This window comes from Magnolia sinica, chromosome 4 (genome assembly GCF_029962835.1).
Source record: "Magnolia sinica isolate HGM2019 chromosome 4, MsV1, whole genome shotgun sequence".
NCBI classification, from domain to species: domain Eukaryota; kingdom Viridiplantae; phylum Streptophyta; class Magnoliopsida; order Magnoliales; family Magnoliaceae; genus Magnolia; species Magnolia sinica.
In genome coordinates this window covers 101,677,949-101,822,127 of record NC_080576.1, presented here as the reverse complement: position 1 = coordinate 101,822,127, position 144,179 = coordinate 101,677,949, and the positions used below count along the sequence as shown (strand labels likewise).

Below are 144,179 nucleotides of genomic sequence, written 5' to 3'. Positions count from 1 at the left end.
TTAGAAGCGCCAAAGGACAATCCAAAGTAGCGACGACCGATGCCGAATTTGTACAACGACCCAATATGATTTGAAATTTAAACTCTGCAAAAAGTTTATTAGAATAAAGTTTGCTGATCTTCACGAAGGAACGAGGTAGAAAAATGCGTCTGCTAGGACTTATTACTATGATCTTAATTACAGTGTGACAATGGACAAAGTAGTGGCCAAACAAGCATTCGTTTATGTAACAACCCGTCTAACCAGTACAGTGTCCTGGGGCGTCCACGTAGGATTTTCCACGGGACCGATTGATTAAAACATACGCGGTGGGGGTACCATAAGCTAATTAACCAAGGATTAGCCCATTTGAATAAACTAGACAGGCCATGACAAGACCAAGTGCGGGCCGCCAAGCCGGATGACCATTTACACTGAGCTACAGCCCGTGCGGGCTGTACAGCGACGCGGGAAGGTCAGAAAAATTTAAAAATTTAGGGAACCATAGAACTCACTGGGCTTGTAGACCATCACAGACCGCAGACCCAGTGGACACCCAGAAGTGGGATCTGGCACTGACTAAATGCACCCCACTAATTCTAAGACCAAAATCTGGCGCTTGCAAATGAAGCCGAGATACCAGGCTATCCAACCATCGGATCTCCTCCATATTTACGGTGGAGGTCTAATGGATTTTTCTACACCCGTTCACCAACTCTGGGACCCGATCGTGGAACGGTGACCGTCGATCACAAATCGGACCCGTATGACCAAACCCCAGGTCCGATCGTCTCCAAATTTTGCATGGCCCTTCATCGAGCCATGAAGCATCTATCATGGGAATTTCATAGCCAGAGGGCCACCAGAATCACTCCAATCACCAGAATGAACCCCACAGGGCCGTTTAAAGATCAGAACTGTTGACTCAAACCCCATAATCGTCCATCCGTTTGTTCCCAAATTTTACACGGGCCCTAATCGGGCCATAGGGCACCTACCCACCGAATTTGGTGGCCAAAGGAGTGTTAGGGTCACTCCAACTCTAAAAAATGAGGCCTAGTAGGCTATTTTGGGAATTTGGAGAAACTTAAGGCTAAAGGGCCCAAGTCTAGAGATTAAACCCTAACTCTCATAACTCTCTCTCATTTGCTACAACCACCAAGAGAGAAGGAGAGTGAAGGAGAGTAAAGAGGAGAAAGAGAGAAGGAGGTAGATCCAAGGTGGACCCTAGATCGAAGTGGGGCCCAAGAGAGTCAACCCTTCCGACTCCCTACCTCTCTTACAAGGAGAAACTCTCCTCCTTGACTTCAACAACCATCCGTGGGTTGCCTAGGTAAGGTATTCACCCATTCTTCTTGAAATCCATGTAGTAAGATGGGATTGGCTTGGAATTCTAACATGCAAGAGCTTGTTTTAGGGATTCCGGCCGATCGACCCGAAAGCCCTCTTTCCTAGGGCGTTTTTCTGAATCTCCAACGAACCATAGGTGCGGACTATTACTCCTAGGTGGCCTAGCACCAATTTCAATATGAGTTTAATGATTTTGACTGCTTGGTTGATGCATTTAGAGTATATAGAGAAAACCTATGAATTTATATTTATTTAGAGTGGTATGGAATTGTATGTTTTATTTGATTTCCTCACATGATGTTGTTCTTGCCTCTTACATGACTTGGTGCAAATTTGATGATCACTTGCTGATGACTTGTTGGATTGCTCATATGATGATGCCCTATAGTATGCATGCCTTATTAATTCCTGTGTAATTTGTTTCCATGAGTTGTAGGAAGTGAGCAACTTCCTCACCAACACACACAACCCACATGCACCATTGCTCATAAATTGTGTTAGCTTGTTTGTTAGAAGAATCTGAATTATATGTTGAGGTGTGAGAACATGATGATGATTTTACTAGTTGATAACCCTGTCCGTTGACATGTTGTGGACTACCATTCAAACCCTCGGGTTAGTCAAGAAAACAAGGAGAGTTAAGGCAGTCCCGTTGGTAGGACCGCCTTGAGGCTAAACCCACAGACTTGGGCGAGTGCGTGTGGGCGACAGTAGTTAGACTACATGGGTTGTTTGCACCTGATGTCGTTCCGCCATGCACTTGCCTGGAATGGTGCAATCTAGCCTACTATCTGACCAACCTTGATTGTTAACCCTGTTTGCTCACACTTGTATGAAACTTAGGAAACCCTTCAACCGTTGTAGCTCATCATTAATCCACTTGGAATTGGTCCACAGCCTCGTGAGCCGGGCATGGTGGAATGAGACACTGTGTCCGAGCTGTCAGCCTACGATGGGGTACTGTGCCTCCCCGTAGTGACCGCGAGCGATCCCTTCATCTTAGCACTCCCCATGTGCTTGAAGTCGGGGATGAGGGACCCGACGGGATCACTGAACGTGGGGCCTCAGCCTCACGCATTGGGGGGTCTTGGCCTCGCAACCAGTTTAGGGCATTGATACATGGGGTGTACCAGATCCCCAATCTGCTGGATGAATGGACCAACTAATAACTCAGCTAACACGATCGCATTACACCGCACTAGTTAGGTTGGTGACTCGGCAGTCGAGGTCACACTGAGGGAGTATTGGCATTGGCGATCGTTAGATGGTGTCGCACGAGGGAGCGTTGTGGTGAGAGCATGCATCATATCATGTTGCATACATGCGCATTAAAAAGATTACTTCGATATATGTGATTGTCTGCTTTTCATTAAGATCATATTATAATTGATGCCTGTGATAACTTGAGATTAATAGTACCCACTGAGTTGATCACTCACTTCCACTCTAGGACGGTGTTTTAAAACACCAACCAGACCCATTCATAGATGCAGGTGACTCGGGATTGGAGGAGCCTGGCGAGGCAAGCCTGGGCGAGGAGGACGAGCTATTATACTTCCAGCTGAGGGTTCTCCGCCGGCTTGATTGGCGGGATTGGGTCACTGAGCGGGGGAGCTCAGTTCTATTCTTTTGGGCTTGCTATTCCTTTGAGATATTGATTGGGTAGCCTCATGCTCCCCTTTTATACTTTTGGACTGGTATATGAATGTATGTCTGTTTTTCGCTCATTTCAGTAGACTGGTGTGGTTATGTTTCACGCTCCAGGAACTTTCAAGCTGCACAACTAAACCTGAATAAATGCATTAATGAGATTGGTAAAAGGTGGCTCTCGGGAACTCGGGAGTCGATCGTATGCACGACCCCCGATTTTTAGGGTGTTACAAGTTGGTATCAGAGCATGGTTTGGAATTGATTAGGCCATGGGTCATGAACCCGCTAACGCGTCCGCTGACTTAAGAGGTTATGTTATAGAGACTACGAAACCCTAGGGATCACCCCACTTCCGAACAAGGAATAGAGAACCTGATGGGGCGGCTCGATTCGATTAACTAGGAAGTTCTGAGTCTTCATTCCTTGTTAAACTTAGAGATTCACCATCATAGGATTGGGAATCCCATACTGCATCTTCCAAAGCGATGCTCGTTAGCAAACCGATGAAACGAATTTGAAAATCCCACTCCGCTTATTTCAGACGCAGCAGTCTCAACCTTGAATTGGGATTAGCCTTGCAATCCTAATCGGTACAACTTATGCCGTTAGCCGAGTGGGCAAAATTCTTTTTCCAATGTGTCTTTTTAGGTATTCACCTGTCCTTGCCCTATTTTCGAACCTTCCCCGCATATTGATACAGGCGGGCCATAGGCTGAACAATTGGGCAGCAAGAGCCCTCGTTCAAGTCCCAAGGAGCAATAGTAAGTCGGACACATTAGTTTCGACCCCATCCAGGGGTTGTTAGGTAGGAGAAAGTGAAATTTTACCAAAAATAGAGAGAATAGGAAAAGAGGGGCTTTCAAAACACTAACTGGAAAGAATTTTTCGAAACGAATAAGCCCACTGCGTAGATCAGCACCTCCTACCCCAAATTCATATATAAAACTTTCCCGGGGGCCTTACCGGTGCCCGGAAAAGTCTCAAATAAGTGTGATCAATAGAGAGAAACATAGACTGGCGCCATAGCGCCTACCCGGCGTCACCACAGCGCCCGTTGTTCAGTGGACCGGCCCCACAGCGCCCGCTGGCGGCGCCGCAGCGCCCGACCCCGGCGTCGCCAGCGCCCATTGTCCAGCGGCTCGGCGCCGCTGGTGCCCGACTTCAAGGTTGGGTTTTCCCTCCTATTCCTCATGCACACACATGTGGGACCCTCTTGGCTTGCTATTTGGGGATGTTTAAACCTCATCCCCTCTATTTTCATTACCTCCCACCCTATTTCCCTTCCCTCCTCCCTCACTCTCTCATCCTAGGTCTTCCTCAACTCATCCTCTCATTCTTCACATCTTCCTTCTCCTATCTCCAAATCCACCTTTAAAAAAAAAACCATCATCTCCTTCAAATCTCATTTCTTCAACATCAACTTAAAACCCATCTCACCCCATTCCCTCCAAACCCTCTTTCTCTAAACTACTTCCTTCTTCTCTATTAAACCCAACACTAACCTTCTTTTTAAAATCCATCCTTCCACATCCACCTTCAACCCATTTTCCCCAAACCCCATTCCCTTCTATCCATCTTTCTCTTCCTCATCTCAAACCCTTCCTAGACCCATCCTCAAGCCACTCTCAAGCTATTCCCTAGGTCTTCTTCAACAATCCACCTATTTTGTCAAACCTTCGTTTCTTAGCCGGGGGATGACTTTCCTCACAATCGTCGTTTCTTTCTTCTCCATCTCGGTGGTCCTTTCACTAATGGGGAAGAAAAGACCGGCAACCGCCGAGCTGGGGCCGAGCCGAGAAAGGCGGAGCAAGTAGAAGGCCGATCCAAAGGGGAAGGCGGTCGCAGAAGTCCGATCCAAGCGCAAGAACGACCCTCAAAGGGCTCCCGCGAGTCAAGCGACCCGACTACCTATGGAGGATGTGGGAAATTTTCATGTACGCAGTGTCGCCTTCGAGGTCTCCGTGGAAGAGCACATATTCGACGAGTTCGCCCTAATCGGCCGACTTATGGAGAAGGATTAGGGCCCAATGTTCTATGAAAATTACCAGGCGAATGCAAGACAAGCTAGGGCTTTCTATGTGCGGATTAGAAACTCTCAATTTAAACCCCTAGGTTTTGATCTGATAGTGGGAGACGAAACAATTCCGATCGGGGTGACAGATATTGCCGACGTGCTTGGAGTGTCGCAGGGCGAGCTACAGATTGAAGAAGGGAATTTAGATACGAGCCAAGCCCGTGATGTGCGGACCCGCTTTCTGTGCGGTCAAGTGGCCCAGTGGAAGCGAGGGGAGCGAGGGCAAGGTCTGAGCGCGGCCAACTTGACCCTAGAGTATCGGGTACTCCATCACATTTACACCCACAACGTGTACCCGAGACTGATCAACCGCACCGAGTGCTCCCGCTATATGGTGGAATTCTTATATCAGGTGGGACGTGGTGCAGATGTATGCCTTCCCAGTGTGGTGCTTTATCAGATTGTGCGGGCCGCCCGAGCAACGAGGAAGAGTGCATGCCTTCCGTTTGGCCGCCTGGTCTATCGGTTGGCCGAAGAATACAGGATACGCGAGTCAGACGGAAATCCAGTGCCGACGCAACTACTGGGTGATGACATGCTAAACAGCTTGAGGGCAGGTCCCAAGCAGCGACAGGCCCACATCGACCGATATGGAGACCTTGTCGAAGAAGAGGGTGACAGTGATGGGGATGAAGAGGAAGGAAGCGAGGGCGAGGATGAGGCCGAAACACCTGAAGGGCCTGAGGGGGCTGAGATGGTGGAAGGAGCTGAGGAGATTGAAGGGATTGGAGGGGAGCCACCTATCGCTCCAGACGTGCTTAGACGTTTGGACGCACTCGATACTAGGATGGCTAGAATCGAGGAGAACCAAGCAAGGATTGAGGCAAACCAAGCAAAGCAGGAGAAGTGGAATAAGAAGATGTATCGGGCCATAAAGGCCATGATCTGCTGCAGCAAGGGGGAAGAAGCGCCCCCGCTATCGCCCGACTCAGACGAGTAACTCCACAGCCGTAGTGATAACTAGTAGTTGTTTTAAGCTAATTAGGTCAAATCTCATGTACTAGGAGATAGTTAGGACCCTTGCTTGACTAGTTTGTACTTTCCTTTCGTTTGGCGTGATAGTAATGCTTGTAATCCATGCTGCAACATGTAATTGGCCATACCAATGGCATTTTGAAATCAATGTGAAGTTATGGATTGCCTTAGAAATTTCTTATTGCTATGGAAATGCTTGTATGAGTGTCGCCTATATGCACGAGTGGATTGTATGTGGACCTTGCATATGTACGCATAAACTGGGAGTGAGGGATGTTTTAGTACCTAATCCATCCAGGGATGTTTTTACAGGTAATGCCTTTGCGACTAGAGGGTCGATACGTCCGCCTTCCTCACGGTGGCTTAGTCGAAAGGGACCTCCTCCCCGACTATCCGCAAGGCCCCCTAGGCGGGAATGGATCTCAGAATACGGGTAGCACTACCCAAGAGGCGGCCTTGAGTGCTCCGCCACTGTAGGCCGCGGCATCTGTACCTCCTCTGCCACCAGTTATGGATCGAGTAGACCAGATGTTGCTTCTCATGCAACAACAGCAACAGATGATGGTCGCAAATATGTAACAACAACAGCAGATAATGGCCACTATGATGGGGGTCATAGCCCAGAACATGAGTATGCCGCAACCGGCGCAACCCGGTCCAACTGTACCCGCAAGCAACCTATTTGAGCAGTTCCAGCGGTACAAACCGCCTACGTTCGCAGGCACCCACCGCCCCGAGGAAGCGGAGTACTGGCTCAATCGGGTCACCAAACTGCTTAGGCCTCTCCATTGCACCGAGGTAGAGAGCGTTGAGCTTCTTTCCTACCTCTTTGAGAAGGAGGCAGACTTGTGGTGGGAAAGCGTTCTCTGCTCCATCCCTTAGGGCCACGTATGGACATGGGAGGAGTTCGAGGCCCGCTTCAATGGAAAGTACCTCCCTCAAATGTACCAACATGAGAGGAAAAATGAATTCCTCCGCCTCCAACAAGGGGGCATGACTGTAGCGCAATACGAAAACTGATCCACGAAATTGTCGCGCTATGCTTCCGAGATGATCGCCAGCGAGGCGATTAAGATGAGGCGATTTTCGGCGGGGTTGAGGAGCGGTATTCGCTCCAAGATATGTTGCGCCAACATCAGGACATACACCGAGCTTGTCGAGATGTCCATCAGGGCGGAGCAGGATGAGGAGCGGGTCACCCGAAACCATTTACGGTTAGGGCCACGAAACAGGGTGGAGGGACCGTCCTCCTCTTTTATAGGAAAAAGGGCGCGCCCTAGCTCACCACCCCGACTAGCCACCACACCGGTCCCTTCTACGCGACAGGCCCAGATATGCACCTATTGCAGGAGAGCGGGACACTCTGAGCCCTATTGTTTTACGAGGATGAGAGACCTTGGCTTCACGCCGCCACAGCGCAACATTAGGCCCCCACAGCCGGCCTTGCAGATTCCGCCCTTATGGGCAATGGGGCATAACCAGCAGTTTTGACGTCCACCACCACCTCAGGTTAGACCGCCACAATGGCCCATACAACGGCTGAATTTTCCACAGCAGGTCGGGTGCATGCCCTAGCGGTTGAGGGCCAAGATGCGGCAGTCCCTACTCCTACGGCCTTTGAGGTGACGGCCCACATTCAAGGTACTCCCATATTCCTCTTGGTGGACACCGGGTCCACTGCTTCTCTTATATCTCATGCAACTATCAAGCATCTGAGGCTACGCCCTATCCCCTTCGTGGGGGTAAAGATCATCGCAGCCGCTAGTACTTTCTCAGAAGCGACGAAGGTATACTATGATTGCCCCATTGACTTGGGATGCAAGGTAGCCCACGTGAATTTGATAGTGACCAAAATCTTCCATTACGATGTCATCCTGGGCATGGACTGGTTGACAGTGGTGAAAGAAGAAATTGATTGTGATGCGAAGACAGTGAAGATACATGAGGACGACGGCACTTCTCTCACATTTCCGGTCCAGGTCAGCTATGAACGCAAGATTTTGTGTTATGCTTCATTGGAGGATGGATATACTGGACCCTCGATAACGGACACACCGGTGGTCCAGGATTTTTGGGACGTATTCAAAAACATACCTGGACTTCCGCCTCGACGTGAGATAAACTTCACGATTGATCTGGTTCCTGGAGTCAAACCCATCTCCTTGCCTACTTACCGCATGCCCCCATGTGAGATGGAAGAATTGCGGACTCAAATCGATGATTTGCTAGAGTCAGGCTTCATCCGGCCCAGCGTGCCGCCATGGGGAGTCCCGGTCCTATTCGTAAAGAAGAAGGATGGCTCTTTGCGACTATGTGTGGATTACAGAAGACTAAATCAAGTGACAGTTCGGAACAAATACCCGTTGCCCAGAATTGACGACTTATTCGACCAGTTGAGGGGTGCTCAATATTTTTCAAAGATCGATCTAAAATCAGGGTACCATCAGCTGTGAGTTAGGGATGAGGATATATAGAAAACGGCCTTCAGAACCTGTTTTGGCCATTACGAGTTTCTAGTTATGCCGTTTGGGCTCACCAACGCCCCAGCGGTCTTCATGGACCTCATGAACAGAATTCTTAGGCCTTTCTTATACAGATTCGTCATCGTGTTTATCGACGACATATTGATTTATTCAAAGAGCCGTGAAGAGCATGGAGAACATTTAAGGGCAGTCTTCGAAACCCTAGAGAAAAATCGACTGTTTGGGGAATTTAGGAAATGCGCCTTCTGGAAGGAGGAGGTCAAATTTTTGGGTCATATAGTGTCTAAGGATGGGATATCTGTGGATCTCGCCAAGGTGGCGGCGGTAGAGGATTGGAAGTAACCGAAGTCGGTTACGGAAGTACGAAGTTTCCTTGGTCTGGCAGGCTATTACCGCAGATTCATTAGAGACTTCTCGAAGATAGCCCGGTCGCTATCACAACTAACTCGGAAGGACCTCAAATTTGCCTGAAATGAAAAGGCAGAGGCGACCTTCCAAGAGTTGAAGGACAAGCTGACGTCGGCACCTGTGCTTGTGCTACCCAAGCAAGGGGTCAAGTACATCGTCTATACTGACGCCTCTCAAGTGGGTTTGGGTTGTGTACTCATGCAAAAAGACAGGGCAATTGCGTATGTGTCTGGACAGTTAAGGAAGCATGAGGAGAACTACCCTACACATGACCTCGAGCTTGCGACGATAGTTTTCACATTGAAGATATGGAGGCACTATCTCTATGGTGAGGAGTTTGAGCTCTTCTCTGATCATAAGAGCCTCAAATACATCTTCACCCAAAAGGACTTGAATATGAGACAGCGTCGCCAGATAGAGACGTTGAAAGACTTCAAGTTTGATGTCTCATATCATCCTGGCAAGGCCAGCTTGGTGGCAGATGCCTTAAGTCGTAAGAAGACAATTGAGTTTGCGGCCCCTCTAATGGTGAGAGAGTGGGACATGGTGGAGTTCGTTCGGGACTTCGACATGAAGCTAACGGTGGAGGAGCCTTATGAGTTCATAGCCCACATTCAAGCACAACCAATGATTGACAGTAAAATCATTAGAGCCCAAGAGGGCGATGAGCTATTGAAGAAACTGAGGGAAGGGGTAAAGAACGATGGGAAGTCCGAATGGAGAGTCGGCACCGATGGGAGATTGCGATATCGAGGCCGCCTTTGTGTTCCCAACCTTCAGGGACTACGAGAAGAAGTTCTAAATGCCACTCACAACTCCAAGTTGGCGATGCATCCCGGTAGTACAAAGATGTACCGAGATCTAAAGCGAACCTATTGGTGGGATAACATGAAGAAGGAAATAGCGAGATATGTATCCCGATGCCTCACCTGTCAGCAAATTAAGGCTGAACACCGCCGACCACCGGGCCTGTTGTATCCCATGCCTATAGCGAAATGGAAGTGGGACTTCATATCGATGGACTTCATTGCCGGGTTACCCAAGACTAGAAAGGGGCACGACTCAATATGGGTGATTGTGGACAGGCTAACCAAATCAGCCCACTTCCTGCCAATCAAGACTTCTAGCTCCGCCGATGACTTGGTTAAGCTGTATATCAAGGAGATAGTGTGGCTCCACGGTGTCCCTTTGGAGATTGTGTCAGACCGGGATACTCGATTCACGACGATCTTCTGGACCCGCATTCAAGAAGCTATGGGAGTGAAACTGAAGTTTAGCACCGCCTTCCACCTGCAAACAGACGGGCAAACCGAGCGGGTGAACCAGATTTTGGAGGACATGTTGCGTGCTTGTGTTCTGGACTTTCAGGAGAGTTGGGATGATTGCCTCCCATATGCCGAGTTCGCCTACAACAATAGCTTCCAAGCTAGCATCGGTATGGCACCTTATGAGGCCTTGTATGTGCGTCCATACCGAGCCCCGCATTGCTGGGAGGAAATTGGCGAGAAGGGTTTGCTAGGACCGGACTTGGTGCGGATCACGACCGAAAAGATTGAAATTATCCGGTGCCGCTTCTTGACGGCTCAAAGCAGGCAAAAAAGCTATGCCGACATAAGGCGAAGTGACTTGGAATTTGAAGCTGGGGACCACGTATTTCTCAAGATCTCCCCAATGAAGAGCGTTTTACGCTTTGGTAAGAAAGGAAAGCTTGCGCCACGGTTCATTGGGCCATTCCAGATTTTGGACCGTGTGTGTGCGGTTGCCTATCGCTTGGCCCTACCCACGCCTCTAACCGGAGTGCATAACGTTTTTCACGTATCAATGTTGAAGAAGTACGTCCCTGATCCTTCACATATTATCAAGTGGAAACATGTGAAACTTAAGAAAAATGCCACATATATTCTTCGGCCCACTTGAATACTTGATAGGAAGGAGCAAGTCATATGCAACAAGGTCATCCCGTTGGTCAAGGTACTATGGACCCATCACGATGAAGAAGAGGCCACTTGGGAGACGGAAGCAGAGGTCCACAAGCATTACCCAACCCTGCTTCAGCAATACGATCAGGTACAAATTTTGAGGATGAAATTTATTTGTAAGGGGGGTAGATTGTAACAACTCATCCAACCAGTACAGTGTCCTGAGGCGTCCACGTAGGATTTTCCACGGGACAGATCAATTAAAACATACGCGGTGGGGGTACCATAAGCTAATTAACCAAGGATTAGCTCATTTGAATAAACCAGACAGGCCATGACAAGACCAAGTGTGGGCCGCCAAGTCGGATGACCATTTACACTGAGCTACAGCCCGTGCGGGCTGTACCGCGATGTGGGAAGGTCAGAAAAATCTAAAAATTTAGGGAACCATAGAACTCACTAGGCTTGTGGACCATCGCGGACCACAGACCCAGTGGACACCCAGAAGTGGGATCTGGCACTGACTAAATGCACCTCACCAATGCCAGGACCAAAATCTGGCGCTTGCAAATGAAGCCGAGATACTAGGCTATCCAACCATCGGATCTCCTCCATATTTACGGTGGAGGTCTAATGGATTTTCCTACACCCATTCACCAACTCTGGGACCCAATCGTGGAACGGTGACTGTCGATCACAAATCGGACCCGTACGACCAAACCCCGGGTCCGATCGTCTCCAAATTTTGCATAGCCCTTCATCGGGCCATGAAGCATCTATCATGGGAATTTCATAGCCAGAGGGCCACTAGAACCACTCCAATCACCAGAATAGACCCCACAGGGCCGTTTAAAGATCAGAACTGTTGACTCAAACCCCATAATCGTCCATCCGTTTGTTCTCAAATTTTACACGGGCCCTAGTCGGGCCATAGGGCACCTACCCACCAAATTTGGTGGCCAAAGGAGTGTTAGGGCCACTCCAACTCTAAAAAATGAGGCCTAGTAGGCTATTTTAGGAATTTGGGGAAACTCAAGGTCAAAGGGCCCAAGTCTAGAGATTAAACCCTAACTCTCATAACTCTCTCTCATTTGCTACAACCACCAAGAGAGAAGGAGAGTGAAGGAGAGTAAAGAGGAGAAAGAGAGAAGGAGGTAGATCCAAGGTGGACCCTAGATCGAAGTGGGGCCCAAGAGAGTCAACCCTTCCGACTCCCTACCTCTCTTATAAGGAAAAACTCTCCTCCTTGACTTCAACAACCATCCGTGGGTTGCCTAGGTAAGGTATTCACCCATTCTTCTTAAAATCCACGTAGTAAGATGGGATTGGCTTGGAATTCTAACATGCAAGAGCTTGTTTTAGGGATTCCGACCGATCGACCCGAAAGCCCTCTTTCCTAGGGCATTTTTCCGAATCTCCAACGAACCATAGGTGCGGACTATTACTCCTAGGTGGCCTAGCACCTATTTCAATATTTAATGATTTTGACTGCTTGGTTGATGCATTTAGAGTATGTAGAGAAAACCTATGAATTTATATTTATTTAGAGTGGTATAGAATTGTATGTTTTATTTGATTTCCTCACATGATGTTGTTCTTGCCTCTTACATGACTTGGTGCAAATTTGATGTCACTTGTTGATGACTTGTTGGGTTGCTCATATGATGATGCCCTATAGTATGCACGCCTTATTAATTCCTGTGTAATTTGTTTCCATGAGTTGTAGGAAGTGAGCAACTTCCTCACCAACACACACAACCCACATGCACCATTGCTCATAAATTGTGTTAGCTTGCTTGTTAGAAGAATCTGAATTATATGTTGAGGTGTGAGAACATGATGATGATTTTGCTAGTTGATAACCCTATCCGTTGACATTTTGTGGACTACCATCCAAACCCTAGGGTTGGTCAAGAAAATAAGGAGAGTTAAGGCGGTCCCGTTGGTAGGACCGCCTTGAGGCTAAACCCACGGACTTGGGCGAGTGCATGTGGGCGACAGTAGTTAGACTACATGAGTTGCTTGCACCCGATGTCGTTCCGCCATGCACTTGCCTGGACTGGTGTGGTCTAGCCTACTATCTGACCAACCTTGATTGTTAACCCTGTTTGCTCACACTTGTATGGAACCTAGGACACCCTGCAACCGTTGTAGCTCATCATTAACCCACTTGGAATTGGTCCACAGCCTCGTGAGCCGGGCATGGTAGAATGAGACACTGTGTCCGAGCTGTCGGCCTACGCTGGGGTACCGCGCCTTCCCGTAGTGACCGCGAGCGATCCCTTCCTCTTGACACTCCTCATATGCTTGAAGTTGGGGATGAGGGACTTGACAGGATCACGGACCGCGGGGCCTCAACCTCACGCATTGGGGGGTCTTGGCCTCGTAACCAGTTTAGGGCGTTGATACGTGGGGTGTACCAGAATTCCTAATCTGCTATATGAATAGACCCAACTAATAACTCGGCTAACACGGTCACATTGCACCGCACTAGTTAGGTTGGTGACTCAGCAGTCGAGGTCGCACTGAGGGAGTGTTGGCATTGACGATCGTTAGATGGTGTCGCACGAGGGAGCGTTGTGGTGAGGGCATGCATCATGTCATGTTGCATACATGCGCATTAAAAAGATTACTTAGACGTATGTGATTGTCTACTTTTCATTAAGATCATATTATAATTGATGCCTGTGATAACTTGAGATTAATAGTACCCACTGAGTTGATCACTCACTCCCACTCTGAGACGGTGTTTTAAAACACCAACCAGACCCATTCATAGATGCAGGTGACTCGGGACTGGAGAAGCCTGGCGAGGCAAGCCTGGACGAGCTATCATACTTGCAGCTAATGGAGGGTTCTCCGCCTGCTTGATTGGCGGGATTGGGTCACCGAGCGGGGGAGCTCAGTTCTATTCTTTTGGACTTGCTATTCCTTTGAGATATTGATTGGGTAGCGTCATGCGCCCCTTTTGTACTTTTGGACTGGTATATGAATGTATGTCTGTTTTTTGCTCATTTCAGTAGACTGGTGTGGTTATGTTTCATGCTCCAAGAACTTTCAAGCTGCGCAACTAAACCTGAATAAACGCATTAATGAGATTGGTAGAAGGTGGCTCTCGGGAACTCGGGAGTTGAGCGTATGCGCGAACCCTGATTTTCAAGGTGTTACAGTTTATTCGATGTTGGTTAAAATAGAAGTGACTGCACTGGCCATTCAAAAAGCTCAAATGACGTATACATTTAATATTAATCGGGCCAATGAAATCTTTGATAATATGCTAGTTGAGAAGTTCATTAAAATTCTCATCAATCATAAGATACCGATGGTCGAAGAATTGAAAAAGACCGAATACTGCAAATGACATGGATCTTGATCTCATTCTACTATCAAGTATTTTTTTTCCAGGAACGTTATCCAGGACAATATCGACCGAGGGTTGCTGAAATTTCCTGAAAAGGAAAAAAAGGCAATGCTAATTGACATCGATTTGTTTCCATCGAACATATTAATATGGTCACGATCAATCCTTGGAAGTTAGTTCGAGCGCAACGAAAAATTTATCTTGGGTCCAACAATGACCAGGATGTGGAATGACAACCTAAAAGAGGATCGAAGATGATATGGCGAGTGGTCATGAGTGTGGAACACGCAATCAAAAGTAGTATTACCTACTTACCATGAATCACACTTATGTGACTAAAGTGCAAGACAAATTTGGTCGACCAGACAGTTTCCTCGATTGAATATCTAAGCAAATGATTGAACCAAACCATGGTTGAGAAAAAAATGAAAGAGGTAGAATCATGTCAACATCCCATTAACCACCTTCGACCAATTCCAATACTAGGACAAAGGATAGTTAAACCTTTCCCTATCCTAGAAAATGTCTGGAGAAAGCTCAGTCACCCTAAGTTTCCAACCATGCCTGAAGGGATGACTCGCACCCAGAAATGACGTTGGCAAATGCAACAGGCTACCAAGCAACGTAAATGGGTTGATGTAAAAAACAAAAACTAGAAAATGATAATGCAGGTGATGCATCGAGGATTCTGTAACTAGAGGATGAACATATAACTATAAACATGGTAGACTTGAATATGGAGGCTCATCCTCACAAGTTGGCTGGGATTAGTCAGCAGCTTGAGAAGGAAGGATCTGACTTTGAAGGATTAGCCAAGTAACTTAGCTATGAATGCTTTTCAGGAGATAATCTATTGATCGAGGAACTCTTGGTAAAGGTAAATTTGCTAGAAGAAACTTCACCAAATCTCAAGGAAAAAATGAAAACCTTGGTCGACAATATAGAAGAACGAACAAATTTGGAAACACCTAGGGGGCAATGTACGAATTCTATGATGCAGTTTGGATCATTTCTACCAGTTGTTTTAAATTGCAATATGGTGCTTACTCTACCATTGAGCTTTTAGGTTAAACCATCTCCGCCTAGCAAGATGGAATGAGACGTGGAGGAAATTAGTCTTCCCATAATCATACAACATGATTTCTTTGACTTTCAAGAGAAAACCAGGAATGTGTCAACTATCATGATTGAGTCAGGCATACTGTCTGAGAAAATAATAATAGAGATACTCATTCACACTATGACTCAACATCTGAAACCGTTATACATCTCTGTCCATTTATAGGAATGCTTGATTACTAGAGTTCTGGTCGACAATAGAGTGGATGTGAATATTCTTATGACCAAAATGATGGCCAAATTTGAAAAAACTCCTGATGATTTAATTTTGACTGAAGTCATGGTCAATAATTTCACTAGTGGGGTGACACACACACATAGTATCCTACCGATCAACTTGATGGTGGAAACTAAGAAAGTGTTGGCAACCTTTTTGTGGTTGTTGAGTGTAAAATATTGCATATTTTTTCTATTTGTGCCTTGGTTTTATAAACATAATAGTGTTTAATCGATTTAATTATGCATGTTTTCATGTGAGAGGTGATTTGGAGATCTTAAGGTGAAATTGACGCCAAAAGGAAGATTTATGCTCAAAAGATTACTAAATGAAGATTTGAAAATTTAGAAGTCATTAATGAAGAATTCACATGCCAAAGATTCAAGAAAATCAAGTAAAGAATGAAGAGAATCAAAGATTTGAAATGAAGAAAATGAATTTTGAAATTGTTCTGAAAACAAACATATTCCTGAAATTGCCCTGAAAAAGCATATTTTGAAACTCTGAGTCTATTTTGAAAAACTGCGCAGAGTGCGTATCTAGATTTTTCCAACTCAGTGCAAAAATTGGAGTTCCACAACTATAAATAGGACTCCCTTCGATGCTCCAAAGCATCTTCTAGGGTTCGAAAAGGTCTCAAGGAGCATACATAAGGGTGGAGCAGCCGCCAAAGAGTTTTTCTTCTTCTCTAGTTTATTTTTCATGCTTTGTTTAAGAGATTTGGTTTCAATCATTCTATAGTTGGCTAAATCTCTGAGCTAGGGTTAAGAGATGAAGCTTGTAGCATGTTTGAGTATTTATTTTGCTTTGATTCTTATTTTTATTGAACTTCATTGATTTCTAGTTTGAAATTAAGGGAATATTTTCAGTTTTCTATGATTTATTGTGACTGAAATTACAATATATGCTATGATAGCTTTGAATATTTTCTTTTCCTGTTTCGAGATATTGAGATTGGTAAATCCCGCTGTTCACCATTATCTCTTGGGCATGGTAGGGTGATGGAATCTCTTCCAATCATCACAATTCTCTTCCATTGAGAATTAGGTCAATGAAAAGTTCAGATTTGATTTAATTGTTTTATCTTCCAATTGGATAGGATATGACTCCAATTCCAATTGTGTTCCTTGAATCAAGTAAGGTAGCATCTTGATAGCTACAAGTGGATCCTTGGCACCCCAGTTCCGACCTTTAAATTCATAACTTTTAATCAACATTATTCACCATTACTCTCAATTATTCAGATTTTAATTTAAATATTCTTCTAGTTCTAGTTCTAGTTATTTTCAGAATATGTACAAGTTTAGTTCCTGTGGATTCGACATCGGTTTTATCGAGTTATTACTACATCACGACCTTATACTTGGGGTTATGAATAGTGGTCGATGCCTTATTGGGGAGTGGTTGGATACATTCTTTCTCATGCATATCATCATATTTACACAAATTCATAATTTGCTAAAATCAAGGTCGAGTTGAATTGGTGTTAGTTGGCAATAGACCATTATTAGCTACATTTAATGCAGCCAAGGCTTGTTTCTACGGAGACAAGCTTGGGACGATACGTTTTATTGGAAGGAATTAGTATATGTAACACCCTGAAAATTGGGGGTCGTGCATACGCTCGACTCCCGAGTTCCCGGGGTCACTTATAATCGGTTTTCATTAATATGCGATTAATCCAGGTTTAAAGGCGCAGCATGAAATTACTTGAAACATGAAGCACGATCACAGCTAGTCTGCTGAAATGAAAATAGATCAATATATACATGTCTAAAAGGATATAAAAAGGGTCGCATCAGGCGTTGCCCAATAAAATCACAAAAGGAATATCATGCCCAAAAGAATAGGGCTGAGTCCACAACTCTGCGATCCAAATCCTGCCTATTAGGCCGACGGGGAACCATCCATCTGCTGAAAGTAAGAGAACTTGTCCTCCTCCTCGAGGCTCGCATCACCAGGCTCCACGAAATCTGTATCACCTGCATCTATGAATGGGTCTGGTTGGTGTTTTAAAACACCGTCCCAGAGTGGGAGTGAGTGATCAACTCAGTGGGTGCTATTAGCCTTAAGTTGCAACAAGCATCAATTTTAATAAGAATTTAATGAAAAGCAATCAATCATAAACATCTATCTAGTCTTGTTAATGTGCATGGATGCAGGATGATATGATGTATGCCCTCACCACAACGCTCCCTCGTGCGACAACATCTAACAATCGCTAATGCCAACACTCCCTCAGTGCGACCTCGACTGTCGAATCGCCAACCTAGCTAATGCCATGCAATGATGATGTTAACCGGGTTCTTAGTTAAGTCCATTCATCCGGCATGGGGAATCGATACACCCCACGTATCAAATGCCCGGAACTAGTGCGAGGCCAAGACCCCCAATGTGTGAGGCCGAGACCCCGCGATTCTTGACCCCGTTTTTTTCCCATCCCGACTTCAAGCACATGGGGGTGCGAATGTGGGGTCGCGGCCACTACGGGAGGCGCGTCCCCAAACCCCCTTTCCCATTCCACCATGCCGGCTCACGAGGGTGGATCAATATTCCATCCGGTATCGATGAGCTACAACGGTGGTGGTGTTTCAGTTTTCATACATATGTGAGCAAACAAGGTTAACAAACCGGGTGGGTCAGCCAGTGAAACCGCACGAGCCCAGACAAGTATGTGGTGGAACGACATCGGTACAAGCGACCCATGTAGCCTAACCACTGCCGCCACATGCAACTGCCCAAATCCATGGGTTTAACCTCGAGACGGTACCAACGGGACCACCTTCACTCTCCTCATATTCCTGACTAACCCAAGGATTTGATGATAATCTATAGCATGCCAACTAGCAGGGTCATCATCTAGCATAAAATAATATCATATTTCATATTTTCTCAACATACGATTTAGATTTTCCTATCAAGCAAGCTAATAATATCATGAATCAAGAGTGCATGTGTTTTGTGTGGGTTAGTGAGGAAGCTAAGCACTTCCTATACTTAATAGAACCAAATTACACAAGAGTTAATGGATCATACATGCTATGAGGCAACATCATGTGAGAACCAAACAAGACAAGTACATGCAATCATCCATTCAAACCAAATCATACGAAAGGCAACAACATTCCATAACCATTTCATGTGAATCGATAGGATCAAGGGTATGGTCTTCCCTAGGTTTGTCTAGATTCTTTAAATGCATCATCCAAGCAAGAAAAATCATTAAACTCATACTAAAATTGGTGCTAGGCCACTTAAGAACAATAGTTCGCACCTTAAGAAGAGATTTCCATTCTTTGAGATCTTAGGGTTTGGGGATTTAGGTAAAATCACCATTTCCTAAATCAAAATCAAGAAAGACAACATTAATGCCTAGCAATCTACAATAAGTTGCTCTATTGGAGGAAAATATACCATTCTTACCTCCGCTTCTTGGCATGGGTGGGTTTGGTGGAGGTTTCCTTGGAGAATGGGTAGAGAGTTGTGAAGTTGTGCTTCCTTGGGACCCACCTCATACCACATACTCCTTTCCTTTCTTTTTCCTCTCTCTTTCTCCTCCTTTCTCCTCTTTCTCTTCTCCCTTTTCTCTCTTCTCTCCTTCCTTCTCTAGGGTAAATTCGTATGGGGAGAGGGGTGCCCCAAATGAGGCCCTTTTATAATGCCAAATTTAGTGCAAATGGCCCCAAGTGTTGGGTTTTTACTATACTAGACCTATGAGAGGGTCTTTCTAAGCTCTAGGGCCCACTATGAGGTGTACAAGTCAATATACACCGTAGGATAGCTAGCCCTAATGATGATCTACGTATGGATATGATCGGCCCACCATTTGGATGCGCCGATCGACAGATATGATAAGAAGTCTGTTCAACGGTCACCGATAGTCGATCAGGGCTGCGGCTATACGGATATGAGCAGGGAAATATCCTTACTCCATGGGTAAAGTTTGGTCGCAAACCGACGGTCCGAAATCCTCAACTTTGCATAAGAGTGGATGACTCAATTCACTTAAGTTTCAGCTCCTTTCTTTAAGGTATTTGCACTTCTCATGCACTCGTCCTTCGGCTTAAGTTGAGCGGTTCTGGACAGTAGCCTGGTCCGACTCCCGCGATGGGCATCAAGCCCAGTAAGACAGTTCGGATAACCGGGGCAGTTCTGGTGGCCCTCTGACCATGAAACTTATAAGATAGGTGCTCCATGGCCCGATGAAGGGCCATGCAAAATTTGGGGATGATCAGATATGGGGTTTGGTCGCACGGGTCTGATTTGCGATCAACGGTCATCGTGCCACGATCGGGACCCAGATTTTGTGGGCGGGTGTACAAAAATACATAAGACCCTCATCGTAAATTATGAAAAAATATGATGGCTGAAATGTCTTACAATTCAGTTTTATTTACACGTGCTAGATTCCAATTTTGGCATTGGTGGGGCGCATTTGGCAAGTGCCAGATTACACTTCTGGGTGTCCATTGGGTCCGTGGTCCGCGATGGTCCCCAAGCCCAGTGAGATCTATGCTCCTTTGAATTTTTCACGATATAGCCCGCACGGGTTGCTGCCAAGTGTAAATGGTCATTTGGCTTGACGGCCCGCACTTGGCCCAATCACAACCCGACTGGTCTACTCTAATGGGCTAATCCTAACTTAATTTAGTTATGGCACCAAACCATGAGTAGTTTAAACGAATGGTCCTGCGGCAAATCCTACGAGGATGCCTCAGTACACTGTTCTGGTTGGACGGGACGTTACATGATTAACCGGACTTGTGCGGTTCTTCACTGGTACACCCTGTATAAACTGACATTGAGTGCTAATGGTCATTAAGTAATATTTAGGTTAATTAAATAAAAAATTTAAAAAAAATGAAAATAAAAATTGATGAATTTTTGGAAATCCAAAACAGTGAAAATCGAGGATGTTACAATCTACCCCCCTTAAAAACAATTTCGTCCTTGAAATTGCCTAAGGGTAATAAGTAAAGATATTATCATTTCATTTGCCCAGGTTTGTTGATTTCAAGTTTATTTGCATGGTAGGGTTTATACTATCTATGTTAGACTGGCTCATTTTAGTCTACCCCCCTTAAAACTTTTTCACCCTCATGGTTTACTAAAATTTATTTATAAAGATTTAGATTCATGGCGACGGTTTTCCTCTATCTAAAGTAAAAATATTTATTTTCAATGGTAGACCAATACGGAGAGACGGTTGTAGTGGGCTTGAACCCGATACGTCGATCATTTACCTGATCGGGGTAGAAGTCTCATCGTATCCCTTCTTCGTCCTGGTGGATCCTGGTCTTCTGCTCGGCCAACGCAGTGAGTCCATTGGTAGTCGCGTAGGATTGAGAATTGATTCAAGCCGCGAATGTTTCGCAGGTGTATACTTCCGTAATTCCGTAGTCCGATCAATCTAAATATTTAGGAAACGGCCATTATTGGAATGTTTAAATCTCTTATTTATAAGGTTGTCCTTTGGGTCTCGGTCCGAGAGAGTTCTCATTTTAATTCTTGTCTAACTTAGTGATTTAAATCTCCTACGGTGCTTATGGTCAAATGATTATTCTAAAAAGGTTTCCAATGGACTATGATTGTATCTTTATGTTATCGTCTCGATCCTATGGCTAACGGGTTATAAGCAAACCATGTTTGGGTTTCGTTAATTTTGAGAGAGAATAAAGACCGAAAGTTCTAAGATATTTTAGAGGGTTGAAGGGATTGTGAACCTAGAAAGGCCACGGGAATGGAAAGAGGAAGAACATCATATCCTCAATGTGGTATGAATCTTGATTCCATAAGAAAAATAAGAAAACTTATAATATTTTAGTGAAGACCGCATCGAATATGAACTTAGAAAGTATTAAACAATTAAACTCAACCCTATTCAAGAGTCGTAGTTCAACCATTCTAAAAACTATTTGAAGTAGAAAAATATACTAAAAATAATCTAATTTAATCATACCGGACGATTTCTATTATGGTTAGAAGTAATTTCTAAAATGAAACAAAATACTAAAATTCTAATATGAAAAATAAAATAAAAATACACTTGGTTCATTGGCAACCCACAGGGCATTAATCTTCATCTGTTAGCGGATGTCATGGATATACCAGATATTTCAAGGAGGCTATTCCATGAAACTAGGCATTTGACACATTTTGTAGGTTAAGAGGTTCATACATGTATAGAGAATTCTAGAGTGGTAGAAGAATGTATTATAGAGATTACGTATGATTATCTAGATGGTTTCTAAAGTTTTCTTAGCCGCAGGATGACATCGTAAGTCTTATCTTAACTATCCATGTAAGGTAGCTAAAAGAATCTTAGGTCTACATAAGGAAGACAGGTCCTCATTTATAACTAACCACATAGACCCCATTCTTGAGTTCTAGTGTAACAAATTTGCTTACCTTAAAGGCTCTCTTATGTTACTCTCCACTCCAAAATAGCGTGACTACACTATGGTGGTAAGCTGACCCATTTGCAATGAGGCTGTGTGCGAGTACTTTATAGTCTACACTTAGGGAAGTACTCCAGATATGACACTAGGATCCAAGAACCGGCCATGGTGGAGCCTCACATTAACTACACTCGCATCTTAACATGGTCTCATCCAGTACTAAACCCAACACAATTATTACATGCACACCTCAAATGGTGAAGCCGAGCAAGCAAACTAGGTGATAGAGTCAAGCGAGCTATGTCATGTATATATATATTTTTTAAATCTCGCTTTCTTTACAATAGGCTTTAATCGACGAAGTATAATTAACCCCATTCGGCAAAATACCCTTCTCACCCATCAACAGCAAAATGTCTAATGCAACTTCTATCTTACCCAGCTCACATCATCCATCAATCAATAAATGACAAGTTACCACAGGTGGTTCCATTTTATCAAATATCATAATGAACTCAACCTAAATAGGACCTAAATTAGACCTAAGAAAACTATTTATTAGTTAATATAGGAAAGTCTACAGGGTCTTTTAAAATAAGCATGATAAGTACCAACCCTTTTTTTTAAAACCTATGTGTGGCCCACCATGACATGTAAGTATCATCCAACTCGTCCATTAGATGCCTTCAGATGTTAGTCCTAGGTCCCAATATCTAGCCTAATCCATCACATGTTTTAGAAATAAATAGATAAATGAAAACCCGACTCAATGTCTAGTTGGGTTAGGAGTAGACTGCACTTCAGTTTCCTAAACTTTGAGATGGAAGGAAGAATCGAAAGTTCTAAGGTATTCGGGAGGTTTAGAGTGCTAATAACGCTAGTAAGGCAATTATTCATACAAGCATTCACAAGACGATAAGAAAATTCCAAAACAATCCATACATTCATATTGAATTCAAAATGCCATTAGTATAGCCAGTTATATCCTACAGTATGGATTTACATGTATTACTAGATACTCTAAACGTAAAGAAAAGAAAGCAGGAGTTTTAACTATCTTCAATATACATGGTAGTAGTCCTAACTAACTCAAAACAACCACTAATTTCCGTATGTTAAGCTTTTATTCTTCTGGGTCGGACGAGGGTGGGGGTGCTTCTTCCCCATGAGGGAAAGAATTATCGAAATGGAGAAGAAGGAGGCAACGGTTGCTAGGAATGTCACTTCCCACGGCAAGGAAATGGATTGTTGATGAGAATGTTTTTGAAAAAAATGAAATGGGTTTAGTGTTGGATTAATGGGGTTTGAGATGTGTTTTAGGAGTGAAAGAGTGAAAGTGATGGAATGGGATGGGTTAGGGAGATAAGAGATGTGAAGGAAAAGGAGATGGTTTTAAGATGGGTGTTGGGAATGTGTTTTGAATTGGGTTTGACAATGGGTTTAGAGAAGATGAAGAGAAATGGGTAGAGGCTGGATGCTCTTAGATGAGTCTCTTGAAAATGGGTTTGAGGTTGGTTTTCATGAATGAGATTAGAAAAGAAAGTTGAGAATGGGATGGAAATAAATGTTGGGAGTGGGTTTTAGGAGAGGAAAGATGAAGAGAATGAAGGAGTGTTGAAGGTGAGGAGGTTTGGAGATAGGGTGTAGAAAATGAGGGTGGTTTGGAGAGAGCTAATGGAGTCAATCAAGACTCAACTCCTGCTACAGCTCCAACAGGACAACAAAGGTAACTTATCGGATGAAATACCTAGCCCAAGTTGTTGAAAGGTCACATCACACCATCCAGGTTGATATTTTAGATCCTAGAGGCAACTTAAATCCCATTGATTATGTGGACTAAATAGCATCCTTAGTAGCTTTCTTTATCTGGAAAGTTTTGGAGAATGGAAAGAAATTAAAGTCTGTGGCCGCAAAACTCAAAAGGTGTGCTCGTTTGGTGGCAACAACACCAATTGACCTATGAAAGGAAGGGAATAGAAAAGATTAATATTTAGGCTAAAATGAAGTTGAAAATAGACAGTAAATTGTTGCCTCTTAATTATTATCAAACCTTATATAAAAATTTTCAATTGCAACAATCTAATGATCAATGTATGCTAAAGTATATAAAATCAATTTTTACAAATCATTGGGTTTTGTAAATGAGCTTATGGGAGCGAATGAGTGGATAGTTTTGAATGGGTTCTGTTAAAGGGGTGTTGGGAGTTTGTTTTAGGAATGGGTTTTGAAAGTGAGATTGGAATGGGGGTTGGAAAATGAAGTTGAGGATGGTCTTGGAATGGGGAGGAATGGGTCGAATGTGGATGGTTGAGGTTGGGTTTTGTGAATGAGGGATTTAGGTGGATGGATATTGGGTGTTAGAGGGAATTTTTGGAAATGAGAGAGTGGAGATGGGTTAGGGAGATGGAAGTGAAAATGGGAGAAGGATGTGTTTTATTTATTTATTTATTTATTTATTTATAAGGAAGATGGACTTTAAAGATGCGGTTTGGCGGAAATAGGTTGAGTGTGGGTTTGAAGAAATGAACTTGAAGATGGGTTGAAGGTATGGGATTTGAGAAGGGTTTTGAGATGGGTTTTATGAGAAATGGAGTTGGAGAATGGGAGTTGAGATGTGGGTTTGAAGAAATGGCTTAGAAGGGTTTTGGGGTGGGTTTTGGGAAATGAAATTTTGAAATGGGGAAGAAGAGAGTGGAAGGATTGGGGTTTTGGTGAATGAGTATTGAAAGAAATATGGGTGGTGAGAGAGGATGGGAAATATGCAATAGATGAAGGTGGGTTTGATGTTGAATGGGTGGAACAAGAAGGAATGAGTTTTGTGATAGAGAAGAAAATGGTTTGGAGGAATGGGTTTTGGGAATGGAGTTTGGAGATGAGGAAGGGGAGAGGTTTCTTATAAATTGGTAACTGAATTATTTTTAAAATTTTTATAATGTTTTATAATTAAGTTTAAGGTTATACCACAAAATTTTATCTCATTTAAAGTTGTAGATAAATTATTAAAATTCTAGGAGCGACAGCCATCTGAAATTTATAATTTTTTGGATAGTTGGTAAAATATTCTAAGTTTAACTATATTATAATTTTTATTTTATTTTTTTAATATTTTTATATAAAACTAGACTCATCAAGCTTAAATCTGGCTTTTGAGTCACCTAAATCAGAGTTGTAACGAAGGAGATATGAATTTTTGAAGTCGATCGAATTTTACAGGAAATTCTGGCATGGGCACGCCGGTTGGGCGTGGCCACGCCGGCCCCTGGAGATTTGGGCGTGGGGACGCCCGGTGGGTGTGGCCACGCCGGGCCCCTGGAGTTTTGGGCGTGGGGACACCCGGTGGGCATGGGCACGTCGGCCCAGAGTGTATTTTGGGCGTGGGGACGCCGGGGTCCTGCTTGGGACTCCTAGTCTTTCGATTTCCTAGGCGCTGGTAAGGCCCCCAGGAAAGTACTATATATGATTTTGGGGTAAGAGAAGCTCATCTACGTAATGAAATTATTGGTTTCATGAGATTCCCCCTAGTTAGGGGTAAAAATCTAATTTATTCTCATTTCTACTATTTTCAGTAAATTTTCAGTTACCCTTAGATTTCTATCCCCAATTGGGTTGGAACTATCGAGTTTAGTCCGGTATTTGCTCATTTGGTATAGGATAATGGTTTCGACCCTCTAATCACTAAATTTTCGGCTCGTTTCTATCAATGTCCCAGAAAAACTAAAGGATAGAGTGATGGTAGGTGAAGATTTTAAGGGGATAGGTTGGGGAGAGGGATTTCGATTTAGGCCGGTTCGCCTAGTGGCATTAAGCTGTACGAAATGGGATTACAACGCTAATCCCAACTCACGATTGGGAAAGGCATGTCTGGAATGAGTGTGGGATGGGATTCCAGATTAACTTCCTAGGCTTGCTAGATGAGCCTGGTGTTGAGAGGCGTGATGTGTAATTTCCAAATCTCATGATGATGGACTTTCCAAGTAAATTTCGGAAGGAAAACTCAAAATTTACCTCTAGTTGGATACATTCCAACAGGTCATCATGGAACATGGGATGCGCTCATCCCATGGACAATACCTTACACCTACATTAATCGTTACTCTAACATTCATTTCACCCTAATCCCACCTACTTCAGTCAGTCCCATGCATGGGCCCTAGGAATTTGATGGACTAACGAGCTAAACCTCCTTGTCAATCGAATCGAATCTTGCCGTCAGGTTAAGACCCTCGGACCCCCCTCTCTCGCTATCCATTCCTAGCCCCTTTCAAGTCCTTCCTTCCGTCTAAAACTGTCAATTCAGGGTCTGGGATGGTTCCTAGTGTTCTAAGTCCCTGTTGCATTTTCTAATACGTATCCTCTCAAGTCAGCGGACGCGTCAGTGAGTTCATGACCCATGGCCCAAGGGATTCCAAACTATTTCTCTGATACCATATTATAACACCCTGAAAATTGAGGGTCGTGCATACGCTCGACTCCCTAGTTCCCAGGGTCACTTATAATCGGTTTTCATTAATATGCGATTAATCCAGGTTTAAAGGCGCAGCATGGAATTACTTGAAACATGAAGCACGATCACAACTAGTCTGCTGAAATGAAAATAGATCAATATATACATGTCTAAAAGGATATAAAAAGGGTCGCATCAGGCGTTGCCTAACAAAATCACAAAAGGAATATCATGCCCAAAAGAATAGGGCTGAGTCCACAACTCAACGATCCAAATCCTGCCTATTAGGCCGACGGGGAACCATCCATCTGCTGAAAGTAAGAGAACTCGTCCTCCTCCTCGAGGCTCGCATCACCAGGCTCCACGAAATCTGTATCACCTGCATCTATGAACGGGTCTGGTTGGTGTTTTAAAACACCGTCCCAGAGTGGGAGTGAGTGATCAACTCAGTGGGTGCTATTAGCCTTAAGTTGCAACAAGCATCAATTTTAATAAGAATTTAATGAAAAGCAATCAATCATAAACATCTATCTAGTCTTGTTAATGTGCATGGATGCAGGATGATATGATGTATGCCCTCACCACAACGCTCCCTCGTGCGACAACATCTAACGATCGCCAATGCCAACACTCCCTCAGTGCGACCTCGACTGCCGAGTCGCCAACCTAGCTAATGCCATGCAATGATGATGTTAACCGGGTTCTTAGTTAAGTCCATTCATCCAGCAGATTGGGAATCTGATACACCCCACGTATCAAATGCCCTGAACTAGTTGCGAGGCCAAGACCCCCCAATGTGTGAGGCCGAGACCCCGCGATTCTTGACCCCGTTGGGTTTCTCCCATCCCTGACTTCAAGCACATGGGGGGTGCTGAATGTGGGGTCGCTCGCGGTCACTACGGGGAGGCGCGTCACCCCAGCATAGGCCGACAGCTCGGACATAGTGTCCCATTCCACCATGCCCGGCTCACGAGACTGTGGATCAATATTCCATCCGGTATCGATGGGCTACAACGGTGGTAGGGTGTTTCAGTTTTCATACATATGTGAGCAAACAAGGTTAACAAACCAGGTGGGTCAGCCAGTGGACTAAACCGCACGAGCCCAGACAAGTATGTGGCGGAACGACATCGGGTACAAGCGACCCATGTAGCCTAACTACTGCCACCCACACGTACCTGCCCAAATCCATGGGTTTAACCTCAGGGCAGTCCTACCAACGGGACCACCTTCACTCTCCTCATATTCCTGACTAACCCAAGGATTTGATGATAATCTATAGCATGCCAACTAGCAGGGTCATCATCTAACATAAAATAATATCATATTTCATATTTTCTCAACATACGATTTAGATTTTCCTATCAAGCAAGCTACTAATATCATGAATCAAGAGTGCATGTGTTTTGTGTGGGTTAGTGAGGAAGTTAAGCATTTCCTATACTTAATAGAACCAAATTACACAAGAGTTAATAGATCTTACATGCTATGAGGCAACATCATGTGAGAACCAAACAAGACAAGTACATGCAATCATCCATTCAAACCAAATCATACGAAAGGCAACAACATTCCATAACCATTTCATGTGAATCGATAGGATCAAGGGTATGGTCTTCCCTAGGTTTGTCTAGATTCTTTAAATGCATCATCCAAGCAAGAAAAATCATTAAACTCATACTAAAATTGGTGCTAGGCCACCTAAGAACAATAGTCCGCACCTTAAGAAGAGATTTCCATTCTTTGAGATCTTAGGGTTTGGGGATTTAGGTAAAATCACCATTTCCTAAATCAAAATCAAGAAAGACAACATTAATGCCTAGCAATCTACAATAAGTTGCTCTATTAGAGGGAAATATACCATTCTTACCTCCGCTTCTTGGCATGGGTGGGTTTGGTGGAGGTTTCCTTGGAGAATGGGTAGAGAGTTGCAAGGTTGTGCTTCCTTGGGACCCACCTCATACCACATACTCCTTACCTTTCTTCTTCCTCTCTCTTTCTCCTCCTTTCTCCTCTTTCTCTTCTCCCTTTTCTCTCTTCTCTCCTTCCTTCTCTAGGGTAAATTCGTATGGGGAAAGGGGTGCCCCAAATGAGGCCCTTTTATAATGCTAGATTTAGTGCAAATGGCCCCAAGTGTTGGGTTTTTACTATACTAGACCTATGAGAGGGTCTTTCTAAGCTCTAGGGCCCACTATGAGGTGTACAAGTCAATATACACCGTAGGATAGCTAGCCCTAATGATGATCTACGTATGGATATGATCGGCCCGCCATTTGGATGCGCCGATCGACAGATATGATAAGAAGTCTGTTCAACGGTCACCGATAGTCGATCAGGGCCGCGGCTATACGGATATGAGCAGGGAAATATCCTTACTCCATGGGTAAAGTTTGGTCGCAAACCGACGGTCCGAAATCCTCAACTTTGCATAAGAGTGGAGGACTCAATTCACTTAAGTTTCAACTCCTTCCTTTAAGGTATTTGCACTTCTCATGCACTCGTCCTTCAGCTCAAGTTGACCGGTTCTGGACCGTACCCAGGTTCGATTCCCGCGATGGACGTCAAGCCCAATGAGACGAACATTATTCTATAGTTTTGGAACTAGTGGTCTACCAACGAGCGGTCTAGAGCTTGTTTGGATAACCGGGGCAGTTCTGGTAGCCCTCTGACCATGAAACTTATAAGATAGGTGCTCCATGGCCCGATGAAGGGCCATGCAAAATTTGGGGATGATCAGATATGGGGTTTGGTCGCACGGGTCTGATTTGCGATCAACGGTCACCGTGCCACGATCGGGACCCAGATTTTGTGGGCGGGTGTACAAAAATACATTAGACCCTCATCGTAAATTATGAAGAAATATGATGGCTGAAATGTCTTACAATTCAGTTTTATTTACACGTGCCAGATTCCAATTTTGGCATTGGTGGAGCGCATCTGGCAAGTGCCATATTACACTTCTGGGTGTCCACTGGGTCCGTGGTCCGCGATGGTCCCCAAGCCCAGTGAGATCTATGCTCCCCTCAATTTTTTATAATTTTCTGACCTTCCCATGTCGCGGTATAGCCCGCACGGGCTGCTGCCAAGTGTAAATGGTCATTTGACTTGACGGCCCACACTTGGCCCAATCACAACCCGACTGGTCTATTCTAATGGGCTAATCCTAACTTAATTTAGTTATGGCACCAAACCATGAGTAGTTTAAACGAATGGTCCTGCGGCAAATCCTACGAGGACGCCTCAGTACACTGTTCTAGTTGGACGGGACGTTACATGATTAACCGGACTTGTGTGGTTCTTCACTGGTACACCCTGTATAAACTGACATTGAGTGCTAATGGTCATTAAGTAATATTTAGGTTAATTAAATAAAAAAATTTTAAAAAAATGAAAATAAAAATTGATGGATTTTTAGAAATCCAAAATAGTGAAAATCGAGGATGTTACAGTATAGATGTCCAACTAGTATAGAAGTCAGAACTAATCCAAACAACATAGTGCAAAATATTGCTACTATGCTACACGACTGAACAATGATCTGTCGAAGGCTAGCAAGAAGAGTGATGTCTGCTAGATATTCATACAAAGAAAGGCTGATACATTCATAGATGCCAACTTGTCTAAATGTTTCACCATGTTGTTGGGTATGAAAGAGAGTCAGACTGAATAAGGAATTGTTTGCCTGGACAACAAGGGAAGAATTGATTCAGTAATTGTAGTTGATCAAGGGAGATCTCAGAGTGAAATGCCAGACTGAGTGTAAGAAACGATCTATCTATATCAACAAGGGTGGAGAAGATAATATCGTCTGAAATTTCAGACATAAGAGACTCTAACTCTCTTATCACATCTTCTTAATGGAAGGTTGCAAGGCCAGATGAAGAGGAAGTAGCCATGGCGGTAATAATCTTAGCTGAAAAGAGTTTAGTAAGAAGAATAGTAAGAGTCATGTAAAAAGAAAAATCGGTTTGAAATAATGTATATATTGGTCAAGGATATGTACATTAATGAGAGGATAATCATGACTCTTTATACGATACGATTGTATGCTACATGTCATAATGATAACCATGTGGTAGATGCAAAACTGCCCTTCAATTTTCATCTCGGTTAGGAAAAATCAATGAGGACTTGCCACATGAAATGAGTGGTAGAGTGCATTTTTTGCATGAAGCAACGAGCCAACGTCACTTTCACCTTTTTGTCTGAAGGTGAAGCGACATGGGGTGGGGGGCAATGTTGTACCATATTTCTGGCCATTTTTGGGATAACCAATTAGGGAATGACACATGTTGTTGCACAAAGATGATATAATATTATAACACCCCATACTTTTTAATACTCGGGTGTTACCATTTAAATCAAACCTAGCATGAACGCATGATAAAACTCATGTAACCTATAACTTAAACCATGCTTGATTACTCATGATCCACCCTTGGATGGTCCCTTACGTCTCAACGTAGGATTACATCGACTCTAACCAGTCAACCCACAATCCAAATCCAGCCATTGAGGCATGTAATATTACACCTAAACACTTCGACATCAGCCTATAAACTCAATTATTCATTAATCTAATCATCAAGAATAGTTTTCACCTATCGATTAGACCATCCATCCGTTATGTTTCAAGATGGACCATCGCATCATCACAAAACTCATATTTTTAGAGTCACGATCACGATGAGACATTAGCTAATGCTTAACTATGCCAAAGGAACCATACATTACCAGTTACGAGATCTAACTCATTAGGTCTATCGTTAATCATGTCCACTACATCTGGGGGAATGATCCACCACTTGAACGCACTGATATAGGGATTAAATCAAGCTCTAAAGTCCACTTCAATGGCTCCTAGGATCATTTAGACCGCCAACAAGTGATTGGGAAATAATCTGACCATCAGATTGACGATACTTGACAAAAGAAGTCAAATTTCATTGAACACGGCCCACTTGAGCGTTGGATCTACCTCAACGCCAGAAAAATGTCTTAGCTAGGTGAGTAGAAACTAATGAGTCGAGTGGATTTCACTAATTATCATAGTGGATCTCACTTTTATCCATGGATTACACCAAGGCATGTGTACCCGTGGCACACCAAACCGGTCAATAGTGCAGACCGGGCGTTGATCCGATAAAAAGGAGGAATTTCGCTCCTTTTCCTTCATTTTCTCCCGCCAGCGAAAATTTAAATGGATGATGTCCGTGTAGTTGATCAAGGACCCACCTCCATCGCCTAGGCCAAAGATTTGAACTGTCCATCATGTAGCCCAGGAAAATTCAATCAAACCCCAATACTTATGCATGTTTGTTACGTGCGGATGAGTGCACAGGGTCGAATGCAAATGGCTGGCATACGAGTGGACAACATACATTTGATCTAGACTTGGCCCACCATTTCGGGTCATAGAAGAGATCTAAATAATTCATCCTACAAAGGACTCGAATTCGAGCCAACCCCAAAAATTTCACATGTTTACGTGTGTGTACATGCACACGAACTGTGTCGTAACCGAAATGTGCGTGCGACTCGGTTCCTAAAATGGAATTCACGCCACTTCTAGCTGCCAACCTAGTAATCCGTGTGCGGGATTCCCTTTCATCCCAGCCCTCCACCTCAATGAATCTCCGCCTTACAATCCAAGTCGACTTTAGGGCTTCCGCTGTAATGAAAAAAAAAAGACGCCGCAACTCCAATACTTGGAACCCATTGATAATTGTGGACTGACATCTAGAATATGGACCCCATGATGATCAGTGATCACATCCGGACCATTCGGATGCATTAGATCAGGGAATGGGGCCATAGATTAAGAACCGCCATGATTGTTTGCATCATCTTCTCCATTAAACTATGAAAAACCATCACCTTTGAACGGGCCCCATTCGCTGATCCGAGTCATCCAATGGATGGCCCATCCCATTAGAAATATATCCTAGTGTACTGATCTTGGTCATGCAATCAAGTACAACTGAGAACAGAAGTTCGTTCTAGATTAATTTGAGTCATTATCCACGCCCGTAACTAATCCACTGATTAGTTAGTTTGTGAAGCCTCTAGAATGAGGTTAATAAAGCCTATGAAGGCTGCCTTTTAGGGTGACAATTTCCAAAAATAGAAAGTGGAAAAGAGAAAGGAAGGGGCGCCACACAGGTCGAGTTTAGAGCTTGACTCGTTGCCAAACCAGCCCAACTCGGATCGCATTGGGCCAAGTTGCTAGACACTGAAAGAGAAGAAAAGAAAGAGAGAAAGAGCAGAAGAAAAGACAGAGAAGAAGATGGAAAGTGTGAGGAGAGAATTGCGCGATGTGGTTGCTGTGTCGACTCAGCTCGACCGGGACTGAATCAGGTTGAGTCTGACATCCTTTGCTGATCTTGGAGCAGCTACCGATCTGGTACGCTATTTCCAACTCAGTCCAACTAGTGTTGAGTTGAATCATGTTTTGGGGTGGTAATCGGATGGATGTGGAGCTAGTTTCAAGTGGAAATCGTCCGGGTAACCAGGTTTTACCTGAGTCAACTCAATTGAGTCTGGCTTGAACTCAGATTTATCTCAGGACCTTGTTAATGGTTACCACCATTACAAGTCTGAAGACTCAGTAAGTGATGTTGCGATTGAGTTCAACCTTGTTTATGCCGAGTCGATTAAGTTGAACTATGTCAGGTTGAGTCACGGGTCGGACTGAGTTTGCTGGCCCAGCGTGTCCAGTCAAGCTCTGTCAAGGCCCAGGCATTGTTGGACTTTAGGAAGAAGAAGAAAAAGAGAAAAAAAAGGAGATGGATGAGAAGAAGAAGAGAAGGAAAAGAAAGATGGAGTTGAGTTGCTGTTGTTGAGTTGGGTTGAGTCAACTCGCTGTTGTCGAGTTAAGTTTGCTGGACGAGTTAGAAAGAAAAGGAGGAAGAAGAAGATTGTAGAAAGAAGGAGGATATTAGATCTGGAATGGTGTTAGGTTGGATTGCCATCGAGTTAACTCGGCCAACCATGGATTCTGGTTGTTGTTGATCTGGTGATTGATCCTCTTCGGTGCAGAAGTCAAGTGTAGGTTCAGACTTGTCCAGCTACATCTAAAGGAGGACGTTTTTGCACGTATAAATCGAGCTAGCCGAACTCGAGTTGAATTCAAGTTGAGGTGAGTTAAGGCCAAGTTAGAAAGTTCGATCCGAAGTCGAGTGGTACCATGACTCATCTAAGTAAGTTAATTTTAGAGCTTTAGCTTAAATTCCAATATAGTAATCGTTTAACTATGCTAATCTGATATTAGAGTTCAAATCATCCTCTCTAGGTCATAGATTCATACTTAACTTCTATACTATTTAAATTTTTAAGTGTAATCTTAGGTAATAATGTGGCGTTCTAACTGAACAAATAGTCTAAATTGCGGTAGGATTGGATTCGTGAACATGTGCAACCAATTCCGACAACATGAGAAGTCAATTCGACGCTCTAAAGGTGATGATCACCCTTCAGGCTTTTCTACATCTTGATAGTTAGCTTTGTTCATTCATCTTCGTTCAGTTATCTTATTAATTGCTTAATGTGATTCATTACTCTTATTGATTTGATTTTTTTATAAATGATTGATGAATTGTAATTAAATTCAACATTTGAACATGCGATGAGATTTAAATACTCCTATTCTGAATTAAAATAAATGCTTCAAATATGCTTGCGTTATAGATATTACACGTAATTTAATTTGTTGTATGTGATTACTCAATGGAATGCTTCCTCGGATTAGTGGCTAATGTGTCTAATAGACTAAAAGGAATGTTTGTTGTGGATTTACCATCTTATGAATCATTTAGGCCCTGTGGCTTTTATGGAATAATCCCTTCTTATCGCATAATTAAATTGAACATTTGGCCCTTGCGGCTTTGATGGAATATTCGCCCCATGTGGCTTAAATGGATTGTCTTCGTATAACCTTACGATGGTAAGTTCCACTTGTAGAAATATAATTGACCACTAGTTGAGTGGGTTACCTTTAAACATCCTATATGTTAGTCTCATGAGCCAAGGATTGTGGAATGTGACACTATGCCTGAGCTGTCGGCCTATACTGGGTGACTAACCCCCTATAGTGAACTTTGAGCTTCCTTAAAATGGTTGTTTGAAATTTGAATAATAATGGTTAGGTTAATCATGTATCTTCATGACATATGGACTTTATCGGGTGGTCAATATAAGACGCAGAGTTTTCTTGGGTCTCTACGGGCTGTATCGTAGAGTATTTTACTTAGTGATCCTAAGTTTTCGTTGCATGCATTTGACTACCATGGGCTGTCCTTTTCGCATGGACTTTTTCGGGTGTCTAGTTTTCCTTGAACGTATCATAGAATACTCTTCCAGGAAGCCAGCTTACCTTGGGTGTCCTCGTTGCATGGTCTTTTTCGGGTGGCTAGTCTCCTTGGGTGTACCTTTAAGTACTTAACTGGGTGGCTAGTTTGCCTTGGGTGACCTTTTTGCCAGCTGGATGTACATCCCCAGGTCTGTGAGCATGTGCATGCATTCATGCGTTTAAGCAAGAATATCTTTGTGGAATTTATTTAATATATTTGTATCTGGTAAACTCTGTCTTATTACTATAATGATCATCGTGAAATATTCATTATGGATTGTTTCTAGTAACTATGCTTAATTCTCTTGATGATAGGATAAATCTTGGGGGTTATACTTTACTGGAATAGCCATTGGTGCTATCAAAACGTATGCGCATATGATGCACATGCTGGTGTTCATGTGGAATAGGAGCCAGATGATCTTGCGACTTTCTATTCCTGACTTCATTTGTATTCAATTTATACTGTCATATTTTGTAAAAAGTTTAGACTCTGGTTTGTATAAATTTTTGGATAACTACCTGAAATTTTGGTTATGTATATGTGGACTCCCTCTTATACTTGATTGTTTTTATTTTGCTAAATTGCTGACTTTGATAAAGAAAAAAATGTATGTGAAATTTGAGCAACTATTAAAGGTTAACACTTGGGTTTTTGGAAACCGAGTAGTGTACTCGGGTTTCGGGAACCGCGGTGTTACAAATATGCAAAAAGATCTTTGAAGATATTTGGAACACTTTTCATGAAAGTAAAGTTGGTGTTGGGCTGTTTAGTACACGTTATTTGGTGACAGGGTGTGACTGAGACATTCAAGAGACAAAAAGTGGTTGGGAGAAGAGAAATGGTTAGAAGAATACAAAGAGGCAAAAGGATCTGAAAGATTGAGGTGGCAACAATTCAACTACAATAACAGTTGAAGAAAAAATAGAAATGGATGCAAAGTATCTGCATAGTAGGGAAGCTTAAATACAAAAGGAAAAATCAATATAATAAATTGTCTCATATTAATCCAATAAACTAATTACTTTGTCTTTACTTATCATAGCTTTAACTCTATCTTAAGATTTGTGATAATATTTAGTAGTAATCTTTAGCTGTAATTTAAGTCTACCCTCTTACGCTAGACTAGTTCCATTTTAATATAAACCGTTCTTCATTCGGAAATACTCCTTTTAGTCTCACCCTATGGTTGATTATAAGTATTTCCTTTCTGTATGACTTTTTGATTGCCTGGTATATTAAAAGTCATTTCGTATCAAAAGCAAAGTGCAACTCATCTTCGAAGGAAGAACACCACTCTCCCACGGCTACTTGATCGTCTTGTAATAATATTGTCTGAGTGGTCGAATAGGCGACCGATCTTCTCAAATCTTGATCATATACGATGGCATTCGATGTATCTCTTATCTTGGTGTTTGAGGTCAAAGTCGTTCGGTTTAAATTGCGCTGTGTAACCAATTTCAACACCCGACATACACCACACGTGACCAAAAACAAACCAGAGCCAACGCAGATAGCCTTTTAGCTATCTTAATTTGTAAGTGTCCGTGTAAAAATCCCCTGTGCTTAGGATTGTTTGATCAGTGCTATTACGGGCTATTCTCGATCGAAAATTGGCCCATGATAATGGTCTTGTTAACGTACAGATGTGCCACGTGTCTAGTGAGTGAGTTTGCCACCATTTAACATGGTGCAGGTCCCTCACCCAAAACTAGTTAGTGCCTTGACTTTACTTTTCATTTCGTGGTTGCACGTGGAATGCTCTTGTCCTCGATTCTTGGGGCCACTTCCTGAGGTAATGAAGACAAAGCAAGTGGTGGGCCCCACCATGGATGGACACTTATCAAAAAACATACTAATTGGCGGTCCACACTATGTAACTGTATGTTTTTTGACAAGTATATCCCACCACAATCCAAACGGTACGATGTTTGAAAATTAGCCCACCATGATCCACTCTTCTAGTGGGCCATACATGTACGGTGAATACTGATAGCTGGTGATTTTTTTCCTATTAAATGTGGACCACCTTTTCTAGTTTTTCTTTCTTTTTCTCATTTGTCCTCAAGTGAGTACTGCCGGAAGAGATTGGAGCAGTGAATAAAGGTGCATGTGCTAACCTGGTCCATGTATGTGGGGTCTGGCCTATGTACTTCTTATGTCAGTATGGTCTATCTCAAAATCCAAGCCAATTGTTACGATACAACGGTTTGAAGAGCCTAATTCAAAGGGTTCCATGGTCCTGAGATTAGGTTCTTAACAACCGGTGCACTGTCTTGGTGCATGTGAGTGGAATTTGGATTATGTATATCTCATGTGAACATGTTTTATCTCAAAATCCAAGTCAATTGTCACAATTTCAACAGTTTAAAGAGCCTAGCTTGACTCGTTCTATCAGTGCTTGAGCTTTTGACATATTGGTTAGGTTTTAGAGCGAATGGCTTCCTGGTGCATGTGTGTGGGATTTGGGTGATGTATGTTCCATGTCAGCTGTCGTAAAATCTAAGCTAATTGTTACGATTCCAACAGTTTAAAAGAGTCTCGCCTGTCATGTTTCATTAGTCCTAGGGCTTCTAAGTGTATTGGTTAGGTTTTTAACCATTTGTATCAAAGCCAACATCATCCCGGTGCATGTGTGTGGAATTTAGGTTATATATGTCTGTGTCAGCATGGTATCTCTCAAAATACAAGCCAATTGTTATAATCTTAATGGTTTAAAGAGCCTAGCTTGATGTGTTCCATCAATCATGGAGCTTTTGACATATTGGTCACGTTCTTAACAATCGATATCGGAGCAAACACCATCCTAGTGCATGTTTGTAGGATTTGGGCTATGAATGTTCTATGTTAGCATGGTACATCTCAAAATCTAAGCTAATTGTTATGATCACAATAGTTTAAAGAGCTTAGCTTAATGCTTGACAACAGTCTTATGGCTTTTGGTGTATTAATAAGGTTTTTAACAATTGATATTATAGCCAACACCATCCTAGTGCATGTGTGTGGGATTCGAGCTATGTGCGTTATGTGTCAATATGGTCTTGTCTCAAAATCTAACTCTATTGTTATGATCCTAAGAGTTTAAAGAGCTCTTCTTCATGCGTCCATCAATCCTGAACTTTTTGGTGTAATGCAGCTTTTTAACAATTGGTATCAGAGTCGACACCATCTTAGTAGATATATGTGGGATCTAAACTATATACATTCCATACCAGCATAGTTTGTCTCGAAATTCAACCCAATTGTTACCATCTCAAATATTTAAAGAGCCTAGCTTAGTGTGTTCCATCAGTCTATAGTTTCTTGTTCTATCACTCTATAGCTCTCCATGTTAGTTAAATTCTTAATATATGGTATCAAAGCCAACACCAATGTCTTAACTTATGAAAAGGACAACCTGAAGCAGAATGAAAATTTCCAAAACATGGCTTTGGAGAGTGGTAGAATGTTACTATCACAAGGATACGTTGAATATAGACAGCTGATAATGTTAATTCAACTGTCCATCTTTCACGTTCCAGTGTGGCCCACCTGATAATGATTTGACATGATCCGTGACCCAGATCCATTGCCACTACTTTATTCTCGTTACATATCCTAGATGAAGAAACATTAACCCTTCAATTTATGGTTAGCAAAATGGACAGTTAAAGAGTTACCAAGAGAGAGAGAGAGAAAAGGACGGTTGAGAAAGATGCCCTGACACGGTCCTCACTTAGGGACGGCAAGTGTACTAAATAGTGGATCCCTGACTGTGGGTCCCACCTTGACAGCCTCATCTCCGTTTTGATAGCTAATTTTAGGGTATGATAAATAAAAAATAAAAAAATGAAGCAGATCTAAATCTCAAGTGGACCACACCACAGGAAACAGAGGTGATAGAATATAAAAACTTTGTGGGCTATAAAAGTTCTGTATCAAGCTGATATTTGTGTGGCCCCTTCATCCAGGTCTTTGTGTCCTTATTAACAGGTTGGATGGAAAATAAACATTCTAGTGGCCCCAAGATGTTTTTAATGGTAGGTATTCAATGACCACTGTTTCCTGTGGTGTGGTCTGCCTAAGATTTGGATCTACTTCAGTTTTGGGATCATCCCATAAAACGAGCTGTCAAGACAGATGAACGGTGTGGATGTAAGGAATATGCATCACGGTGGGCCCCCCACACAGGGATCCTCGATGTCGCGCCCTACTAAATACCTCGAGAACGAAATCGGATTGTGTACTTAGTTACTCGGTACGCTTTTATCATACTGAGTAAACTCTTTTGGGCCCAATTTGAATGTATGTGATTTATCCACGCCGTTCATCCGTTCTTCCAGATCATTTTAGGGGTTGATCAAGAATTGAAGCAGGATCCAAAGCTCAAGTGAACCACACCACAGGAAACAGTGGGAATAATTATTTTCACCATTGAAACCTTTGTAGGGCCCACATTGAAGTTTATTTGTCATCCAACTTGTTCATAAGATCATATATACATGGATGAAGGGAATACACAAATATCAGCATGATCCAAAACTTCTGTGGCCCTCGAGAAATTTTCAATGGTTGATGTTCAATTCACATGGTTTCCTATGGTGTGGTCTACTTGATCTTTTAATGTGCTTAGTTTTTTGATATAAATATTAAAATTATCTGATAAAATGGATGGACGGAGTGGATAAACTACATATATCACGGTGGACCCCCCAGAGTTTACTCAGTACCCTTAACGTGCAGAAAACGGTGAAATATAAAAAGAACATAAGGAAGAGCATGGAAAGTAATCGTACGCTCGAGAAGACAAAATAAACTGAATTGATATTTACACCCACTTGATTGATAGTTAAACCCACCTCTCCTACTTTCGGTGAGACAACCAAACAACTTTGTAATATTGTAATATTCCATCAAACAAAAAGTAGATGTTGTGGGTTTATTTTTGTACAAATAGAGGGCTCCCAAATGAAAGATGGAAAAAGATGGTGCAATTAAGCATCTTTGGCTCTTTATGAGTACGGTGGGCCCAAACACACCCACGCGAGAATAAAACTGTCAATCAGCTGGACTCGGATTCCACGTATGTGCTGAAAAGCTCTGTTGGTCACACAATCATGTTTGTGTTTTATGACACCGTACATTCATTTTGCCAGCTTATTTTCGGGCATGGGCTTTAAAAATGTGACAGATCTAAATCTTAGGTGGACCACACCATAAGAAACATTGGTTGTTGAATGTTGTAGTCCAAATCCACAAATAATACTTCATAAGATTACAATGGATTTTCAAAATTGGCCCTTGTTAGGCCCGGAAGAGCATCACAACTGAAAACAAATTGCACCAAGGGATATACCCAGAGTCAATTGACGGTTTGGATTGGTCAGAAGTAACGGGTGAGAATTCGAGTGGAATCGGTGACATGACAACCATTCGATTCATCAGATGAGTCCTCGCGGCAGCGGAGGTGGTGAATTTGTTTGAAAGTATAGGTGGGAATTGAATTCCTGCTGGTCCAAAAAGTCTACTTATCGGTGTGTGATAACACTTATTGTTGCAAAAATATTGATTTTAATAAAAAATATTTTAATAATAAAATATAATATAATATAAAAAGTTGTTTTTAAAGACATTTTTCTACGGGTTTTTTGGAAATAGTCGTATATGGAAAAGAGAAGAGAAAAACCTGTGGTTTATATGAAGGATGTGGAGTATTATAATATATATCTACCTAGTCCGTGGACTATGGACCTTGCATGTTCCGCGGGCGCGCTCGCGCTCGGGCTCGGTCTCAGTGCGAGGGCGTGGGCATGTGAGGCAGTGTGGCTGTAGAGGCACTAGTGGCGTGCTTTGCACTTCGAGAGAGATCTTTCAGTATAAATAGAGGGGCTGAAAAGAGCTGTTGCAGCAGAAACTGTAACAGCTGAGCCATTAGTGTAGGGTCCAGCTATAACTGCTGCATGGCTAGCCCAACAGCTAGAAAACGGCTAGCTGTTGTCTCACAACAGTCAGCATGCAGCAGCTTGATGGTCCATGCATAACAGTCAGAAAACGGCTAGTTTTTCAACAGCCAGAAATAGCTTAATGGAATTTAAGTCTATGGACTATAACCCCCTAGCCACCATAGCTTATAAAAGGAGGACCTAGATGGGTTTCCAAACCATCTCAACTCACTCCAGCAAACTCATACGAATTGAGATAGCCAGCCCCTCTCCACTCATATATTCTAGTGTTTCCAGCAACATAGCAAGGCTTATACCTTCGGTGTGGCCTAGAACGGTTCAACTGAACCAGTGGCTGAAGATTTGAATTGACCTTTGCAGAAGTCAAAACTCTTTTTCTCATCTTTTCTTCTTCTTTTGAAATTTTTTCCTTTATATTGTAGTACTGCTAGAAAGCGTGTAATTGAGTTCCATTTGGTGGGCCTTCGTGTTTGCTGAACGCAGACCCACACCAGGCTCGTCGTATCCTAGAAGCTATTTGCCTGTAACCTATCAGCATACTCAATTCACTTGAGTAGGGGCAAATAATGCTTTAATGACAGCGTTTCAGATGTGCTTCAGCCTGTCCTGATTTCTGATTATTTTGCACTTTTCGGTTTTCACATTATACAGAAACACATTAATTTGTATAATTTCCAACACTTATTACCTAAGAAGCTTTGAAGTTTGCAAAATCAAGCTACATTACACTAACCGGAATCCAATTCATGCCTGTCACCTTTGTAAATATCTGACTCCTCTCCCTCATTTGACCCACCTGGTACTTGCAAGATAACATACTTGTGCTTGGCTAAGCCATTTGGGTTTTTGCTTGAAAAGGCTTAGGTAAGTTTGAGGGAGAGTCGAAGAAGGCTATAAAAAGTGTTAAAGGGTTCAGAGAAACTTTTCAAGTAATCTCCTTCACTCCATAAGGCTATCAATTCCGAGAAATTTGTAGATCAACTGAGTAGAGTCGAAATCAGGACACTCGGCTAACTTTCTCCACATAAGATTGCTTGGCTTTTCTCTTTCTCTCTCACATCTCCACAAGTTCATTTTAATAACCCCTAACATTGCATTCAAGCATCTTGCTTCTTTTTCTTGTTTTCACTTCGGCATTTGTACACTTAAACCCTCGATGTAGTCGTTTCTAGAACTATTCTATATCTGCGGAGAATTCAAAATCTTGTAAAGTAGAGACTTTACTCTATCAAGCAGAAAATGGTTATCAACCCTTTCTTTTTCTGTCATCGAGGTCCTTGCTTAGAATCTTATATAATAGATCAACCGCAAGTGTCACTTATGTCGAAGGATCTTCAAATCCCTCGACTCCCAAGCAATTTTACAGTTTCAAAAGACATCTTATCACTTTTGAGTCAATACCACCCTATCTACATAGAAGTAAAGAAAAGCACTAGGCGGGCTCACCCAGTCCATGCACAATCCGTGCTACACAAATGGCCACCATAAAATACTTTCTTAGTCCCACTATAATGTTTATTTGTCATCTAACGTATTGATTAGCTCACACGGACTGGAAGGAAGGGAAAACACAAACACAAGCTTGATTAAAAACTTTCGTAGCCCCCTTATAATAGTGGGTGTTCAATTACAGTTGTTTCCTGTGGTGTGGTTCACCTGAGATTTGGCATTGCCTCATTTTTGGGTCTATGCTCTAAAATGGGCTGGCAAAATGGATGTAAGGCATATAAAAACACTGAAATCATGGCAGGTCCACAGCTTTCCAGCACAAACATCTGTACAGAGGGTCACTACTGAATCGAGTCCCAATAACTGATGTTAAAATGGTGGGTCTACACAATGGAAACATGTTGTTGGATTTCCTCAGACAAATGGATGGGGATTGCATGGTGATCCTACCACCAGCAACCTCCTTGGCAGGACTTTGGGGTCCGATGTGATGTTTGTGTTTTATCCACGTTGTCCATCTATTTTGCTAGCTCATTTTAGACCATAAGCCAAATTGAAGTGTATCCAAAGTTCAAGTAGACCACACCACAGGAAACAGTACTGGGGGATAACAACATCCACTGCTGAAAACTTCTTAGGACCACAGTGATGTTTATTTGTCATCCAACTTGTTGAAAAGGTCACACAGATATGGACAAAGAAAAAACACAAATACCAGCTTAATCTAAAACTTGTGGCTCAACTGTTTTCTATGGTGTGGTCCACTTGAACTTTGTATATGATTCAATTTTGGGAGTGGATAAGGTGCGCCCTGGCCTCACCTATGATAGTACAGCCCTTATCGTGAGACCCACCTTAATGTATTGTTTTATACCCATGCCGTTCATCTGATTTTAAGGGCATGGGCCCAAAAATGAAAAAGATCCAAATCTGAAGTAGACCATACCATAAAAGTTTTTTTTTTTTTTTTTTCAATTATTATTATTATTTTTATTTATTTATCCTTCATCTAAGTTTTTGTGACCTTATTAATAGGTTGGATGAAATTAAATATAATGGTGGGTCCTATGATTTTTTATTTTAATGGTGAGTTCACTGACCACTGTTTCCTATAACATGGTCCATGGGAATTTGGATCTGCTTCATTTTTGGGCTTATGCCCTAAAACGATATGAAAAAGAAGATGGACAACATAAATCTAGAAAGCATAAATACAGCATGCATACATATACTAAGGTTGGCCCCACAGTAAGCGTCTCACCTAATCCGCTCCCTTCAATTTTGGGCTCATGGCCTAAGGTATGCAGGAAAAAGAATGGATGGCATGGATAAAACAGGGTGGGCCCCTCAGAGTCCTGCCACCATAGAAGGGAAGCAGATTGCGTGGTGTGCCACACATCACCCACCTCGGTGGTATGTTGATATCACCAGTTCTGTGGACCCCACCATGATGTATGTATTATATCCAAACATCCATGCATTTTTAGAGATCATTTCAGGGCATGATCCCAAAAATAAGTAACATCCAAAGCTCCAGTGGACCACACAACAGAAAGCATTGGAGATTGAAAGCCTACCATTGAAAACTTCTTGGAGGCCACAGATGTTATGGATTCAAGCTGATATTTGTTTTTTACCCCTTCATCCAGGTCTCTGTGACCTTATGAACAGGTTGGATGGCAAATAAACATCATGGTGGGCTTAGTAATGTTTCGACGGTGGGAATCATTGTCCCCACTACTTTCTGTGGTGTGGTCCACTTGAGATTTGGATCTGCCTCATTTTTGGGGTCATGCCCTAAAATGATCTCGCCAATGGATGGACTGTGAACATAACACATAAATCATAGTGGCAGGGTTTTCGATATAAATGGAGGTAAATGAGAGGAATTCGATACAAATGGAGGTAAATGCATTTGTGGTGTATTTAGATGGGAGCAAACGCATGGAAATGAAATGAAATGAGAGTAAATAAGCCTGTAGATAGGATATGAAAGTGGGGTATTGTTGCCTTTTGGTACAGATTTGTCTCTGAAATCTCTAAAAGATGGAAGGTACTTGCTATATAATCCAAAACAGGGGAGGTGTTTACATTTGTCATAAAACGGAGGGAGGCATTTACAACTATCCTTTTTTAATGCAATAAAAGATTATATTAAGCAGGCCAAAGGCACAAGAGAGCCAATCACATATACATCACAAAACAAAATATCCAATGAAAAAAAAAATCACCAAATCCACTCCAAAGGGAGAATACAACTTTTTCCCACCCCATCTGGTCCAATTCCACAACACCTTTCTAGCAGACCAGCTTTCAAAATTCCTCAGCAAAGCCCTGCAAAGCTGCAATGTTAGCTATCTCCCATGCATAATTGAATTTGTCAGATAGGCTGTCAATCACTAGGAGAGCTTGAATGCAATCTTTTGGGGTTCATTTAATCTGTGGAAAATGAATTCCATTGGAACCATGAAAGATTGGGTTCGACAAAGGATTCCATGAAATTTTTCATGGATTTTTTAAAACCATTATTATAAAACCAAAACTAGGACTCAGCAAAGTCGACCAACAAGTTAAGGCTTCGGATGAGTCAACCCAGTGACTGGCATAATTTCATAATTTTTTACTAGGATTAACTAAACAGGTTTTAAGAATGCAGTAAGAAATAGAGAAACTAAAGTAGTTTTTTTTAGTAGAAGATAAGATATAAAAATTAGAAATTTAAGTCTCGAAGAATATCGATCATTGATGAATAATAAAGTAGTGAACATAGTTGCAAAATTACAGATGATGCGACCATTTTATATGATGGAGCCATAATTCATTATGGTAGAATATTGACCTGATGACCTCCACACAGAATGGTTCATAGACCCGGACAGATGACCTCGGAAGTAAGGCATAGATGAGTTTTGCCCCAAAAATCTTCTAAATTCTATGATCATAGCCATTCCAATCTTTAGCCTTTTTCTTTTACTTCCGACACCCACCCCCCCCCCCCGGTCCAAAAATAAAATAAAATAATAATTAAAAAAAAAAAGTTGATGTTATTTCTTCCTCAGCCACCATTTATTTTGGCCACGCAATGAAGGTTTAGGATCTTCCAACATGGAGATGTTTTGTGATCCCCTATCATGATGGGGATCATCAGATCAATGAAATCAATGAACTAGATCACTGAACATGGGCCCTATTGGTAGGAACTGGCACATCAAGGATACTCCTCCAGTGGGATTTCAAGCGGAAATGAAGAAACCAAATGAATTGCCAAACAATGTCAGCGGGGGAGGGAATCAGTATAGAGTAGAAGAGAAATCCCAGGTTGTTGCAATTTAACAAATCGCCTGCCAGAAAAGCCGGTTTGCTTTTACGTATAAGGGGTTCCATTTTTCGAAAGGTGGAACCTATCTCTATCTAGAGATGGTTCTACCCGCCCTTTTGCATTTTCAGGATGACCCACCCCCTGCCAAGGGCCCAGCCGAAAGACTTTGCAGCCAGACCGAAGACAGATGTTTTAGTTTGGAAGAAGAGCAAAAATGCTCCGCCTTATCTATAGAAGACATACAGTTCGTCATACTAATTTTTGAAACTTCACTATTGGTACGGTACATAAGAATGAACTATCTATAGAAATGGGAACTAATAAAAGAATCGATGCCCGCACTTATCTATCACTAAGACTGCTCTGCCCATTCTACTCTGAACCTGGCCGGGATGAGCCGATAGATAGAGGGTTACTGAGACTGGGACAGCTAACCGACGATTGCCAATCACAAAGACTACAAATGAGTGGACCAGCAAGGAAGTCGCCGAGCTACTCCCTTGCCTAGGGGTATGAGGTAAGCTCATTTTACAGTCACACTATAGACAATGCATGAATACGGTAGAGGATTGGTGAGATCGCATACGTATTACTCATTAGCGAAAACGTGTTGGAGGATCACGCCAACAAGCACTATAGGGAGGAAGAAAGGGGAGCTGTTGCTATTTAGGAGACTAGAAAGTTCAGAGCCCCTCCCCGCCAGTATGCATAAAAAGAATAAAGGTTGGACCAACAAGCCCGAATGAAGGGTTGGGGAAGTGGAAATGGGTGACCATGAATGCCCATGAATGCCGTTGCCTAGACCGGGTGGGCCCTTTTTCGACAAAGTTAACTTCTCTTTGAAGAGGCAGCGGACATAGTGAACGCTAGAACTTCTCAGCTGCTAGTTCTCCGCATCATTCAAGATGGCGGCTATGGAGCGTAGTGAAATAACATCTCTATCTTTGGGGCTGGCTACTCTTAAATACTAAATGATATTAATTCCTTGATCAATGCGGATGGATATGTTCATTGCCGGATAATGGTATTATGCGCATGAGTAGACGGGAGACAAATTCTTCACTGCGGTATAATGTTCATAGGTAAGGTTATTTCCGCAAATCGAGGTGCTTTTGTAGACGGGAGACAAATTCTACATAGTGCTCTTATCGCGCATGAGTGCATTGATTCTAGGCACAAGAGATCAAAGGGATTGCTTGGAAATTGGACATAGTGAAGGCCTACGATCATGTGGACTAGGATTTTCTCGACTATATGCTCAAAAAAATTGGACGTGGTACAAAATGGTGCGCTTGGATAAAGGGAAGTGTCAAATCAAGCCCTTTTTTCGGTCCTTGTTAACGGCTCCCCTAAAGGTTATTTTAAGACCACAAGGCGAATTAGAAAAGGTGACCCGCTTTTCCCCTTCCTATTTCTTCTGATAACGGAAGCTTTTAGTAGGATGCCCAACAAAGGTCAAGAGGTAGGTCTCTTTCGTAGTTTCAAGGCAACTAGTTGTAGCCCCCCGATATCGCACATTCGCAGATGACATGCTTCTGTTTTGTGAGGCAACAAAGGAAAAGGTTCAACCTTAGCATGATCACCAGATGTTTTGAGGTGGTTTCGGGGCAGAAGGTTAATTTGGCAAAGTGTGAAATGTTGGGAATCCATGTGGATACTGATGAGTTGAATGATTTGGCAGAATCTTTTGGATACAAGGCGGGTTCGTTTCCTTCGACTTATTTAGGTCTCCCTTTTTCTTGGGACGTCTGGCTACCCACCTATGGGACAAAGTAGTGGAAAGAATTGAGAGAAGCTTTCAATTTGAAAGGGTTAGATTTTATCCCATGGCGGTCATATCACTCTCATCAAAGTTGGTCTATCTAATCTGCCATTATACTTCATGTGTCTTTTCAAATGCCCAAAATCAGCCCTAGCCTGATTGGAAAGACAAAGTCGCAACTATATATGGCAAGACACCGTAGAAAGAAGAGATTACATCTTCTGGATTGGGGTGAGGTGGTTGATGAGGGAGGAGCTGGCATTAGACTTTTGGAGGACATGATTTTGGTCCATTTGGGCAAATGGTGGTGGCAGTTTGGCGAGGAAAGGGATGCCCTTTGGAGGGAGGTGATAACTACAAAATATGGTTGTAAGAATGGAGGACAGCGGACAATGGAATCCACTATGTACAGAGAGTCCACTATCTGGAAAGGAATCTACAGGGTGCAAGCTCAATTCAAGGATGGTATTGCCTTTGCTTGCGGGAATGGTAAAGACATAGGCTTTTGGGAAGATGCTTGGTGTGGTGACCTTCCCCTTAAAGTTAACTACCCGTGTTTGGCTCGCCTTGACCTATATCGAAACGTTTCTGTTGCTAATTGCTACGATATTTGTGGTGCACAAATGATATGGAACCCGCCAAGCCGCCGGAACCTTAGGGACGATGAGATCTCAGAACTGATTTCCCTTCTGCAACGTTTGCAATACTACAGCCCATCAATAGAAGAAAGAGAGCTATGATCATCCCAAATGATATGGTCAGTTCTTGGTTTGCTCGTTCTATTCCTTAGTCCGTAAGCAAGGTAGGAAGCAAGCCCCAACCTCTCACATTTGGCATTATGGTGCCCCTCTGAAGATAACAACTTTCAGATGGCTTGCGGGTAGAAACAAAATCATAACTGTTGACAACCTCCAAAAGAGAGCTATGATCATCCCAAATATTTGCCTCATGTGTATGGTTGAATTGGTTAACAAGCTGCTTATCCATTGTCCTTTTGCCACTTCTTTGTGGCTGGCCGTCCAAGATTTCAATGTGGCATGGGTCATGCTTCTCGATGTTGGGGACTTTCTCCTGGCTTGACATGGCATGTCCTTCCTAGAGAAGTTGCAAACTCGTTGATTTCTTTCCCTTTTGGCAGTGTTATGGGTTATCTAGGGAGAGAGAAACAATAGATGTTTTTGTAATGAGAGCATCGGGGTGGGTCGAGTTCTTTGCATTGCCTTTTCTTTGGTCAAGGAGTGGGTAGTTACTTCCTCTTGATTAGTTTTTCCTTTTCGTTGTTCCTCTGGTGCTATCTCAACGCCTTTATCAATGAAAGCCTTTCTGTTGCCTTTAAAAAAAAATAATAAATAAATAAATTTTTAAAAAAATGATATTATGCGTTGGACCGGGTCTCCTTTTCAAACATTTGATTGCAGTGATGAAATGGTAAAGAGATGTCGAAATGGTCATAAACCTCACAATCCAGAAGTTTCTTAAGCCCACTTGGAGATGGTGAACTACCGTTAGTACAATTGCTAATACTTTCGTTGCTTTGGCAGCTTCCTACCTGGCTCACTAATCAGACCCCCTACGAGATGTGTGCATCTAGTCCAGAGTGATTAGGCAGGCAGAGGAAGTGGACCGATGGGATCCAGGGGAGGAAGCTGCAACTAGGGGATGCGATGGCAAGTGAATTCCAGAAAAGATAAGTATTGGACGACTTGCCCTGTAGTCCCCTTAGTAAGGACCTTCACTTTTCACCTGCTTTTTGTAGCTCCACCACTCTTTATCAACGACGAAGGATATCTCTAGCTTTCTATGCCGAGCCTAGCATAGATGGGTAGTTGAGTGGTGAATATGAAGCCCAAATTGATAAGCCCCTTCAGGGGATGGGCAGTAGGAATGAAGACCCCCTTCGAAGTCTCTTTTTCTTCTTCTTTCTCCCTAGGAAGATTCAATCCACCCTTACTCTTTAGTAGCAAGTTACAGAGATGGAATAGACAGTTGATCATTTATAGCTGGTGGGAGGAGATTTGATAGCTAGTGGATCGTCGAGGATTCGGTTTTCTCTCCCATTTCATGTATTGACGTTTTGACACTACTACATGAGAAATAGAAGTCAAACTTGGTCGGAAAGAGGAGAACTTCCTTCCCAATCACCAGGTGAACTCTCTTTGTCCACCAACTTTAGAATCGACTCGGAAACGTTGAAAATAGAGCATTTGTTGACCGGATCAACAATTGCCTTTGAATGATTGAGTGGGAGCCTTAGGAGAGATGACTTGTTTCTTTCTATGGGAGAAGTTGAGCATATCCTAGACAACGACGAATGAGACCTAGTTTCTGATGGGGTGGGAAGTAGACTGTAGAGAATCATAAAATAATGAATGGGGTGGGCAACTCACTAATGTCATTGAAGGAGCAAAATTGTCAAGAGAATGGCAAGCACCCTAATCATGTAGAGCAGTCATGGGTCCCTTTAAGACCTTCGACGACTTGGCTCAACGGTTCGTTAGCCAAATTGATTACAACGTTGAGGTAGAATCGTGTCTAGCTAATCTGCATGCCACTATGTAGAAATCAAATAAGACCTTCACACAATTTATTAATGGATAGAGGGCATTAGCAGCTAAGGTGTCGTTCCCCATTCCAGAGCGTGAGGTCGTTGGAATTCTTCTCTAGAACCTTTATTAGCTTGTGAAGGGGTACGTACTAATAAGAGAAGTACGAACCTTTGAAGAATTCATCTGTCGTGGCATGCGTCTAAAAAGGGCCATTCATGAAGGATCCTTGCCCGTAATAGAGAAAGAGGATAGGATAACAACCCCCCCACCCCGCGCGCGCGTGCGAAGAGGGGTAATAATAACAATGATGAATGATCCGGAGGCAAATACCCAAGTCAACATCATTTAGGGCACTCCTCTCCAACTCGAACTGCTGCCACTCAGAATCCTTAGCCTCCACACCACTAGCAGGGGCAACACTACCCCAACAACCAGAACCAGCAGGGCCAAGCAACACTAGTTCAACAAGCTCGAGCTCAGCAAAGGCAAAACCAAAGGTATTAAGCCGTTCCCCCGAGGACAATAAAAACCGGAAGGAATTTCAAAAATTGAAACAATTCCCATACGAAAATCATGATGAAGCAATGATTGCAAACTCTCCCCTTAAATGCCTATGCTTATTCCCTACCCGTCGAATGTTGATGTCACCTAGTCAATGTCACTGGAATTTAGGGTTCCAAGCAGGCCCATGCTTCTCTCTCATTAGGGGATTCGACGCTCTCTCCTTTTGGGAGTCAGTAGAAGCCCCTCCTAATATATAGGGGCAGCATCAAAGGTGTGAGGAGGATTTTCGAGCAAGTCACTGAACTTCTGTCGTTATTGATTCGGCAAGTCATTCATTGATTCCTCCCTGGTTGAAAAGAAAAAATGAGACTACCCGCTTTACCTATGGTTTTCTTGATTTGTTCCAATGCTTCCTCCCTCTAGAAGGGGAACGAGAGAAACAGGAGCTTCACCCAAGGACACATTCCATTTTCCCTCCTCAGGTTGAAATTACGTTCCCATTTCTTCCATGCAAGGCCACTAGAACCAAGGGTGAAAGGCTTTGGATGTGTAAGCACCATGTCTAGGTCTTCCTTCAAGGTGAACCTGGTGATGAAGAAACCCCTACCACATATCTCAACCGATACCTTTCCTTTGCAGAGATGTCACTACGAGTAGGACCAATCTGCGAATCGAGCGAGCTCCCCTTGCAATGATGTGGTGGTGAACCTCTCATTCTAATTCAGTGCTCTCTGAACCGTGTGGGAAGGTTTCCGATCACACGGCTCACGAAATTGATCTTCTGCGGGAACCGGGGAACTGTATGTCCGAACAGGCCTAGAAAAACAAGTACGGTCTCACTTTCCTTTGCCACTTAAGTGCATGGCATCAGTCGTGCTTAGGCCCCTTCTTCAGGAGCAGATTTCGGTAATTAAACGTAGACAATGTCACATTTTTTATTGGCAATCCTTAACCATCTATTGCATGTCAATTGATGTATGGCTAAGATTTGGTCCATGATCTTTAGAATATAACCCATCTATGGACTACTAGATTAATGGTCCTGATTATCCTAGCATACATTAGGTGGAGATGACACTAAGTGGGTTGGCTCATTCAGAATTCAGAAACTTCTAGAAATCAACAATTAGATTAATGGAAACTTCATGCATGATTATTGTGTTGCTTAATTGCTTTTATGGCAAGACATGTGGTTTTTGCAAAATAGAGGTAGACAGTTCAAGTCCCAACTTCACATTTCTTTAATCCAATTTCTTCCTTGACAAAGCTCAGCCAAGACCAGTACCTATTATGTTTGATCTAGACCATACATCATATGTTCCCATGTTTGTTTTCAATCTCCATAAAAAGATCACACCAGTTGGATGACCTTAACCATCCAATGAGTGGCTAGAAAAATGGATTGTCTATTTTGATAATACTACAAACGCTCTGAGTATTGAAATAGGCCATCCACTGCATGGGTCCTACCTTTGATTGACCATCTCTCTCAAAACACCATTGTGGTCGGATGATAGTGACCATCCAATCAATGACTAACGAAATGGAACCATCCATCGTTTTGACTACACTACAAACGGTTCTACCACTGATCTAGATCATCCATCATGTAAGTCCAACCTTTGGTTATGGATCCCGCCTAAATTATTACTTCTTGTGTATGCTCCTAATTGATCAATCAACAGTTAGGAAAGTTGATGATCCATATTGACTAAACTATAAATGGTCTGATCATGTGTTTCCCACCCTTGATTACCATTCCATCTCATAAAATCACATTGTTCAAATGATTCTCACCCTCCAATTAATGGCTAGGAAAATGATAATGCATATTGATTATATTAGAAAGGGCCTAATAATTGACCTACATCATCCATCACATGGTTCTATCCATTGGTCAGACATGTTGACTGACCACTAGGGTTTGAGGAGAAAGAACAAGAACAAAATAAAATAAATTAGTGTATCAAAGATTTTAGAACATTTTTTTTTTTTTTTTGAAAGGTAATTTTACGAAGTTTTTTACATATATGAAATTATCAACCCTTATTTAAAGATCTAAACCATGAAAATTTCCAATTTCTATGGAAAAAATTTCAAAGTGACATTTCCATGCATCCAAATGACCAGTTATTCTTTTATTTTCAAGACATATTTTGTCAATCCCCCTAGTTAATTAACTGCATGAATGTCCCACCTAAGGGTGGCAATGGGCCTGGGCCGTCAATTTTTGGGTTCTGAACCAATTTGGGCAGGGTTCAGGTCTATAATATAGGCCCATGGCTCAGGTATGGGCCCAAGTTTGAAGTCCAATTAATAAAAGGATCAAGACTGGCCTGTGTTTCGCAAACATTTCCAGTGTCATCGGATTTGAGCCCGAGAACAAGCCATTTATGATGTTGCCTTGGGTCTGAAATCAGAGGCCTAATTACTAAGTGGTCCAGGAATGGGCTTGACTTTTAGGCATGATCAGTAATCAGGTCATGCTCAGACTTATCGCAAACCGGTCCAGATCTAGCCCGTTTCTTTCCACCCCTACTCATCAGGTTGCCGCTTCCCCTTGAAATTTTGCTCTGCTTCTTGGCTTTTATACTTTGCCAAGATGCACCATACAATGCTCCAGCTGAAAGATTGTACAGTATTGTTTGGGTTTTGAGTTTGCACAAGTTGGGCCCATATTTCAATGATCAGAATCATTGATAGACAGGGGCTTGACGTGGATGGGCAATGCAACCAAACTCCCTCAGATTGGAAGATCCCAGATGTGTAGCATTTGGCCTGTTTTCTTGGTTGAGTGTGAACTATGCTTTGTTTTGTCTCTTGACCATCGATTGGTTGACTACCCATTGGAATGGTTAGGGTTCTTCCAACCATGGGGGAGATTTTGGTGCATGGCTCATCCTCAATGGGACCCATTATATTACTGTTTGGATCACTGAAACATGGGTCCCACCTGCCCCCGCTAACACAAACTCAAAACCTGAAAGGTATTGTACAACCTTTCAGCTCAAGCCTGAATAATACCTCCACGGCCAGGGTCAGGTGGCTGGCCCACTAGCCAAGCTTGTTCTGTGAATAAAAACAATTCACGTGACAACTGAATTGGTGAATTATGGCACACGAGCCAACATGGCACACAGACATCCAAGATCCAGGAATGTATCACACATATATAGTGATGTGTGAATATGTGGGCTCTGTGTGAACATGCCTTGTCCTAAAAGTCAGACCGGTCACTCATCAGGTATGCCACACATACAATGTGAATATATGCGGAGGGTGATTCTTTCTAACCCATCCATTTTCCTCATACGACCATGGCCTTTGTGATGATTGGATTGGCTGATTTACTGGCCAAGGAATGTTCATGGTCAGCTCCACCTAATAATTGGCCTGGACGTTGCGGACTTATGCAATGTTAGCATGGGTGCAGCAATTCACGTCTCTAGTCTCTCACAGAAATCACTATAGCATTCCTTGAAGATAAATGGTAGGAGATATTGAGACTTGAGATACAAGAATTACCTCTGCACAAAATATTCAACCAAATGCACGCATCAATTGTGCACCAAGTGTTTTAGGATCCAATGAATCTGCAGAAGAAAAATGAACAAGGAGATCAAAAGGTGATGCTAGTGCTTGAGAAGTTTCTAGACTGTACATTAGTAATATACAAATGTTGCAGAAAGAAATCGAGATGAGAAGTCACAAAAATGAAATCTCCAAAGCAACTAAATCCACCCAAAATTATTATTGGTTGAACCTGAAAAATAAATCCTGGCTACCATTATCAGATGAATTTTAAGATTCTATTAATTTTCTCAAAGTGAGGTATGGATTGTGTCCTCGATATTGAGTTTCAAGCAAAACCGTGGTCACCGAAACCTTGGGCCCCCAGGGTTGCTGTAACTATCTTCATTTTCTAACTAACTTTAACAATATAGCCAAAGATAAAACCTGCTTATGTCAACTATGAGATGCAAGTCTTATATTGCAAATGATACACTGCAGAGAACTGATTTTTATCTTGACCACATGCAAGGAGCATTTCTTCAACCAGCGAAAATTTTCATTTAGGGCTGTGTCTGGCTGAAGTATTGGACTGAATTGCATTAATTAGTCCAACTAAAGTGGAAGTAACCAAATTGTGGTTACCTTCATTAGCATTCATATCGAGGTTCCAGGCCCCAAATTGTGACAAGTTACATTTCAAGTTGGATTATAAAGTAATGTAGCCACAATCTGGGAGCTACTTCTATTGGATTTTTGGGTCTAAACGCAGCAGAAACTCTACATAATCCGAAGATCCAATTCAATATTCCTCCCAAGATTCCCTGTTTGTGAAACATCAGATTTCTAAAAGATCAAACACCACGAAGAAGGGTCAAGATCTTACCTTGAGCAATTGAATTGTAGGACACTTTTTCCACAATGCTTTTGCCGATGCCATTTGCTCCTTTGGTAGGGGCCAAGGGAGATGCACACCATCCACTAGGTGGATCACGCACATCTCTCTCTCTCTCTCTCTCTCTCTCTCTCTCTCTCTCTCTCTCTCTCTCTCCCCAAGTGACAATGCCCGGGGGGGAGATGGACCTATTAAACTATCTTATCCATGCATATACTCATGATCTAATCCTTCCACTATCTAGGCCATCCAAATCCCATATTGATCAAGTAGTGGACCATCAAGTCATTATCAAGTGTGATCAAAGTAATTTTAATGGTTAAAACAAAACTTCAACAGTTAGAAACTTTTGTAAAGCCAATTTAAAACCTTTTGACTATTGTGCCTAGTGGTAAAACCAATTGATCAGTCCCTGATCAAATTAGATCAAGCCATAAACAAGTCCCTAGGTAAATCCAATGGATCCAATGATGGCCCATGCAAGAATCAATGAAACCTTATAAATATACTCAACATCACCCACTTTCAATGGCCTTTGGGAAATCTCGTAAAGTGAGCCAAAGCCGCCTAGTCAAGATTTGATCCTTACACGTTCTCAAGTCTAAGAGTGATCTCTCTCTCTCTCTCTCTCTCTCTCTCTCTCTCTCTCTCTCTCTCTCTGTGTGTGTGTGTGTGTGTGTGTGTGTGTGTCCATATGTTTAAAAAGTAAAAATCCATCCAACTGGTTGGACAATAAGTTATGGTCCAGAGGTGGGTAACTTCTAACCTGTTTTGTATGTGAGAAATCCACTCCATCCAATAGGTTTGCCCCATCATGGGGATCACCTTTTGTAAAATTTAGGCATATCCACTTATCGAGTCAACCACACTTGTAAATATGTTATTGATCAATGGCTACAAATTTTTTTATATGGCCCACCTAATGGGTAGAAGTGGCCTTCACTTTGGGACCATTCTATTGGAAAGGTTGGATTTCACATGCACTTAACTAGTTGAAAGTTATTTGCCAGGTGGACCATAGCTTATGGTCCCACCAATTTGACTTGAGAACTTCTCCTTTTTTCCTTATTAGATGCTCTGTTGTTGCATGAAACTTGATACACTTGCACTCAAAATGTTATACACATTGCATGTATTCAATCAAACCGAACCCATTAAAATGTGAGCCTACTGTTGCTAAGTCGCAATTCCAAAATAAGATTGTTTGAATTATCATAATTGTTGATTTGCGGACACTTGTTTATTGAAATAGGACCACTGGATTTTTATTTTTATTTTTTAGTTCTTCACTGTCCACTACATGTTCGCCCACATAGTCGAATAGTGAAATAAACATAATTTGGAGCCCATTGTATTAGTGAGATGTGTATCATAGATTGCATGAATTTCATGTCAATTTAAGGGCACTTGAGTGGTCCCCCAAATCAGCGACATTATTCATCCAAATTTAAAATAAAAAAAAAATTTCCTTGAAATTTCTTAGAAAGAATTATATCAAATCCTTAAGGATATATCAGTGAGATGAGCAAGGTATTCTGTAATGGCCAGCACCGCTACCTTTACAATACGGGAAAAAAGACGTTTTGCAGTGGATTCATAACCCACTAAATTGGACTATCTAAACCGTAGATATCAGCCATCATCTTAACAATCTAGGCCGTCTAAATCAGCATCATCCCAAACAATTCGAATCCTAGGCTTCCAGCAAACTCGCCATCTCAGACGATCCAACCCATTCATCGAGTAAACTCAACGAAAACTCAACCGATTGTCATGTTAGATGTCGAAAGCATTACAATGCCACTACCAAGAAATCAGGCTCGCAACTTCTTCGTTCACACGCTGTCATGGTGTTCTGTAAAGGCCGTTACGTAAAGGTAACGGTGGCAGGTCGTAAAGGCTGTTGTGGATAAAATGACTCGTAAAGGCTATAATGGACCCGTAGCGGCCCGTTATTGGGCCGATACAGGTTTTTCGGGTTTTTTTTAATAGGAAAGAGAGAGCGAGAGAGAGAGAGAGAGAGAGAGAGAGAGAGAGAGACCGTAACAGCCGTTACGGGGGCCGTAACGGCCGTTACAGCCCTTATCGTAAAGGTAACAATGGTGGTCGTTACGGCCACTGTTACCGTTACGGAATACCTTGCACGTTGTAGAACCAATTTTCTTGCTTTCTCCGATTCCCCCTCCTTCATCAAGATACGACAAGTAAGACATTGTTGCATCAAGTGTTCGTAACTTACGACAAACTGTCCAAATCAAATCCCAACCATTCATCTAAGTCCATCAACTATACCATTCACATCGTTGATTTTAGATAAATAGCAAGGGCCACCTAACGTTAACTAATCCGGAGACTTCCAGCGTGTGTAACTGGAGTTTCCTTATTCAACGGGTGTTTAGAACCAAGAAGTGGAGTCGGTGGCAGAGCGTTATAGGTGGAATAGGGTCATGAGGGTAGGGCATTCGGAGAGAAGTTCAGTAACCCAACCAACATACGTGAGAGAGGGTAGTTGTGAGATTAGTCAGCTTACGAGAGAGAAAGAATCAGTTCAACGTGTTCTCATTATAGGGTTGAGTCCAAGTTCATGTTTGAGATAGTTAAGCGTTTCAAATTAGTGAGTCATCTCATGCTCTTTCCACACAACTAGTTTTCTAATCATTCTTGTTTTACAAATTTGTTTAAGAAGGTTATCAATTTCATATGTTGTTGTTGTTATTTTATTAAATATTCTAAATTCTCTTAGAATTTTGAATTTTATTGGGTTATGTATGGATTGAGGAATTTCACAACAATCCCAAGTATCAGAACCATTGGATGAATATTTTAAAGATCAGTGTTCCTTATATCTGAAATTTTGAAATTCGGCAGCTGAATTATGGAAACAATGAAACCGAGGGCTTTTTTTTTTTGGTAAATTTTCTGAAAAACATGATTTTTATCAAACTAATTAGGTTAAGGACCGCCTCACATAAAAATCCCAAGTTGTCTATCGCCCGAAATCCTACCCTATGATGCTTTACACTTGCAATCCTATTCTATAGCCTGAAATTGTGATTTTTTGAGGGCATTTTATAATTTTCTTAGAATTTCATATCTATTATTTTTATTTTAAATTATTGGATTTATTGCTAGAAATTTATAGTTATTGTGTTAGATATTTGATTTTGTTATTCGGAAAACATATTTGTGATGATCTTGGAAACTATGTTGAGTAGACCCTTTGGGCAGGTGAGCATGTTAGCATTGCAAAAGATTCTTATTGCCAGGTTCGATAGGAGATGTTGTTTTGCGTGACCATGCTGAATGGTTCCTCACCAATGAGCCCTTTGGATGGGTGCGCATCATGCAAGAGGTTCCCATTACCAGGCCAAGAGTGCCCTTTGGATGGGTGAGTATGTGTGCAAAAGGTTTCCATTGCCAAGTTAGGTGTTGTATTGGAAAATGTTGGCCAACTAAAATAAATTATCCCGAGAGGTTCTGATGATTAACTATACTGAGAAGGATGATTCACATTCACATATTCTACCACATTCATGATTTTATTGGAAAGTATGTACTATTCTAAATGTATGATTTAGTCTTTTATTCTAGTCTTGAATACTCTTATTCTGAAAAATATATCTAAATGCATGATTTATAAAGTTTTTTATTCTAGTCTTGAATACTCTTTATTCCAAAAGATATATGTTTTACGCGATCTTTGAAATTATTATTACATGTGATGTGGTAATTGTACAAGATTATCTCACTGGGCTTTATAAGCTCACTCATTATTATGGATATTAAATTTCAGGATGTAGAGTTTAGTCAAGGAGCGAAGTGGAACAGAGTTCTAGTCGTCGGTCTAGTTTTAGTTTTCTTTTCCAGTTTGAAATTCATTGTATTAAACAAGAGGAAGAAAAAGAAAATTTTATTGAGGGAGTTGATGAGACTTTAAATTATTATAACGAGTTTTGAGTATTTTATGGAAGTACGGTTTGGCATTATGTGATATTACTAGAATTATGGTTGTGAATGCTTAAATTATAAGCCATGACCTAGGAAGTGGGATCGAGGTCTAACCATCTCGGGTGTCGAATTTTGGTGTGTGACAAACATACTTTATTCCTTCCCATCATTTTATCATTGCACAACAATTTATTAAAGAAATGCCTCAACCGAAATATACGAAGATACACGATACAAAGAGCATAAAAACAATTACAACTCAGCCCCAAGTATCAAGAAGAAGGCTTTAACCCATTCAACCACTGGCATTTTAACCCTACTGAAAACCTCCTCCACTCGCCCCTCACAATTCCTGAAGCACCGATTATTCCTTTCTAGCCATAATGATCAAACACCCGCAAGGAGACGATCGTCAAATTTTCGTGCTTGTACACCCACTTTGCCACATCATGTAGAATTGCCCAATAGACTCTGGCCACACCTACATAAGTCGAAAGAGATCTAAGAATTTGATCCACATTTGTCAAGCAAAAGTGCAATGGATGAATAAATAATCCACTGATTCGTCATCCTAAAGGCACATGATACATGCATTTGGAAGAATCATATTTCTTTTACGAAAGTTATCCAAAGTGAGCACCTTGTTACCACTCATAAGCCATGCTAGAGCAGCCACCTTCAGAGGAGCACCATCAAACAAAAGCTAATGGGTTAACCCCATTGCTAGCCCCCCCCCCCCCAGCTAAGCATTTTGAAGAATAATTTTATAAAAATAAAAAATAAAATCCCAGACTTCTCTTTTAGCACACCATCGAATCTAATTCTAATGGGACTGGCCTCACCTTGGATAAGGGACTCAACAAATTAACCAATTCCTCAAATTCATCGTCATTTAGACTTGTACACGACAAGGCCCATATCACTTCCTCACCTTGCATGGAGAAACAGTTTGCAACTACTAGCCCCTCCCCTCTTGTTAGCCTTGCTAGTCTATGAAATATCTCACTCCAATTTCTGCTCTCCCACCCATATATCATCTCAAAATCTAATCTTCAACCCATTTACTAAGGAGAAGCCCACACCTTCCCATACCTTCTAAATCGAATTTACCACTTTCCACAAACAGGAAGATCTATAAATCGACAAGGGTCGGGTCCACCAACCCTTGGAATTGAGACCATACTTCCTACCAACCACCTTCCTCCATAAACTTCCCTCCACCCTAAATCTCCATACCCATTTTCCTAACAAGGCTACGTTCACCACTTCCAAGCTTTTTAACCCCGCACCCCCTTGATCCCATGGCTTACAGAAATCCTCCCTCTTCATAAGATGAAATTTTTTCCTATCTTCCACACCTTTCCAAAAGAAATCCCACATATTTCTTTCGAGTTTTGTCGATACCAACTTTGGCCATTTAAAAAGGGACATAAAATCGATCAGAAATGATCAACATAGCCACCTTAATTAGAGTTATCCTTCCCCTAAAGATAGGTACTTGCTCCTTCATTGAGATAATTTCTTTTCGAACAATTCTATGACTTTATCCCATGGATGTTTGGGTGGTTTACCCATACACAACAAGAGGCCAAGATATGTAGATGGAAAGGAACCTTCCCTGCACCCAAATAATCACACAAAGAAGGTCACCTCATCTTTGGAAATGCCAGCCCCCAATAATTCACTTTTTCTAATATTTATCTTTAACCCAGATATGACTTCAAAGCAAATCACAATCATCCACAGGTTATCCACCATTTCTTCGTCGACCTCACAAAGCGGCGTATCATCCACATACTGCAAATGTGTCATCTGGAATTTGGAATTATCTATTCTGAATCCCCACACCGGACCTTCCTCTTCTATCTATCAAGCATCCTGCTAAGTGCTTCCATTACTACCACAAAGAGAGAGATAGTGGAGGAAGCATATAAATTTTCTCAGCCAGAATACCATTTAAGAAGGTGCTCTTAACAGCAAACTAGTGCAATGGCCAATTCAAATTAGCAGAGAAATGATAACATGAACTGAGTTCATCTTAACAATAGGAGCAAAGGTTTGAGAATAATCCTTATTATGTTTGTGTAAACCAAGGTATGCAAAAAATGTTACATAACGGCCGTTACGTAAAGGTAACAGTGATCCCATTACGATTCATGAGGTAATAATGGTTATTATGGAAAAAGGCCCCTTACAGCCCCATAATGGGTGTAATGACCCGGTAACAGTCCGTTACATGGCCGATACATGGTTTTTCTTTTTTATTATTAAAAAAGAAAAGAAAAGACTGTAACGGTTGTTATGGCCTGTATTGTAATGTTAACGGTGGTGGTCTTTACAAAATACCATGGTGTAAACCCTTTAGCTACTAGACGAGCTTTATATCTGACCATACTTCCATCAACTACAATTCGAACTCCACCACAAATCTCAAAAACGTTAAAAAATCTCTAGTCGTAGGTCTCCTCTCAAATTAAATCAGATCAGTGGGTAAAAACACCCACGACCTTCGAAATAAGATCAAATGTATGTATAAAAGAAGAAGAAAAAGAATAGAAAAGAAGAAGAGAGGAAAATGAAATATGCTTCGAAAGAGAAAGATCAAGAGAGGAAGTACAAAGAAAGAAACCTTAGGAACAATCCCTAGGCTCTAATACCATGTAAAGTAGGAAAGCTTTGAAAGAAAGGAAAGACCAATCCGGTTGGACGTTCAACCCTATTATATGTATAAGACAAAAGGTGCCAAATTACATAAAATACCCCTCAGTATAAGGGCAAAATAGGAATGAGGAAAAAACCTAAGAAATAACATAAAACAATTAGGCCCAAAGGCCCACAACCCAAACCAGGAGCCCATGGCAGGCCCACCTGTACTATAACAATAAGCATTCCAGTCAGCATCATCCGACCATATTTTCGGGGAATTTGAGGGAGGTCAAAACGTTAAAATCCAAATTTTGATTGCCATATTTCAGAGCCCGTGAAAGCATGAAGATGATGAGAGGAAACAAAAGGGCCAAAGAAATATATCTATGTAAGATGTTTGTAGAGAAATACAACCTCAGCCGACAGTTCATAGTCTAATGATGCCTCCCTCATCTCTATGGCGATTCGTCGAGCACGTACTATGCACATGTGTTGCTTGTTGGAACATATATAGCCCAACAACAACTAATAGCACAATTAAAAGAAAAATGCATACTTAGCTCTCAGAGGTTCCTTGTGTTTCAATATGCAACCAAACTTGGGCCCGTAAGTCATTGCCACATATTTCACAATAAAATTGGTTTTGCACATCCTTGAAATGCATCTTATTGATTAATTGCAAAATTATAGCTTGCTCTTTGGATTTCTTAAGAAAGTAGTTTCAAGGAACCCGATCACAAGCTTAGAAGGGCTTACAATTTTTTCTCTTTTTTGCTCTCTCTCTCTCTCTCTTTTTCTTTTTTTTTTTTGAGAATAGAAGGGCTTACAATGTTATTTTCAGGATAAGTGAAGTAGAATCCTTGAATGGCAATAACAGCTATGTTAGAGGCCACAAGAACAAATATACTCAGAGAATGCCTTCCCGTCCACTCTAACACAAACGTCACACGCCTGTAACCACATACATCCACCTGTGGTACAAAGTAGAATAATGCATTGATGTCAACAACCACATAAAAATAACATAAAGTAAAATAAATAAATAATTAAAAATTAAAAAACAGTTTGATTAGCTAGTGATTAAAAAATAATTTTTTTTAAAAATCACTTGGTATACATAAGTGATCTTGAAAATGGACATCCTCATAAAAATTAGAATAGTTGGCTAACTGTCATAGACAATTACATGGAGAAAGGTTTGGTACATTGTGAAAGAAATAGATTCACATTTTCCATCATTAATTTTTATAACTCAGGCCACTACAAGATGGATGGCACACTTTGAGTTGTTGTAAAGGCAAGGTTCACTCTTTCATAAAACTGGAAGCACTATACCCATGGGTTTATATTAAAGCACATAATGTATTTGTTGCATTATGATGTTTGTCCTAGGAGATTTTATGTATTCATATTATTTTCCTAGTTCAAGGGCATTTCATCAAAGGCATTAATACCGATTGCATAGTTTTATTCAAGTCAAGGATTATGTAACCAATCACCTTCATTTTATATGGTAATTGATATCATTATCAATATGAAATTTTATTATAGGAAAGAGGAGGTATGATTGAGAGTGACATTGCTAAAATATTTGGAGGGAACTAGGGCCGGGTATTTGATGCAAACACTTGCAGAGGATTTTGATGAGATTTACTTGGTTCTTAGTGATAAGAGGTTTCCAAATGGCAGTTCAGCATCAATGTGCAGTTTTGTGCACCTTATAGTGCAGCCACTCATTAGCTCCAACACAAATCATATTTCTAAGGTCATTAATATGAAAATCAGGACACAATTTCTGCAAAGAGCCCAGACTAAGGATACCTATTGTGTTTCAATGGCTTAATATTTTTTCATGTGTGCTTCAAGTTATCAGCAAGTTTTTATTATTTTTTTTTATTTTAATCCCTTTTGGAAGGAAAGAACAAGCAAAGAGAGAAAAGGAGGGTAGGGTTGTGAAGAAAGAGATGAAGAAACAAGGATAGAATGTAAAGAAGGAAATTTGGGAGAAAGAGGGTGAGGGTTGGTCTTCTGATGCAGGACATATGCATAAAACTAAATAACTATGCGAGATCAATCAGCAACTTAATCTAAATAATCAAAATTCATAAACTACGCTAAATCATCAAATATATCAAGAATGAGAAGTTCAAGCCACATATATCAAACTACGCAATGTATGACTAAAAGATGGGATCTTATGGATGTAGGAACATCCAAGTAGCATAGGAATTAGTTTAATTTCAAAAAGGAAAAGCTAATACTACCTAGGGTTTGCTCAATTAGGGTTTAGCCCAACCTAGGTTTCATAGGATTTGGGGAAAAGTGAAATTAAGGCTTAAGTTGCTTAATTGGTAAATGGATTTGAGGCTTCGGTTCTGAATAGAAGGGAATTGGGTATTTGGATGGTTGGAAGTTTAGAATTTAGGGCCAATTAGGGAAATTGGGAATCTAGGGTTTAGGTGATTTGGGAAAACCTGGATATTTGGGGATCTAGGGTTTAGGTTAGGATTAAGGTATGGGATTTTAAGGGGCTTTTGATGTGGAAGCAAGAAGGAATCAAAGGTATGAAGGGTGGGTCATACGGCCAGCTATAGAGGTTCACACATGTGGTTGTACGGTCACACATATGGGTTATTTTGGCAAAGGTTAGGGATTTCAAGGGCTGGGTTTATATGGGAGGATCTAAAGAGGAAGAAATGAAGGGATTTTGGAAAAGGGGGAAGAAGAAAAGATGAAAACTTGAAGGAAATACTGAGAAAAGGAAGAATACGAAAGATAAGTAGAAGCCCCGCACCTCTGTCGAATAGGAATGGCCTCTCTCCAATCCCAATCTCCAAAGCACATGGAGAATCCTTCAAATCACATTAAGAAAGAAGAGAAACTTTAAAGTTTTTAAGAAGCAATAGCATGAAGAGAGCTCCACACCTCCCCCCCCCCCCCCAATCTCAGAAATTCATTTTTACAAAAGGACACTCTTAAGAAAGATTTCTTATATAAAAAATAAAAATAAAAAACTTAATATCTAAAATATGTCATTTAATGCATAAAACAAAGCCGCAAAATAAACCAAATCTTAATAAAGTAAGAAATAAAAACTAAGACACCTAAGTCCTAAAGTGTCCACGATCGAGGCGGGACACGATCAAAAGTGGGTAAACAGCCCGATACGCGCAATCCAACGGTCCAATCGATGCATGCACTCGATCAAATGGTCAAGAACTCCACAATACACAGTTCACGTGTATCTTTCCGGTGTGGGGTCTTTAAAGATGCACAAACCATGCACGTGAGGTCTTCTACGATGGCTAAGGATGTGATCTGGACCCCGCACGCCCGTGTAACACTCGTCTAGCCACAAAGAAGGCTACATTGCTATCCTCCTCTGATGATTCACTCTAAACAGTCAGATGTCCTCATCATCTTCATGAAGAAGACTAGAAAATCTTGAGGGAAGAAAGAAATGAAAGAGGCAAAAAATCATGAAAGATCAAATGCAAGAGGGGAGGAGCTGCATGTGGATCAGATCCTGATAAATAAATAAATTAATTAATTAAAATTTTAAAAAAATTAAAAAAATTAAAATAAATAAATAAATAAATAAACAGAAACTCAGGTTGGAGCATATGGAGCTTGAAGTTTTGATGCCATTGGGGAAAGGAGTATATTTCTTTGTATTTCATTGTGAAAATTACTAAATATATTTATATAATGACAAGCCGAGTACAAAATGTGTTGACAGGAAAAGGACTAAACTACTGGGAGAAAATATTCATATTTTGGTCATTGTCTAGGCCCTCCACTCTTTATTGTTATAATGTCAGTGCTACAATATGGTGGAAAATCTAGTCTTTAATGCATGCACAAAACACCTTGAGCTTGACTATCATTTTGTATGTGAGAAAGTTGCTTCAAGACAGATTTACACCATGCCTATTCCTTCGAAGCAATTGGCCAATATCTTTACTAAGCCACTTCCTTGAGATCGTCATAGCTAGATATGTAGCAAATTGGGTGTTCATTCATCACCCATGACCAAACAGTTTTTAGGGGTAGTGTACTTTCTATGACGGTATTTTGTAATTTGTATGTATTATGAAGGCACTTTTGCAGTCTATGAAAATCATTTAGATGGACTTGAGAGGATCCCTAAGAGTTCTTTAGATAAGCTTGAGAAGATTTCTAGAATCTTCCTAAATAAACTTGAAAATCCTATACATACTATACCTTGGAATTCATAATATTAATTCATTAGAAAAAATAATTTATATGCTTCAAGTTCTAGGTTCTTTTCATGGATTATGGTCTAGCAAGAAAGATATCATGGTTTTAACTTTCAGTTAGTAGAGTAGAGATTTGGAGTTTACCAACAGGTACAAAGCAGAAAAAGTGATCCCTGCTGAAGCAGCTGTAAGTAACATATAACTGATTGTGTATAAAGATTTGTTTAGGGGAATTCCTGACAAAAAAAAACATGAAAAGATGCAAAATGAATTCAATTATACATTATGTAAAAGCATCTTAATGGATAATTTGGAAGTTAGAGCATAAAACAGTCTAGCTGTTAAGAGGCATACCTATGAAGGCAAGGAATAACCCCAGGGCAAAAAGTAATTTGGAAGTTAAGAGCATAAACCAGTCTAGCTGTTAAGAGCATACCTATGAAGGCAAGGAATAACCCAAGGGCAAAAAGTAACACAGAAAATAGTAACCAATCGAAAAGCCGATGTTTATGGTCCTGAAACACATAATGAAGACATCAATTCACTCATTAATCTACAATGAAAATAACTCATGCTTTGTAATTGAGTGAGCCAGATAAGTCAATGCTCAGAATGAAAAACATCTATCAGAATAAGAACAACTTTTGTTAATGTAAACAAGAATACAAATGAAAGGCAACCATTTATAACAAGAGATTTGATAGCACCTACACAGGGCTTGAGGACACTGAAAAGCATTTAAATGGGTAAGGATGGAAAGGCATTACTTAGATCTATGAAATGCAGACTTAAAGTAGCATATATTTTTTTGTCATAAGAAGAAGACATTCACAAAAAGTATCCTGAATAGATATAACAGATTTTGGAAAAATCGATGAGGTAAAAATTAACTTTGTCAGAAAAGATGGACGGCATATCAATGAACACATAGCTTCCAACAGAGAAAGTTAATTAGTAGTTCTCTAGAACACCTTGATCCTGTTATTCCATGTCTAGAACCTATCCCTGAATGCATTTCATCAGGTTCGTTGACTGACAAGGGCACTGTGAGTAGCGTGAGGCAGTCTAGGCTGAGATATTCAGCTTAATATGGCTCCAACTTATAATGATATTTATAAGTATAGTGGGATACTAGAAAAGCAGTTCTTCAAATTGTTTGGTTACATGATGTGGAAATTAAGATTGAGTCAACGCTAACTTTCAACACAATAAGGGTTCGAGCCTCTAGCTCAATGGTAGCTGGGCAACAAGGATGTGGTTCAACATTGAGCTCTGGGATTCGAGGCTAGCTTATGAATTAAAAATAAAAAATTCAACACAACAAGCAACAAGCATGTTTAAGACATGGCTACCAGACTCGCAATTAGTTTACTCTATGTGGTTTGTATTTTGCACATTCCTAGAGAAATCAAGAGGGAAATTGATGAAATAGATAATTTGTTTGTTGAATCAGTTTGTAATTCATGGGAGGTTAGTAAGGAAAACTTGGTAATCATGGATTAATATGCCATGTGGCATGGTATTCCTCCAAGCAGTCACACCATGGCTCATCCTACATAACTTGCCTTGGGACAACACTTGATGAGTTAAAACCCATGCCATCCAACCAACAGTTCCCCATGGCTTGCAAAGTTGGTGATGTGGTGGGACTATTGTATATTTGATTTCCCTGGGGTGATAATGTCAAGTGGTGCCACATGTCACTTTTTAACATTTTCATGATTTAAACTTGCTCACTTGATGCACGATGCATTCATACCTTGAAAGATGTCACATCACTCTTGTTTCACATGATGCTATATAAAATGCAATGCACACGATGGTTGGATCATAGCATGCAATGGCATGCTATATTCTTAACTCATATTAGTGAATATGCTGAGACTATTGTGTGTACCTCATGTATGGTCTACACCAAAGAAAATTAGTTCAAGACTTGATTCACCAAGTTCAAGACAACTTGTCAGCATCATTTATGAAATATAGCTCTTTGTTATTCCCAAAATCTTCTTTGTTTTGTTAGTGTATTTCAATATAATACATTTGTTTTGGTAGTTTTATGTTACATTTTGGTTTGAAAAAACAACCTTGGGTGGCCTTACCTTTTGCTTTTCATTATGGAAAGTTTAGACCCATACGAGAAGTTTACAAAAATTGGAGAACGCTTATAAAGGATGGCTTTCCCTATTGCTTTCATTCAAATACCAAAACTCCCCTTTAGCCAGTTTACATGCATGGATCCACAAGCCAGTAGGAAACCGGTTAACTGTGCTCATTTGCACATTCACATCCTATAGGGTGGCAAATCACAGGTTCGGTGACCTCGGATGAGTCCTTTCTTTGCATTTATGGTGTTGAATTGGCTTTTTTTTCATGAATTCTTAATTGATTGATTTTAATATTAATTATAATTGGGTAGGATGTCCGTCGCATGTAACCCAATCTTGCTATGGTTTCATAATATGCCTTAGTGCATGGAGCACTCTCTTTGTTAACAGGCACATTCGAGCAGATATCTGAGCATTTCATAACTTTCTTATCATGCTTAGAACTATTTAAAGGGAACTCCTTCGGTTGACAGTCAAAGAAACTCCCTGTGATGAGGACATCGTGCGCACGCACGCACACCACCACCCCTACGCACGTACGTACGAAGGAGGGCCCCACCGTCAATCTAGCTCGATAACGATGTCCAGGGAGGGTCTCCTACTTAGAAGACGAAGTTTTGATTCAAAAGAGCCCGATAGTCAAGAAAAGTCCATCATGGGATCTCATGATCGTAGCCCACTAGTTGGATTGATTTCATAATTTAGGTTTTGCTTATTTTTTAGAATATCATGAATGCTTTAGATTTCTTTTATTGGTTTTTATTTTAGTTTACTTTATTGCCAAGTAATAGGTTGCGCATATGGTGCGAGTTTTGGGGTATAGGGTTTTCCCTATAAATAGGCACCCCATGTAGTTCTTTTGATTCATTCAAGTTTAATAAAAATTCCTGCAAGTTTTTTCTACTCTCTGAGTTTCTGAATTGTGGAAAAATTCAAGTAGGTACGAAGCCCTCCCTTTTCGAATGACTAAATTCAAGTGGGTGCGAAGCCCTCCCTTTTCGAAGGGCTAACTACCGTGGTGCGAAGCCACATTTATCCCAATCCACCCCTCCATCTTATTTCATCCATCCTTCGATCATCTTCACCTCAAATCCACTTGTTTTGCAGTTGTTTGTCTTTCTATAGCCAGCTTCCAGAATCTAGTCCTGCAGGAGGGTTGAAACTTTGACGGAGTACCGCGCCTCAACCGTACGTTGGATCGCCATCAAAATTTGAAGGGTTTGGGACCACCCCCCCCCCCTTGGCCGAACAAGGCCAAGAAGTCCCTTTTGGGATTCAGGCCTCCTCCACACGTGCGGCCCCTACTGCGCACATGCGCCGGTACTCTGTCCCGCCACTCGCACGAGGGATCTGTTCCAAGTTCAGGATTTCCTTCTCTTTTCCTTTTTCTCACCTAGTTTCATAACCTTAGTCTTAGTTTGCATTATCCATAATTTGTTTCCCTTTTTTTTCTCATCTTAGGGTTCCTCGAATTGAAATTGGGGAATCCTTTGGATTAGGGGCTGATTACTATGCATGTGTGGTTAAATTCTATTTCCCTTTGAGTATCGTTTGGCTTATAATTTTTATTATTTCAGCCCTAGCCTGTGTAGGCCTGGACCCACATAGATTCCCCTTAATTGAATGTTTGGACTTTCACGTGAGATATGGAATTTGTGTAATTGTTTCTGAACTAACGTGATCTTAAGCCTGAAATCTCACACATCATATTTGAATTTCATGTCCTGCATCACCCTGTCTTCTACTTTTTGACTTTCCTCTTCCGTTTGCTTTTGGGCAAACAAATGTGTGTGTTGGCATTTGCAGGGCAGAGTTCCAGTTTGTTCAGATTGTGGGCTGTTGTAAGATGGGTTGTTGACGTGTGGTATCTTGAGAGATATAAACTAAGAGACATATACACCAGATGTGAGGGGCACGAACAATCTTGATTTAGTCCATGCCTCACACTAGCAAGAAATCAAATTATATTTGTTATCAATCTTCAAGTGCACTCTTTAGATTTGACATATTTTTACGTGCAGTTTATTTGCATTCTGATTTATTCAACTCACTTATTTCCTAAATCACCAAAAAAGCAAAAAAAACAAAAAAAACAAAACTAACAAGTCATCAAATAACTGGCAGGCTTAATGTTGTTGTCCCCGAAATTTTTTTAGCAACCATGTTTCATTTTTGGAAAATATAAAACAAGGGGACCAACTTCACTAGTCTTTGGACATGCATAGAGGTGCACAATGGTACTTTTAGATGTGTGGACAGTCAAATCATCGATGTGGACTGTCCATTAGGTTTAAAGCGATAGGTATTGTAATGTAGCAGGTGAATCCTCTGTTTCGGCTAACCATAAATAGTGTATTCCATCGCCCCGGATGAACTTTTCTGTCTGGCCTATAGTTTCACGAAGCGTGAAGCGAAGTGCCAACAGATTTGGGTGCTGGAGCAGATTCTATTTCATAATGTGTTCAAGTATAAACAGGTAGGAAGTTGGAGCAGAAGCAGGGATCCAAAGCATAGTTCAAAGCCGAGCAGCACCTAATTAAGAAGGATCATGCAACTGAGGTCTGAACAATGCTATACGAAGTGCACAATCTGGATTAAAGAAAGCCCAATGATCAAGTCATTTCTGACAATATTTCTCCATTAAAATGTCTCCAAGTAATTTTGATTGGATGACCATAACCATCCAATCCTTGGCTTGGCAAACTGAGAGTTTAAAAGGAGAGGCCAATGTTTGGAAGGTTAGGTTATTGGATGTAATAGGTGGCCCTGGGTCAATTATTAGACCCTCTACATATCATTTGGTCCTACAGTGCAAAGGAGCTGTGGTTTCCATACCTCTAACTGTAAAGAAAGACAAGTAGCTGTATGGAGCTGACATCTTAAAATAGAGCCATACCTCTAATTGTACAAGAACATGACCAAAATGAAGTCCAATGATGCAGGTTGCAGCAGCTGTAAAAGAGCTGAGTAGCAAAACAATAACTGAATCAATTTTTAAGATGAAGACATTTGCATATCAAAATTACTCAATTGAGTCCAATTGATGGTCATAAAAAATTAAATAAAAAAATAAAAAAGTTCATCAGCTATGGCACAGTCCAAGAACCAACCATTGACCAAATGCAACCAAATATTTTATGCCATGTACCAAGGCCTACTTTTATATTTGACTTGCCAAAAAATGTCTATAAATGCATGCTAACATAGCATGGCCATTTGAAGTGGGTAGTTTTTACCTACATTAAATATAAGCTTTACCTAGGAAGTAGTGAAGCATGCCAGTGTTTTAAGTATCGACGATATCAGCCGTTATATCCCATGATATATCTTGTATCCCACCTATGCAATATGAAACACACAAGTAGTGGGATATATCCCACGTGTTCGATCCAGTGAGCATTTTCAATTTTCAATCATTTTTTTTATCATGTAAATCATGTTAAATCAATGTCAAATTGTTACAAATCCATGATTTTTCATGCAATTGGGAGCTTCAATTTTGAGATTTGGAGGAGATGAATTGAGTTGCAGAAAATTGAAAAAAAATCAAAATTAAAATTTCCCAATTTCTCACAAATTGCTTGCAATCTTTGTCCAAATATAAAATCAAACATGTATGTGACCTGATCTAGTGATTTTTCTTTTGCTTTTGAATGTATTGCTTGTATTTCCACACATCTTCTTACATCTATAAATTATATGAACTAGACTTTCAATATCTTCTTACATTTATAAATTATATGAACTAGACTTTGAATATACTTGCACTAATCCAATTAGACAGCGCATAGATTAGGACCCCATATAAAGAAAACCTATTATGTGCATTTTTATTTTTATTTTTTGTAATGTTTTGATTTACAAGTGCGTATTGATGTCTTTTTTACCAATTTCCCAATGTTTCCCCATGTTTCCAACAACATCGATACATTACGCAATACAACCAATATATCCCATGCGATAACCGATATGTATCCATATTCCAACGGTGCGCTACATAACACGATACAGATATTTCGAACACTGAAGCATGCAAGATTGTAAATTATAAAAGAGTCAAATTATAATGGTAAAGCTAAATATATTGAGTCTCATCGAGCTCTATTGTGGAGCTAATTGATGCATGGGAAAGCGGGCCTTTCAAAACTAGAGGCAAGGCTCTTGGAGAATGCTCCCACAAGCAATCATGTGGGGAATTGCAAAAAATAAAAAAATTAAAAAAATAAAAACAACCAAGAAGAAACCAACGACCCTCTAAAAACCTTCCTCGCACCAGCACCAAATTTCCACCGAGATTAACCATGCTTGGTCAATTGGGTTTGTTCTCAAGAGTTTTCTAGGGCATCTTCATTTCTGACCTAATGCAGCATGGCTGGAAAGGGAAAATAGAAGACCCTCAATGGCCTCCAACAAAATTGGATTCTTGGACCCCTCCACCTTAGGATGGTGGGAACTCAATATTGACAGCAGATCTTTATGCAACCCAAAGCCTTTTGGGATTAGGGGTGTGCTCAAGGACAAGTTGCAAAATCAATTTCACCTTCTTCAAAATGGCAGGATCATGATCCTTGAATAGAGTCGAGTTTCCAACCACTAGAACCGGTGTGAAGGTTCTCACGAGTCAGGGAGGGCGTTGATCTTGTAGGGTGCTCTTGCAATTTGATTGCATGGGCTCTAGGAAATGCACTCCCCCATGGATCTTGAATCTTCTTTGCCTTTTTAAGGTCTTTAATAAATTTTTGTTTCCTATCCAACAACAACAACAACAAGTAGGGAGAAAGATAACAAATAAATGTTTAATAGCTTATCTCTAATACTCTTAACATATTCTTTGACTACATATCAAGTATGCATAAATGAAGATATTGAGCGTGGAACATGATTGATTCACCATGCAAGCCATAAAAGTTAGCATCCAAATTAACTTGTGACATTTTTAAGGGCCCATTCTTCGCATTTTAGTAGGATCAGAATGGTTCAAGATAGCAGCACCATTGGATTTCATGTAAGTTCCAAAAGGAATCCACTCTGCATTTCCTTAGCCAATGTAGACCAAAATATCCTTGAACAAGAGTTTCATAATGTCTTTATGGTAAAATTGATTTTGCTATGAACCTCCATTAATGAAATTTAAAAGAAAATCAACAAATGGCACACAATAAACAATTTTACATTTTTATGCCACGTTTCAGGCTAAACATCTTTAGGGCTCATGCTCTGATGTGGAAAACGATCAAATAAGAAATTTCAATCTAATTTGTCTGGGGTACAGGCTTTAAGATGATTTAATGAGTGAAGAGACAATTTTCACTCTTGTCATTGACTTTTCAAACAAAGATTTAACTACAAGAATAGATTTATTAAGTCACCTTAAAATGCCTTCAGGATCAAACGGTGCGTAGCACCATGCAGGTGAATTTTCTGAAACTTGACCTTTTGTAGAATTAGTGCATTCCTGTCCAATAAAAATGGTTTTCATGATCAGAGGAAATGTACCACAAAAGCAGCAAACTAGTGATTTCTCATCATCATCATCATCATGGTCATGTCTGAGCTATTTGTGGTCAAGTTTATAAATACTAATTTTCCTATCATATTTTCCATCATCATGCCATTATCTCCTGTTTACAAATACCTTTAAGTTTCTGTAACCAGGCTTGGAATATAAATGTTCAGAACCAAGAACATAGCGGTCAATCATTCCAGCAGAATTACATGCCGGGCCCAAGTTGCCTCTTACTCCACACTTCACCTACAATATAGAAAAACCGAAATAAATTGTTATATACAGTCTCATTACATAGGCACTCAAGAGAAAAAGGAATTTCTGCAAATTCAAATAGAGATTTTTCTGACTCTGTACAGATAAAGGAATGATTTTGTCGAGCACAATGATTTGTGTCATCTTGGGTTATAAGTAAAAGCGGAATCGGAAAAATGGTAGAAAGTGATGGGAGTTAGGCACATGAAAAGTGAAATCATCATAATTGTTGGAGAATAGAAGAAAATTTTCCTAGCACGTATTGAGACATATCATTAAATGAATAATTTCCTTTCTTTGGTTTGAGATTGTCTCTAGACTTAAAATCAACCTAAGTTTGAAATTCTTGCAATCCATTTATCTCACGAGGAGGTTTCCAATTTTGCTTAGATTTTTCGATGTGGGGCGTGATCTTTCCCTTCTTCCTATCTTGGATTGCCTTTATGCTTAGGGAAGCCTACTTCTCATCTATGGGACAATGGTGGAGAGGATGGAGTGGAAGCTTAGCCCCAAGAAGAGCAGATTGCTCTCCTTAGGGGGTAGGGTAGGCTCACCCTAATTAAATCTTCTCTATCTAATATCCCTCTCTATTTTTGTCCCTTTCTTGATGTCCTAAGGCCATGCTTGAGCATATCAACAAGCTTAGAAGGGATTTTCGCAACAAAGAGGTGCTCCTAATGGCAAATTTCACCTCTTTAGCTGGAAAGAGGTGTGTCGGCTTTTCAAGGAAGGGGGAGTTGGCATTAGAAGGTTGGATATTGTCAATTCTTCCTTATTGGGTAAGTGGGTTTGACGGTTTGGAGTTGAAAAATCTAGTCAATTAAGGAAAATTATCACTGTCAAATACGGGTCATCCCTCTTTTAGTGGTGGATTGAGGACTCTTTCATCTATCGTGCCTTGTTCATTTAGAAAGCAATTGTGTGTGTGTGTGTGTGTGGGGGGGGGGGGGGGGGGGGTTGGAGGAGGGGGGCGTTCCATCAATCCTTTATGGATTTGGTTGTCCTTTGCCCTAGGGACAATATCTTTGCGGCCAAATTTTTCCCTCCTCTTTTGGCAGGAGTGTTTGGATTCCCTCATGTTAGAGGAATTTACTACACTCTAAACTAAATTACTTGCTTTGCCTTCTTTCTAGTTTACAAGGTGTGTTGATTCTTTTGAGAGTTGAGGACTCTCTTATGTGGCGTTTCCATAAGTCTGGCAAGTTCTCTGTTTGGTCGATGTATTCAAAATTATCTTGGCCTGAGAGGGGTGGTGAGCGTCATCATACATCGGAGGTTTGGTCCTATGGTGCCCTGCCAAAAGTTGTTGCTTTTACTTGGCTTGCCAGGAGGAACAGGACCTTGATGATAGATAATCTTCGAAAAAGATCTATGGTGCTCCCTAATGCTTGCTTGTTGTGCTTGGAAGCTGACAAGTTCGTGGATCATCTCTCCATCCACTCTTCGTTCTCTCGGGTGGTGGCGGTCTACCATATTCCAATCTTTGACGGTTCTTTGGGTGATGCTAGCCTCGATCATTGGGCTATTCCAGGCTCGGCATGGTGATCCAAGTGGAAGGTTTGGCCATCGAAGATGGAGGCTTGCCCTGTAAGCCATGCTTTGGTCTTTGTGGATAGAGAGGAATAGTCGTGTTTTTTGTAATTTTTATAGCCCTGCAGATGGTGTATAGTGGGGTGCTTTCTATTATGTATGAGTGGGCTCCCTATGGATTTGTTCTATTGGACCTGCTAGTTTCTTTATTTTCGCTTGGTTTTTCCCTTTTTGCCTTTTTCTCTTGTTGTTGTTGTTTGTTTGTCTTTTTTTCGACTTCTGGCCTTAATAAATTTGCATCACTTTAAAAAAAATGAATAATTTCCTTAGCACTATTTTAATAACTAATGGCTAGAAATGCAAGAGTCCATTTTAAGTGACCCACACACTTTGAATATCAGGCATTGGATCTTATGTAATCTAGGTTTCTCATGATAAATCCTTCTACTTATGTATCAATCAGAGGACGAAGGTCGCAATTTTCCTTTAATTGATTTTATTTTCATGCATCTTTAGTTGTAAGTTTGTAACCCTTTTATATTTTCTTTATCCATGCTTATTTACGTCCATACACTTTAAGAAGTTATGGAAACTGTTAGAGAGTGTTCTCTTTTATTGAATTTTCTCTATTTTATTTCGGTGCTCCCTCAAGACACCATATGATTGTGTATTCCATTATTAATAAAACAGGTTAGGGAGGCCATTTATTCCCTAACACATCAGTTTCCCAAAATCCCTTTCTCTATAACATGGTATCAGCTCTAGGGTTTTCCACACAACCATAGTTCTTCCTCCTTTCAACTTTCCCATTTGGATGCACAATAGAGTAAATTATTAGTTCTATATACAAAAACTTACTTCTTTCTTCTTCTTTTCTCCCTTTCATTTTCACTTCCTTTTCTTTCCCTTTCCCTTTCTTGTTCCATTTTCCCTTCTCTTCTCCATTTCCTTCTGGTGCAGTCGCCAACCTTGTCCATCATCCCCCTGTTCACGATTTGATTCCTTCTCCAACCTTGTCTAAGCTTCCCATTGCCCGTCAATAAGCTAAATGAACAGTTGTTGTTCCCAAGAGGTACCGATTGAGTACGTCCCACCCCGTAAGCAATTTTGTTTCCTATAAGTGAATTTCAACTTTTTTCGAAGCTTCTCTTTCTTATGTGTCTACTATATTTGTTCCTTTTTTAGTTGCACATGCTCTAGCCTCATTGTTGGAAAGCAAGCAGATGAGTGCAAGTCGGTGTACACACTGTATAATCCCGATTGATGTATTGCTCGACATAAAGCCCACCTTGTTGCGAGAAGGTTTACTCAACAGTTTGGTGCCGATTACCATGAGACACTTTCTCCCATTGCAAAATTGAACTCAATTTGAGTTCTATTGTTGTGGCTGCTCACCTATCACTAGCCTCTTCACCAGTTGGATGTGAAGAACATGTTTCTTTGTGGCAACCTCCAAGAGGAAATATATGTCTCTCCCACCGGGTTTTCGCCCTCTAGGTTCCAATGACAAAGTGTGCAAGTTGAAGAAGTCCTTCTATGGGCTTAAGCAATCTTCATGGGCCCGGTTTAAGTGGTTCAACAAAGTCGTTTCTCAAATTAGCTTATTCATGTGACCACTCTGCCTTTGTGAAGAGAGTTGGCTCCTTTATGATCGTGCTGGTTGCATACATCGATGATATCAACATATTTGGTGACAGTGTTCATGACATTGCCGCAATGAAAAAGTTCTTTACAGGCACTTTTGATGTTAAAGACAAAGGGTCGCTGAAATGTTTCATTTTTTTTTCACACAAACCCACACCATATGAGCACTCGATCCCATGATATCAGTGTTAAAACAAAGTCTGTCCACCACTGAGCCATGGAGCCTGACCCCATTGAAATATTTCCTTGAAATTGAAGTTGCTCGGTCACTAAAACTGATGTTTCTCTTTTTGGATGTTTTCTGTTGTGTATTCTTTTGCTGTCTTATGTTTTTCAAGCAGCCTTGCAATAACAAAAACTCATTATCCTTCAAAAAAAAAAAAAAAAAGCCCTTCCCTTCTTTAAAAAACTGGGATGTTGGTTTCACGTCCTGCTAATACACCGATAGAAGTAAATCATCCAATGCATTCTAGAGACTCATAAACCCACTCATGTATCATTGCTTAGTGGAAAGCTCATTTATGCATCACCTGTCTACATATTGCCTAGGTTGTTACTGTTGTGGGCCAATTCATGCAAGCCCCTTGTACTCATTGTCTCGACCCTGTCTATCGGATACTTTGCTACTTGAAGTCTTTGCCTAGAAAGGGTCTTTTATACTCAGATCATCGTCATCTTCATTTTAGCTCATCCTATGATACAGACTAGGCCACGTCGTCCAATGACTGGAGATCTACTACCGACTATTGTACCTTCATGTAAGTAACCTAGTTTCCTAGAAGAGCAAAAAACAAGCTGTTGTCACACATGCCTCGACTGAAGCTGAATACGAGTATGAGTCATGCTATGTGTAAGATACTTTGGCTTCAGCCCTACTCAAGGACCTTGGAGTTGGAAGTTTCAATGCCTGTCCAACTATATTGTGACAACCAAGCTACGATTAAAATTGCCTCCAATCCAGTCTTCCATGAACAGACAAAACACAAGGTCAGTTATCTCTTCACTCGTGAAAAGATCTCCTCTAGTCTTATTTCTAAGCCTCATGTTAGTAGGATAGACAACAAACCTACCATATATTGTTGTACCATATATTGCTGTAATTAAGGGCTGTAATTAGGGGATATAGATGCTGCTGTTATGCTGTAATTAAGGGCTGTAATTAGGGGATATAGATGCTGCTGTTATGCTGTAATTAAGGGTTGTAATTAGGGGATATAGATGTTGCTGTTACGCTGTAATTAAGGGCTGTAATTAGGGGATATAGACGTTGTTGTTATGCTGTAATTAAGGGATATATTGTAAGTAGGGAAAATGATTTGAAAACAGCAAAGATTTCAGACTTAAAGCGTAGAAAATATACCCAAGTATGCCAACTATGGTCATCTATGAATGTCACAAAATATTTATAATGAGCATGAGAAATGACAGGAGTAATGCCCCATACATCACTATGAACAAGGTCAAAGCAATTCTTTACCCTACTCCCGGAAAAAGGGAAGGGAAGAATCTTACTTTTTCTGATTTTACACGTAGAACAATCAAAAGACAATACATGAGGCAAAGAAGAATCTTTTTTTCCCAATGAACCAGAATTCAGCAAATGAGATAAAACAACATTGTTTGGATGGCCTAAACGTTTGTGTCATACTTCACAATTATTGGAGATAGTAGTACAAGCCAAAGAAATGATACTAGGAATGGAAAAGTATAATGGAAACAGTCTCCCAACTTTAAGCCCCTTCGCCATTGTCCTCCCCGACACCGGATCCTGCACATGACAACCATCACGAGAAAACTGAACATTGTAATTATCATCCACTAATTGTCCAACCGAGATAAGACTCGTAAAAAGCCCGGGTGATACAAAAATATTAGTAAATGACGGTGCGATATCACCAACCCTAGTAATCGGTAAACGATGGCCATTAGCAACTTGAATATTAGAAGAACCAGTGTACTTACGAACATTGCTAAGCATATCAGGAGAACTGGTCATGTAATTGGATGCAGCGGAGTCAACAAGCCAAGATTGAGAGGGTATAGTACGTATAGTACCCTTACTTTGCAGCCCTAAAGCGGAAAATGCCGATACAATCATTTGCTGCACCATTTCTGGTGTAAGGGCAGGTGTAGCAGCAGTGGAAGATGACACTGGAGCAAGATTTTGAGTGTTGGTTACCCCATCCGAAGTGTGGCCAGTAGCAGTAGCATGATAAGCATTCACGGGGTCGGTTTTAAGGATGTGTTGGGCATTCTTTGATGATGTGCCCCTTCTGTTTACAGTAGTTGCAGAACTTTTTAGCACAATGGGCAGCAATATGCCCATAATCTTTACAACTGTAGCACAGAACTGTACGCATGTCTCGAACCCTCCTTTTGCCTTGAGCAGCGTATGCGACAGCATTCTCTTGTGGAAGCAAAGATTGAGTAAGAAGACGTTGTTCCTCTCGAAGAAGTGCTCCAAAACACACGTCAAGAGATGGTGAAGGATCCCTGTGCATTAGGTTGGAGCGAATAGACTCAAATTCTAGCCTTAGTTTCATTAAAAACTGGTCTCTTTTGCTAACTTCATGGACTGCTTGAACAGCAGAGAGGGACTCGGTCGACACGTCGGCATACACAATGTCGGAAAACTCAGCCCAAAGATTCTGAAAACCACAGAAATATTCCTGAACAGAGAGTGTACCTTGGGAATAGGCAGCAAGATCAGTTTCCAACTGAAATCGCCGGGCGGAATGATCATGATGATAGACCTTTTTTCAAGTACTCCCACATCGATTTAGCCGTCTTGTGCGGCCTTAAATTGAGTATAAGCATGGATCAATAGACCCAAGAATCCAAGTCATCACGCGAGCATCTTTCACCTTCCATTGAACCAACGTCGTAGGATCGGTAGGCACTGGATCACTCCCATCAACATGACCCCACAACTCCTTTCCCATGACAAAAAGTTGAAACTGAAACTCCCAGGCAGCATAATTCTTCCCTGTAAACCGAGTTTGAAAGACTTCTGAGTTGGAGTTGTTAGTCATAACTAGAATCTCTCGAAATGTACCAAAAAAAAAAAAAAAAAAAAACTGCAAACCAAAACCCGCACCCAAGAAACCAGAAAACCAGAGCCTAGAACCACGAAGATTGGACCAAAGACAAGGTTGCAGAGAGTGGCTCCGATACTATGTTAGATTTGCTCAATGACCCTCAATTGAGTGGTCCTTTTCTTATATAGAAATCATTTTCCCTACTTACAATATATCCCTTAATTACAGCATAACAGCAACCTCTATATCCCCTAATTATAGCCCTTAATTATAGCATAACAGCAACATCTATATCTCCTAATTACAACCCTTAATTACAGCATAACAGCAGCATCTATATCCCCTAATTACAGCCCTTAATTACAGCATAACAGCAGCATCTATATCCCCTCATTACAACATAATATCTCCTAATTACAGAAGCATCTATATCCCCTAATTACAGCATCTATATCCCCTAATTACAGCCCTTAATTACAGCATAACAGCAGCATCTATATCCCCTAATTACAGCAATATATGGTACAACAATATATGGTAGGTTTGTTGTCTATCCTACTAACAATGTTGAATCCAAGCAAACTCAGTAATATTCTTACCAAAGCCATCCCTTCTCATTTTTGTGATCGGTTAGCCAAGTTGGGCATGTGTGATAACTATGCTCCAGCTTGAGGGGGAGAGTTAGAAAGAGTATATTCTCTTTTATTGCATTTTTCTCTATTTTACTTCGGTTCCCTTGGGACACCATATCATTATATATCCTATCATTAATAAAAGAGGTCAGGGAGGCCATTTACTCCCTAACATCTCATTTGCCCAAAATCCCATTCTCTATAACAGGAACCTAATGAAGTATGATGCATTCGAACCCAAGATCATGTGAACAAGACCAAGATTCATCACACCATCAAAGGCAAACTATTAAGTCTCTCAGTCCATTGATCCACTATTTTGTTTTCTTTTTTCTTTCTTTTTTTCTTTTTTTCTTTTCTTCTTCTTCTTCTTCTTCTTCTCGTGATCATGGGTTATGAAAGACCTAAACAATCTTTGTTATATCTTTGCCCAAATATCTATTTCATCAGAAATTTTTGGAGGTAGGTCATTTTTCATTTCTAGAAGGGGCCAGCCAAGGTCTATTCTATTCTTTTTTAAAAAATATTTTCCAGCTAAAGTCAGTGCAGAACTATCAGATATTGTGTGAATGGTGACTTTTCTCCTTTTTGTGCCCTGATTTTAGGGTCTTTTGGCTCAAAGGCCAAACGATGGTCTCTAGCTGAAGGTGATAAATTTGTTCAAGATTTCATTAATGTTCCATGCATAATATGGAGTGGGATGTGCCAATGATGGAGCTTTGATTCCCTGCTAATGCAAGAAAACTTACCTTGAAGCACAACATATCAGTCGACTCATTCACTCATTAATGCACTTACGGTGTGTATTAGAACATGTTCAAGCTTCTTCGGTGATGCCTGATGTTAGTTGTTAGTAATGTGAATGATGCTTTATCTGAACTATTGGATGAGGCTTACCAATCTTGGTCATGAGTCTATGTTACTGCTACTTGGCTGTGGCCAATATACTTAAACAAATATAAAGAATATTAAGCATGTTCATGAACCCGACTTTAACTAATCAACACCCAACACGAACGAACAAAAGCAAAGTAAGGCCCTAATGGGTTTCAAGTTTTGATGGTATTTATATATAAATACAGCAATTGGGATAATTACCATCTACACACCCTAATGGGTTTCAAGTTTTGATGGTATTTATCTATAAATACAGCAATTGGGATAATTACCATCTACGTAAGGGTGTGAGAGTTGGGTACTGGTACAAGTGTCAAGCTCGCTTGACCTCTGAATCTCACGGGACAGGTAAGGGGCATGACTATATTTAACATTTACTCTCTTTATTTATTAAAAGATTTTAACATATCCTTGTTAGTTCCTAAATATGTCAAAAAAAAAAAAAAAAACTAAAACATTCTTCCAAATATAAACTATCTGGATATGGCTGAGCCAAATTTGATATGGATCCCATACCCCACCCACCATGTTGTGCCATGTCCAATACAGTCCAGGTACTCAACAGATTTGAAGGAACTGAGTATCATGGATTACCATGACAGCCTTAACAAGAAAAGCTAGTGATTTTCCTTTAGTTGATGAAAGTTACAACACACCCCTATTTAAGACTAAGAAAATGGGCTTTTTCTATGGAAAAAACCAAGAATGATTTTATGATTTTCAAGAGGGCTCAAGCAGATCATTAACCCTATCACGAACCTCAAATTTTAAATGAAGTGTTCAATATTAATCATGTAACATGCATAAAGAAACAACAACTAAGGTATTTTATCAATAAACCACAAAAGCAAAAATGATAAATGGAAATGTGACAAGAGAGTAATAAGGAACTAAGAAAATAAGTCATATAATGTGCAGTGAATAAGTTTACAAACATAAAGCCTGACCAAATACAATTGAACAAACAACAAAATGCCTAAGTGAAAGCTCTTACTGTAAGGACGGTATAGTTACTGTTTGATGATGATGCTGAAGACGTAGACTGTGGCACTTTGATTTGCCAATCCGGAACATACAAACCATATAGTAGCCCAAGATACATGGTGCATAGTGACAATGCAATAAACCTAAAAATGGAGCATCATAAGTGAGCCAAATGAGAAGCAAGGACAAACTTGAATTGACATGGGAGTAAAGGTCTTTAAATGTTTGAAATTATTGAAGATTGAGAACAAAGAGGAAACAAGACTTGCAAATGAAAATGTGCACTCAGATTTTCTAGGTTGTAAACTGGAAAAAAGAAAAAATTTAAGGAATAATCTTATCATCATCTGCTTGGCATGCTTCTTTCTTTACTTTTTAACTGTTGTAAAACAAAATTCTATGATAAAAATTAGGTGAAAACTCTTTACGCGCAAAACTATTCTACAATTGAACGTGAATTATACCTCCATTCATGACAAGGAATAAAAGAAATAAAAGCCTAACAGAGAGACAGATATCAACCTTTAACATTCAAAATCTTACATGCATGATCAATACATATTTTTTTTATAGAAGAGGTTACACTAAGCACACATGAGGGTAGAGCCATGCCCCTCCACTTGCAAGCATGTGTGCCATATATGCAAGATCCCAGTTTTCCATCAGGTGAGAAGTGGGCCAACTGATTAGACCTAGCCAAAATCGGTTCATGGACCAACATACAAAACAAATGTGCAGATAAAACAATTTTTTTAGCCATCCATATGTTTTTCATATTGGCTCGCCAAGGGGGTGAAACACGTGATTTTCAGACCAGAAGTTCTAAATATTGATGTCCACCTGATAGAAAGCTCTAATCTCACACATGTGCACTTGCATGTGTATGAGGAGGCCACACGTGTTGGCTTAGAAAACCTCTTGACATAAAACATGTCCACCCTTTACTATCTACTAGAAAGGCTTGTGTGGTGTGAGCTTTATTTTGATTTTTGTTTGCAGCCGTTACAGGCCCATATGGGCCCTTTTTTTCAGATTGGCTGTTATGGCCCCGTATTGTGCAACGAGTCCCACAGACAGTATGTAACCATTTTTTAATACCATGGCCATGAAAGACAACCACCACCCACCCCTCCAGATTATACAAACAACTATCTCAATTAAGCATTTGAGATTGCTTCAGTTACTGAGAAGCTCATGTTTACGGCAACATCTTTAGCTAATTCATCAGCCTCCCCATTCGCTTCTCTATTGGAATGGATGAATTGAAATTGATGCCCGGCATACCGATCAATGATTTCTTCCATTATGTCCACTAACCTCCACGGATAATTTCCAGTTCCCAACCGAAGCCCAATATATAGCATTTCTTGAGTCCCCTTAGATGATAATGGGAAGAGATTATGATCTATCACCATCTTAACAATATGAAATAGAGCTGATGCTTCAGCATGTTTGAATCAGGCCATCCAATCGAGCCCAAGAATCACTATCATCACACGCCAATCCATCACCTTGCAGGACCTGGGCTGCCTTTATTATTTATTTTTATCTTTTGAAACTGCAGGACCCGGGCTACAACAGAGCACCCATTGGAATTCTCTTTGAAGGGGTATACTCAAATGAGACATAAGGACCAGGCCTCAAATGTTCTCAGCCGTCACCTATCCTCTGACTTGCAACAACCTTCTCTCTCTTCTAACTTGCCAATTGCATTGCGCAAGTCAAAACAGTCATGTACATCTCATCCGATTAGTAACTTTGTCTCCTATCATTCAGTTTGTCCCTCCTTTAAAAGCCTTTCTTTCCTCTATACCATGTGCTTCTAACCTGTTTAATGTTGCAAATGTGTTGGTTAACCTCAGTAGGAAAACTGGAATGATGGAGGAAATGGCAGTTCTTGCAAAGCAGAGCACTTGTGGTATGGTTGATAGCCCTGATAACAAGCATGTGGTTCATTGTAAATGGATATTCACACTCAAATACAATCTAGATAGCTCCATTGCCAGGAAAAAGACTCACCTTGTTGTGGAAGGGTTTATGCAACAGTTCGCAGTTGATTACTCGGAGATGTTTGCTCCAGTTGCCAGGTTCAGTTTAGTATGGGTACTTCTCTTTGTTGTTGGTTATCATCATTGGCCTCTTCGCCAATCGGATGTCAAAAATGCCTTTCTTCATGGAGATCTTCATGAGCAAGTGTATGTGGACGTCCCTCCTAGTTTTCGGCCACCCGATGCAAAAGGTAATGTCTAAACTGTGAAAGGCTTTGTATGACCTCAAGCAATAACCTCGGTCGTGGTTTGAAAAAGTATGGAGTTTTATCTGCATGATTGGATTTTGTAGAAGTGCATGTGATCATTTGTCTTTATCAAAGACACGAACCAGACCTTCATTGTCTTGGCTGTTGACGTCGATGATATTGTTCTCACTAGGAATAGTGAAAGTACAATTGCAGAAGTGAAGCAGTTTATTGCCCGATCCTTCAAGATAAAGATTTGGGCTTGCTCAAATACTTCCTTGGGATTCAAGTTGCTATGTCAAGGCCATTGTTCAAATTATCCCTGATATCATCTAAATATCCCCAATATTATCTGTATCTCTAGTTCAGCAATACCGATAACGCTAGTAGTATTAGAAAATCAAGGTATCAGCGAGATGTATCACTAATATCACTAGTGTATCAATATTGCTAATATTTTTGACGTATGTAAATTTCAGGTGTCACTTGTATCACCAATGTATCACAAATATTCTCAACAATGTAAATTCCAGGTGTCACTTGTATTGCCAATATATCAGTAATATTTCAATAATATTGCCAAAAATCTATTTCTTAAAATTTAAAAAAAAAAAAAAATTTTGGTGCATGGTTGTATGTAGTGTTCAAATTGTTGATGATAATATCCATAATATCACAATATTATCCTTATTGTGGCATGGGTGATATCAAGGCCATAGTCTTTTGTTTTCTTTCTAGGTATCAACAATTTCTCAGCAAAATTCATGTGTTGTTGATATTCTGAAATATCGATGGATGTTTGTGTGGACACTTGGATGATTGGATGGATAGATGGGATGTTTAGACTGATTTATTATGGCAGTGCATGCTTTTAGGCCCCCATTAAATGGAAACTTATTATGCATGCATTCTTTCTTCATTTTTTTTTTTTTCCTAAATATGCAAATGTGTATTTTAGCATCTCCTGAAGTTTCACTAAAAAGTTTCACTGTTTTCCCCATGTTTCCCCAATATTTCCCCGCATTTCCGGTTATTGGTGATATTTCAGCGACATCGATATTGTTTCTGTATTCCCAGCTAGTGAGAAACTTGTAGCAATACCGATACTTTGAACACTAGTTGAGATGGAGAATCCTCATATCTAAATGGAAGTATACTATAGGCCTCCATGAGACAGTGATGTTGAGTGCTTGACCTTTTCTACACTGATTGAAGTCAACCACCGTCTTCATCAAATAGAGTCCACAATTCTTAGTGATTTGGGCAAGTATCGGCACTTAGTCAGGAAGCTTATTTACTTCACTATTACTCAACCTTGAAATCGCTTATGCTATCATTGTGGTCACCAAGTTTATGCAGCCACCTTGTTCTCATTATTTTGATGTTGTATACTGGATTCTCATATACTTGAAATCAACTCTGGGAAAAGACTTGTTTTATGATCATGGTAATCTGGACGTCCATGTATACTGTGATGCAGATTGGGCAGGTCATCTAATGATCCACGTACTACTTCCGATTACTACATGTTTCATGGGGGTAACTTGGTTTCGTGGAAGAGGAAATAGTTTGTGGGTGCTTGTTCGTCTACGGAAGTCAAGTACCGTTCTAAGGCACATGCGGCATGTGAAATCATTTGGCTTCAATCTCTTCTCCATGATCCATGTCACCATCTACTTCAATTCCCTTTTTTCATGACTAGACAAAAACACAAGTTTATTGTCAATTTATTCATGGGAAGATTTCTTATGGCCTTCTATGTACTCCCTGTGTCCAGACAAATGATCAGATGGCTGATATTCTTACCAAAGCCATTCATCCTTCTCATGTCCAGGGGTTTATGGGCAAGCTGGCATGATTGACATCTTCACTCCAATGTAAGGGGTGTAGAGAGGGTGTGTGCGTGCGTGTGTATATTTTGGGGTATGTTTATGTATGCAGGAATTAATATTGGGGGTGAGTGTGTATTTTCTTTTAGTGCTCCGTATATGCACCATTCCTCTTTGTTGCTTAGGGCTTGATAAAAGATAATTAGGGTGTGAGAGCAAGGTTTTCAAAATCCTCAGTATTGCATATTGCAATAGGGGTCCAATTGTATTGAAGCCGCAAATTGTAAGGTTTTTTCCCTTAAAATAATTTTAAAAAAAAAAAACATCTGAAAAAAATACAAATGAATCAGAAAAAATTAAAAACACACCAATAATCCATTTCTTATCCACCATGAAAGGTAATCGCATTTCATGATATTATTAATTGAGAACATACATACAATATACATATCATGTGTAAAGTGGTAAGACCGTAAAAGGGGTTATATTTAAAATAATAATAATAAATAATAAAATTAAAAAAGAGGAAGAAGAACAATAAAAAGAAAGAAGAAAAAATGAATAAGCATAAGGGAGGGCCTTTGTCATAATTAATAAGAAAAATGATAAAAAGAAAGAAGAAAAAACTGAATAAAAATAAATTTTGATATTTGATGTAATTTTGGGCCCATTTATGCAATTCTACGACAACTGTATGATTCATACAATTCAATACAATGATCATATGATTATTTAAGATGTGCGATTTGGGTGTTCAAGTTGAATCACACACCCACAAGATACGATATGAATCATATCGTGTACCATACGATTCAAACAACATTGTGTGAGAGAGGAATGTTCTCTACAACACTCATTTTCTCAGAAGTCTTTCTTTTTTCCCCTCTATCATGTGAAAAGTAACAGCTTTTAAATGGTATGTTGGCAAAAGTTGTATGAATAGCTGCCCAGTAGACATCAACCTTATCTTTTACCTTGGCTCTTGGAATTGACCATGGCAGAGGCTCACATTGACACCACTCACATGTCACTGCCCAGTTTTGACCACTGGCCCTACTATTATGTGTGTGACCCAAAGGGAGAAGCAATCAATGTAGGGTTGTGGACGGACAGCTATCTAGCAAAACTCTAAGCATGAAACCCCAAACACATAAAAGGTCGTACTTGAGTAGTTGGCTACTCAAAAATCATAGGGAACCCACTGATCCATGACTGCAACACAACTCACATGCCAACACACTCAGGGACCACACTGACTTGGCACAACTATTAGGCACTGCCCACAAAGGGAAATTTATAAACAGTTGATGTCTAGAGCACGCAGTGCTAGATGAGTCCACTAAGCATGAACAATGTTGGGATGAAATAAAGGAATGTGGCATTTAGCTAGTACAGAGGGTGATGACAGAGATGCTGATAATGGAGGCAAAAATGTCAATGTTGTTGCCCTGGGTGAGCTTAATTAATGCAGCGACCACAAGAGCAATTACTGTTCACAGACGCAATATCATGGCAAACAACTATATGCCAATGGATAGGACAACGACTACGGTGCTTACTGACAATGAAAACTACCCTCTAGCCAATTTGGGTTTTTTATTTTGACATATCATTATTGTATTATACAAAGTCCATTAGCATCATATATGAATTTCTTATACAAAATTGTATTTCACTCGCTATGATTTCTGAATTATGATTACTTATCCCATTAGTCGCAATCTTGTGATTTGTGGCATTATGACATAATTATGTGAAATCTTATAGAGTAAATAAGTGATGAATTAATAATATGTGAGAACTTGAGTAAAAAGAAACATCTTGAGTCGACTCAGGCTCAGACTCTCATAACACGACTTTCTAGTTTTTAAAACTTTGGCCTTCTGAAATAAATTATAACAAACAATGTATTGGAAAAATAGATTAAAAAATGTATTATCTAATAATCCTAGTAAATAATAGGAAGGATGAGAGGAATTGGACAACAGCCCTTACCAATGAAAACAATGACTCCTGAAAAATCCTATGCTCACATCCCTTGGATTTCTTGATGGTAACCAAATTTCACACAAAGCTGCAACAGCATATCCAATAGCTATCCTCTGGCCAACGGCATAAAAAAAAAAAAAAAAAGGCATAAGTTTACTACTCTTTTAGGATAAAAGAAATAGACATTAATGAAAAAGAGGGGGAAAAGGAGGAAAAAGAAAACCTTGAAACAGTAAGAAAGAATGAACTACTGAGAAACCACTCATCTTGGAATTTTAAATGGAGGTATTGTAGTCTTTGACAGCTTAACCATATAAGCTAGGGTAAAAAAAGAGTCTATAGTTATTGTTAAGCTCTAAAATTGAGATTAAACGCCTACTCAACAGGAGAAAAATTATTGAATGGTTATGAACTGTTAGAACAAGATTGCCAAACACCATTCTCAAATTTGGTTTCGATATCAGAAGTTGGGGACACACGAAACGTTTTACCTCTTAACAGACCCCTCCCTATAGCTATAGCTCACCCATAGGGTTGGGAGCAATGTTTTCTGTATCGTTGTCACATTATGTATCACACCCTTGGGATATGGATACATAACGGTTATCCCACAGGATATATTGGTTGTATTGAGTAATTTATCGCTGTTGTTGGGAAGCATGGGGAAACATTGGAAAATTTGTCGAATTTTTCAATGAAACTTCAAGGATAGTTTTTAAAATAAAATAAAAAAGACACTAATACACACTTAGAAATCAAAAGGTCAGAAAAAACAAGTGCCCAAGATAGGTTTTCTTTGTATAGGGTCCTAATCTACCCATTGTCTAACTAAATTGATGCAACTATATTCAAAGAAATTCATAAAAAATTTAAATGTGAGAAGACATGCATGGAAACACAAGATATGTATGGAACACCCTGATCCATAGCTCAAGTGGTAGACTGAGTGAAGAGAGTCAAGAGACCCTCGTTTCAACACCGAGGTTTTGGTATTGATTCCCTAGTGGGGGTGGCTAACTATGGAGTGTGTACTAACAATGGGGTGTGTACTAACAAGCTAACCCAAAAAAAGAAGAAGAAGAAGAAGAAGACATTTATGGAAACACAAGATAAAACTAGAAATAATACCCGTGGATTTCCAAAAAAAAAAGATTATTTTTTAACATTTTTAATTATTTTTAATTACAAGTTTAATTTTTATCTCTGAAAAATCCCCATATTGTCAAGAATGTGTAGATCAGGTCACATTTATGTTTGCACACTAAGATTGCAACCGATTTAGATAATAATTTTAAAATATATATATATATATTTAAAAATTGGAGAAATTTCGATTTTTCCCCAATTTTCGCAACTTGGCCCATCTCCCCTAAATCTCAAAATCGAAGCTTCGAAATCATAATTTTTTATGTAAAACATGAAAAATCATGGATTTCTTACCATTTGACACTATTTACAACATACAAAAATAAAAATAATAAAAATCAAAACTTTAAAACATGTATAGAATCTAGCCCCAAGAAACTTCCAATCACGTTTTCTTCCAATAAACTAGAATGGACTGATTGAAATCACCATACAATGTACTATGAAGAAGGTTTTTTTTTTTTTTTTTTTTGCGAAAAAAAAAATCGAGTTTTGTGAATTTTTTAGGATTTTCTAGACAAAACAGTGCCGATTTCCTTTTATCCCTTTCGATAACACACTCGATATCAATATATTGCATGATACACTAAGAATTTATAAAGGGGGAGTGTGGATATATCACACGCAAGGTGTGCTGCAAAGGCCGTTATAGGGTCGTAAAGGCCATTACATAAAGGTAACGGTGGCAACCGTTACACGTTACGGGGTTGTAATGGTCATCACTGCCATTATGGAGAAAATGGCCCGTAACTGCCGTTAACGGCTCATTACGTCCCCTGTAAAGGCCATAACATCCCCATAATGGTTTGTTACGAGGTAGATACAACTTTTTCGGACTCTTTTTTTTTTCAACATTACAGGCAGATACAGGTTTTTCAAATTTTTTTCAATTAAAGAGAGAAAGAGAGAGAGAGAGAGAGCGTAATGGCCGTTACGAGGGCCATAACAACTGTTACGACCCATATCATAAAGGTAATGGTGATGATCGTTACGGCCAACGTTACCGTTATGGGATACCTTGATCGCACGATATCACAATATTGTGTGATATATTACACGATCTCATGAAAAATGGATATTAAAGTGGGGTTTCGTATCGCCCAGCTAGAATAACATACATATCATGGAATATATCGGTGATATCGCAAGATACTGAAAACACTGGTTGGGAGGAAAGTTCAAAAAAAATAAAAATAAAAAATAAATGCAATAAACTGACAAATACTTGAAACACTTAGGCATCAAGACAGTTTTAGTGAAGTGGTGCGGTGCACCATGCACCTCAGTTGAATCGTAGAGTTAGAAAGATGACCAACATGATAGTATCTGGTCAACAATTTATAAAACAAGTGGCTTCCCAATTCGTATTAAACTGTTTTCATGCTTTAAAATTTATATTTAAAAATAAATAAATAAATAAATAAAAGACAGTTTAGAACAACAATAGAAAGGGACAACCATTACAGCATGAAAACCAACTGGCCGTCCTGTCTTTGGGTATATTGCATATCAACAATTTATTTAGATTACTTTAACGATTAAATTGATTGTACGCAAGGCACATGCATGTTGTCATTAAGAAAGAACTACCCATGAATTTGGATTTGCAAGCGCTAAATGTCAAAACCCTTTATATTCGCCTTTCCAAGTGAATGATATCAAAGGAACGGACAAAGCATTTGCCATTGTCCCTGCTCTCGTGATTGGACTAAACAGTCTCACCCCACTATCCAATGACAAGTCGAAGCATGAATGGGGCAACTAGTTAATGGGGTACATTCAAACAGGTCTAAGCCTTCCAATTATATATCGAAATGCATTTTACAATACCTGTAAAATACCAAGCCAACGTATCCGTTCAATGTCAACACCAAATGTCAAAGTATTTACACCATGAAAATAACCACCTGTAATGGAAGAAGCATTATATATTGATGATATTACTAAAATGATCAAACGAGTTTTGTCAGATAAATTAAAACAAGAGAAACCAAATACGAAACAATTATAAAGAAACAATCAAACCATGAGAAAACAAAGTGCCAAAGAGATGAACTCATTCTTGAGCATCTGCCAAATAGGGCCATCACAAAGTAGAAAGCCAATCAAGACACCAAGTTACTATTGTAGGATGTTTTGCTTAATCATTAACAAAGACCTCAATACTAGCAAAGTAACATACATGCGCACGTGCACGCCAAGGTGTTCCAAAACCGTAACAATGGCCGTAACGTCCACCACCGTTACCGTTATGATACGGGCCGTAATGGCCATTACTTCCCCCGTATCAGCCGTTACGGGCCTTTTTTATTTTATGAAAAAACCGTTATGGGACCATTACAGGGTCGTTACAGGACCGTTACAAGGCTTTTACGACTTGTTTTTTCTATAACGGCCGTTATGGCCGTTTCGACCCTGTAACGTGTAATGGTTATGACCGTTACCGTTACGTAACAGCATTACGGCTGGCTTTTTTTTTTTTTTTTGAAAAGTCACGATATATATTAGAAAATAAAGGGATACAAAAGAATGAAAGGAGAGAGATCGCCGAGGAAGCAATCTCAATTAGACTCCAAGAAAAAGAAAATCACAATCCTTAAGACCCACAACATACACAACCCACTCTATCAATAACCGCTTAGCCTTACTAGCAATAATCAATTCTGAGTTTGAGGTATCCCTGAAACATCTACCGTTTCTTTCTTCCCAAACTGACCACCAAATAGCAACAATTGCATTCTCCACAAGCGCGTCTTGTGCCTACCCAATCTAACCCCATGCCAAGCTTTAATGAGATGGGACACTGAACTAGGAAAGCACCACTGAATATTGAAGCGGAGGAGGAATTCAGCCCAAATCCGAGAGATAAAAGGGCAAGAGAGGAGAAGATGATCGACGGATAATTCATTCTTCATACAACAGAGGCACACATTAACTATGGACATCCCCCTTTTTCTCAAGTTATCCACCATAAGGATTTTCTTTATCCCAACCAACCAACCAAAAGACGAGAATTTAGGAGGAACCAAATAACTCCAAATATAGAAGGGCAGGTGATCGTCATTTGGAGTCAGGTCGTGGTCTAAAAAGGAGTAAAGAGATTTAACAGTGAACTTGCTGGACTTGTCAAGCTTCCATATTAATTTGTCTTGAGATTGAGTATCTGGCAAACCCTTGTAAATACGTTCAAGGAGCCCCACGTATTCATCAATTTCCCAATCTTGGAGGTTTCTTCTGCAGGCTACATTCCACACAATATTGCTAGCTGAGAAATAGTAGCAACTTGCAACTTGGATGGCTGGATTGGAGGTGAGACTAAAGATATTTGGGAAATCTTCTTTCAAGGGCGCTTCTCCCACCCAAACATCTTCCCAAAACCAGATATTATCTCCATACCTAGTGATCCCCTACGAACTGTAGCATAGGTGAGCCATGTGCGCCCCTACGATCAAGAGTCGAGGATAGAACGTCAAGAGTTGAGGATAGAATTAGAGTCATCCACCCTTAATTTTTTATGGGCCCACCGTGTTGTGTATGTGAAATCCACTCCAACCATTACATGCATCATCCCATGTTAGGCCCAGGGCCAAAAACTAAGGCCAACCCATGATTCAAGTGGGCCCCACTAAAGGAAATAGTTGGGCGATATGTCCATTGTTGATTTTTAACAAGGCCCACTATGATGGCTATGTGAAATCCACTCAAACCATTGCATGCCACACTAAAATTTAGGGATGGGGCCCAAAAATCAGGCCCATTCGTGATTCAAGTGGACCACACCAAGGGAAACATTTTGGAAATTGTTTCGCCATGTAATCCCCTACATTGTTTCAAATCGTGTGACCCACCTAAATCATGGATTGGGCTGATTTTTTAGCCCTATGTCTAATATTGGTTAATGCACCTAATGGTCAGAGTGGATTTTGAAAATACAAGATGATGTGGCCACTCTATCAGATGACTCCTTATGTAACCTAAAAGGTTAGGTAGGCCTTACATTTGTGTATTGCATGCTGACACTGCCACTAACGACCTACTGGACAGTGCTTTGTGGGCCCCACAATGATGTATGTGTTTTATCCACGCCATCCACCCATTTTGGATAAAAAATGAGGTAGATCTAAATCTCAAGTGGATCGCACCATAGGAAAACAATGATGATTAAATGGCCACCATTAAAATTTTCCTAGGGCCCATTGTAATGTTTATTTGCCATCAAATTTGTTGATTAGGTCATAGAGACTTGGATGAAGGGAAAACACAAATATCAGCTTGATCCAAAACTTTTGTGGCCCCCGAGAAGTTTTTAATGGTGGGCATTCAATCACTATTGTTTCCTATGATGTGGTCTACCTGAGATTTGGATCTTCCTCATTTTTTGGCTCATGCCCTAAAATGAGCTGACAAAATGGAAGGATGACGTGGATAAAACATATACATCATGGTGGGCCCACAGAGTACCGTCACTACTAGCAGTATGCAATCCACATCTCCTCTGCTACTACACTAAATGCTTTTTACTTGAATGGCAAGGTCATCTGATAAGGTGGCGCCACCATCCTATATTTCTTAAATCCACTCAAACCATTAGGTGCATTACCCAATATTAGATGTAGGCTCAAAAATCATCCCAATCCATGGTTCATGGGCCACACGATTTGAAACAGTATACAAGGCGATGCACACCCTCAAAACTATTTCCCTTAGTGTGGCCCACCTGAATCACAGATGGGCCTGATTCTTTGGGCCCCAAGCCTAAATTTTAGTGTGGCATATAATGGTTTGAGTAGATTTAACATAATTATCACAGAGGACCTTGTTAAAAATCAATTGTGGACATTTATCTCCCAATTGTATCCTTCAATGGGGCCCCACCTAAATCAGGGGTCAACCTCAGTTTTTGGCCTTGGGCCTAACATGGGTTAGCACTTATAATGGTTGAAGTGGATTTCACATACACAATATGGTCGGCCCATTTATGCAGTCCACAATTAACTAACAATTCATTTGTTAATAATCATATGATTCGTACAATTTGGTTACAATAAATTGGGAGTTGCGATTTGAACCCAGAATTCATATCATGTGGCGATACAATATGAATTGTATGATCCATGTCACAAGTAGCACAATTTTGACAACATTGGCTCCAAGGACCAACACGTTGGTATTCTCACAAAACTCCCTACTTTTATCTCATTTGGCAAGCTGGGTATGAATGATAATAGTTCTCTAGCTTCCAGGAGTGTTGGAGAATTAGTGTTAAATATCACAATTTTGTATGGTCCTATGGTACAACATACCAAGCATAGTTTTTTTTTTTTTTTTTCCTTTCTTTTTTAATTTTCCAATTTATTTTATTGTAGTGTAATCTTTTTTGTATCTTTGTATCCCATTCTCATTATAACTAAAGCTATTGTGTGAGAGAGGAATACACAACTCTCTCTACACTATCTTAGATCTCTCTTATCTTTTCCCTAATATCATGATTTATCACTTCTCCTTACTAAAACTTTGTGATGGACGCTCAAAAGCAAAAGTTCCTACACTTATAATCCATGAACTTTGAGTTCATTGTGCGATATGGTTATGTGAGCTTCTTACTGATCATGGAGAGCCATTGTGGAGATCTCCTCACATCACCAACCCCACTATGGGGGATATGCAAGTGAATTAAAGATAGCCAACAGCCTTGTATTCTATGCATGAAAGAGCGAAGCATGTTTAAATTAATTGTCCCCTGTATCAAGGAAAAGTTTGGAAAAGGTGTCTCTCTTCCTCATATCACTTTAGAACATCAGATAGCGGATCTCTTCACAAAACCAATGACAAGACAAAGACATGATTTTTTAATTAACAAAATAATGCGCCATAATAGCCCACATCAATTTGAGGGGGGAGTGAGAAGGCAGTGCAGATTAGATATTAAATATACCTTGCATGCTTGTATTATTAGCACTATCTATAGAATGTGTCCTAAACTCCTATTTCCATATCAAATTAGGTTAATATCAGATCCGATCAACTTGTTAGGGTGCTCCCTTTAAGCGATGTGTAGGAATGTTGATGTGTAACAGAATGGAGCCGATGGATACGATGAAAGTGATAATGGTGAATTCACTATATTCTTCTTAAAACCTAAATAGAGAAAAACAAATTACTTTCCAAGGAAATGTAAAGCTAGAGTGAGGTAGTCCACATAGACTCTACCAAAGCGGTTGTTTGAATGCAAGCAAAGATTGTATTCGACACAAGCTGTCCAGGGCAAATAGCATGTCCATGGTTTTTGTTAATCCATTCAAAAGCAAGAATCACATGTCTCATCAAAAAGGTGGAATAAAAATTAGGAAAACATATCCGTAGTTCAGTGCATGCAAGAACACAATGTTCAGTGCACATGTGCAACATGTGTTAAATCAAGCGCCCCACATGCTACGTGTGCCACCATCAATCTTCAAGCACCCTATATAAGCCACTGCATCAATGTGCTCATGCGTTATAAGTTCTAGATATGCCACCATCCATCTTAAGTTTCCCATATGTGCCACATGTGTCACAATCCATTTTTACTCTTTGTTCAATGGTGTTTGACAAACAAAACAGAATAACTACTCCAAGATAGCATAACCAAGATCACCTATCCAACCTAGCATGACCTAGGCAGTCTGTCCAGAACACAACTTTGCCTGCATCCAAATGGCCCCTAAGGATCATCTAAACCAAGTCTAGTTTTATTCTAGTACAAGAATTTGGTGTCAAATAGTACTAGACAACAATTATCCAACAATTACCTTGAAGAATAATACCAAGAAGAAAGAGTTTTATCGCTCGTTGCACTACTTTACATGTTGCTGCAAATTTGTTTGATATTTTCTGCAAAATAGAATGAAACAAAGGTCCTTTCACCAACAAAAACAACACATTTAGAGAAAACACACACAAAAAAAAAAAAAAAAATGGTATAATGCATGATATCATTGAAATAAATCATATTAGTTTTCTCATATATGCACTGTGTCAAGTCTAACACATTTTAGTTCACACATGAGAATCAAAATAAAATACTAATGGAAGAAAATTTGACTACAAAAAGTATCAAGATCGAATAATTAGGTTTAATTATCCACATGCTTCAAGAATTGAGGGAATAATGATGCAAGGCCAAGTAATAATTATATTAGAAAATGATGCTTCCTTGACCATGTGAAATGCGGATTAGCATTATGTTATTCCTACAGGTGATCCCACGTCTAAGATTAAAATAAGCGCTATATAAGGGCTTCAAGATCAAATATAGGATCATTCTTTCCATGCCTTGTGAGCCCATTATTTCTCCGGAACAAGAGACCGAAGAGATCTTACAACTAATTTGACTGCATTAAATTGTTGGATTCTGTTTGTTGAGTTTAGACAAACCTTGCTCGCTCATGTGACCCACTTGCATTTCCATAATTGTATCTGATCTTCTGCCTCATCAACTATTTTTGACATTGCTCCACCTATAACAGTCATTCATAGCAACTCAGAGATATGTCAAGCTCCGTTTACACCCTCTGTACCCACCTTCGGCTGTATACTTACAGCTACCAGAATCCAATGCACAGAGAGAAATTAGACTTTTCTTCAGATCTGAAACACGCCTAACATCTGTTATGGTCCTAAGGATGTCCTCATACATTTTGATTCCCACTGTCCCTATACTCGGTGTTTCATAGGGAATATCGTTTCCAATTAAGACCATACCACCATTATGAAATTTCAATGTAACAACCAATCCCTGTGAGGGAAGATGATACGAGAATCAAGAATTGATGCAAACATCAATGGTGCACCCTTTAGAGTGTACCAGAGGAGGAGGCGTCACCGATAGAGTACTAGAGCGGAGGAGTTGATGTGGATGGACACTGGGTCCATTAGACTCATTTTCTGACGCACTACGAGTGTAGGAGCGGCATGACCGTACCCTGACCATAGATCCATGAGTCGGATTTCACACACTACCACACGGGTGTTTTAGTTTTTAGCTGTTTTTGTTCTTCTTTTTTTTCTTGTTTCAGGTGTTTTTTTTCTTTATTGTTTTCATCTTTTTGCTATTTTTCTTGTTTTTAAGGGGCTTTAGTGCACTTTTACTTTTTCCATAGCTTATATATACGTTGTGAGAAACTCTATTTTCATTATTATTGAATGAATAGAAATTCGTATCTTTTCTTCAATTTTTATTCAAGAGATTAGGGTTTCAGGATTGACCCTTGGGTGTTGAAGGTTCCACCCCGATTTCAGGTTTCCTTCTTTCTAGATCTTCAAGGTGCGGGAAAAGGTAAGAATTATCATCCTTTTCTTTTGATGACAAAAAGACCTGCACTTTCTTCATCTCGAACCCTTCATTCTTCATCCCTTTTGTTCTTCTCTGGATATTCTCTTTCTAGTTTAAACGGAAAAGAGGGATGGTTAGCCAGTAGAACTATATCCAAACTTGACTGTAGACTGACTTATGCTATATCTAAGATATCCTCATAATCCTAGGTCCTCCCTTTTTACTGTTTACACGATTTTATGCTAAGGGGCATGATCCTGACGGAATGACCTCATCTTTGTGTTGAAATTTACCTAATCCCTTTGATTGGAAACGGTTAGTTGATTCGTTTATTTATTTGAACATTCTTTAACCTAATTATACATGCATCTAGGATTAGGTAATCACATGTCCCTGCATCAAGAATCAAGATTCCATGTATCGTAAAATCAATCGTTACCTAATATCATTGAGAGAACAGTCCGAGAATCTCCATCGTTTCTTCGGCTTCCCTTCTCCTTCTCTTCTTCAAATCGAGGCAATCCTATTCACATGTCCAATCTTCTTACAGAACTTAGTCTTCGCTTGTCTTCAATTTCAATATCAAGTAACAACTCGCCTTTTGATAGGACATCGCTTTTCTTTTGTTCTACATCTGGCCACCAAACTTTTCTCGCTACTAGAATTATTTCTAATTAGTTTGTAAGATAAAAGGGTTTAGTTTGTAAGATAAAAGGGTTGCCATCAAATCCTATGATCGTATGCTATCTCAACCATAAAGGAGAGTCATGACCAATTGTCTCTAGGACTCGAGAAGAGACATTAGCAGGATCAGTTCTTTATCTTACCTTATTAAACTCATTAAGGTGACCCACAATAATCTTACTTTCCTTCATCTTATGGTTATCAAAGTTCTTGTCTTAGATACCAACAAGTTGTAAGGGCCTTCATCATGCGTAGGCTTTCAAGCTTTGATCAAAGTTTCAGAGTCGAATCCTCATTCACCACGTGCGAGACAAATAAATTGTACTCATGGCTCTCAAATTCATATCCGCCTAGTCATGGTTTTAAAAAGCACTTTCAAAGTGGAACTCACCTAGAGATTGTAACAGGCATGACTCATTGACTCATTATGTCGCATTTCTTTCAGTCTGGTAACTCGCATCAGTCCCAACCAAAACTGATATGATGGGCAAAACCAAGTGGTGAGAAACAATATTTTGAACCATGCTCACAGCCAATGTTGTCAAAATCATTATCATATCATAAATCATAATAGAGGTTGAATCGTATTGAATCGCAAATTGTATTGTAAATCATAAGATTTTTTTCTGATTAATATATATATATATAACACATGAAAAGATATAAGTATATTAGAAAAGATTAAAAACTCATCAATCATCCATTTACCATCAACGTGTACCAAAAAAGTAATATTTATCATGATATTATCAATTGAGAAAATGTATAGGTATACATATCATGATAGTAAAGGATTCTTGTCTTTTTCCTTTGTTTTCTTTTGTTGTCTTTCAAAAACTTTACCTTAAAAGACATACAAGATCCTTTAAATTTTTTATTCTTTTGTACCTTTCTTGTGTAAAATCATGTTAGAAAAAATGGCATTCGATTCCATTGTGAACAAAAAGATATCTTGATTTCTTTGTTTCGGGTTTTTTGAATATCAAAATCCACATCTCTCTCTCTCTCTCTCTCTCTCTCTCTCTCTCTCTCTCTCTCTCAAGAGAAAAAAATGAGGATATTTTTAATAGGGGAGAACCTTTTCATATTTTATGAGCAATATGGTACGAAGAAAAAGAAAAAATTGAATAAAAATATTAATAAATTGATTTTTAAAGTTTTTTTGGGCCCATTTAGGCAGTCCACGATTATCTTACGATTCAATACGATTATTTAGGATTTGCGATTTGGGTGTACAATTCAAATCGTACACAGTACACCCATACGATATGATATGAATCGTACAATTCATATTGTGAATCATATGATTTTGATAACATTGCTCACAGCCCTCATCGGTCATAGTTGTTTCTTAGACTTTCCTTACAGTGCCTTGCGCGCAAACCTTTGTCAAACCAGCAGATCCCTCACCTTGAGTTGCCATAACACATAGTTATTCTTTCCGTCAAACTTCACCTTAGACTCTGCGTTCAAGCTCTTCAAATCTAACCTTAGGGCTGTTATCCCAGTTTATTAAATCGATAGATCATGATGGCACACAGAGAAGCAACAAGCGAAAGCAAAGCATAACAAAGGTTCATCATTGTATGTGACTAAATCCATGGACAGGATATGATCAAAGAGTTTTCACCATACAAAAGTTTCATAACACGGTTGATATCTATCTCTAAATGGATCATGTTGAATAAAATACAAGACATGCACACAATGCAACACAACTCATAGAAGATTTTTAGAGAAAGAAATGTATTTTATTTTATTTTTTATTTTATTTTCAGTGCTCCCTCAGGACAACATACCAATCTTCTTAATAAAATAGGTTACACTGGTCATTAGCTGCTGAACACACAATTTTACAAATTATTTTATCCTCTTTACAACATGGCATTAGAGCTAGGTTTTTCTCAACCTTGGTTCGTACACCCATTCTTCTCACCCTCTCCTTCCCTGTCTCTTATCCTTCCCTTTCTTTTTTCTCTTGTTGTGTCTTAACCACAGCAACTGTCGCCACTGCATGAGAGATGGTTGTTCCGGCCAGCATCACAGCCCGAGCCACTGCCCCATGCAACCGTTAATCCAGCCACCACTGGCAATCGCACCAGCCAGAGCCGCCGCCACATGCCAGAGCCCAACCCTTCATCCCTTGCAGCATCCAAATCTAGCCACCACTGTCAGCAGCAGCTCTAGCTGGGTCCTTCATCAAAGATTCTCTCTCTTTGACAGCATCCTGTTGCCCTCCTATTCATTGACATCCAATGGTGCCTTTTGAATCTATGCAGACTGCACCTTGTTGAAGTCATGATGTCTGTCGTATAATTGTCTTGGCTTTGTCGGACCATGGTGTGTGGCTCTATTGCTTTAGGTAATTGATTGATTGTTCCTCCCCCTCATATTGTTATTTCCCTTGATTGTTGGTGGGAGAAAATTTGGAGGTGGGTGATCATAAAGGATCTTCATCTGGAAGGTCTAGGATTCAAAACCAACATCTAGGATTGGTAATTAAAACAGTTAAGTTAGATTGGATGAATTGTCTAACTTGGTCACAGTGAACCAAGATGTTTATTGGGGGGCAAAAGAAGTTGGGGTATATCACTGGCAGCAAGGAGCCCAAAGAAGATTATCCTTCCAACGAAGACTGGAAGAGTGAGAATCTTACCACTTGACTTGGTTGCTCCACTCAATGCCAAATAGTAGTGGAGGCCTGATGTTGTGTAAGACGGCTAAAGAAATTTGGGATATAGTAGCAAATATGTACTCTCAACGACATGACTTGGCCTTCGCTTTTCAGCTGCATTGAGAGATTTACCAATATGCAGCAGGGTGAATCTACCATGGAGTATTATATAGCTCTTCGCCAGCTGTGGAATGAGTTAAATATATCTCTGCAATAGTGATTCCAGATGAACTCAGCAAGTGGCTAGAGAATACAAAGGGAGTCTTTACCTTCCCTCGAAGTTTTAGATAATTATCTGTGAAGTGAGGTGCATCATTGTGTAACATCAAGGGTGTCTTCTGCATCTATTTATAAATCTGCCTTCACAGCTTGGATCCAAATCATTAGGGAGAGGATCTTCAACAAAGAAGCAACCTCATTCATCCTCTTGAAATATTGACAGGGACAAGTTGATCGGTACTCATTGTAGCTGTTGTCAACACACTAGTGAGCATTTGTACTATCTTCAACCTCACCTTCATCCCAAGCCCAAGAGCAGGTTGATAGTGCTGAGATTGAAGGGGCACTTAACCCTACCATTGCCAGATCCAAGTCAAGTGCCATTAGTGAGCTACTTCAAGAGGTTGCCAGTCTTCAAGCTTCTGTCGCCAGTACATCAAGTGACCAACAAGGTATATCAACAAATTTTGTCAAGTCTGTACCTCATCAATCAGCTGATGGGTCCTATTTGAAAGTATCTAGAAAAGGATCTTATCAGCTAAATTCCTCCTTACAGGTGCCTTCGGTACTTCATGTTCCATTATTTCCTATAAATTTTTTATTTGTGAGTGTGCTCACCAAACAACTAACCGTAGTGTTACTTTTTTATTCTCCTCATTGTATTGTTCAGGGTCTGCAACTAGGAGGATTGGTGGTTTACGTAATGTTCAAGGGTTGCAACTGCGTAATGTTGGTGATAGACCCAAGGCATGCATCTCTAGTCTAAATTGAATAATGCCGAGCTTGTACAGCTTTGGCATACACGCGCATGGGCATAACTCATATATCTATTAGGTCTCTTATGATTTTATTTTTGAACAAGTTCCATGAACATGTGAGTCTTCAGTGTGATACATGTCAGTTGTTAAAACATTATTTAATTGTTTATCTAGTGAATGAAAATAGAAGTATTGCCTCCTTTTGTTTAGTTCATTCCAATGTGTGGGGACCCACCCAAATTACTTTATTTTTGGGTTTAAATACTTTATTTCATTTATTGATGATTATTCTAATTTTACCTAGGTATATTTTATGAAAAATATAAGTATCCTCAATTGTAAAAGTGTTTGATAAAATGATTTGCAATCAATTTGATAAGATGATTAAAGTTTTTGGTGTGACAATGGTAAGGAATACACATTTCATGATTTGCAAAGTTATTTTGCTATCATGGCAGTGTAGTTTAACATCTTCTCCATACACACACCAACAAAATGGTGTAGTTGAGCGTAAAAATCAGCATCTCGTTAAGGTGACTAAATCCATGCTGATACGTATGATGGTTCCAAAGGTTTATTGGAATGAGGCAGTTCACACTGCAACTCAAACAGCCAGCAAGATGACTTCACCTTCCTTAGAAATAGTTACACTCTTCATTTTCTTAAACCTGACTTGCCACTATTCACGTTTCCTCCCAAAGTGTTTGTGATGAGGACATCACTTCACATACACCTTTGCGTACATATCAAAGGAGGAGGCAAGCCACACAGATTTCTCTATGGGTAGGCGAGTACCCATGATCATGTTGAAGACCCCATATGCATGTGCGAGCATCTAGAAGATCCCACATTGGGAAAATGCACAAGGGCTGCTTTAGGGAGTGATTTGGACCGTCGGATTCGAGAGACGTAACGATTGGGTCATTGATCGTGGATCGTCTTTATCATTTTGGACATTATTATCTTTTAGGATTTAATTTATGATTACTTTATGTTTGGGACACCTTATGAGTGATTTTAGTTGATTTTTCATTATACTAGGGTCATTTTCGTCAAATTTCAAAAGACAAGGTTGAAATTATAATTTTGAAAAGTTCTTGAAGCTATAAAAAGAGGAGGGGGGGGCCTCTCCTCTCTTGGTTTTTTTATAGAGAGAGAGAGAGAGAGAGAGAGAGAGAGAGAGAGCTCCTTGCTTCCTTCTCCCATCTTCATGTGATTTGAAGGTAACTTCCATGTGAATTGGAAACAAGATTGGTGCGAAGCTAATTTTCATCAACGGAGGTGTGAGGCCTCCATCTATCCCCTACATTCTCATTCCTTCATCAACCATTGAGGTATTCTTCAAGTTCTTCAATCTTTTCCATCCCAAGTCATCATCATTCTTCCAATCCTTATCCCTTATACATCTATAGATGAGCCAAACCCTAAAGACCCAAAACCTCACAAACCTATCCCACACATGTGACCGTACGGCCACCGTATGGCCACACTCTTGTCCCTTTGGCTTTCCACTACCCATGCATCAAAACCCTACTCTCTCTTTTCCAAACCATAGCCCTAAGCCTACAAATCCCAAATTTTCTCATTTCCTCAAATTACCAAACCCTAGTTCTTCACATTCTTCAATTAAACCCAAATCCTTACATTCCCTCCATCCAAAACCCTAATTCCCTTATCCTAGTACCTAAATCCTTTAACCCATCCACCCAATTTACCCTATTAACCCTAATTCCAAGTTTTCCCCAATTTCCCTAAAACCTAATTTCACCCTAGGTAGTATTAGATCTTTTCCTTCGAAATAGGCTTTACCCTATGCTATTTGGATGTCCCTACATCCATTAGATCCCAGTTCCCCTTATTTAATGGTCTTGTAGGATGATGCTTGGTAACCTAGGCTAAAATTATAGATGATCTTCTCTTAGGATTTTGGTATTTGTGATGATGATAGCAATTTTATGTTTTTTTATTAATTAAGTTAATTTTGCTGATTAATCCCACACTATATTTGAGTTCATGCATCGGTCCTACATCAATTTAATTGTGTGCTTGGTTTGTGTTAGGGAATTCTCGAGATGAATTGGGTCCCCAATCTATTCGATGTGTTTTTTAGGATATGTATCCACACAAAAGGTTTTGTGTTGTTGCCCCAAGACTAAGAAGTGATAAATTTTGAAGGATGTAACATTCTTTGAAAATATTCCCTACTTTTCTATAGACGCAACTAACACTCACACTTTAGATGGTGATGTTATTCCTCTCCCTGTTATGACTAATAGTCCTACTCAGGCTTCTCTTAGGTCCACTAAAAAACCTCTTAAGCTATACAGTCACAAAAAGCACAGGGATCAACCTTCCGAGTTGATTGGCCACCAACTCTCCACTGACTTGGTGTTAGAGCCTAATCATCATTAGTCTCATGCTAATGACTCGATTCCATCTCCGCCTTCACCTAAGCTTCCCATTGCACTTTGCAAAGGTAAAAGAACTATTATACCCAAAAGATACATATTGAGTAATTCTCAGCCCGTAAGCAATTATGTTTCCCATGAGCACATAATTGCTTTGCAAAGTGCTCATGGGATCAACCTTCCGAGTTGATTGACCACCAACTCTCCACTGACTTGGTGTTAGAGCCTAATCATCATTAGTCTCATGCTAATGACTTGATTCCATCTCTGCCTTCATCTAAGCTTTCTGATGCAGGACAATTAACCACTTGCTCTAAAAGCTCGAACTATTAGAGTATGGCGAATTAATCCCTTTTATCTCATAGCACAGGCCCCACATCTCATGGGTTAGGGCCTCAGCCGAACCCCCTTCATGGGAACCAAATCACATGGGTACCGCCTCACATGGGCCGCCCACCTCAAGTGTGTCCCCGCATCCCACAGGCTACCTCACTCGAGCCCTGTGTGAAATGCGCATTAATCACCCCCGGTGAGGAGTCTTGAACATGAGACCTCCCACTCTGATACCAATTTGATGCCGGACAATTAACCACTTGCTCTAAAAGCTCGAACTGTTAGAGTACGGCGAATTAATCCCTTTATCTCATAGCCCGAACCCTACATCTCATGGGTTAGGACCTCGGCCGAAACCACCCCACCCCCCCCCCCCCCCCTAAATCACATGGGTACCGCCTCACACGGGCCACCCAGCCCGAGTGTGTCCCCGCATCCCACAGGCTACCCCACTCGAGCCCGATGTGAAATGCGCATTTATCACCCCCGGTGAGGACTCTCGAACACGAGACCTCCCCCAGTGGGCCCCGCCCACCCCAAGTGTGCCCCTGCATCCCACAAGCGACCCCACTCGAGCCCGGTGTGAAAATGCCCCTGCATTACTTCCCATTACACTTTGCAAAGCTAAAAGAACTATTATACCCGAAAGATATGTATTGAGTAATTCTCAGCCCATAAGCAATTATGTTTCCCATGAGCACATCCCTCCTTTCAAAGCTTTTCTTTCTTTTGTTTCCACTGGGTTTGTGCCTTCTAGACCCAAAAGATGCTCTGACCAATCCTTGTTGGAGAGCAATGATGATGAGGGGGATGGCTAGTCTTGACAAACGGGAGACTTAGGATCTGGTTGGTTTGCCAAAAGGCAAGCACACTGTTGATGCAAGTGGGTGTCCATAGTGAAGTATAATCTAGATGGAATGATTGCTCGATACAAAGCCCACCTTGTTGTGAAAGGGTTACTCTACAATTTGAAATCGACTACCATGAAATATTTGCTCTTGTTGCAGTACTGATGTCTATGGCTGCTCACCATCAATGAAATCTTCACCAACTAGATGTGAAAATGCTTTTCTTCGTGGGGATCTTCAGGAGGAAATATATATGTCACTTCCTCTAGGTTTTCACACTCTTGGTTCCAAAGGCAAAGTCTGCATGTTGAAGTCTTTATATGGCAATCTCCTCAGGGTAGGGTCGAGGGGTTCAGCAAAGCCATTTCTCAATTCGGCTTTCAGCTTAACTCATGCGATCATTCAGTATTTGTGAAGAGATCTAACTCTTCTCTGACCATACTGGCAGTGTATGTCAATGATATCATCATCTATGGTGACAGTGAAGAAGACATTGTTGTAGTGAAGAAGTTCCTTGCGTGCACGTTTGTTGTTAAAGACAGTCATTAAAATATTTCCTTTGAATTGTAACTTGCTCAATCCAATGAAATATTTATATTGCAATGTAAATATGCCCTTAACCTTCTCCATGAGACTGGAATGTTGGGTTCCTGTCCTGTTGATATCCCAATACAAGTAAATCATCACATGCTTTCTAGAGAATCACACAGCCTTCAAGAACCTGGCACATGTCATCGCTTGGTAGGAAAACTCAGCTATCTATGCATCATTTGGGATATTTCCTATGTTGTTAGTGTTCTGAGTTAGTTCATGCACACTCCTTGCACTCATCATCTCGAAGCAGTTTACCAAACCCTTGGCTACCTCAAGCAAGGTGTGCCTTAATGTTAATGGTGGTCGTACTGGCCAGCACCTGTTACCATTATGATACAAGTGTTACCATTATGATACAAGCCGTAATAGCCATTGCGGTCTCCCCTTTTTTTTGGGGAAAAAAAACCTATATCAGCCCCATAACGGACCGTTATGGGGTTGTAATGGCATCACGAGGTCTGTAACAGCCAATAAGGGTCTTTTTTCCATAAGAGCCTTTACGACCCCATAACGCGTAACGATCGGCACCATTACCAGTATGTAACAACCGATGTGGCCCCCTAATGGTCATTACAACACACCATGACCACAAGTCTCCACCTGAAAAAGGTCCATCGTACCCAAATCGAGGCATCTTCATATTAGTGCATATTGTGATGCCAATTGGGACAAGTCATCCAATGATCGACAATCCACTGCTAGGTATTGTACCTTTGTGAGGAGTAATTTGGTTTTGTGGAAAAGAAATAAGCAATTTATTGTTGCTCGCTTATCTGTTGAAGATTAATGCTACTTTATGGGTCATGCTAGAAGTGAAATCAATTGGCTTCAATCTCTTCTTAAAGATCTTGGAGTCAAAGTTTCCATGCATGTATCCCTACATTGTGACAATCAAGCTGCAATTCACATTGCCTCTAATCCAATCCCCCATGAACAGACAAAGCATATTGAAGTGCATTGTCACTTTGTCCAAGAAAATATCTCTTCGGGCCTTCTTTGTAAGCCGCACATTCAATCAAGGGATCATCTTACTGATACTATTATCAAATATGTTCCTTCTTCTTGTCTTCGTGATCTGTTGGACAAGCTAGGCATGTGTGACATTTATGCTCTAGCTCGAGGGAGAGCGTTAGAGAAAGAAATGCATTTTATTTTATTTGTATTTTATTTTCAGTGCTCCCTTGGGAGTACCATACCATTCTTCTTAATAAAATAGGTTAGCAAGGTCATTAGCTCCCTAACACACATATTTCCCAAATTATCTCTCCTGTTGACAACAAAGATATTTCCCCATACCCTACAACCAATGCATTTCCTATGTGCTCATGTGCCCACTATACCTTGGATCCATATGGATGCTATCACTCACCCTTGGCCCTCCAGGCATGACCGTATAACCAATATCCTAAAAACTCATCCTCATCACCTCCTCAATTATAAAAAGTACATTCACCACAGCAAAAACATCTCCTCCAAAAATCTGATTTTATTCTCCAGATCTCCCTTGAGCAAAACTTTTGATCTTGGAACCAAGTTCATGCTACTGAATTTCCATTATTCTTAAAAGAAACCTTCACAATTTGTGTCAGTCTCTATCGTAAAGAAAGATGCAACATTGGTGATCACTGTCATAATTAGATGCCTGTCATCTTCTCCATCATAGTGTTCCTTTGCTAGTCCGATCGACCACAATAAAACAGCATCCCATCTGAATTCAAAGATTCCATGTGAACCAATGTGTTAAAAAACGAAAGCAGAAACACTACCAGTTCAACTGCAAGTCAAACTGGTTTGAACTATGACATTATAATCATCATAAAATTATTTTTTTAGAACAACCATGCACAAAAACAGTTTTGTCTATGGTTTTTACTAGTCCAACTCCCTGTTTAAACCACTTTTGACAGTTTTTTAGACAATCAGACAATCAGATGGGCATCACTCTATTAATGATCAAATAGTCTTGCCTAATAGGGAATCTTGAGCTTATGAATCTCAGACCTCATCTAACCATTCCATGATCCTTCTATTGTTCTCAAGGATTTAAATAGCGGTTTAGTGCAACTTGCTAGGGGACTGAAATTAGCAAGATTCACCTCGACTCGTCCATTTGGTACCATAGGGATCAGTTTCGATCCATTTCAGTTCCATATCGATATGGCGTCTCATTTCATTTCAGACCAAAACTAATACGGCTCAGATGACACTGATGCATATCAGACTACTTAAAACCAAGGTTGTTACCAAGGTTGTTCCAGCATAACCTTCAAGGCGCAACTACACCTGCTGCAGGTGTAGATCTTGGACTGTGCATCACTTCATGAGCATGCCCACAAGAGCAAAAGAAAAACACCAGCAATAAATAGAAAGAAAGGCATCTAAAATCTGCCAACTGTACAACATTAAACATGTCCCCAAAATGGGTAAAAAAAACAATAGACCGGTCAATTGTAGGAAGTAAAATCATGTGAAATGATGTCCATACATGTAAGAAAACAACTTCAAATAGTGAGATCTTCTAGGTACCTTGTAGACAAGGGCAAGAGAAACACCAACAATAAACAGAAAGAAAGGCATGACAAAATCCGCCAACCGCACACCATTCCATGGTGAATGAGCAATGATTGGAAGAATTGAACCACCATAGTCAACAAATATCATCAGCTGATAACCAAAAAAAAAAAAAAAAAATGGCATATCATTAGTATCATAAAGAAAATATAGCACTATTTATGCTGCCTTACTGAGAGCTGCACCTTTTTCTATCTACTATGGTATTACAATAGTGGAAAGTTGTACCATTGCAATAACAAAAGAAGCATAAGGGTTCCATTGTCAATCAGGGTGGGAGTGGACATGGATTCCCTAAATATAATTGGTAACGAAATGGTGTTGGTTAGACTGGGAAAGAACTTTGGGGGAAATACAGAATGATATTCAACAGTCATACAAAACTGGATGACCCTACAGTTTTCTTGAGATGTCTTAGAACTTTTGGATCATTGGAGATATAACTAGGTAAGTTAAGGAAATCCTGTTATGCAGCTCCCTCCTTGCCAACGTGGCAAACATGTGTAGCGATCAGGACTGTTGACCCATTGGGCCATCATGTGGATGAGCCACAAGGTAAAAACTGCACTAAGTGGGCTACTCTGACCATGCAGTTATTGTGAAGTTTGCTGGTTGGATGCAGTCGTTGCTCTAACCGTTCCTTTTGCAGTACACGAGTTGGTGCTTAAGATAACCCAGTTCCCTTGTCTTCTTGGATATCCACGCTGTGGCCCACCAGATCAACAGTCATAACCACCACACATGTTTTCGACATGTACTTTGAGGGAACTGCATAAAACTTCTACGGCATGAGCTGCGTAATTGCTTTCCAGTGAACTTATCATGCTATTAGCATATTTCACACAAACTAACCTGCATGCCTCTACAATTATTGATGGCACATAGAAAAAGTTAAGGGGCTGTTTGATTTTTCATATACCCTGTAAATACATTGTAAATAGGTAATAATTACTTCTCCAGGTAATTACTGCATCACTCCCAATGTTGACATTGACACCTACTTTTTGAATGCTAAATCGAGGACAGGTGTGAAATGAATGTTCCTACGGCCGTTCTTTGGGACCTCGAGTGTGCTAGATGCAGGACATGGAAAATCAAATATGATATGCAAGATTTCAGGCTTAGATCACACCAATTCAGAAACAATCACACAAATTCCACATCCCACATGAAAATCCAAACATTCAATTAAAGGGGAATCTATGCGGGTCCAAGCCGACACAGGCTAGGACTGGACCAATAAAATTATAAGCCAAACGATGTCAAAAGGAAATAAAATCAACTACTCATACATAAAAATCAGTCCCTAATCCAAGGGATTCCCTAATTTCAATTCAAGGAACCCTAAGGTGATAAAAAGGGGCAAATCAATTAGGGATCATGTAATATAGGGTTAGGATTCATGAAAAACGGCTATGAGAGGATAAAAGAGGATAAAAACCTAAGCCAAAAGATGATCCCGCGTGTGGACAGCAACAATGGCCCAGACGGACGTGCGTGTGATCCCGGCCGCACGTGTGTGGGGCCCACTATTCAGAAAAAGGCCACCTTGGCCTTGGTCGGCCAGGGATGGACTCCAAAACCCACAAATCTCAGCTCGATCCGATGTACGATTTGTGCATGGTGCTCCGCCGAAGTTTCAGCTCGCCTGCAGGCCGAAATGTGGAAATCTGCTGTAATAAAAAAATCTGATGCAATAAAAGGACAAATTCGAAGTACGGATGGTGGGGGAAGATGGAAAGAAAGATGATGGAAGATGGGGGTGAATTGGGATCGATGTGGCTTCGCACCACGGTAATTAGCCCTTGGAAAAGGGAGGGCTTCGTACCCACTTTTGAATTCTTCCACAACTCACGAAGAGAGCAGAAAAATAAAGCAGGAATTTTTTTATTAACTTCAATGAATGAAAAGAACTACAAGGGGTGCCTATTTATAGGGAGAACCCTATACCCAAAAACTCGCACCATGTGCGACACTTATTACTTGGCGATGAAGTAAACTAAAATAAAAACCAAACAAGAAAATCTAAAGCGTTCACGATGTTCTAAATAATAACAATAAGCAAAACCTAAAATATAAAATCAATCCGACGAGTGGGCCACGATCATGAGATCCCATGGTGGGCTATTTTTAACTATCGGGCCACTTTTCTGAATCAAAACTTGACTTCTAGCTAGGAGGCCCTCCCTGGACGTCGTCATCGAGCCAGATCGATGGTGGGGTCTTCCTTCTACGTACGTACGTACGTAGGGGGGGCGGCGTGAGTGCGCGTGTGCGCGTGATGTCCCCATCAATTCTCCCCGGCTGTAAAGATTTCGCCACTGGGGAAATAAAACTCCTGAACCGCTCCAGGATGTCAGGATCAAGTCTCTGAAGCTCCTCCTCAGTAAGCCACGTGTTGTATGAAGCTGGGCGTGACTTCCATTTAACCACGTACTTCTGAAACCCGCCGTCCGACATTGAAACTATTTGATGGTCCAGGATATCCTCTATTTCCTTTTTGAGTGTGTGAAGGTTAGGTATGGGAGATAGAGGCTGAGAAAATGAGTCAGGAAGGATAGGTATAGGAGGTTGAGGCTGGGAAGATGGGTCGGGACGGGTAGGTATGGGAGGTAGAGGCTGGGAACATGGGTCGAGACAGGTAGGTATGAGATGTAGAGGCTGGAAAAATGGGTTGGGAAGGGTAAAAATGGGAGGTAGAGGCTGGAAAAATGGGTCGGGACGGGTAGGTATGGGACGTAGAGGCTAGGAAAATGGGTCGGGAATGGTAGGTATAGGAGGTAGAGTCTGGGAAGAAAGGTTAGGAAAAGTAGATATGGGAGGTAGAGGCTGGAAAAATGGGTTGGGAAAGGGCCATGGTTCAAGGGATAAATATGTTGAATCAGGATGGGTGGGCGAAGGGCCGGACAAAGTATCAGTGGTCCCCTGAAAAGTAACTAAATCCTCCACATCGGATGTGAAACTAATTCTCATGGAAGGTGGAAGATCTACCTCATACACATTGAAACCATTTCGTTTTATAATTTTGACAGGTCCAGCGCTACACGCATGTAACTTATGAACGGCCCTCGAAGGATACCGCTCGGGCCTGATGCAGACCATCACAGAGTCCCCAATATTGAATCTTATGAAACCTTTATACTGGTCTGTAGAAAATGTGCAATGTTCATTATTAGTCATGATCTTCTGCCTGATTTCTTGATGCCATGAATGAATGTGATGCGCAAAAGACTTTGCAGACTCTAACGGCCTATGGGACAGTGACATAGGGACAAGATCAATAAGTTTCCTAGGTTTATAATTAGTAACGACTTCACGAGGACTTAGACCTGTGGACCTATCAACAAAATTATTCAACATAAACTCGGTTGTAGGTATTACGGTGTCCCATGTTCTAGTATGCTCTATATCCCTCCTAGGGGACTCATCCGGTAGATCATCAAGACAAACATCACGAAACTCATCCACTACCGGAATGACCTCAGTGGGTAACTCTACACTAACATCTAGTGCACTCTCTCCAGTCACAAGACTGCACATATTGTACCACTCAAAATAGTGGTCTTGATGTCCCTCATGGGGTGGGTACACGAGTGCATGCCCATAACTGATTCCTTGGCCAACTCCATTCATTGGTCTATCCTTCAGGCCACCTACCTGAGATTGGACATCTACCCTAATGGTGGGGTTTGTCCTAGCGATGGTCTTTAGTCGGGCAATGCGTTCATCAAGCTGCTCAAAGCATTGGCCCATTTCCAAGCGCTTAAGCATAAACTCCAACTTCTGGGATAACTTGTTTAGTGACTCTTGCAATTGTTCTATGTTTACTTTAGGGTGCCAACCAAAATTCAGTAATATAGTTGTCAAAATATAAGAGATTTTTTTTTTTTTTTTTAAAAAGAATCGACCTAGTATCTAAAAAATGAAAAAGGAAAGTTTCTAAAGAAACAAATTAGGAAAGCTTCTAAAAAAAAAAACAAATTAGAAAAGTTTCAAAAAAAAAAAAAAAACAACCTAGTTTCTAAAGAAAAAGAAAAAAAGGAAAGTTGCTAAAAATAGAAAGTAAGTTAGTTTCTAAAAAAGAAAAAGGAAAGTAAATTAGTTTCTAAAAAAGAAAAAGGAAAGGAAATTAGTTTCTAAAAACAGATTAAGAAAGTTTCTAAAAAATTAGTTTATATAAAAAAAATAGAAAAGGAAAGTTTCTAAACCTAGAAATAGAAAACTAAGTTAATTTCTAAAATAATTCAAATAAGGGGATAACAAAAAATTTCAGCAACTTATTTCATGTTTATGGACCTCTAAACAGCCATATATGATGAGAATTGATGCGTAATGGACATAAACAACCAAACCCTAAACATGGAATGAATTCCCCTACAAGAACCCTAGGCTCTGATACCAAATTTGATGCAGGACATGGAAAATTAAATATGATATGCAAGATTTCAGGCTTAGATCACACCAATTCAGAAACAATCACACAAATTCCACATCCCACATGAAAATCCAAACATTCAATTAAAGGGGAATCTATGCGGGTCCAAGCCGACACAGGCTAGGATTGGACCAATAAAATTATAAGCCAAACGATGTCAAAGGGAAATAAAATCAACTACTCATGCATAAAAATCAGTCCCTAATCCAAGGGATTCCCTAATTTCAATTCAAGGAACCCTAAGGTGATAAAAAGGGGCAAATCAATTAGGGATCCTGTAATATAGGGTTAGGATTCATGAAAAACGGCTATGAGAGGATAAAAGAGGATAAAAACCTGAGCCAAAAGATGATCCCGCGTGTGGACAGCAACAATGGCCCAGACGGACGTGCATGTGATCCCGGCCGCACGTGTGTGGGGCCCACTATTCAGAAAAAGGCCACCTTGGCCTTGGTCGGCCAGGGATGGATTCCAAAACTCCCAAATCTCAGCTCAATCTGATGTACGATTTGTGCGTGGTGCTCCGCCGAAGTTTCAGCTCGCCTGCGGGCCGAAATGTGGAAATCTACTGTAATAAAAAAATCTGATGCAATAAAAGGACAAATTCGAAGTACGGATGGTGGGGGAAGATGGAAAGAAAGATGATGGAAGATGGGGGTGAATTGGGATCGATGTGGCTTCGCACCACGGTAGTTGGCCCTTCGAAAAGGGAGGACTTCGCACTCACTTTTGAATTCTTCCACAACTCACGAAGAGAGTAGAAAAATAAAGCAGGAATTTTTTTATTAACTTCAATTAATGAAAAGAACTACAAGGGGTGCCTATTTATAGGGAGAACCCTATACCCAAAAACTCGCACCATGTGCGATACTTATTACTTGGCGATGAAGTAAACTAAAATAAAAACCAAACAAGGAAATCTAAAGCGTTCACGATGTTCTAAATAATAACAATAAGCAAAACCTAAAATATAAAACCAATCCGACGAGTGGGCCACGATCATGAGATCCTATGGTGGGCTGTTTTTAACTATCGGGCCACTTTTCTGAACCAAAACTTGACTTCTAGCTAGGAGGCCCTCCCTGGACGTCATCATCGAGCCAGATCGATGGTGGGGTCTTCCTTCTACGTACGTACGTACGTAGGGGGGGCGGCATGAGTGCGCGTGTGCGCGTGATTTCCCCATCAATGCTTTTTCAGATTTCTTTTGGGGCTAGGAGGGTACTTGCAAGCGCTACCACTGGGTTAGTTGGGAGTCGATTGAGGCGCCAAAGGATGAAGGAGGGCTGGGAGTTAAAAATCTGGGCAGCATCATGAAAGCCTTCAGGATGAAGATGGCTTGGTCAGTGACACGCAGAGGAAAGGACAGCAGCTGGGTGGCATTCATGAGGGCCAAATATTCCGTCGACCTTCTCGCTCTTGGAGGTTTCATCCTAGTGCCTTTCGCCTCCCCCCTGTGGAAAAATATCTATAAGTGCTTCCCAATCATCGACGCCCGTTCTTGATGGCTTATTGGTCGTGGTAGCTGCAGCTTCTGGGAGGTCGATTGGTCGGCCTTAGGGCCACTTAGGGAGTGGAGGCTACAGGTGTCTAACCCCCTCCCAGCAAGTCAGTAGCTTCATCGGGCGCTGGGCTAGCGCGACCCCACTGTTATCGGTCTCCTCCTGCCCCAAGTGGTGTTGGACCACATATCTGACGCTGGTATTTGCACCTCCCCTGCGAAAGATAGGGAAATTTGGATTGACTCGTCGTCAGGTGAATTCGACGTTAGGTTGGCTTGGAAAATCGCTAGACGGTCTGGGGCGAAGAACGTGTGGTCCAAATGGGTGTGGCATCACAAGCTTCCGCCTAAAATTTCTCTCCTCACTAGGAAAATCATCCACAAAGAGATCTCCATGGATAACAAGATCCAGGCCAAAGGCATCTCATTGGCGTCGAAATGCAATTGCTGCCTCCTTCCCCATTCTCCCCGCGTCAAAACAATCGACCACATCTTCTCCTTGGGCGTCTCTGCCTTTAAGGTCTGGAACTATTTCCACCCCATCTTCAATATGCACCACTCGGCCCATTCAAACGGCCTGCGGCCTAGCAAATAGATGGTGGACTGCGTCTGCCCCTTCCCACCAATTACAAATTCTGAGGGGTCTCACCCCTGCTCTCATCTTCTGGGAATTGTGGATGGCCAGGAATTTAGCCCACTTCGAAGACACCCCGGTTTGCGCAGACAGGGTGATTCGCAAGGTCCTCCACTGGTTCACCATAATCGGTCCCTCTCTTCCTCTCCCTAGAGTGCTCAGTCGATCCACCACGGAAACCCTCTTAACTCTTAGGATCTAGGGGAGGTCGACTAGCCTGAAATCAGTCCAGGTGGTCAAATGGACCACCCAGGAGCAGCTAGTTTAAAATCAACGTCAACGGTTCTTCTCTTGGGAATCCTGGCCCGTCTGGTGGTGGCGGCGGCGGCGTCTGCAGGGATTGCGCTGGAGATGTGTTGTTCGCCTTCTCAGCTGGTTACGGGTTTGGATCCAACACCCAGGCTAAGATTAGAGCCATCTGGGAGGGGCTTATGCGGTGTGTGGAGCTGGGTTTTAACAAATTAGAAATTGAGAGTGAATCCAAGTCCATGATCGAAACCCTTTCCAACTCCGCCTCTCCAGCGTGGTCCATCTGGTACTGGATAGCCATGATTAGAGCTCTCATGGGCAATCGGGAAATCAAACTCTCTTCCTTTCCTAGGGAGGCTAACTCAGTAGCTGACACCCTAGCCCGCAAAGCCAGCGACGGTCAATTACCCTCTTTCTACCGGTCCCAATCCGAGCTCCCCTCTACCGTTAGGGGGCTATTGTTTTTTGATATAGTAGGCTTAGGCAATTTAAGAGAGGGATAACCCTCCTTTATTTCTGCTCACGATAGGCATCATTGTTCTTTTGTTTTTTGTTGACTACATCGCCCAAATCTTTGTATAGCCTTTTTGCATTAATGAAGATATCCTTTTACCAAAAAAAAAAAGGTGTGAAATAAATGTGGGGCCCACCGTGATGTATGTGGCTTATCCACACCACCCATCCATTATGCCTGTTGATTTTAGGGCATGAGCTCAAAAATGAGACAGATCCAAACCTCAAGTGGGCCACTCGATAGGAAACAGCAGGAATTGAACGCCTATCGTTAAAAACTTCTTAGGGCCCCCCAAAAGTTTTGCATCAGCCTGATTTTGTGTTTTCCCCTTATCCATGTCCGTGTGACATTACGAACAAGTTAGATGACAAATAAACATCAATGTGGGCCCGGTAAAGGAAACAACTTTCAACGGTGGACATCTCAAGGCCAGTGTTTCCTTTGGTGTGGGCCACTTGAGCTTTTGATCTGCCTCATTTTTTGCCTCACGTCCAAAAATGTTTCGGTAAAACAGATGGACGGCATGGATGTGCCACATATATCACATTGGGGCCCACAATTTTAAGTCGGTCCTTTTGGACCGGTTTTCGAGGCAGAAATACTCCTGAATTTTCAAACAAGCTGAAAGAGTAATAATTATCTATTTATAGTGTATTTACAAAGGATATGAAAAATCGAACAGACCCTAAGCAGTTCTGATGATGAAGGAATGTGAATGGCGTAAAGCAAAGATAAAAGGGGAGAACATCGCCATGCCTCAGACTGTAGAGCATCCAGAAATAGCCCACCTGATTTTCTATATCCAACTTGACCTCCTTAACAAAATCTTCTGCTCTTATAGAGCACCAACAACCTCATTCACAAAGATCGCACCATCCACGTCTGTTTCCTTCCAACAAAATCACTGTTTTTGGTGGAAAAAGATGACCTATGACATCCAAAAAAAATCACTGTCTTTTGGTGGAAGAGTAATGCTACAGCAATTCACTCGGAGGCAATTCGCCAAGTGATTCACTGTATTTCAGCGACACGTATCCTCTTCACCCGGTGCAGGCAACATAAATTTTCGTGGGACCCATGACGTCCAATCCGTCCATCACCTGATACAACCTTTAGGAGGTAAGCCAGAAGATGATGCCGACCCAAAACTCAAGTAAGCCACACAATAGGCAAACGTGAGAATACAAATGTCCACTGTTGAAATCTTCCAAGGACACAGTATAATGTTTATATGATATTCAACCCATTCATAAGGTGAGTACACGGAGGATGAAAGGAGAAACCAAATATGTTATTTATTGAAGATTTCGGTGGGTCCCAGGAAGTTATCAATGGTTCCCATCCTGCTATTCCCTGTGGTGTGGCTCACTTGAGTTTTGGATGGGCCTGATTTTCAGGATTACCTACTAAAATGGGATGTATGAGGTGATGAATGGATTAAATTTCATATACATTATGGGGCAGCCCACTGAGATTTACATTGCTTGTGCTGGGAGGAGAGGACACATGTTGCTGTAATATGGCGAATCGCTCGGCGGGCAAATCCTCTATGAGCAAATCACCATAGCATTACTCTTGGTGGAAACAGATAACCTATGACTTCCCTAACTCTATTTCCTTCAACAAAAATCACCGTCCAAATTGAGTTTTTTTGCCCTCCCCACAAGATGGGCCTGATTTTCGGGATTACCTACGAAAATGAGTTGTATCAGGTGATGAACAGATTGGATTTCGTATATACATCATAGGGCGCCCCACTGAGATTTACATTGCCCGTGCTAGGAGGAGAGGACACATGTCGCTGTAATATGGTGAATCTTTGTAGCATTACTCTTGGTGGAAACAGAAAACCTATTTCCCTAACTCTATTTCCTTCAACAAAAATCACCGTCCAAATTGAGCCCCCCAAATCTCTTCCCCTTTTCTTTTCTTTTCCTTTTTTTTAAACTGTTAACCAATGCTTTATTAGAAAGAGAAAACCTGAAGACCATTACAAAGCCAAGGCAAAAGAACTGACAAACGAAGAGAATCAACCTCAAGACTAGAAGAAGAAAAGATTTCTCATACTTCCTCGAAAAGCTAAGAAGACAGTTTACTCTTTCAATTAAATGGAAAACCAATTTACATGCGCTATTTAAGGTATGATTGTTTATTTCCTTCCAAAAGTCTATCCTTCCTCATGTGCTCAATCACCACAAAGGCAGTAAGCCCATTAGATTAAGGAAGCCATCCTCCTCTTTCTCAGAAAAATGACATCTAAGGACTGGACCCCAAACAATGTGGTCCCCATTATCTCATAATAGTTGTTGATAGACTATTGATGGACCGGGTGATTGGTGGAGAATGGTGAGATGGTTAGGTGAAGTCCACATATGGCTTACATTTTTTTCTGGGTAACTGCCTGTCTAGCTTAGGAGAGTCTAAGATACGAACCCACCATCAACCCAGCAATCGGTTGAGGTGAGTTTCGTTTGTATTTGAGTGTCAAAGAACCTACAAAATATAAGGTTTTGTATCATTGTAAATCTATGTTTTCAAGTAATAATAAAATCTCATAGCTGATAGCACATTGGATTTTACAGTCAAACATTAGCATCAGCACATTGACTGCTCTCTCCCCAACATAATCACCAGTTCCTTCTTGAGCAACTCCCTTGGTAATTTTGACCAGTCAAGGATGTCAGACACTGTCCTATCAATATGTTCAATCTTTGACAAAATCTCTTCCTTAAGGACATCATTTCCTCTTTTTTTTTTCTTATTTCCAGTCTTTCAGTTTGACTTTAAGAATATGGATTTTCATTCCAAATTTAGAGCCAACACATCCGTCGATTTTAAACAAAGAACACTAGTCAGCCACCATTCAATTAAATCCCATCTCCTATAACCACCAACTTTCATTGTGGAACAAGGTCTGCCCAAGATCAGTCCCTCCTTAAGGGAAATTGCAAATGGTTAGATACGAAATGGGGGAAGATTGTTTGGATCACCGTGAACCTGTTATTGAAAGGCTGCCTTAGGAAACTAAGATAGAAAAGAATATAAGGCAATTACCGGCCCAAAAGAGCAATGAGAACACAAGCATCCAATCTCTAAATCTGGACACCCACTCAACTACCCAAGAAACAATCTTTCCAACAACCATCCACATAGACCCAGACTTGTTCTCAAAAGAGCGGTTGTTCCTCTCACCCCATATAGCCCATAAGGCAGCCATCATCGCCAACCGCCGTACCACCTTCCCCTCTTTGCCCACTCCACCCACATGCCATGCTGCCAGAAAGTCTAGCATCGATCCCAATATCACCCACTGGATGTTAAGGTTTAAAAGGAGCCTCGCCCAAATCTTCCTTGCAAACAAACAATGAAGAAACAAATGATCCACTAACTCAACATCCCTCATACACATAACGCATATGTTTGGGAGCATCATAGATCTTGTAATGAGATTATCAACAGTGAGCACCTTCTTTCTTCCTTCTAGCCAAATGAAAGCTGCAAGGGAGCTCCATATTTCCAAAATCGATAGATGCAGTGATAGACCGATTTAGGCTAACTAAGCATATTGTAAAAGGACAGAACTGAAAACCTCCCTAAGCTATGAGCACACCACAACACCAAATCTTCTTCCCCCACCCTGAGAACGAAGAACTTGAGGCTTTCCAAAAGACTAATGAAATCATCTACTTCCTCATCTCATAAACCCCCCAACATGGGGGAACCCACACCACCTCACCACAAATCCAAGAGTAACAGTGAGCTGTTGAAACATTCCTTTCTAGCAAAAGAATGGCTAACCTTGGGAACACCTGCTTTAACGCTCAATTGCCTAATCACAAATCTTCCCAACAACGGATGTGACTACCATCTCCACAGAAAAGGACATTCCTTCCTTGAACTTGGGGGCCACAGTGAAGATAACACTCCACAATCTAGAAGCTTTGTACCGTGACAGATCCTTGATCCACCAACCCCCATATCGGGTCCCGTACTTGCTAGCCATCGCTTCTCTCTAGAGTCTACCTTCCTCCGTTGCAAACCGCCGCATCCACTTCCCTAACAATGCTTGATTCATGGAATCCAAGACCCTCAACCCTACCCCCACTTCTAAAATGAGCTTGAACACCTTCTCCCACCTCAGGAAATGGAATTTCTTCTTCTCCTCTGCACCGCTCCATAAAAATTCTCGCCTTAGCTTTTCTAGCTTTTCCAACACAAATCGAAAGCATCTATAGGGACATGAAATAAAGATACATTTGTGAAGGCTACCTTGATCAACATCAAGCGACCCCCCAAAGACAATGGCGACTTTTCCACCTAGATAGCTTCCTTTCAATTCTTTCAACCACCTTGTCCCAAAGATGTCTTGCAGGCTACCAATACATAGGGGCAGGCCAAGTATGTCGAAGGAAAGGACCAAACGCCACAACCAAATATCTCCGCAATCAAAATACCTCCTCGTCAGGCATCAAAATACCAAGCATTTCACATTTCGTGGAATTTACCTTCAGGCTTAAAATGACTTCGAAACACTTCACAATCTTTAGCAAGTTGTCCACCATCGAGACATCCGCCCTGCAAAAGAGAATGGTATCATCCGCAAACTGGAGGTGGGAGACCTAGATTCCTACGTCGACCACCTTGAACCCTCGAATCATATACCAATTTCTTGACCTTTCTCAAGCATATTGATAAGCGCCTTGGCCATGACCGTAAAAAAAGGCGAGATCGAATCTCCTTGACATAACAGTTGAGTTTGGATGTTCTTCGGAGTGAATAAGAAAGGAGAGAAGAGGAGAGGAGAAAATGAGAGAGAGACTGAGAGAGAGAGGAGGAGGAGGAGGAGGAGAATTTTGAAGAAAAATGGGTTTTGTGTGTGAGGGCAACAATCCCTCACACACCTTTTATTATAATGCTAGAAATACAAAAACATACTCCATAGGAGCACACAACACCATGTACATTCACACACCCAAAACACTAAAAACACATGCTAAAAACCATTGTTGTCAAATGCGATCGCATATGTCCATATGACCCAATGATCAGAAATCTGACCACCCCCAAAAAGAAAACCATTTTCACTATTCTCCACTCTAAAGCTCACTCTTTCTCTCTTTTACTCATTTTTCTCTCTTCTTACTCTAATCTCTCTGCAACTACAAGATCACAACACCTTTCAAAAAAATACTACAAGCCCACAACACTTTCAAGTTTCAACTTCAAGAGTCTAAGACTTCAAAGATCAAGATTCCACAACTCTTTCAGATTCCTCATTCTCGAATCTCTATTGAAAGTTGAGGTGTTCAAACTTCAACGATCAAGATTCAACAAGAATACCGTCATTCAAGATCATTTCTTCTTTGGTTCGCCCCATATCTTTCATACTTTCATACTTTCATTTCTTATTCAATTCATTTTGTAATATTCATTTATTCTGTTCTTTTTTGTCTTTTTTTTGCCATTCATTCATTGATTCATTGTCATCCCTCTCTCTCTCTCTCTCTCTCTCTCTCTCTCTCTCTCTCTCTCTCTCATTCATTTTCTCTGTCTTACATTACATTCTCTCTCATCATCTCACAGTTCAGTCTCATTCTTTCTTTCTTACTTCCTCTTTTAAGTTTGATTTTTTTTTTTATTTTTAGACTCAAGAGAAGAGTCAAGTTACAACTTGCAATTTACAAGTTAGTTAAACAGCATTACTAGGTACAACCTATAACCTACAAGTGTACAAGAAAGCCTACAAAATACAAACTACAACTTACAACTTACAAGTGAGAACTTACAACTACAAGTGTACTAGACTACAAGTTCAAGATACAAGAAAACTAGAACTCTCTCTCTCTCTCTCTCTCTCTCTCTCTCTCTCTCTCTCTCTGTAAAAGTGTAACTCTCTCTCTAGTCTTACTCTCTACAATTCTCTCTCTCTACTCTCTAGTCGTTATATTTACAAGTGTAAAAGAATCATGTCTTCTTCTTCTTTGAAATCCAAGTCAAATGACCTGGGTTGGAAGTATGGGCATTGTCATTGTGCTACTAAAAAGACTCACATAGTGTGTGAGCTTTGCAGGTTTGTAAGTGTCGGTGGCATTGCACGGCACAAGCAACACCTTGCAAACACGTCGAGACCAAATGTAAGAGCGTTGCTCCAACATTATTCCAGAAATCCAAAAGGAAATCACGGACAAACAATCAAGAAGAAAACACGATATTGTCGTACTTGAAGAAGAGTTCATGTAACAAGAAGCATATGAGAATACAGATGTGGATGAACCTCCTAACACCCCATCCCCCCCCCCCCCAAACATTGACCAAGCAGTCTAGACCAGCGACTTCGAAAAAGAGCTCGTCGGCATGGACCCATGGATGGGTGGTATAAACCATATCCCGATGATATGGTTGACTAAAGGAGTAAGGGAAAAGGACCCGCACAAATCACTTTAGAAATCAATAATAAAAAAAAAAAATTAAAAAAAAAAAAGGAAAATCACGAATCAAAATATCGCTAAGTAATTGTACCAAGCCGGTGTTGCTTTCAACAATGTTAAGTTGAAAAACTTCAATGTTATAATATAAGCAATAGGTAAATTTAGACCTTAGCTTAAACCTCATTTATGTCATGAAGTGAGGGAAACATGCCCCATAACGGAGGATTATTTTACAAGAAGCTTCATAGCCGAATATAAAGAATCTTTAAAAAACTTATGGTTATACTCTTATGGCTGCCGAATGGACTGATGAGTCCGTCAGACTGAAAAACTTTCTAGTGAATTGTCCAACTTGGATCATTGATCATGGTGGAACATACCAAGTTTGACTGAAGTGAACCAGATGATTACGTCGGCACTCTACGGTCAGCTCTAACCCATTATAGAAAAGAGGAATTATCAGGTCCAGAGCCCCGGGATGGAAAGAGGTGAGGCCCATGGTTCACTGATCCAAACCATTGATCTGATGGGCCCCGATGCATATGCAGTGTCCTTCGAGAATACCCCAGATTCGAGGATCTTGGCCATCTAATCTTTCGCCTTTTCCACTAAATGTGGAGCATTGTCTTTATTTCATTGATTTGAATTTGTCTTTCAATCTGGGATATCTTTCAAGCCAACCCCATCTACGGTGGGTCCCATCAGATCCATGGGCCCTTCTATTCAAACATATGCATTGTGAAGGTTCGGATACAATAATGCCTCTAATAGGAAAGGATTATCAGAAACCATCGAAATTCCTAACAATCTAATGTCCTAAAATAGCTTCAGAAAACACATAACAATGTCCACTGGCACTAGTCGCCACTTGTACCTAGCGAAACGTGGATCTAGACCATTCATCCAGTAGCCCCTACCGTGGATCAGCTATGTGGGGAAAAAAAGGACAGGATCAGAAACAGACTGATGCAATTGTCCCGCATCCCACACGTGCACGCTCTGCACATGTGTACAACAAAAGGACCACCTTCCTTTTTTAACCATCCTCACTTTCCATTTTTTTTAATTTCTAGATTAGAAAATCTGCTCTTTCTTTCATATCTTTAGTTTTAGGCAGGGAATAATTTTAAATATTCTCTTATCTAAGTATCTTATTATTTTAGGCATTTTCTTAATTATAGAATGCTTTGTTACTTAGGTGCTTTCCTATTTCTTAGATTTTTAGATTTCATATCTTTTATTACAGATTGTAAGGTTGATTATAAATATTTTTTCTGTCCTATGGAATAGAGCAAGTTGATTAATATTCTATTTATGAAATTTTCTTATTCTCTACAGTAGTTGTTGAAGGGGGGAAAAGTGATCTCTAGTTCTAGACTAGAGGACTGTTGAGCTTGCTCACAGTCTTGCATTTGTGATCTCTAGCATCCTGCTAGAGGATTGTTGGATCTTTTCCACAATCTCTTTATTTTTCTTATTGATTTATTTGCTTTCCCTTTCAGGTTTCCATCACAGACGGCCCACATTCCAACCCACGTGTTGATCCAGACCGTCATCCAGTGGGCCTCCATGCGGCAAGAAAAGGTCCACCGGTTAGAAACAAACGGTCTATATTCCAAGCGGCCACCTCCGTCCATCGACGGTAGACCGCCCTACTAAATGAAAGGTCTGACTGCCTAGTTAGTAAGGCAAAAGAATCACAAGCAACAATCAGCTATCAATGCCAGCCAAAAGTTCATTCATAATTCAGGGCGAAAATGCCAAAAATCGAAATCAAGATTTCTCAGCCAAACGGTCTCATACAAGAGATGCCAAAGAGAGAGAGAGAGAGTACGAAGATGGAAAGCCCGCGGAAAACATCAAGAGAAGCGATGCGAGTGGCTTTGATTTTCTTCTCCTCTTCTTCTTCTTCTTCTTCTTCTTCTCTTCGGTTTAACGGAGCGTAGTCCGCCATTTCTTGCCGTTTGGGAGAGAATACCCGAGAATCTTGGATTTTAAGACGTATCAGCGCATATGCCTATTGGAATCTCAGCGCTATTTGATGCTCTGCCGGAGTATGATATTCGGTCCGCACGCACACAACCTGTTTGATTTTCCAGTTCACATGCAGTGTCAACGCGTCACAATTATTTTCTGTCCATTTACCGCACTCTTCCCTGTATCTTACTTTTCCGACGCAAAAATAAAAAAAGCTGTAAAATATTTGTGGGTCCCACTATGATGCATGTTGCTTATCCACGCTGTTCATCCATCATTGCAGATGAATTTATGGCATGAGCCAAAAACTAAGGCATATTAAAAGCTCAAGTAAACCAGGCCACAGAAAAAGGTGAATCAAATGCTTACCATTAAAAACTTCTCAAGGCCACTGTTTCTTTTGGTACGGGCCACTTGAGTGTTGAATCCATCTCATATTTTGGGTCATGTCTCAAAATGTTGTGATACAACGGATAGGATTCTCGTGAATTTTCAAACGGGCCAAACAATGATAATTACCCATTTATAGGTATTTACACCTGCATTTAAAAATCAAACAGCGCAAGGATGATGGGTGGGACCATTGAAAATATTTACTATAAATACACCTCGTTTATACCTTTATCCATTTTACGAGCTCATCTTAAGACATTGGACCAATGAGGGAGTAAATCCAAAACTCAAGTGAATCACATGAGAGGAAAATTTAGGAAAAATTTTTCATGAGAGTGAAACATTCCCGTGCTCTACCTTGATATTTATTTGACATCCAAATCATTTATTAGATTATTCCTGCCAAAGATGAAGTGAAAACATGAATTAAAAAATATATATAAATAAACTACGTTGATGTAAAAATTTTATGGCAATGAGAGTATTTCAAAGGTGCTAGCTGAATCCCTACTATTTCTTCTAAGTACGGGACACCTGAGTTTTGGATTCACTTCAATTTTTATGAATATTCTTAAATGATCTTGAAAAATGAATAGATGGGATGGACTTCTCCGAAACATTAAAGTTGGCCGTACACGGCATCCTAGTTAGGCTTTGGCGGAATTCCACATCCGAAATTGTAGGACGTTTCTTCTCCATGTGGCCTCTCATCAACGAGCAGATTGATGGAGATGGCTTTTGTGCTTGTCAATCCGTATCCTTTTCTTCTTACATAGTTTTGTCAGATCAAAGATAGGTAGGTGATATGTCATTTCTCTTGGCTCACGCATTCTTCCTTTCACGTCACGTTGAATAAATAGGTTTGTGTACTGATGTACTCGGTAGGCTCTTATCGTACCGAGTAAACTCAGTTAAGCTCACCTTGAATGTATGCACTCGGTAGGCTCTTATTGTACCGAGTAAACCCAGTTAAGCTTACCTTGAATGTATGTAGGCTATCCATACGGTTCGTTCGTTTTTTTCATCTAATTCAAAAGGTTAAGCCTAAAATTGAAGCATATCAAAAGATCGAGTGGATCATATCACTAAAAATAGTGGCAATGATGATTTTCACCATTGAAACCTTTTTAGGCCCCACAGTGATGTTTATTTGTCATCCAACTTGTTAATAAGATCATATAGAACTGAATAAAGAAAAAACATAAATATAAGCTTGATCTAAAACTTATGTGAGCCCATGAATTTTTCAATGATAGACATTCAATTCAAGTGTTTCCTATGGTGTGGTTTTTTTGAATATTTGATATGATTCATTTTGGTATACCAGCCCTAAAATTATCTGATAAAATGGATCGACAAAGCAGATAAGTTACATAAATCCCGCTTCCCACATCAACGCTCCAAACCCACCAACAGCCGCCAATCTCTATATTGGTGCCCTGTAAGCCTCACTATGATGTATATGTTTCACCCACGGCATTCAAATGCTTTTATGTTATGAACTAAAAATTAAGTAGATCTAAATCTGAAGTGAATCCTGTTCACAGTAAACAATGTTGATTGAATTACTATCATTAAAAATTTCTTAAAGGCCATAAAAATTTTGGATCAAAAATATATTTGTTTTTTTTATTTATCTAAGTATGCATGTACTAATAAACAGGGTGGATGTCAAAATAGACATTATAATAGGCCCCGTTAAGTGTTTAATGGTGGACATTCAGTTACTACTCTTTTGTCCTGTATGGTTCACCTTAGATTTATATCTAACTCATTTTTGGGACCAAGATCTAAAATTACCTAAAAACATGGATGGACGGCGTGGATAAAACACATATACCATAGTAGGCCCCACAGATCACCTACCACGGGCCACTTGGATAGAGGCACCGTCACTAGCCAAACAGCTTCCGAAATTGTACGCTTTTCACACATCAATTTAATTCAAACCATTCCCAAATTTCGGCATTCGGGGTTAGATGTAACCGATCCGTAAAATCCGAATGTTCGAAAAAGGGTCCTTCGGAATTTATTTATTTTGTCCGTCCAATGGATGTACTCTAATCGGTTAATTACATTATCTATTTAATGTAACTATTGGTATATAATCAATCTAAAGTAGGATTCATAATGTCTACAGTTTTATTTTAGTTAAAACTATTTATATCTACAAATTATTAGCGCAGGTGTATTAACTATCTTAGTCATCACGAGTATCAAAGTTTACTTCAGAAGAAAGATTCCAAACGAGGAATGATAGGTTACTGATGCATCGGAATACGAACATTGTCCTGTTGCTCCGATTTCGCACACGTGCTTCTCATTGTTCATAAATCCAGGCCGTCCATTTATTGTGGTATTGATAGACGCTGGAATGACCGGAATCTCTTCCAGATTGGAATATACAGCCATCAAATATTTGGAAGTGGATTGCGTAGTGTGGCACACACCACAGACCTCAGTGGTGTGTTGACCTCACCATCTCCCATGGCCCGCCATGATCTATGTGATGGACCACACAACAGAAAGTAGTGAAAACTTCGCGGGGGTAACAAAGTTTTGAATGAAGTTGATATTTGTGTTTTTCCTTTGTATCAGTCTTTTTGACCTCATGAACAGGTTAGATGGTATTACAAAGGTTTCAACAATGGATGTCATGGTTCTCACTGCTTTCTACTGTGTGGTCCACTTGAGCTTTAGATCTGCCCTGCTTTTAGCCCATGCCTTAAAATAATCTCAGCAAATAGATGAACGGTGTGGATATAATACAGGCGTAATGGTGGGGCTTAAGTAACTTAGTGACATCAACACACTACCAAATTGGGTGATGTGTGGCACACCACGCAATCCGCTCCCACAACGTTTAGAATTTTATTTTATTTTTATTTATTTTTTAAATTTGTTGTATTTTGGGCGCGGATTAGCTACTGACAGGTTGAGTTGCGAGACTTGCTACTGAAGTGATGCCACCAAGTTCCATGGGCCCCACTATGATGTATGTTTTGTCTCCACGCCTTCCATCCATTTGGAGAGATCATTTTTAGGCAAGATCCAAAGAATGAATTAAATCCAAAGCTCTAGTGGGTAACGCTTTGAAAATTGGAGGTCGTACATACGCTCGCAAGTTTTCGGGTATCACTTATAACCAATTTTACTGTCTTGTATTTAATCCTGTTTGATGAGTAGTGTGGAATTACTTGAAACATGAATCACAAACGCAACTAGTCTACTAAAATAGAAGTAACTATATATATATATATATATATATATATATATATATATATATATATATATATATATATATATATATATATATATATATGTCTAAAAATATCAGTGGGTCGCACAAGGCGTTGCCCAGCAAAAATATAAAAAAATGATAAGTCCAAAAGAATATTGCACTGAGTCCACCACTCAGCGATCCAAAATAGGCTGTTAAATCTATGGTAAGCCGCACATCAGCTGGAAGTAGGACGGCTCATCTTCTTTGTCAATGCCAGCGTCGCTCGGCTCCTCGAACTTAACACCACCTATAGCTACTGAAAAGTCTGATTAGTGTTTTAAAACACCATCCCAGAGTGGGAGTGAGTGATCAACTCAATGGGTACTATTAGTCTTAAGTTACAACAAGTATCAATTTTACGATGAATTTGATGAAAGACAAGCATTCATAAATATATAACTAATCTTATTAACGCATGTGCATGATAAATGATATGATGCATGAACTCACAACAATACTCCCTCGAGCGACTCCGTCTAACGATCGCGTATAACCAACACTCCCTCATTGCGACCTCAACTGCCGAGTCGCCAACCTAATTACTAGTGCGATGCAATCGTGATCGTGTTAGCCGGGTTTTTAATTAAGTCCATTCAACAAGCAGATTGGAAAAACTAGTACACCCCATGATATCAATGCCCTCAACTAGTTGTGAGGCCAAGGCCCCTCAATGTGCGAGACCAGAACCCGCAATCCTTGATCCCATCGGGTTCCCATCCCCGATATTAAGCACATGGGGAGTGCTGAGAAGTGAGATCGCTCGCGGTCACTACGGGGAGGCTCGTCACCCCCACGTAGGCCAACAGCTCGGACACAGTGTCTCATTCCACCATGCTCAGCTCTCGAGTCAGTGGATCAGTTTCAAATAGTTATCAATGGGCTTCACTGGTTGGAGGGTGTTTCAGGTTCTATACAGGCGTGAGCAGACAGGGTTAACAAACATAGTTGGTCAGTAAGTAGACTAGACTGTGCGAGTTCAGGCGAGTACGTGACGGACGACATCGAGTACAAGCGACCCATGCAGTTTAACTACTGTCACCCATTCGCATCCGCCCAAATCCGCTAGTTTAGCCACAGGATGGTCCTTCCAACGAGACTACCTTCTCCCACCTTGGTTTCCTGACCAACCCAAGGATTAGATGGTATTCAATAACACTTCAACAATCAGAATCCATCATCTAACACAGGTGACATCATGCACTCATACAACAAACACAAAAATTTAGATTTCTTTATAAATGCAATTACCAACAATATTACGAAATAAATGTGCATGTATGTTGTGTGGGTTAGTGAGGAGGCCAAGAATTACATATATCGCATGACACAAAAATACACAAGGGTTAATGTATCGTATATGCTACAAGGAAACATAGAAATAGAATCAAGTAAGAGATGAACATCCAATCACCAATTTCATGCCCAATCATGTTGAGGAACAATAAACATTATACAGTATTTCATGTCGATTTGGGGGATCTAAAATGTAAGGTTTTGCCTAAGTTCTCTCTAGACTATCAAAATACATCACCCAACATTCATAATCATTAGATTCATATTAAAATTGGTGCTAGGCCACCTAAGAATAATAGTCTGCACATATGGATCGTTGAGAGCTCTAAGAAACGATCTAGGGTTGCCAAACTCGAGGGTGGATTCGTAGAGATCCTGATTCAAACGAACTTGCATGTTAAGATTACATGCAAAACCTTTCTCAACACAAAAGATTACCAAAAGATAGTTGTTTACCTCTCTAATAGGTTAGAAATCGAGCTTGGAGTGGTGGATGTGGGGTTTCTTGAGGAAGAGGGAAGGATTTGCAAGACTTGACCTCCTTTGGGCCCCACCTTCAACTATGGCCCACCCTCACACTCTTCTTTCCTCTCTTTTCTCTCTCTTCTTTCTTCACTCTCTCCTCTCCATTGTTGCTCTTGTGGAAGTGAGTGAGAGAAAAAGTCAAAGAGGGTTTTATTTCGTAGGTTTGGGCCAAATGGCCTTAAGTTCTAAAACTATTCCTACAATGACCCTCTAGGACCCCCTTTTAGCTTTGGGGTAGCTCTGTCACCCCTCTGGTCACCAAATTCAGTGTGTAGGTGTCTCATAGCCCGATGAAGGGTTGTGCAAAATTTGAGGACAAACGAATGCGAGGTTCTATCATACGGGTCTGATCTTTAGATGGCCCTATAGGGTCCATTCTGGCTATTGAGACGGCTTTGGTGGCCCCCTGGCCATGAAATTTATACGATAGGTGCCCAATGGCTCGATGAAGGGCCTGCAAAATTTAAATGTAATCAAGCAAGGGGTTTTACCGTGCAGGTCCGATTTGCGATTAACGGTCACCGTTTTACGATCGGGTTACAGATTTTGTGGACAGGCGTAGAAAAATACTTTACGCCTTCACTGTAAATGTGGAAGATATCCGATGGCTACAAAGCCTAATATCTCAGTTTCATTTAAAAGTGTCAGATTTCAATTCTAGCCATGGGTCAAGGCTGGGGTGAGTTGCGTTTGGCAAATGCCGTTGGGACGGCGTGGATGTTCTAGGCGTCTACTGAGTCCGTGGTCCACGATGGACCACAAGCCCAGTGAGATCTGTGGTTTCCCCAATTTATAGATTTTCTGACATTCTTTGGGCGTTGTACGGCCTGTACAAGCTATTGCCATGTACAAACAGGCTATCTGGCTTGATGGCCCGCACTTGACTCGAACCCAACCAGATTGGTCCACCTTAATGGGATAATCCTGGGTTAATTTGTTGGTGGGACCCCACACACGAGCAGTTTAAGCGAACGGTCCTGTGAAAAATCCTGCGTGAACGCCTCAGGACACTGTTCTAGTTGAACAGGATGTTACAATCTACCCCCCTTATAAATAAATTTCGTCATCAAAATTTATACCTGTTTATATTGCTGAAGCAGGCTTGGGTAATGCTTGCGGACTTCTGCTTCCATTTCCCAAGTAGTCTCTTCTTCATCGTGGTGGGTCCATAATACTTTGACCAATGGGATGACCTTGTTGCGTAGGACTTGCTCCTTCCTATCCAGTATTCGAGTGGGTCGGAGAATGTATGTGGCATTTTCTTGAGCTCTACATGTTCCCACTTGATGATGTGTGAAGGGTCAGGTACATACTTCTTTAACATTGAGACATGGAAGACGTTGTGCATTCCGGCGAGTGGCATAGGTAGGGCCAAGCGATAAGCAACTGCATTTACGCGGTCTAAAATCTGTAAGGGCCCAATGAACCGTGGCGTGAGCTTTCCCTTCTTGTTGAAGCGTACAACTCCCTTCATGGGAGAGATCTTGAGAAATACATGGTCCCCTGCTTCAAATTTCAAGTCTCTCCGCCTCGTGTCGGCGTAGCTTTTCTGTCTGCTTTAGGCAGTCAAGATGCGACGTCGGATAATTTCAATCTTCTCAGTCGTAATTCACACCAAATTCGGCCCTAACAAGCTTTTCTCGCCAATTTCTTCCCAGCAATGTGGGGCTCAGCATGGACGCTCATACAAAGCCTCATAAGACGCCATGCCGATGCTAGCCTGGAAGCTATTATTATAGGCGAACTCGCCGTACAGGAGGCAGTCGTCCCAACTCTCTTGAAAGTCTAATACACTAGCCCACAACATGTCTTACAATATCTGATTCACCCGCTCAGTCTGCCCATCGGTCTGTGGGTGGAAGGCGGTGCTAAATTTCAGCTTCACTCCCATAGCTTCTTGGATGCACGTCCAGAAAATTGACATGAATCAAGTGTCTCGGTCCGACACAATCTCCAACGGGATGCCATGAAGTCATACTATCTCCTTGATATACAACTTGACTAAATCATCAGCGGAGCTAGAAGTCTTTATCGGCATAAAATGGCCTGATTTGGTTAACCGGTCCACAATCACCCATATTGAGTCATGCCCCTTTCTAGTATTAGGCAAGTCGGAAATGAAATCCATAAATATAAAGTCCCACTTCCATTCTGGTAAGGTCATTGGTTGCAAAAGGCCCGGTGGTCGGCGGTGCTTGGCCTTGACCTGTTGACAAGTGAGGCATCGGGACACATACTTTGCTATTTCCTTTTTCATGTTGTGTAATGCCCTGAAAATCAGGTGTCGAGTAAAAATCCAACTCCCGAGTTCCAACGCATCACTTATGCAACATATTTAATGATGATTAAATGTTGCCTGTATTAGTGCATAAAACATGAATAAGATTAAGCTAAAGCAGCAAAACATAATCCAGGGACAATTGTAATACGCAAGCGAAAGACTTATTCAAATACGTATAGCGTTATAACATAGCATGGGTCCCCAAAGTATGTATGCATTGCCAGGTCAATAATTACATGTATTGTTTCAAAATACAAAACGTCAAAAATGTGATAATCCACTACAAGTATAACCCTGAAGCCCCATCGATCCGGATGGCCTAAGCGAAACCACCGGGGAATTGCATATATGAGAACTCATCCTGATCGTCATAGTAATCGGGCTCCGCCTCCTGAGTCGCATCGTCATTTGCAATTAAGACAGAGTCTAGTGGGTGTTCAGAACATTGTCTCAGAACGTGGGAGTGAGTGATCAACTCAGTGGAACAATGGAGCAAAGGTTAACATGCTATCAATTCAATCAAGCAGTAATGATAAAGCAGATATATCAGACATTCCTAGATACTCTTATTAATGCAATGATGAAATGTAAGCATGATGCATGCCCTCGCCTATACTCCCTCGTGCGACACCATCTTAGGGTCGCGGCATGCTTTCTTCCCTCTATGCTCTTCAACCCGGGGCACATGCAGTGCGATAGAATGAGCGTGATTACCGAGTTATTATTAGTCCCTTTCATACAGCAGGATTGGAAATCTAAGGTACCTCCCTTGTCTCAATTCCCAAACGATGATCCATTCTAAGGTCGTCAATCCTAGTAAATCTCATACGAAGATATGGTTCGAGGTCACTGCAAAAGGCTCGTCACCTCATCAGTGCAGCCCTAGTGTGCTCTTGTTGCTACGTAAGGGCTCGTCGCCTCTACGCAGTCTTAGCGTACACTCGAAGTCACTACCAAGGGATCGTCACCCTATCAGTGTAGGCCGACAGCTCCAATACAGTGTCTCATACCACCGTATTCGGCTCACGAGTCTATATTGCTCAATGGACACTACGGGGAGGCTCGTCGCCCCAGCATAGGCCGACAGCTCGACCATAGTGTCCCATACCACCATGTCCGGCTCATGAGTCTTAGCAGATCGAGGTACCAAGGTTAACGGGGTTTCACTGGTAAGGTTGGTATCTTAGATTCAAATAGTAGCGTCCATACATGGTGAACATACAATAGGGCCAATCGGGTTACTTGACGAGCTCGACTAGTACGAGCGCACATCGAATCGATCGACATAAAGTGCGCAAGTACTTCGTGTGGCCTAACCACTGCCGATGACCAAAGCACGACTCGGGTTCACCTAACACGTCCAATGTGGCGAAAATAACCTCAGCCACCAAATCAGGGCCTATTACCGATTGCCTGGACTATATCATAGTCCCAACCTCATTCAGTTTCCACAAGTAATCATATGAGACCATCAAAGCAATAACGGACAATAATTCAATTTCTACTATCATATGAGCATGTAGTGAAAAGCAACGTAAACATGAGTTTACACACATTCATTCCATAATGAAATAAACATCATAGTGTAACATATATGGAGAAAATCGTACACATAATTAAGGTAGCCGAGATTCATATCTCAACCCTCAAACAAACTATTCCTTAGTAACAACTAGCTCATTTAGACATTTCTACAAACACTTAGTCAACATACATCTTCATACATGATGTATGTTGATCACACATGTATTAGGCCAAATCCTTTCACTAGGGAGTTGCCCCGTATACCACACGTATATACCCATGGCGGATAATCATGGCATGCATGAATCCGAGTTCCATATTCATTTAATCATTTGTACAAACACTTGGGCTACACACTTTAACATATATAACGTATATTAGTCGTGGCGAGATTCAGGGCAAGTCCTTTCGCGAAGGAGTTGTCACATATATAACAAGCATATATCCACGACAGATAATCATGTTAGGCACAATTCCAAATTCTATACGTATTCAAATATCACAACATATACATAGAATACACTATATGTCGCATAGTTCATATATACTTGTAAAACGAAACAGACGACGCATTTCGCATGTAAAATAGCACCCACGTCAGTTATAAATCATTAACCAACATTGAAAGCTTTGAAAACCATAACCTATACGTCTATAGTCTGCACCTTTCGCCGGTAGACTCGTAACGAACTCAGTTTTAAAGCTAAGTCTTTGTCTACGGTAGATTGGCAACCTATAGCATAAATTAAGTTAGCTATTTCATAACTTACACTATCTGAAACCCTAAAACAGATTAGGGTTAGGTTTTCTTACATAAGAACGGAATCGGAATCGTCTGTATAGCGATACAGGAGTGCTGGTTGAGTGCGTGGAATAGCAAGATTGAATCCCAGGAAGAATTTCCAACTCTCACTCTCACTTTCTCTCTTTTCCCTTCTCTTTTCTCTTCTCTCTCCCCTAGGGTTTCTCAAATTCGTATGGGGTGAGAGAGAGAGGGTTTAAGGTCCTTATATAGGCCCAGGTTTGATGGGAATGGCCCTAGGGCCAAGGTATACTTAGGTTAAATCTAAATACGGACTGTTCCGGTCCAACGGAGCATTTTTAATGGCCCATTTTCCACGTGCGGTCGGACTTAAGCTCCCTGACCATGAATCTAGGTCAGGCTGAGATTTAGTTCCGATCGGATTTACAGATCAGCTGTGGCGGACCAGTTTCAGTTCAACGGTTTCGGTCACTTGATCAGGGCCACAAGTACCTCGACATGTGTGTGACATTTCTCCTGATCCGAGGGTGTATTTGGGTCAGATTCTGATGGTTTGAATCCTTAAATTTGGCCCGCAAGCGACACGACTCAGATTACTTAAATTCGAATTTTTATTTATAAATATTTTCACGTTTCTCACACACTTTGCTCCAGGCTCAAGTTGTGCATTTCTAGACACAATCAAGACTTGATTTCCGAGGAAGTTGTCAAGTTTAGTAATGCGGTCATATCAGTATAGTTTTGGGGCAATCAGACTTTTGACGTGCCGTCTAGGTCTGATACGGAGTTTCCGTGTGCTCCTGAGAGTAACCGGGTTTAAGGATAGATTATACATTTCAAGGTAATGTAGCGTCAATGATTCTGCACGTTTTGGGTCTTGCAGATTATATTTAAAGTGATTAGTGCTAATTTCACAAGCACTTTAGTCTAGCACTTGCTAACATTAACCTAATTTTCTAAAGGTTTTGGTCCTAGGTAATTTCTGCCTGAGGTGGTACTCGGGTCCTTGTGCGGGTTTTTTCGAGACGTTACATGCTGTCCCACTAATAGTGTAACACCCTGAAAATCGAGGGTCGTGCATACGCTCGACTCTCGAGTTCCCGGGGTCACTTATAACCAGTTTTCATTAATATGCGATTAATCCAGTCTAAATGCGCATTCTGGAACTTCCTGTAACATGAAGCACAACCACACAAGTCTACTAAAATAGAAGAAAATCAATTACACTTATATATACATGCCCAAAAGAATACAAACGAGCGCACAAGGCGACGCCCAACAAATTCACAAAAAGAATAACATGACCAAAGGAATAAATCTAAGCCGCTACTCGGCAATCCAATGACCCATCTACTGATTCGACGGGGTCCCGCTCATCAACAGGAAGTAAGGAAACTCGTCCTCCTCCTCGAGGCTCGCGTCGTCAGGCTCCATGAAATCTGTATCAACTGCATTTATGAACGAGTCTGGTTAGTGTTTTAAAACACCGTCCCAGAGTGGGAGTGAGTGATCAACTCAGTGGGTGCTATTAGCCATAAGTTGTAACAAGCATCAATTATAATAAGAATTTAATGAAAAACAATCAATCATAAACATCTATCTAGTCTTGTTAATGCGCATGCATGCAGGATGATATGATGTATGCCCTCGCCACAACGCTCCCTCGAGCGACTCCATCTAACGATCGTGCATGACAACACTCCCTCAGTGCGACCTCGACTGCCGAGTCGCCAACCTAGCTAATGCTATGCAATGATGATGTTAACCAGGTTCTTAGTTAAGTCCATTTATCCAGCAGATTTGAGAATCTGATACACCCCACGTATCAAATGCCTTGAACTAGTTGCGAGGCCAAGACCCTCCAATGTGTGAGGCCGAGACCTCGCGATCCTTGACCCCATCGGGTTTCCCCCATCCCCGACTTCAAGCACATGGGGGTGGATGAATGTGGGGTCACTCGCGGTCACTACGGCGAGGCGCGTTACCCCAGTGTAGGCCGACAGCTCGAACATAGTGTCCCATTCCACTATGCCCGGCTCACAAGACTGTGGATCAATATTCCATTCGGTATCGATGGGCTACAATGGTGGTGGGGTGTTCCAGTTTCTATACATATGTGAGCAAACAAGGTTAACAAACTAGGTGGGTCAGCCAGTGGACTAAACCGCACGAGCCCAGGCAAGTATGTGGTGAAACGACATCGGGTACAAGCGACCCATGTAGCCTAACTACTGCCGCCCACACGTACTCGCCCAAACCCATGGGTTTAGCCTCAAGGTGGTCTTACCAACGGAACCACCTTCGCTCTCCTCATGTTCCTGACCAACCTAAGGGTAGGAATAGTGACTCATAGCATGCCAACTACCAATGTAACATCAAGCATATTCAACACCATGTTCTCATGTTGCTTAACATACAATTCAAATTTCTCTAACAAGTAAACTATTAATATCATGAATAAGGTGTATGTGTGTGGTGTGGGTTGGTGAAGAAGTTAAGCACTTCCTACGCCTCAAGGGATCAATTACACAAGAATAATGGATCAACACATTAAGAAGGAACACATATGAGAGAAAAAGAAATCAAACAAACATGAGCATGTAATCATCCATACACTAGATCATAAGAGGCAAGATTTAACATCAAGGAGAACTAAACATGTCATTCCATACAATCCAACAACATACCATTCCTAAGTTCCTCTAGATTCTTCCATACAACATACCAAGTAAATAAAATCATTAAACTCCAACTATAATTGGTGCTAGGCCACCTAATGATAATAGTCCGCACCTATGGATCGTTGGAGGCTTGGAAAATGACCTAGGAATGAGGGCTTTTAGGGTCGGACGGCCGGAATCCCTAAAGCAACCATTTGCATGTTAGAGTTTCAAGCAAATTCTTCCTCAACTCAAGGTTTTCAAGAAAATGGATGAGAGTTTTTACCTAGATGATCAATGGAGCGAATGTGTGGTTGTGGTGGAGGGTTCTTCCTTGAAGAAGAGGTAGGGTGGTGCAAGATTGAACTCCCCTAGATCCCACCTTGCCTACGGTCCACCTTCACTCTCACCTTCACTCTCTTCTTCCTCTCTTCCTTCTCCTTTTTCTCTCCTCTCTCCCTTTGTTCCTTAAGGCAAATTCGTATGAGGGAGTGGGTGCCCCAAATAAGGCCTTTTATAATGCCAGATTTGGTGACAATGGCCCCAAGTGTTGGGTTTTTACTATACTAGACCTATGAGAGGGTCTTTTTAGCCTCTAGGGCCCACCATGGGGTGTACAAGTCAATATACACCGTAGGATAGCTAGCCCTAATGATGATTTACGTATGGATATGATCGGCCTGCCATTTGGACGCGCCGATCGATAGATATGATTAAAAATCTGTTCAATGGTCACCAATAGTCAATCAGGGCCGCGACTATACGGATATGAGCAGGAAAATATCCTTACTCCATGGGTAAAGTTTGGTCGCAAACTGACGGTCCGAAATCCTCAACTTTGCATAAGAGTGGACGACTTAATTCACTTAAGTTCCAACTCCTTCCTTTAGGGTATTTGCACTTCTCATGCACTCGTCCTTCAGCTCAAGTTGACCGGTTCTGGACCGTACCCAGGTCCGATTCCCCCGATGGACGTCAAGCCCAATGAGATGGACATTATTCTATAGTTTTAGAATTAGTGGTCCACCAACGAGCGGTCTAGATCTTGTTTGGATAACCGGGGCAGTTCTGGTGGCCCTCTGACTATGAAATTTATAGGATAGGTGCTCCATGGCCTGATGAAGGGCCATGCAAAATTTGAGAATGATCAGGTATGAGGTTTGGTCGCACGGGTCTGATTCGCAATCAACGGTCACCGTGCCACGATCGGGACCCAGATTTTTGTGAGCGGGTGTAAAAAAATACATTAGACCCTCATCATAAATTATGAAGAAATTTGACGGCTGAAATGTCTTACATTTTAGTTTTATTTACACGTGCTAGATTTTAATTTTGGCATTGGTGGGGCGCATCTGGCAAGTGTCAGATTCCACTTCTGGGTGTCCACTGGGTCCGTGGTCCACGATGGTCCCCAAGCCCAATGAGATCTATGATCCCTTGAATTTTTATAATTTTCTGACCTTCCCATGTCGCGGTATAGCCCGCACGGACTGTCGCTAGGTGTTAACGGCCATCTGGCTTGGAGGCCCGCACCAGGATCTATCAGGACCCATCTGACGTATTCAATTAGGTTGATCTTGGTCTAATTTATTTGTGATACTTCACTACGAGTGGCTTAAACGAATGGTCCTGTGGTAAATCCTGCGTGGACGCCCCATGACACTGTTCTGGTTGGGTGGGACGTTACACTACACCTAATGTTCAAGTGGTCGGGCGGATTCATTGGCTTCATACGACTAATTAATTGGACTGGTGCGGCTCTTTACTGGTACCACCCCTGTATACACTACATTGAGTGCTAATGGTCATTAAGTAATATTTAGGTTAATTAAATAAAATAAAAAAAATAAAAATTGATGGATTTTTGGAAATCCAAAACAGTAAAAATCTAGGATGTTACAAATAGTTTCGCCTCAGATCCTGGTACATCTTAGTACTAGCAGGATGCATCACCAATTTGGAGTTGTGAGCGGTATTTAGAACTTCTTTTCGGTGCTGCAATCCCTCATCAACACCGACTCTCCACTCGAATTCCGCATCATTCCCCGCTCTTTCCTTCATCTTTTTCAACAATTCATCACTTTTTTATGCTTCGACGATTTTATTGATAATTAGTCATTAGACATGAATATGGGCAATGACCTCAAACGGTTCCTCCATAGTTAACTTCATATCGAAGTCTCGTACAAATTCCACCATGTTCCATTCTCTCACCATCAATGAGGCTATAAATTTGAGCGTTCTCTTGCGGCTCAAGGCATCCGCCATCAAATTGGCCTTGCCAAAGTGATATGAGACTTCAAACTTGAAGTCCTTCAATGTTTCCATCCAACGGCGCTGTCTCATGTTCAGATCCTTCTGAGTGAAGATGTATTTGAGACTCTTGTGATCACAAAAGAGTTTAAATTCTTCACCATAGAGATAGTGTCTCCATAATTTCAAGGAAAATACTATCGCCGTGAGTTCGAGATCATGGGTGAGATAGTTCTCCTCATGCTTCCTTAGCTGTCGGGACGCGTAAGCAATTGCCCTATCTTTCTGCATGAGTACGCAACCTAAGCCCAGATGAGAGGCGTCAGTATAGACGGTGTACTTGACCCCTTGCACAGGTAACACGAGTACAGGTGCTGACGTCAGTTTATCTTTCAACTCTTGGAAGGCCGACTCCGCCTTCTCATTCCAGGCAAACTTGAGGTCCTTCCATGTAAGCTGGGATAACGGCCGAGCTATTTTTGAAAAATTCTTAATGAACCTTCAGTAGTAGCCAGCCAGACCAAGAAAACTCCTTACTTCTGTAACCGACTTTAGTTGCTTCCAATCTTGTATGGCCGCCACCTTGGCGAGGTCCACAGAAATACCTTCTTTGGATACCACATGACCCAAAAATTTAACTTCTTCCTTCTAGAAGTTGCATTTTCTAAATTACGCAAACAATCGATTTTTCTTAAGGGTCTCAAGAACTGCTCGTAAATGTTTTTCATGCTCTTCACAACTCCTTGAATACACTAATATGTCCTCGATGAATACAATGATGAATCTATATAAAAATGGCCAGAAGACTCGGTTCATGAGATCCATGAACACCGTTGAAGCATTAGTGAGTCCAAACGGCATGACTAAGAACTCATAGTGGCCAAATCAGGTTCTAAAGGTCGTCTTCTGCACATTCTCGTCCTTAACGCGCAGCTGATGGTACCCTGATTGTAGATCGATCTTTGAGAAGTACTGAGCACCCCTCAGCTTGTCGAATAAGTCGTCAATTCTGGGCAACGGGTAATTGTTCCGATCTGTCACTTGGTTCAACCTCCTGTAATCTATGCATAGTCACAATGTGTCGTCCTTCTTCTTCACAAATAGGACCGGGGCTCCCCACGGCGAGATGTTGGGTCGGATGAAGCCTGATTTTAACAATTTGTCGATTTGGGTCCTTAGCTCTTTCATGTCACATGGGGGCATGTGGTAAGTTAGCAAGGAAATGGGTGTGGCACCCGGAGTCAGATCGATCGTGAAGTCTATCTCACGTTGAGGAGGAAGTCCGGGTATGACTTTGAATACATCGACAAAATCTTGGACCACGGGAGTACATGTTAGCGAGGGCCCATCATAACCCTCTTCCAATAAAGCATAACACAAAATTATACGTTCATGGCTGACCTAGACTAAAAATGTGAAGGAAGTATCGTCGTCCTCATATATTTTTACAGATATAGTGTCACAGTCGATTTGTCTTCATCATAGTCAACCAATCCATGCCCAAGATGACGTCGTAATAGAAAATCTTGGTCGTATCAGGTCCACGAGTACCACCTTGCCCCCCAAGTCTATGGGGCAGTCACAACACATCCTTGTCGCTTCAGATAAGGTCTCGGCGGAGGCAATGATTTTTATTCATATGATAGGAGTGAGGCGTAGCCCTAGATGCTTGACGGTTGCATGCGATATGAGAGAAGTGGTGGATCCAGTGTCCACCAAAAGAAATATGGGAGTACCTTGAATGTGGGCTGTCACCTCGAAGGTCGTAGGAGTGGGGGTGACTGCATCTTGGCCCTTTGCCGCTAATGCATGAACCCGAGCTTACTGCGAAAATTTTGATCGCTGCATAGGCCATTGTGGTGGCCTAACCTAAGGTGTAGGAGGGCGACGGAATTGCTGTCTGGTCCGATCACCCTCAGCGGAGGAATCTGCATGGCTCGCTGTGGGGGCCTGTTGATATGTTGAAAGGGTATGAAGCCGTGGTCCCTCATCCTTGAAAAACAGAAGGGCTCTGAATGGCCAACCCTCTTGCAGTACTCGCACACGCGGTTAGGTCGTGTAGACGGGGTCGGGGTGACCGCAAGCCTAGGAGGAGAATTTGGGTGTGGCCTTTTCCCGGTAAAGGATGAGGACTGTCCTTCAATCCTGCTTCATGGGCCCAGCTGTGAACGGGTCCGTGAGACTTGCTCTTCATCTTGCTCTACTTGAATTGACATCTCTATCAGTTCGGCATAAATTCTGATATTTGCACAACACATCTTCGAGCGAATGTCACTTCTCAAACCCTCAGTAAATCGCCGCATTTTAGTCACCTCGTCGGCAACTATTTGAGAAGTGTAGCACGACAATTTGGTGAAGCGATTTTCGTATTGCGCCATGGACATCCCTCCCTGTTGGAGGCGTAGGAATTTATTCTCCCTCTCATATCGGTATGTCTGAGGGAGGTATTTCTGATTGAAGCAGGCATCGAATGCTTCTCATGTTCACACAGGGTCTCCGGGAGGGCCCTAAGAACACTTTCCTATCACAAATCCGCCTCCTTCTCGAAGAGGTAAGAGAGGAGTTCGACACTCTCCGCCTTAGAAAAATGGAGAGGCCGAAGCAACTTGGTGATTCGATTGAGCCAGTACTCGACTTCCTCTGGGCAGTGGGTGCCAGTGAAAGTAGGTGGCTTAAACCTTTGAAACCGTTCAAATAAGTTACTCGTGGTGGTTACAGGCGTGGCTATGCCAGGTTGCTCCGGTTGTTGCACACCCATGTTGTGGGTCATGGCTCCCATCATAGTGGCCAACATTTGTTGTTGTTGCATAAGAAGCAACATTTGACCCATTTAGTCCATAACAGGTGTTCTGGAATGTGCAGATGTCGTGGCTTGTGTTGGCGGCGCTTCCGGGACCGCTTCCTGGGTAGTACTACCCGTGTTATGGGAACCGGTCGCCCCTTGGTGGCCTGGTTGATCATCGGGAATTTGGTCCCTTTCGACGAGGCCGCCATGAGGTAGGCGAACAAAGCGACTATGACCCTCAAAGCGCATTTTCTAGAAAGACGTTCCTCAAAGAGTTAAACAGCAAGACATTGTCCATACAAAGGTCATATGTAGATATACAAGGCCTATAGATTCCATTCGTGAGTATAGACAACTATACATATAAGCATTCACAAGGCGATAATAATTTTCAAGGCAATCCATACATTCACATTGAATTCAAAATGCCATTGGCATGACCAGTTACATCCTATAGTATGGATTTACATATATCACTAGATAATCCAAACATAGAGGAAAAACGACCTAATTAAGCAAAAGTTCTAACTGTCTTCAATATATGGAAGTAGTCCTAACTGACTCAAAACAACTGCTAATATTCATAAAAATTAAGCTACTATTCTTCTGGGTCGGACGAGGACGGGGGTGCTTCCTCCCCTTTGCTACAGTAGATCAAGGTCTTTATGGCTTGATATATCTTCTTATTCCATTTCTCCTGCTCTACATGATGTCTTGCTTAGGTTTCCTCCATCTCAGTCATTCTAGCGTCGAGCGCATCCAAGCGCTCATGTATGTTTGAGCGGTAAGCATTTTACCGCCGATTTCTTCGGCTTCCTTAGTTTGTTCAGCCCCTTCAGCTTCATTCTCATCCTCATCCTCATTCTCGTCCTCGTCACTTCCATTACCTTCCTCTTCTTCTTCGTCAGCGTCCTCAAACTCCTCAATGTGGGCTTGTCGCTGTTTGGGGCCTATCCCCATATTATTTAACATGTCATCGCCCAATAGCCACGTCGGTACAAGATTTCCATTCAATCCGCCCACACTGTATTGACGAGCCAACAGATAGACCAGGTGACCAAATGGGAGGCATGCATTCTTCCAAGTCGCCCTTGCGGCCCTCACAATCTAGTGGAGTGCTACGCTGGGGATGCACATATTTGCCCCTTGTCCTGCTTGATATAAAAACTCCACCATATAGCGGGAGCACTCAGTGCGGTTCTTCAGCCTTGGGTACACATTATAAGTGCAAATGCGGTGAAGTAATCGGTATTCTGGGGTCAAGGTTGACACGTTTATGCCGACATCTCGCCTTCATGGGGCATCCTATCCACACAAAAAGTGAGTCTGTTCATCGCGGGCTCGACTCGTATCCAAATTCCCCTCGTCAATTTGCACCTCCCCCAGCGGCACCCCAAGCACGTCGGAAATATCCTCCACCCTGAAGTGGAATCTTTGGCTACCCACTATAACATCAAAGCCCAAGGGCGTGAATTGAGGGTTTCTGATTCGCGTATAAAAAGCCCTAGCTTGTCCTTCATCTGCTTGGAAACCTCCATAGAATATGGGACCCCATTCCTTTTCCATGAGTCGATTGAGTATAGCGAAATTCTCGAACAGATGCTCCTCCAAGGAGGCTTCGAAGGCGATGTTGCACTTGCGAAAATTTCCTACATCTTCAACAGGCGGTGGGGAAGCTTGAGTTGCGAGCCCTCTTTGGGAGTTGTTTCTTCGCTTGGATCGGACTTCCGAGCTTGAATTCCCTTTTGGATCGGCCGCCTTCTTACTACGCCTTTCTCGGCTCGGTCCCGCCTCATTGAGAGCCGATCTCTTCTTCCCCATAAGAGAAAGGATCATCGGGATGGAGAAGAAGGAGGCAACGGTTGCTAAAAATGCCATTTCCCTCGACAAGGATAGATTATTAAAGGGAAGGTTTCGGAAAATGGGTTTGGGAATAGGCTTGAGATATGTGTTTTGGGTTGGATATGAAGAAGAAGTGGGCTTGAAGAATGGGGTTGGAGAAAGGATTTGAGGAAATA

At 41.0% G+C, this 144,179-nt stretch overlaps 1 protein-coding gene across 5 annotated transcripts; it reads right to left on the bottom strand.

Annotated features, from left to right (window-relative positions):
* Positions 1-44,147: 44,147 nt before the first annotated feature.
* LOC131243544 (uncharacterized) lies at positions 44,148-124,456 on the bottom strand. Of its 5 annotated transcripts, none has more exons than XM_058242972.1 (15): positions 124,259-124,450; positions 108,619-108,756; positions 96,052-96,133; positions 91,091-91,167; positions 88,121-88,227; positions 82,071-82,203; positions 73,210-73,326; positions 72,944-73,029; positions 70,471-70,537; positions 65,903-65,981; positions 65,611-65,702; positions 62,074-62,217; positions 61,661-61,771; positions 53,773-53,840; positions 44,148-44,458 (listed from the first exon to the last, which is right to left on the bottom strand). In XM_058242972.1, the coding sequence occupies exons 1-14, from the start codon at positions 124,376-124,378 to the stop codon at positions 53,805-53,807; spliced, it is 1,389 nt and encodes a 462-aa protein (XP_058098955.1). In that variant the 5' UTR covers positions 124,379-124,450; the 3' UTR covers positions 44,148-44,458; positions 53,773-53,804. The 5 variants fall into 5 exon arrangements, with proteins under 5 accessions (XP_058098955.1, XP_058098956.1, XP_058098959.1 ...); XM_058242973.1 differs by having other exon boundaries at positions 44,148-44,450; XM_058242976.1 differs by lacking the exon at positions 108,619-108,756 and having other exon boundaries at positions 124,259-124,456.
* Positions 124,457-144,179: the final 19,723 nt, after the last annotated feature.

Bases quoted from the DNA above. Each gene is read 5' to 3' on its own strand.
- LOC131243544 (XM_058242972.1), bottom strand. From the start codon at position 124,378: ATGGCGGACTACGCTCCGTTAAACCGAAGAGAAGAAGAAGAAGAAGAA. The intron at 73,327-82,070 runs GTAAGAGCTTTC...TCTATATTGTAG, and splicing joins GTAACTATACCGTCCTTACA to GTGAAGTGTGGAGTAAGAGG. The intron at 65,703-65,902 runs GTATGCTCTTAA...TTTTTTTGTCAG, and splicing joins GTTATTCCTTGCCTTCATAG to GAATTCCCCTAAACAAATCT.